Source organism: Dendrobates tinctorius, unplaced genomic scaffold (assembly GCF_039654945.1).
Source record: "Dendrobates tinctorius isolate UK_male_01 unplaced genomic scaffold, ASM3965494v1 ptg000161l, whole genome shotgun sequence".
Lineage (NCBI taxonomy): Eukaryota > Metazoa > Chordata > Amphibia > Anura > Dendrobatidae > Dendrobates > Dendrobates tinctorius.
In genome coordinates, this window is record NW_027361828.1 from 4614239 (window position 1) to 4758417 (window position 144179).

A 144179-nucleotide genomic window follows, 5' to 3' on the forward strand; every position below is an offset into this window, starting at 1 on the left:
CAAAGGTGGGTGGCCCGGATGGCTAAATTCAACTATAAGATCATCTATAAAAGAGGGGCTGAAAATGTACACGCTGACGCCCTTTCCAGGATCCGACATACAACTCCAGGGAAAAGTCGAGATGACAAACTGGCAGTGGAAGAGATACCATTCGCCCTCACCGCCTCCGTACTCATGGCTGCCACCCAGAAAGTACCCTAAGGAAACCTTAGAGGCATGTTGGAGCAATCCCGTGATAAATTGATCCAACAGCAGCAAGTAGATGAAGAAATTGGACTCCTCTGGCAATGGGTAGCTGCTGGCAAACTGCCCACTGACTCCCAAAGACAAACTTTGACTCAGGACATGTTGCTGATGTTACGACAATGGGAGAGGCTGGTAATCAGAAAGGGACTATTGTATCGTAAAATGACATCACGGACAACATCTCTGACGATTTGGCAGGTAGTTGCGCCCGGAGCCCAACTCAGCGAACTGGCAAAAAAAGCCCACGAAGAAGGGGCTCATTTCGGAGCTCAAAAGACCTTGCAATGGTTACAGCAGACAATTTACCATCCACGCTTGCATGCTGTTGTGGATGAAACTTTCCGGGCCTGCCACTGCAAATTAGCCAAACTGCCCGCCCAGCGAGCCCCAGTACAAACAATAGTGACCTCGTCGCCCCTCGAGCTTCTGATGGTGGATTACCTGACCATTGTTTCCGCATTCCATGGGTATGAACACTGCCTTGTCATGGTAGACCATTTCACCAAGTTTGCTGTGGTCACGCCCACTTGGTACCAAACCACGGAGTCGGCCACCTCCACAATTTGTAGAAACTTCATACAAGTGTACGGCTGTCCTCAACGTATACATTCCAACCAAGGAGCATGCCTTTTGGGAAAATTATGGAGGAACTACACCGTCTTTATGGTATTGACAAATCCCGGACCATGCCGTATCACCCGCAGGGGAACGGGGCCTGCAAACGATTTAATCGGACATTAATCCTAATGTTGCGTACTCTGGAGAGTGACAAGAAGGCCCGTTGGCCCGAATATGTCCCTGAACTAGTATGGGTTTATATCAACCGGGTGAACCGAGTTACCGGCTATACCCCCTACTCACTGCTATTTGGACGAGAATGCAAAGGGATCACGGAGGTAGAGTGGGACCCAGAGGAGCCCCAGCCCTGGACAGGGGTATCATCGTGGGACTCCAGCTGCAAACTCTCCATCGAATTGTTCATAGCAAACCCCAAGACTGAGAACACCCAGGAAGGAATCTACCTCCACCTCCCAACCTCCAAATCAGAGATCGAGTACTCGTATTAGACCAATGGCCCCAGAACAAATTAGAGCCACGCTGGGTAGAGAGTCCCTACCGAGTCCTACGCCGTGTAAACCCTGAAGGACCTGTATACGAAATACAACCCGAGAAAGACAGAACACTGCCCACTCGCATTGTGCACCGTAATATGTTACGTCCATGTATTTCCACTGACCCGGTACAACCTGAACCTACTCCTCAGGTATCTGAACCATTGCCAGTGGCTGGGACCCGGACGACGAAGAAGACTTCCCCACGATATCCATGGGCTCTACACTCAATGACAACTCAACTAATCCAACTAGCCTGCCCGAACCAGCTAGCCCACCAACGTCCACCACCCCAGAAGACTACACCCTAGTCGAACTTAGACGCTCCGAGCGGTGAACAGCTGGCAAACCCCCCAAACAATATGAACAGGACCAGTTCATATGGCAACAAAAACTGACATCTCCGCGCAGACTAACCCAAGTATACTAAGGCCCTTGCCCGAGGACTGGCGAGCATACAGGATGGGGGAGTGTAGGGGGGATGGCCCCATGCAGAGTGTCCAGGCCGGAACTGAGGGGACCGCCATTTAGGTTCCTAAGGGAACTGTACCTGGGGAATGGAGGGGAAAGGTGGACGGCTGAGAGTGACAGGACAACAAGGGGAGGGGCGAGTATAAAAGGGGCAGGGAGCGCATAAGAGAGGCAGTTAGCTGAATGGCAGACATGGAGCAAGAGACTGTGGGGGCGTGAGAGCCAGAGCGACATACAGTGACCAGACAGGAGGCCAGCAGCTGAGGGGAGACTTACAGCAGCCTTCGGGTAGGAGATGCCGAGCTTACCGACGAGACTGTAATTTCACTCCGATCCAGAGCCACTACCTGCCCACGGTTGTCCGTGGTCTTGCCACTGTGCTCCAGCCCGTTATGGCCTGTCCGCTGCCTCTCGCGGCCGCTGCCGCCCCACTCAAGCCCACGGTTGTGGCCTGCCCGCTGCCGCCCGCAGACGCCGCCGCTCCGCTTCAGCCCGCATCTGCGGCCTGTTCATCACTGCCCGCGGCTGCCATCACCCCGCTGCAGCCGGCAGTTGGGGCCTGCTTCTCGCTAACAGAGAGACTCTTTGTACAGCCTCAGGCCGTGCATGTGGCCGACTAACTGCCACTCCTGGTAACTGCGACACACCCCTGCTTGGGGACTGGAGTCTCCCTTAACTCGCTAACGAGCGGTACCCCGCTGCCTTCCCAGGGGGGTTACCTCATCAAAGGACTTACCCAGGGCCTGTTGTGTCCCTACCCCTCCTGGGCATTGGAGCGCCCGAAGACTATGCCAGATCCTCAGCAGCTGGGCCCAGCGGCTGCAACGCCAAAGCAGCTCCAACAGAGACACCGAGGGACGTCAGGGTGGATAAGTGACACTATAGGAAATAAGGACCCGTAGTCGGCCATATCATGGCCCTATAATAACCGGCCTTTGCCAGGTTAGTCGTGTTCGCTTTAAATAGTGTTTGGTTGTAGAGAGTACTGCGAGGACAATTGCTGTTATTTTGTTTTGGTTGCTTAGTATAGCCCTAGCGGCTGCAATTTATAAAAGTTACTTCCCAAAGTACAACCCAGTCTCGCGTCTTGTCACTGCATCCTGCATACCTGCTATAACCTACAAAGAGACCACAAATCCCACCTTGGCCTGCTCTGATGGAAAATGTGATGCCAGTAGCTCAAAATGAATAGAGCACTGGTTCACGAATCCCCAACAGACTTTGCTGTCAGCCAAAACTTATCGAGCAGGGGGAAGTGCGTGAGAGACGGACCAGGGGTGGCAGCGGAAACTGTAGACAGTTTCACTTACTGCATGAGCTGCTACCACAGTAACATCCACAGCTGCAGTCATGCGCTCTAAAGCAGACAACCTGCCCTCCAGCTGCTGAATGTAGCACTCCTCGTCCACCATTGCTAGCCAGACCCTGGTGCTAAGATACTGTTAGGGTTTGCAGATTGCACTAAATATAAATTTTGAGGAGGTGCGATCGCAACCCCTGGTCCACTGTGCGGTGATGGAGGAACAGCAGCTAATAAACAATGGCGCACCATAAACACACGGAGTTAAAGGTCACTCCATGTGTAAAGAGTGCAAATATACCTGCTTGGTTGATCCACAGACTGGTACAATAGCAGAGCACTCGAAGCTATACCCTGTTAGACTTCACAGGAGTATAGTAAGTAATGACGCTAGTTGGGGTCCCTATGGCTACCCCCAGGACAGTCTAGGCTGGTGGTTGAGCTTGCTCTGACACTCAGTTGTGCTAAATATCACATGCGATTTAGGATGCCTGGAGTCAGATCCTAAGTCAAGCAGAAGTTCACACCCTACACTGCCTGCCTAGACACACAATCACCATGCTAGAGGTGGCACTCGTGCACACAGAGTGGTAACATATTCACTGACTCACATAAAACATAGAGGATCTTAGCACTCCGATGTGCGCTCCAAGGACCCTTTTATATGCTCCCCTTAAGTCTAGTCCAGTTATTTAAACAAATAATTTAAAAAAATGGTGTGGGGTCCTGCCCATTTTTGACAACCAGCCTTGCTAAAGCAGACAGCTGAGGGTTGCAACTCCCAGCATTAAGTTTTGCATGGCTTGTTATCAAAAAAACAGGGGAACCAATGCCGTTTTTTTAAATTATTTATTTACAGTGCAGGAGCCGGCTGATGAATTTACCCATCAGCCGCTCCTGCTCTCACTGTTACTAGTGGCAGCAGGCGTCTGCTGATGGGAGCTGTAGTCCCATTTGCTGACACTAGTGACCAGAGGTAAACTTTATATCTCTGATCACAGCTGCGCACACATGCTGTCTTTTGACAGTGTGGGAACTGTAGCTCTCTTACCAACAGTGATGATTTAATCCTCAATTAGAAGCAGTGTTTGCAGCACTGTCATGCACATGACAGCGCAACAAACGCAAGGTGTTTGAGCAGTCAATCACAGTAATTCCACACCAAAGATCGTGCCGTCATTACTGTGATTGGCAAGCAAATAAAGCTCCAAACATACCAAGGCGAATACCAAATTACTCGCTGGGTAACGAATAGCTCAAATAGCATACTATTCGTGCGAGTAACCAATAGTGCCGAATGTATTTGCTCATCACTAGTAAGAGCATATATACGAGACAGTTTGCATTTCTCATTTTCTCATATGCATTTTCTTGTATTTCATATATTTTCATTGTAGAGAATAAAACAGACTAGATTGTGTTTTTACTCAATTTTATCTAATGTCAGGGCTGTATCAACTGACAAGTAACTTTGCAAGTTTATGACATTCTTTTGAAGCATTTTGCAATTGAGTAAAAATTTTATATTATCTTTTGAAACACTGGTACAGTTTTAGGATTTTTTTCCCAGGCACATTCTTATTATTCTTCAAACATCTCTCTCGCAATTACATTTTAATGCAAATTTATCTTTCTCATTTTTCAACAGTCAAACCCATATAACCTTTTCCCAAGCAAGAGTGAAATATAATATCCTTTACATCCTTTGTTATTTTAGATATTAAATAAAACTGGAATAAAATAGGATGAGAGTAGAAAAATTGAGAATATTTATTTTATTACTTAGCCATGTCTGCAATAAGGGTAATCTTTTATAGATAATAGAATTGCAGTGTGCTAAATCTAAAACTAATGAAATGCCACAATCCAAAAAACACAATCTGTTTTGCTCTTGCGTACAAAGTTCCAACATAGCATATTTACTACTCTTGTAATGTGATCCTAACACTAATAACATTTTATAGGATAACTGCCACTGGCAGGACATACATTTACTGTTAAATTATCCTTTCAATAGGGTCCCAAAAGTTTTAAAATAATTTTTGACACACTATAACCTATTTTTTTTGCTTGCATACATTACCGCATTCATAAGCATGCTTTAATTTATCTGCTTTAAAGAAGTTCCTTTTCCACTTAACCCCTTACCTACAATTGACGTAATATTCCGTCCATGTGACCCTGGACCTAATTACCATGGACGGAATATTACGTCATCGCGATCAGCGGCGCCCAAGTGGTGAGCGCCGCTGATCGCGGCCGAGTGTCAGCTAATTATCATAGCTGACACCCGGCACAATGTGTCAGGGGTGGTCACGAACCACCCCCGACACGTTAACCCCTTGCACACCGCGATCAAACACGATCGCGGTGTACCGGGGGTTAAAGGGAAGCATCGGCAGGGAGGGGGCTCCCTCCGTGCTTCCCTGAGCCCCCCATGGCAGCGCAATGTGCAGCGCTGCTGCGGGGGGCTCCTTTCCTGCAGGTCCCCAGATCCAATATGGCGATGGGGACCTCCGGGGGCCTGCAGGAAGCTGGCTTCCTCAGTGCCTGCAAAGCGCAGGCATGAGGAAGCCTGTGCAGTGCCTGTGACAGATGGCTGATCTGTCAGTGATCTGTGATGTGACAGATCAGCGATCTGTCACAGGACAGTTATGTCCCCACTGGGACATTGTAATAAAGTAAAAAAAAAATTAAAAAAAGTGTAAAAATAATTTTAAAAAAATTGCTTAATAAATTAAAAAAATATTTGGTATCGCCGCGTCCGTAACGACCCGCCCTATAAAACTGTCCCATTAGTTAACCCCTTTAGCGAACCCCTTAAAAAATAAAAATAAAAACGAAGCAAAAAATAATGATTTATTATCATACCGCCGAACAAAAAGTGCAATAACGCGCGATCAAAAAGATGCATATAAATATCCATGGTACCGCTGAAAACGTCATCTTGTCCTGCAAAAAACGAGCCACCATACAGCATCATCAGCAAAAAAATAAAAAAGTTATAGCTCGCAGCATAAAGTGATGCAAAAATAATTATTTTTTATATAAAATTGTTTTCATTGCATAAAAGCGCCAAAACCTAAAAAAAGACATAAATGAGGTATCGCTGTAACCGTACTGACCCGAAGAATAAAACCGCCTTATAAATTTTACCGCACCCAGAACGGCGTAAACGCACCACCCAAAAGAAATTCATGAAACGCTGGTTTTTGTAAATTCTGTGTCCCAAAAAACGAAATAAAAAGCGATCAAAAAATGTTACATGCCCGAACATGATACCAATAAAAGTGTCAACTCGTCCCGCAAAAAATAAGACCTCACATGACTCGGTGGGTCAAAATATGGAAAAATTATAGCTCTCAATATGTGGTGATGCAAAAACTACTTTTACAATAAAAAGCGTCTTTTAGCGTGCGACAGCTGCCAAATATAAAAACCTCCATAAATAGTAAATCAAACCCCCCGTTATCACCTCCATAGTTAGGGAAAAATAATAAAATAAAAAAAATGTATTTATTTCCATTTTCCCATTAGGGCTAGGGTTAGGGTTAGGGTTAGAATTGGGGGTTTCCACTATTTGCGCACATCAGGGGCTCTCCAAACGCAATATGGCGTCTGATCTCAATTCCAGCCATTTCTGCATTGAAAAAGTCAAATGGTGCTCCTTCCCTTCCAAGCTCTGCCATGTGCCCAAACAGTGTTTTACCCCCCTCATATGGGGTATCAGCCTACTCAGGACAATTTGCAAAACAACTTTTGGGGTCCTATTTCTCCTGTTGCCCTTAGGAAAATAAAAATTTTGGGGCAAAAATATCATTTTTGTGGAAAAAAAATAAATTTTTTATTTTCACGCCTGGGCGTTATAAACTTCTGTGAAGCACTTGGGGGTTAAAAGTTCTCACCACAAATCTAGATAAGTTCCTTGGGGAGTCTAGTTTCCAAAATGGTGTAAATTGTGGGGGGTTCCACTGTTTTGGTATATCAGGGGCTTGCCAAACGCGACATGGTGTCCGATCTCAATTCCAGCCAAAAAAGTCAAATGGAGCTGCTTGCCTTCCGAGCTCTGCCATGTGCCCAAAGAGTCATTTACACCCACATATGGGGTATCAGCATACTCAGGACAAATTGCAAAATAACTTTTAGGGTCCTGTTACCCTTGGGAAAATAAAAATTGGGGGTGAAAAGATCATTTTGTGGAAAAAATATGATTTTTTTAATTGTACCGCTGTACATTATAAACTTCTTTGAAGCCCTTGTGGGTTCAAAGTTCTCACCACATATCTAGATAAGTTCCTTAGGGGGTCTAGTTTCAAAAATGGGGTCACTTGTGGGGGGTTTCCACTGTTTAGGTACATCAGGGGCTCTCCAAACGCGACATGGCGTCCGATCAGAATTCCAGCCAATTTTGGATTGAAAAAGTCAAACGGCGCTCCTTCCCTTCTGAGCTCTGCCATGCGCCGAAACAGTGGTTCCCCCCACATATCAGGTATCAGCGTGCTCAGGACAAATTGAACAATAATTTTTGCAGTCCAATTTCTAATGTTACACTTGGTAAAATAAAAAAAATTGAACCTGAAGTAATTTTTTTTGTGAAAAAAAGTTAAATGTTAATTTTTTTTAAATATTCAAAAAATTCCTGTGACGCACCTGAAGGGTTAATAAACTCCTTGAATGTGGTTTTAAGCACCTTAAGGGGTGCAGTTTATAGAATGGTGTCACTTTTGGGTATTTTCTATCACATAGACCCCTCAAAGTGGCTTCAAATGTGATGTGGTCCGTAAAAATAAAATGGTGTCGCAAAAATGAGAGATCGCTGGTCAACTTTTAACCCTTATATCTTACTAACAAATAAAAATTTTGGTTCCAAAATTGTGCTGATGTAAAGTAAACATGTGGCAAATGTTACTTATTAACTTTTTTGTGTGCCATATCTCTGTGATTTAAAGGCATAAAAATTCAAAGTTGGAAAATTGCGTAATTTTCAAAATTTTCGCCAAATTTCTGTTTTTCTCACAAATAAACGCAAGTTATATGAATGAAATTTTACCACTAACATGAAGTACAATATGTCACGAGAAAACAATGTCAGAATCACCGGGATCCATGGAAGCGTTTCAGAGTTATTACCTCATAAAGGGACAGTGGTCAGAATTGTAAAAATTGGCCCGGGTGTTAACATGCAAACCACCCTTGGTAGTGAAGGGGTTAATCAATCACTAGCTATAGCATGCAATGTATATTAACAGAGTCAGTGGGCTAAGTGATTGGCTGCAGTGGTGATGTATACGGCAGTTGTGATGTCACTGATGCAGCAAAAACACAGAGACCAGGGGTTGTAGCAGGGAGCTGGACCACAGAAGAATTAGGACTTTTTCACAAGTATCAAATTGTTTGATAGTCTGTTTGGCAATTCATAAAAGTGCTTTCACAGACCGACTAGTCCCTGGATATTCAGGCTGAAAGTAGATGGTCCAGATGCAGAGTCAATATCAGGAAGTTCAGAACATGAGCAGAAATATCAAGTGAAAGGGTTGTCAAAATAGGGTCCAAAGTAAAATAAATGAGGAATAAACTAAGCAGGGAGGAGCATGAAGATGAGGTGAAATTAGGTCTAGCTTTGCTTGTAACTGGCAGCTTTGATAGATGAGTGGATCTATCCACAAAGGATTAAGTTTGAGTAGCATTTCCTGAAATTTACTGTTCCATGTGAATCCGCCAATCATGATTCATAGAAAAAAAATCAGTGAGAGGGTTAATGTTGGTTTGCGTGGCAGTGCTTGGCTTCCCCTATAATGGCCTTCAGCTGTGACAGCTAACAGATTATCATGCCATGTACATTGGTGGTTGGTACTCTACCTAGGTTATCAGAGATCAGTGGCTCCCTGTGGAACATATTGATGTCCATCTCCAGATTCCACTGAGTAAGAGGAATACATATATATATATATATATATATATATATACATATATATACATCCGATTGATTTTTCTCTCTTGGTAAACCCCCAAGCTCCATGTCTGAACTGTGCACAAAAATAGTTCCAGGATAACATCTTAAAACTGCTGCACTGATATCTAACAACTCCAAAAAAGGAAGTTTCTATTCTATGTATCTTCCCTCTTTTTCAATTGGTAAGCTGAGCCTTTGTTAGGGTATGTGCACACGTTGCATATTTGCTTGCAGAATTTTCTGCACAGAATGCAGAAAACAAAGGCTCAGCTCACCAATAGAAAAAGAGGGAAGATACATAGAAAAGTGCATATAATAGGAACATAAAACCAGGCTTACCATGACATGATCTTGGAATCAGGTTGCCAGCGTTGATGATGGTAGCCAACACATAAGATCTTTTAGCTCACAACTCTTCCAATGTAAAACATATTTTGAGGACCCTATCGTAACCTGAGTCAAAACATTTTTGTACGTCGTACTCATGACTGCCCCCAACCAGGACAGAAAGAGGATTGTTAACATTGGGGACTGGGGGGTTATATACTTTAAGTATGGATTTATGAAACACATTGGGAATTCGAATGGAAGTGGGAAGCTTTAAACTGAGGGCTACAGGTTTAATGACCTTTGTAATTTTGTATAAAACAATGAACTGGGGTCCTAGCTTGGTGCAAGGGACCTTGAACTTGATATTTGTAATGGTTAATCCCACTACGTCCCAAACAACAATGTTCAGCTCAACCATTCATCTTTTATTAGCAGAAGCTGACTGTCTACCATGTGCCATTTTTCAGATTTTCTTTCATCTCAAATCAGAAAAGCTTCAATTAGAGAAGAGCGGATCTGAAAAAATTTGAATTTGTTAAATTATGCAGGTATTTTTCTAAAACATTTGCATCAAAGTTATTGCCTTTGACCTAAATGACCCTCATTATGTCCCTTTCTGGACCCCAGAGCATAATAAATGTAAGATGTAAAAAAAAAAAAAAAACTTATAATCACCTCACCTCTCACCTGTCCAGCCCATATGCTGTCCGCTGTCCAGTCCCAGTGCTGCCCCTATTTATGCAATTTACCAGTCTATTCACTCTAAATTGGGACTTATTGCCATGACTAGGCCTCGGAGGTCACTGTGTGTCACACATCATGATGTCTGGGATATGAGAGGTGCAGAATCTCTGAGGCTTGGTCACAGCCAGAAGTCTCAAGCTTGAATGAACATGCTGGAGCTGCATAAACAGAAAGAAGTTGCCCTGAGAACTTGCTGACCAGCTGGGTCCTCATTTTTTCTACTGGTACATCTGCAATCTCGTCACAACTTCCAGCTGCAACCAGGCCTCAGAGGTCACTGCATGCCACATGTCTGTGATGTCACCATGTACAGCACACATTGAACTCTGGGGCCTGGTTGCGACCTGCAGTCCTGACCTAGAGTGAAAAAGCTGGAATATTTGGCTAGCAATAGGAAAAAAGAAAAGGCAGGTCTGAGGACCAAGTTTGAACAGTGAACATCAGTGGACCAGGACAGGTGAACCGTGAATATAAATTTTGTTATTTTTTCAACTATTTGCCAGTCATCAAGAGTTCAGCAAAATGGTGGACAGCCTGCCATCATTTTGTTAAATCTGCTTGAAATGAATTTACAAAAATCTGCTTTCTCAAAAATGCTAATTTTTTTCTGTGTTCTAATGGAATTCAGTCCAACTAAAATAAATTCACTAATTTCTAGCTTCCACTTGTCTACAGATGTACCAGCCTATGGAATATCCAATTAAGTTGATAAAAATATTCCAGAACGATAACCAAGATTACTAAAGAACTGAGAAATCTAAATGGACTCTTAATATTGCTTATTTATGACAAACTCAGCTAAAGGCCGATATTCCATCAAGTCAAACTGATGATCAGAGACACATCTCTAAATACATTTTTGGAGTGGCAGGTTGTCACGCTCTGTCAGACCATTGGTTTCTGAGTAATAAACAAATAAAAAGAATATTCAATATTTATTTTATTACAGAATATCCTCCAAAAGCTGGAAGCAAATTGAATGCCTTGTTCAAAAACAATGTATCCCGGAATCCCATGTAAACACACCGCACATTAAATGAACAAGTTACTTAAGGTTTGGGAGCTAGGCAATCTGGAAACAGGAGCAAAGTGACAATGTTTGCAAATTCTGTCCACAAACAACTTTCCCCTCCTCCCCACATACAACAGTCTTCCCTTATGGGGATGGCAGATCAGTGATGAGGTTCATAGAGAAATGGGTCTATGCACCTTTAAGAGTTCATTCCCATGATTCGGAAGTAGCAGATGTTTGCTGCATCCAAAGTGCTACCTTTTGTTGAGCACAGGTAAACCCGCATGTGTTCACTGAACCATGTGGATCTACCGCATTCAATAAATCCTAGTGATTACATTTCTGTTGCAGAGACAAGCATCTCCGGAAGAGAAATTGACATGCAGCATTCTCCACATGTCAGTGTCTTCTAGAAATCCCATGCACTATGCTGTCACAGCTGGCCGCTGTGGGTTTGACGCTGCATAAATATGCAGCGTCAAACCTGCACAATTCATGTTTGTGTGCACACCAAGTGGAGGAAGAGGAGGATCTGGCAGTATGGGTAGACGAAGCAAGGGAGAAGCAGTCCAACTCTGCTTTTGTTTTCTTTTTGTTTTTAAGTTTTTCATGTTTTTTTTTTTATGGATCTGACTTAACTCAGCCTAGAATTAACAAAACTAAAACTAGCAATCTAGAACATCGAGGTGTACATCCAATTGGAGGAAGAGGTGGACACAGTGGTGTTGGTGGAAAAGGCAAAGAAGGAGGTAGCCAACACAGTTCTTTGTTTTTTTTACTTGGGGAGTAGTTACTCAAATGAAACAAATGGGAAATAGAATTAATGACTGGCTGGGTGCCGCTGGTATAGTTGTCATCCAAAGGTGCGGACAAGTCCTGTATGATCCACACACAGCAACATTTATTGTGCCAGGCTGCCCAGAGGCAAAGACAAGCTGTCCTCTTTTCGAGGAATTTCATCTGACTTCTTTTTATCCCCCATCCTCGCTCAAGTGATGCAAATGGCAACAAAATGGCTGATGCTAATTATTTGCTACATTACTAGAAAATCTGAAAGCCACCCTGATCTGAAAGCCACCCTGCTGAATGCCACCCTGATCTGACTGACACCCTGCTGTGAGCATAATTGTTCCTCCTCTTCCTCAACATTCTCCCAAACTGTTCCCTGGCTGTATAGTTGGGTACCTGGCTGCTGATGGATCAGTAACCCACCCACTGAGCCTTGTGTGGAAGGCAAGCCTGATAAAGGTGTGAATGGGCCCTGCTACTCTTCCTTCTGTGCCACCACATCACCCATCATAGACCGAATTGCTTTTTCTAGCAGACATATATATGCGGTATAATAATGAGAATGTTGGATTGGGGTGCCAAGAGCTCACCAGTAACCACCTCCAGGGCCCCATTTTTCAGCTACATGCAAATGTAGCTGGGTAGATTATCAAATGAATAAGATGCTGCTTTTGTCTGTACATAATGATTCAAGCATACTGTGCCAAGTACTGCTCATATAAGAGGGTCTTGGCCTTCTCTTGTACAGAAACCCATCAATGGATTCTCCTGTTCGCCGGTGCGCCTGTTCAAGCCTGAGTAACACTGATGATGGCGTCATCAACACTGGCCATATTGGTGGAGTATTGGAAGCAGTGAATCACGGCACACACTTCACACATGTAGGCCCACTCATTGCTTGTGAAGTGGTGTTATTCTGCACAGAGACTCAGCCATGAAAACTGCAGCAAAAACTCCACTATTACCTGCTGCAGCTCACACAGTCTCTCAAGCATATGCAAGGTAAAGTTCCACCTTGTTTCTACATCACATATCAGCCTGTGAGCGGGAAGGTAGAAGTGACACTGTAGCTCAGACAGTCAAGAAGTAGCAGTGTGAGAACACGAAAAGCGAGCACACCCTGACATCACTTTCAGCAGCAGATCTGGCATGTGTGGATAATGTTTAAGGAAACTCCACACCATCAAATTTAGCACAAACGCAAGGCAATGCATGTACATCAAGTCAGCTATGCCTAGAACTGATATGATATTTCCCCCTTTATCACACCACTAGGCCAGGCTTGAGGTTCACTGGTACCAACCACTCATCTGTCTGATGTTTGATCCCAGTCTACAGCTTCTGCATGGTGTGAGATGAAAAACAGCCTGCTGTCATTTTCCCCTTGCTGTGCTGTAGATGATGGTTCAGGTCTTATTGGAACTTGAAGAGGAGGCATTGGAGAAAGTAGATTAGGAAGACGAGGTAACTTTCTGAGGAAGGGCCAGGTGGATGGGTCATGGAATCCCAGCCAGCAGAGTCATCAAAAAGCAGAAGAGACTGCTGTATGACTTGGAACTCAGACTGCTTGATTGAATTCTAAGGGAGTGAGGTGGAAACCAGATTCCACAGGTGCCAACGGTACACTTTCCACAGTGGGCCAGGTGAGAAATAACGCAAAGGAACTGGAACCACTCTCATACAAATAATCTAGCCTTTTCAACATCTTGTGACCTCACCATTTGTTCAGTGGTATTCAATCCTTTGGAAGGACGCATAACGTCTTGTTGCCTGCATGCACCAGAGGAAAGTGTTGTTTTAAGGCATGTAGCAGGCACAGAATGACCACATTCTCTCCCTGCAGCAGATACACCACCACCACCATCACTAGCTACACCATGCTGTCCTCATTTTTGGAAATGGTTTTTGTGCACATTACTGACAAAAAAGCATCTGATGCCAATTATTTATTTTCAGACTACTAGAAAGCACATAGCAGTCCAGAAAAAATATTTGTTTGACATACAAATGGCAACAAGATGGCTGATGCAAATTATTTATTTGCCACACTACTAGAAAATACACAGAGGACTAAAAAAATATTGTTTGGCCTACAAATGACAATGAGATGGCTGATGCCAGTTATTATTTTCCAGACTACAAGAGAGCACACAGCGGTTCAAAGAATTATTTAGTTTGGCCTACAAATGGAAATGAGATGGCTGATGCTCATTTGTCAGACTACTAGAAAAGACACACTAGTCAAGAAAAATTATTTATTTGGCCCATAAATGGCAATTAAATGACTGATGATAATTATTTATTTGCCACACTACTAGAAAACACACATTGGTCCAGAAAAAAATATTTGTTTGTACTAAAAATGACAACAAGATGGCTTATATTAATTATTAATTTGCAACGCTACTAGAAAACAAAGAGCAGTCCAGAAAAATTATTTGCTTGGCCTACAAATGTAAATGAGATTGCTGATGCCAATTATATATTTGCCACACTACTAAAAACACACACTAGTCATTTTTTTTATTTGCCTACAAATGTCACCGAGATTGCTTTAGCCAATTATTTATTTGCCAGACTACTAGAAAGGGCACAGAGGTTCAGAAAAATTATTTCTTTAGCTTACAAATGGCAAAAAGAAAGCTGATGCCAATTATTTTTTCTCAGACTACTAGAAAACAGACAGAGGTCCAAAATAAATTTCTTTGGCCTACACATGGCAACGAGATGTCTGATGTCAAATATTTATTGAGAAAAAAAGTTCCTGAAAAATGATTATTTGCTTGGACTACAAGTGGGAACGAGACAGTTGATGCCAATTATTTATGTCTCAGACTGATAGAAAACACAAAGCTGTCCTGAAAAATAATTTTTTTGCCTACACATGGCAGTGAGATGACTGATGCCAATTATTTATTTACAACACTACTAGAAAACAGACAGCGACCAGAAATATTGCTTATTTGGCATGCAAATGGTAATGAGAACGCTGGTGCCAATTATTTCTCACGCTAAACTAAAAAACACAGTGGTCCAGAAAAAAGTATTTCTTTTCCTACAAATGGCAACAAGATGGCTGATGCCAAGTATTTATTTGCAACACTAGTAAAAAAAAAAAAACGGACTTGAAAAATGATTATTATTTGTTTGGACGACAAATGGGAATGAGACAGCTGATGCCAATTATTTATTTCTCAGACTAAAACACATAGCTGTCCAGAAAAATTATTTATTTGGCCTACAAATGGCAATGTGATGTCTGATGCCAATTATTTATTCATAACACTAACAGAAAAATGTATTCCTGAGAAATTATTTCTTTGGACTGCAATTAGCAAAGAGACAGCTGTTGCCAATAATTTTTTTTACTTAGACTTCTAGAAAACAGACAAATATTTTTTGGACTACGAATGGCAATGAGATGGCTGATGCCAATTAAAAATTATTTTTTGGGACTACAAATGGAAGTAAGATATCTAATGCCAATTATTTATTTGTCACACTACTAATAAACACTCAGCAGTCCAAATACATTTTTAGTTTACCCTACAAATAACAACAAGATGGCTGATGCCAATTATTTACTTACAACACTACTAAAAAAACATACAGTTGTCCAAAAAGTGTTGTACTTTGGCCTACAAATGGCAATGAGATGGCTGATGCCAATTATGCATTTGCAACTCTAATGAAAAAGACACAGCGATCCTGAAAAATTATTACTATGACCTACAAATGGCCACGAGTTGGCTGATGATAATTATTTATTTCTCATACTACAATAAAACAGACAGCAGTCCAGAAAAATTTTTCTTTGGCCTACAAATGTGCAAAATGGCAAAGAAACAGCTGATGCCAATTGTTAATTTCTCAGACAAATAGAGAACACACAACAATGAAAAATTATTTGGACTACAAATGGCAACGAGACAGCTAATGCCAATTATTTTTCATACCACTATAAAGACGACAGTGGTACAGAAAAAACATTTATTTGGCCTACAAATGGCAACGAGATGGCTGATGCTTATTATTTATTTGCAACACTCCTAGAAAATGGACAGCAGTCCAGAAAAATTATTTCTTGGGCTTACAAGACAATGAGATGGCTGGTGCCAATTATTTAAATTATTTATTTCTCAGACTACTTGAAAATACACAGCTTTCAAGAAAAGAATATTTCTTTGAACTACAAATAGCAAAGAGGCAGCTGATGCCAATTATTCTTCAGACTACTGGAAAACAGACAGCAGCCCAGAAAAAATATTTCTTTGGCCTACAAATGGCAACAAAATGTATAATACCAATTATTTATTTTTCAGACTACTAAAAAACACCCAGCCGTGCAGAAAATTTTTTTTCTTTGGACTACAAATGACAATGAGCTAGGTGATGCCAATTTCTTATTTACAACACTACTAGAAGACACAGAGTGGCTTAAAGAAGCATGACTTTTACAGGCTGATGGGTGCAAAGTACACACAGCGGCTTAAAGGAAAAGTACTCCCACAGGCAAGGTTGCAGAGTGCACACAACGGGTTTTGCACAGTACTCCCACACATATACAGTAGTTAGCAGAGTACACACAGCAGCTTTTGACACAGTACTTCCACAAGCGGGGTTGCAGTGAAAATCCAACCACTTTTCTCTAGAATCATATTCCATCCCTCACACCAGCTGTGTCCTGTCCTTAAACTGATAAGAGCAGAATAGCAGCGGCATTCATGATCCGACCTTTACACGGGCCAGGTCCCGTGCTCCTCCAGCCAATCACAGCCATGCAAATATCTGGCATGTCTGTGATGGCTCCGGAAGTGTCCACAGTCTTAAAGCTTGTTGATTGGCTGTGATGCACTCTTTCAACAAGTTTTATTAGTCTGGAGAACCTGAACAGGAAAACTGACGTACATTAAAAAGTCTATGTTCCGGGTTCAGCACTCCCGAAATCTATCGTTCAGGTTCACCCTTCCCTAGTTTTAAGGATGTAAAAATAAAATGGACTCAAAATTTAGGGTGCCAATAAACACACAACTTTTTAGTTATTTACTTTTTAGCACTCTTCATTAGAGGTGTATTGTAAATAGCACTATCTTTCATGGGAAAACATAATTTTCGCAAAGTTAACACAAGATCCTTTGTTACTTTAGAATCAAAAAAATTTGCTGTGGTGCAATTCTGACTGCATTCTCATTAGCGTATACTAAGGTGGATTGTCAGAGACATAGATGAGTCTCTGGAGTCAGGATAAGGGAACTGTACAATCACATGCTTGATTTTGTCAAAAAGTCCAGTACATAACCAGTGGCAAAGGACTTGTAATTCCACTATGAGCCTATGGCCCAGCACCAAAATTCAGTGCAGTACTCCTCGGCATTACATAATTTTTTTAGGACTGTTAATTTACTTTCCTTGAATGCTACTTGATCAGGGTCATTATGCAAGATTCCAAAAGGACTCAATCACCAAGTCAGGCAAATTCAAACAGCAACAGAAGTAGAAACAGAGGGAGTAAAAATAGAAGTGAATGCCACATGGAATTTTCATAATGTTGGATGTGCCCTGCACGGTCATGAATCATCAGAGTCAGGCCTTGCATTTGATAGCTTGATTTTGATTGCTTAGTTTTTAGGTTAATTATACTGTCCTGGGGGCTCTGTGCATAATAGCCTGTCAGTTATTAATAGTGGACAGAGTAGTAGGCAGGAGAAAGATGGTTGGGAAGCCACATCAATACCAGGAGATACAACATAGAAGGAGAAATGTAAGAGTATTTAACCTTAGAACCTTAAAGTGAGATTTTCTGCTTGAGACCCCTCTCCATATTAGCTACTGCAAAAAAAAGCCTCCTTATCTGGAGGAGTCAGAATGACCATGTATTCATAATGAATATGTACTATGTAAAATCATATTTTTAACAGTGATAACAAACAATCTCCAGATAACTGACTGTATCATTAGGTAAGGATAGTGGTTACTTTGGATTTTTTCCTACTGAGTAATTTTATTTACTTATTAATACACAATTATAACTTTGTTAGGCTGTGTGCCCACGTTGCGTTTTTTAAGCGCTTCCGCCTCGTTTTTTACCGCTGCGGAAAAGCTTAAAATCGCTTAAAAAACACATTCCCATGCAATCCTATAGGATTCTGCAATTGCTGTGCCAATGTTGCGCATTTTTCCCCTGCGGAATCGCATAGTGGTAAAATCCGCAGCATGTCCATTAATTCTGCAGAATCGAGGTGATTCTGCTGCCATAGTTTTGCATTGAAATGCTCCCTTTATGCGTGTGGCTATGCCCACCATGCGTGAAGTGAGCGCTTCATATCCGGAGGGTACCCAGGGTCTGAAGGAGAGGAGACTCTCCTCCAGGCCCTGGGTACCATGTTCCTGTAAAAAATAGAATTAAAATAAAAAAATAGGGATTTACTTACCCTTTGTCGGCCCTCGGAGTCCTTCTGGTCCTCATTGGCGCTGGCGGCAACTGCTGATCCCAGGGATGCATTGCACGAATGATCTCTATGAAATATCGGTCTCGCGAGACCGCTACATCATCAGAGGTCATTCGCACACTGCATCCCTGAGAACGGAATTTGCCACCAGCGCCAATGAGGACGGGGAATACTCCAGGGGCCAACAGAGGGTAAATATATCCCTATTTTAATTTTTTTTATTATTTTGAACATTCTATATTTTACTATTGCTGCTAATAGTAAAAAGTTGGTCACACTTGTCAAGCACTATGTTTGACAAGTGTGACCAACCTGTCAATTACTTTTCCAAGCGATGCTTCAAATTGCTTGGAAAGCGCTGGCATTCTGCAAGCGAAAAACACTTGTGTTTTGTGGGAAAACGCATGCGAATTCCGCATGCGAATTCCGCATGCGTTTTACCCGCAGCTGAGAGTTGGGGAAATGCTGTGGACAATTCCGCAGCATTTCTGCAACATGGGCACAGAGCCTTACACTATGCTTGCCTATTTATTAGTTCATCTTCTGTAAAGCAAAGCAAGCCTCAGCACTACATCCCAACTGAGCTGTAAATTATAGCATATCTTACCCATCATGAATTGTATTAAGAAAAGCTTTACCATCTTTCTTTTACAATATGTCTTCTTTTTTATACAACATACAGAAAAATCTTTTGTGATATTGTAGAATGTACAGACAGTTGAATTTTGTCACTTTCTCTAAAACGTTTCCCATTTCTTGCTATCCTCAATCAACGCTTGATATCTCTTAAAGATTGTGCACAAAACAATGTTCTCACAGAGTGTTTATGTGCCTAAATGTTCAAACTGAGAAGCTTCCCACTAGATGACAAGGTTTGCATCTATTTTGATAAATGTCACCTGTCTTTTTAATGTACCAGTTAAATTACAGAAATATTTGGAACACTAAGTGATGTGATTGTAAAATGTGCTGCTACCCATGCTGAGATGATTATTACATTTTCAGAGATGATCATTTAACCAAACTGTACTTTTGTGTACATTCAAAATTAGTCATTGTTTCATGGCTTATTCTCATGTTATGTTGCAAAGTGACTACTATTTCTATTGTTTAAATTAAATTCAAACAATTATAGCTGCCATAGCTGCAAAGTAGTCATAAATGACAAAGAGGTATTAACTGAATATAATGCACAAAATATGTCAAGCAAATGTAGATTTAATTAAAACACTTGCAAAACAAAAGATTTAATTTCTATAAATTGCAACTGAATGATACAATTTATTTTAATAGTAGCTTGTTAAGAAACATAATCAAATGTTTCCAACTGTTTTGAATATGTAATTTTGCATATTTTCATTAGCTGAAAATCAGTGGTGAACATTAGTGCTGGGACTTGATACATTGTACTTTCGTCCCTTTCCGCCGATACCAGTTTTCCATCCAAGGCAAATTTTTCAAGTTTGATATGTCACTTTATGTGATCATTTCCTTGGAATGCTTCTCAGTGATACTGAGATTGTTTGTTTGTTTATTTGTCAAGCAAAGTATTTTCAAATTTAGGTCAATAAAATTAGCATTTATTTGTAAAAATATTGGACATTTAGCAAAAACTAAAACAAATTGCAATTTTCGATCTTTAAATGTTTATGGTCTTAAAACAGATAACCATACCACACAAAATAGTTAATAAGCTAAACTTACCATAAGTCTACTCTAAATCAGTATCATTTATTGAATTATTTCTTTGGTTGTAGGGTTAATAAAAGGTACAAACATTTAGCAATAATGTCTCTATTTTTTATTAAAAGTGGATAGGATCAAGTTCGACCACTGTTAGGTGCTCAGGGGTAAAACAGTAAGACAATACAAAAGATCTAACCCCGGTACACTCCAAATATATGAAGAGAGAACTTGTTGCTTTTAGAGTTTTTCTTTTTTAGTTTGTCTTGCGCAAAAAATAAAGGTTTCAAAACAACGTTTCTGCTCACAAAAGCCTTCGTCAGGAAGACAATCTGTTCATACATAATAACAAAAAAGAGCATATATTACAATCAAATTCTAAACAATAATAAACCAAAGCATAGGTACATTTTTAGTATATCACGTATTCTACATGTAATATTACTATATAACGCTATCTGGTGTACATGCTGTATCCGCTAGTGAAAGTGCAATGGTGTTATAGTGATTAGGTGGGGAAACAAGAGAATTAACAAGATGAAAAGAAAAAAGGTCACAAAATTGTAAGAAAAGGTGTTAAAAATGGAGCAGAAAGAAAACCACATGAATAGTGGTAAGGAAATACAGAGAATGATCCACCTTCTGGTACTTATATCATGTGTAGGTCCCAGGTTTTCAGATTGTCCTATGACCCTGATGAAGAAGGCAGCTTGGGCCTTTGAAACGCATTGGTTAGCTTTTTGATCCCTGTGCTGCCCTGTACGGGCTGTGACGTCACACGCTCAGGTACTTTTGGGCGGCTGTTTTTAAGCAGGTATCCAGGGACACTTTCGGCCGGAGTGTTCCCCTGCTTTTCCCTTGCACTCCCAATCTCCTTCCCTCCCCCCACTCTGTGTTAGCCAGCGTCCCTCTCTCTACAGTTTCTTCCTGTGTCGGGCTTCATTACAGCCCCACTGCATTGAAACTTATCTGGCTATAAACTATTTTTAGAAGCGCTCATTCCCTCCAGCTTTTACAAGCTGCCACTTGCCTTGTCAAGAAGCAAAGCTCATTTAACCCATTGGAGTAAGACACTTGCCATGTGTCTTCTCACCTCTCTTACAGAGCAGCAGTCACAACTAATCTGCATCATATCTATTGGTCTGCCTCTAATTGGTGAGTGTTATGTTACATTTACTGCATATGCCATAACTTTATACATGTACTTATTCTATTCATGTTTACTTTAGAGTGGGTTGTTTTTCTGTTTGATACTTATTATTGTTTATTTTCTCCAGTCCTATAGTGCAGATCAATCTGTACACTTCTGTTATCCTATTTAGTTTGGGCTGACACTGACCCTTACTTGACCTCAGCAGCTGAGGACGCAGTTTCCCCTGTTTTTACTGGTAAGCGCTTGTGTGATTTTTTGTTTTTTATTGAAGAGAGAACTTGTTGCTTTTAGAGTTTTATTAGTTTGTCTTGCGCAAAAAATAAAGGTTTCAAAACAACGTTTCGGCTCACAAAAGCCTTCGTCAGGATGCAATCTGTTTATACATAATAACAAAAAAAGAGCATATATTACAATCAAATTCTAAACAAATAGTAAACCAAAGCATAAGTACATTTTTAGTATATCACGTATTCTACATGTAATATTACTATATAACGCTATCTGGTGTACATGCTGTATCCGCTAGTGAAAGTGCAATGGTGTTATAGTGATTAGGTGGGGAAACAAGAGAATTAACAAGATGAAAAGAAAAAAGGTCACAAAATTGTAAGAAAAGGTGTTAAAAATGGAGCAGAAAGAAAACCACATGAATAGTGGTAAGGAAATACAGAGAATGATCCACCTTCTGGTACTTATATCATGTGTAGGTCCCAGGTTTTCAGATTGTCCTATGACCCTGATGAAGAAGGCAGCTTGGGCCTTTGAAACGCATTGGTTAGCTTTTTGATCCCTGTGCTGCCCTGTACGGGCTGTGACGTCACACGCTCAGGTACTTTTGGGCGGCTGTTTTTAAGCAGGTATCCAGGGACACTTTCGGCCGGAGTGTTCCCCTGCTTTTCCCTTGCACTCCCAATCTCCTTCCCTCCCCCCACTCTGTGTTAGCCAGCGTCCCTCTCTCTACAGTTTCTTCCTGTGTCGGGCTTCATTACAGCCCCACTGCATTGAAACTTATCTGGCTATAAACTATTTTTAGAAGCGCTCATTCCCTCCAGCTTTTACAAGCTGCCACTTGCCTTGTCAAGAAGCAAAGCTCATTTAACCCATTGGAGTAAGACACTTGCCATGTGTCTTCTCACCTCTCTTACAGAGCAGCAGTCACAACTAATCTGCATCATATCTATTGGTCTGCCTCTAATTGGTGAGTGTTATGTTACATTTACTGCATATGCCATAACTTTATACATGTACTTATTCTATTCATGTTTACTTTAGAGTGGGTTGTTTTTCTGTTTGATACTTATTATTGTTTATTTTCTCCAGTCCTATAGTGCAGATCAATCTGTACACTTCTGTTATCCTATTTAGTTTGGGCTGACACTGACCCTTACTTGACCTCAGCAGCTGAGGACGCAGTTTCCCCTGTTTTTACTGGTAAGCGCTTGTGTGATTTTTTGTTTTTTATTGAAGAGAGAACTTGTTGCTTTTAGAGTTTTATTAGTTTGTCTTGCGCAAAAAATAAAGGTTTCAAAACAACGTTTCGGCTCACAAAAGCCTTCGTCAGGATGCAATCTGTTTATACATAATAACAAAAAAAGAGCATATATTACAATCAAATTCTAAACAAATAGTAAACCAAAGCATAAGTACATTTTTAGTATATCACGTATTCTACATGTAATATTACTATATAACGCTATCTGGTGTACATGCTGTATCCGCTAGTGAAAGTGCAATGGTGTTATAGTGATTAGGTGGGGAAACAAGAGAATTAACAAGATGAAAAGAAAAAAAGTCACAAAATTGTAAGAAACGGTGCTAAAAATGGAGCAGAAAGAAAACCACATGAATAGAGGTAAGGGAATACAGAGAATGATCCACCTTCTGGTAGTTATATCATGTGTAGGTCCCAGGTTTTCAGATTGTCCTATGAAGTCTGTCAAAAAGTGGACTTTAAGAAAGAAATGAGGTAATCTATCCGTGTGTTTTTTTTCTTGCATTATTTCCATAGATATCTTAACTACATTTATAGGCCAGCAGGAAGAAGTAACAAGAAGTTGTTCATATCCATGGTATACTACTTTGTTAAGCAAGGGGTTAGTGAAGCATTAAGGTGATGATGTCTAGCTCATCTAGAGTGTCTACATGTGAGGAAATAGTAATTATCTCAATTATCAATTGCTAGGAACAAAGAAGTATTAAAGTAGGTTCAGCCTTTTTACAGTATATAGAGATTTTAGAGGATATCATGTCAGAATAGCAATCTATAAGTACTGTATAGGATATATGGTCAGTATTCTATGGCCTAACAAAACAAAACACTTTACCTTGCAAAGATGATGAAATGCCCATAAAGTGTTAAAAGAGACCACAATGAGCCTTAATCACTTTTCTTTGTAAAAGAAATAGAGAGGGAAAAAAAGGGGATAAAGAGATCTATGTATCTTGTGCATGTATATGGGGCACATACCATACAGAAGGTTGCAGCTGGCATGTGGCTCCCACCTAATGACAGTAGGAAGGCCAGAAAAGGCATTAGTTATTGCAAACGGATATTATAATAGTGCTGCAGATTCTTGAGTAGAGATAAACAGTACATGTGTCCTTGTTTGTGATAGCGTCAGTGTGGAGGCAGCTGTCTTAAATCCCAATCAGAAACCCTAGATCTCCAATCGTCTTCCTCATTATCAGGTGGCAAGCCTCTGTCAATCAGATCAGCTCCACTACCTCCAGTAACCACCAGAGGGAGGCCAGAAAGAGAACTCTCAATCTGACCAGCTCCACTATCTTCAGTAATCACCAGAGGGAAGCCAAAGAGAGAATTCACAACAGTACCCCCCCTTGAGGAGGGATCACCGAACCCTCATCCGCACCATCAGGGCGGTCAGGATGGGCCCGGTGAAAAGCATGAACCAATCTTTCGGCATGAATGTCAGAAGCAGAGACCCAATGTCATGCTCACGCCTTAGCTGAATGGTGCGAGTCGGGGGGTTGTGGCCCCACTGTGCCACAAACCAGACTACCCTGGAAGGGGCGTGACTACGACAGGTACCTTGGTCTTCGCTGGAGCCTCTGATGGTGAGGTCAGGCTTGTGCGGCAGGTAGCTGCCAGGTGCCTGTCCAGGGTGGTGTCTGGCTATGGCTGCTGATCCCACTCGGGGACAAGTCACTTGGACAGGTGTGACTGACAGGCAGGCTGAGACATGGGGCAAGCAGGTACGGCTGAGACACAGGGCAAACAGGCACGGCTGAGACACAGGGCAAACAGGCACGGCTTGAGACACTGGTAGGGAGACACGGCTTGGAGACACAGGGCAGGCTGGTATAGATGAGATACAGATCAGGCTGGCATGGCTTGGAGACACAGGGCAAGCAGGCACAGCTTGGAGACACAGGGCAAGCAGGCACGGCTTGGAGACACAGGGAAAGCAGGCATGTCTTGGAGGCACAGGGCAAGCAGGCACAGCTTGGAGACACAGGGCAAGCAGGCATGGCTTGGAGACACAGGGCAAGCAGGCACGGCTTAGGAGGGAACAGGTAGAGACCTGTTCATACAGCAGGTACCAGTACTGATATAGGCAGGAATTAGTGGAATATGAAGGTGTACACCCTCCTAGATCCCATTACTAGTAGTGGGAATGTGGACAGAGCAGGAGACATTGCTGGACACACATCAGGGGATCAACTGACGTGACTGAGCCCCAGTAACACAGGAACAAGTGTGGATTGTGCAGACACCACTTCTGAGCAGCAACTGGTGGGGTTGGAGGCCAGGGGAAATACTAGAGACAGTGGAGCCAGAGGCCTAAGTAGAGCACGGTTACAATCAGTAGAAGTCTACAACCTATATAAAACTTGCTGCAATTAGGCCCCAGCCTGCTGCAAAATTGATCATGGGCTTCAACACAGCCAGTTGTCGCTCAGAAGTGCCGTCCGCACAGAGAAAAACACATGCTCCAGTGTTAGTGAGGTTCAGTAATGCCTGCTGCTCCCCTGCTGTGTGGACTGCAAAGTCTCCTGCTGCCTCCACATTCAAACTACATCACATATACAACTTGCTGCAATTAGGCCTCAGCCTGCTCCATGATTGATCCTCGGCTTCAACACAGCCAGTTGTTGCTCGGAAGTACCGTCTGCACAGAGAAAAACACATGCTCCAGTGTTAGTGGGGTTCAGTAATGCCTGCTGCTCCCCTGCTGTGTGGACGGCAAAGTCTCCTGCTGCCTCCACATTGACACTACATCCGATTTTCTACTTGCTCCAAGTAGGCCTCAGCCTGCCGCATGATTGATCCTGGGGTTCAACACAGCCAGTTGTCGCTCGGAAGTGCCATCCACACAGAGAAAATCACATGCTCCAGTGTTAGTGGGGTTCAGTAATGCCTGTTGCTCCCCTGCTGTGTGGACTGCAAAGTCTCCTGCTGTCTCCACATTCAAACTACATCACATATACAACTTGCTGCAATTAGGTCTCAGCCTGTTCCATGATTGATCCTGGGCTTCAACACAGCCAGTTGTTGCTCGGAAGTGCCGTCTGCACAGAGAAAAACACATGCTCCAGTGTTAGTGGGGTTCAGTAATGCCTCCTGCTCCCCTGCTGTGTGGACGGCACCTCCCTCCCCTAGCATTCCTCTAACGTCCTGCATGTCCACACATTTGATGGAATTCATGTGAAATAAAGACGCACATTTTTTCAGCCATATCGGTGAGTGCTGCATATTTCTTCTTTTTTCGCTTCACATTGAAATATTCATGTTTTTTCATGCAAGCACCTCCATTTTTTGACTGAATTATATGCCGCAATACTTCAGATAAATAGCTCCGTCTGGTAATGTGGTGATTGGTGTGCCCTAGTATGCTGTTCATCTGTTTGCTCTTTGCTGGGATCACTTAACATTCTTAGTGCCCGGAAGAAAAGAGACCACAAAATTAAAACACGTGAAAAACAAGGCCCATCTAGCCTGTCTAGGATTCAAGCATTTGGCCGACTCCAGATAAATCAAATTCTTGTGATCGGTGAGGACCACAACTTGATGTCTAGCTCCCTCCAACCAATGTCTTCACTCCTCAAATGCCCACAATTCCCGATTCCCCACGTCATAGTTGCGTTCAGATGGGGAGAACTTTCGAGAAAAGAAGGCACAGGGATTCATCTTTGAAGTTACAGGGTCTTTTTGGGGCAAAACAGCTCCTGCACCAATCTCAGAAGCATCTACCTCCACCTGAAATGTAAGTGAGACATCAGGTTGCCGTAAAACTGGAGCTGAAGTAAATCTCTGCTTAAGCTACTGAAATGCTGAGATAGCCTCAGGAGACCAATTGAGCACATCAGCGCCCTTCTTGGTCAGATCAGTCAGTGGTTTGACAATACAAGAAAAATTACCTATAAATTTACGATAGAAATTAGCAAAACCCAAAAACTTCTGGAGGGCCTTCAAAGAAGTAGGCTGAACCCAATCATAAATGGCCTGTACCTTGGCAGGGTCCATTTCAATAGTTGATGGAGATAAGATAAATCCCAAAAATGAAATCCTCTGTACACCAAAGCGGCATTTTGATCCCTTAACAAACAGGGAATTCTCCCTCAAAATCCGGAACACAGTCCGGACGTGTTCCACATGAGAATCCCAATCACTAGAAAAGATCAAAATATCATCTAGATAGATGATCAAAAACTTATCCACAAAGTCACGGAAAATATCATTCATAAAGGACTGGAAGACAGAAGGGGCATTAGTGAGCCCAAAAGCCATCACCAGGTACTCAAAATGTCCCTCCGGAGTATTAAACACCATCTTCCATTCATCCCCATGCTTGATGCGAATGCGATTATATGTCCCCCTGAGGTCAAGCTTAGTAAACCAGCAGGCACTCTTAACTCTGGAGAATTAATCAGACATCAGAGGTAACGGGTACTGATATTTAACCGTCATCTTGTTAAGGGAACGATAATCAATACACGGTCTTAATGAACCATCTTTCTTGGCCACAAAAAAAAACCCAGCACCTAAAGATGACGAGGATGGTCTATTATGACCCTTCTCCAATGACTCCTTAATATAGGATCGCATAGCATCATGTTCGGGTACTGATAAGTTGAAAAGCCGACCCTTGGGAAATTTACACCCAGGCATCAACTCAATTGCACCGTCATAACTCCTATGAGGAGACAAAGATGCAGACTTGCTCTCACTAAATACATCAGAAAAATCAGCTAGATAATCAGGAATATCATGAAACTGAGGAGAGGTGGAGAAAACAGGAGCATCCCTAAGAACACACTGACAACCCCAACTCACCACAGACCCAGATTTCCAATCCAAAACTGGATTATGAGTTTGTAACCAAGGATAACCCAGAACAGTAGTATTATGCAAATAATGAAGCACCAAAAATTTACAATTTTCTTGGTGGTCTGGGGCAACTCGCATTGTCACCTGGGTCCAAAACTGAGGTTTATTCTCCACCAAAGGAGTAGCATCAATACCCCTCAAAGGAATAGGCATCCGCAGAGGCGTCATGGAAAAACCACAACGCTTAGCAAAGTCCAAATCGATCAGATTCAGAATCAACAAAAGCCTTCATGGAAAACGTGGATAAGGAGCAGATTAGAGTAAATGCCAAAAGAAACTTGGGTTGTATACTGCCCACAGCAAATGTGTGTGCAAAACGTTTCTCTCGCTTTGGGCAGACAGAAATAGTATGAGAGACGTCTCCACAGAAAAAACACAGCTTATTACGCCTTCTAAACTCCTGACGTTGCACCCTAGACAAAACCCCATCACATTTCATAGGTTCAGACGTTTGTTCAAAAGGTGGCAGCGCCTCCCGTGTAGTTTTACGTTCACGTAAACGCCGATCAACTTGAATGGCTAATGACATAGAATCATCCAGACCAAAGGGAACAGGAAATCCCACCATAACATCTTTTACGGTCTCTGATAAACCCTTCCGAAAGAGAGCTGCCAATGCACTATCATTCCATGTAGTAAGGACCGCCCACTTTCAGAATTTTTGACAGTATAAGGCTAGTTTCACACTTGCGTTTTTTTGCGCTGGATTTTAGCGCTAAAAAACGCATGCGTTTTTTTCCTATATTTTGCATGGGATGCGCTTATGTGCGCATACACATGCGTTTGTATGCGTTTTTCCGCGCATGCGTTTTTTTGTGGTGTGCGCTCGGGCGCACAAAATGCATCCTGTTGCATTTTTTGGGCGTCCGACTTGCCTCAAAAAAACGCATGCACGCGCAAGGCGTTTTTTTACAGCAAGACACCCATTATAAGTCTATGGGTTCGCATATGTGCGCATTGCCATGCTCATGTATGCGTTTTTTTGCGCATGCGTTTTTTGTTGACCATTAGTTAAACAATGGAATTTAGGGGTTTGGGTTATAGTTAGGGTTAGCTAAGGGGGTTTAGGGTTAGGGTTAGTGGTTAGGGTTAGTATGGTTTGGTTAAGGGTTAGGGTTTAGGGTTAGTTAGGGTTTAGGGTTATTAGGGTTTGGGTAGGGTTTGGTTAAGGGTTAGGGTTAGTATGGTTTGGTTAAGGGTTAGGGTTAGGGTTAGGGTATGGTTAGGGTTAGGGTCAGGGTTAGGGTGAGGGTTAGTAAAGTCATGGTTTGGGTTAGTGTGAGGGGCCAACTAATGTTGGAAAAAACGCAAATGCGGTAAAAACGCACTAAAAACGCATACAAACGCATAAAAACGCTGCTTTTTTTCATGCATGCTCATAAAAATGCTTGAAATTGAGATTCTGATTTGGCTTGTATCCTAAGTCATATTACAAGACTCGTTAAAGGGTTGATTGTGACTTGTAGGATCGCTACTACCAATAGGTGGCGCTGTAGAGTAAAAGTCCTCTTTCTTTCTGAAGAGGCAATTTGCATATGAAAAAAGCACAGCATTTGTATGCGTTTGTATGCGTTTTTTCCATGCTTTTTTTGCGGGAAAAACGCGCTGCAAAAAAAGCAAGTGTGAAAGTAGCCTAACTCTGCAGAATCCTGACCCTGACTACTACTGATTTTAAACGTGCTCCAATTAGGCCTCTGGCTCCCCTCTGTCTCTAGTATTTCCCTTGGCCTCCAACCCCACGAGTTGCTGCTCAGAAGTGGCGTCTGCATAATCAACACTTGTTCCTGTGTTACTGGGGTTCATCAATAGCATCAATACCCCTCAAAGGGATAGGAGTCCGCAGGAGTATCATGGGAAAACCACAACGTTTAGCAAATTCCAAATCCATCAGATTCAAAGCTGCTCCTGAATCAACAAAAGCCTTAGTGGAAAATGTAGACAAGGAGCATATCAGGGTAATCGCCAAAAGGAACTTGGGCTGTACACTGCCCACCACAAATGTGTTAGCAAAATACTTTTCTCATTTAAAGCAGACAGCAATAGTATGAGAGGAGTCCCCACAGAAAAAACACAACTTATTACGCCTTCTAATCTCCTGACATTGCGCCCTAGACAAAACTCTATCACATTGCATGTGTTCAGACGTTCATTCGAAAGGCGGCAACGCCTCTCATGTAGTTTTACGTTCACGTAATCACCGATCAATTTGAATGGCCAATGACATAGAATTGTCAAGAACAGAGGGAACAGGAAATCACACCATAACATAGAATCATAGAATCATAGAATCGTAGAGTTGGAAGGGGCCTCCTGGGCCATCTGGTGCAACCCCCTGCTCAAAGCAGGATTTGCTAAATCATCCCAGTCAGATGTCTGTCCAGCCTCTGTTTGAAGACTTCCATTGAAGGAGAACTCACCACTTCTCGTGGCAGCCTGCTCCACTCATTGATCACTCTGTCAAAAAATTTTTCTAATATCTAATCTGTGTCTCCTCCCATTCAGTTTCATCCCATTGCTTCTAGTCTTTCCTTGTGCAAATGAGAATAAAGTTGATCCTTCTACAATGTGACAGCCCTTTAGATATTTGTAGACAGCTATTAAGTCTCCTCTCAGTCTTCTCTTTTGCAAACTAAACATTCCCAAATCCTGCAACCTTTCCTCATAAGACAGGGTTTGCAGACCGGTCACCATTCAGGTCGCTCTTTTCTGAACTTGCTCCAGTTTGCTGATGTCTTTTTTAAAATGTGGTGCCCAAAACTGGACACAATATTCCAGATGAGGTCTGACCAAAGAGGAGTAGAGGGAAATAATGACTTCACGTGATCTAGACTGTATGCTTCTGTTAATACATCCTAGAATTGCATTTGCCTTTTTTGCTGCTGCATCACACTGACTCATATTCAGTCTGTGATCTATTAGTACACCCAAGTCTTTTTCACATGTGCTGTCACTTAGCCCTATTCCTCCCATTCTGTATATGCTTTTTTCATTTTTATTGCCCAGATGTAGTACTTTGCATTTCTCCCTGTTAAAAACCATTCTGTTAGTTGCTGCCCACTTCTCCAGTTTATTTATATCTTTTTGAATCCTCTCTCTCTCTTCTCTAGTATTAGCTATCCCTCCTAGCTTTGTGTCATCAGCAAATTTAATCAGTTTACCCTCAATTCCTTCATCTAAATCGTTGATAAAAAAAATCTTTTATGGTTTCTGCCAAACCCTTCTGAAAGAGAGCTGCTAGGGCATCGTCATTCCATTTAGTAAAGACCGCCCACTTTTGGAATTTTTGACAATATAACTCAGTATAATGCAGAATCCTGACCCTGGTTTAATGCCAATAAAGTTTTCTCAGCCTGATCAATAGCATTAGGTTCATCATACAACAACCCCAAGGCTTGAAAAAAAGCATCCACATTAGCCAGAATAGGATCTCCGGGTAGCAGGGAAATGATAATTTTAACCTGCTGCACAGAGCTCCCCAATGAGTTAGGTTTCAAAGCAAAAAGTAATTTACAATTATTCTTAAAATTCAAAAATATAGACCAATCCCCAGAAAACACATCAGGAGTAGGGATTTTTGGTTCAACAGCAGATGATTGAGCGAGATAGGCAGAAATTCCCGCAATTCAGCAGCGAGCTGCTCAACATGATCAGACAATTGCTTAGTCTCCATTTAGACAAAAAATATATCCTCCTACAGCCCCAGAAAAAAGGAGGAAAAAATATATGAAAAAAAATTCTGACACTTTTTTTTTAAAATTCTTTCCTGCTTTAGAGTACCCTAGAGTCTACAGTTAGGCTGGTGATTCTGTTATGAAAACCAGAGAGGTTGGTAACTAAGCAGATGCAGACCCCTGATCCTGTCCACACAACTAGCAGTAGCCGTGGAGTGTACCTACGATGATCCTAGATGCCTCGGCACAGCCGGAGAGCTAACTAAGTCTAAAGCAAGAAAGGGGAGATCTCAACTGCCCCGGAGCAGACCCCAAAGGAATAGATAGCCCCCAAACATATATTGTCGGTGAGACAAGATGAAAACAGAAACACAGGCAGAAAAATAGACTGAGCAAACAATGGGGCCCACACTGACAAGACAGGGCAGGAAAGGAAAGACACTGTCTGCAATCACACAAAAAACCCTGCAAAAGTCCAACACATCTGATGCAAAAAAACACTGAAGTCAGACGACTTCGCCCCCACTATATCAGCACTCTGGTATATTCTGAAAGCAAAGCAAAAAGAGACCAATATAAAAGGGGACAAAACAAACTGGCACATGCAGTAACATATGGGCGGTGATTCAGCACAGCCCCAGCCAAAGGTAGCTGACCTGCACAAAGCAGAGATAAACAAAATCAGATCAAATGCAAACAGAATAGCAAATGAACCACTTAGCTGAACATTCAGGGAAAGAGCAGGAGACATCAGACCTCAGGTGGCACAGGAAAAAAATCACCAGCAGGGATAGAGGGAGTCAGCTGTCCCAATCAGAAACCCTAGATCTCCAATTGTCTTCTTCATTATCATGTGGCAAGCCTCTGTCATTCAGATCAGCTCCACTACCTCCAGTAACCAGCAGAGGGAGCCCAGAAAGAGAACTCTCAATCTGACCAGCTCCATTATCTTCAGTAATCACCAGAGGGAAGCCAGAAAGAGAATTCATAACAGAACTCTCCCTGGTGACGAGTTAAGGCATAAGCCTTTTTTGAACGTTAGCCTGTGAGGCAAGACTGTGAGGCAACACTATGATGCAACACTGTGAGGCAACACTCAGACAACAGTGTGAGGCAACATTGCAAAGATGGATCAAATTGATCACGCTGCTGCATGTAGAGAAGCGAATCGCATACAGATGCGTAACCTGCGTGGGCATAACCATGGATACTGTACTGTAAGGCCCTGTATAGGAGTTAAGTGACATATCTAATAAGAAGAGGAGCTCTCCCTAGTGAGGAGTTAAGGCATAAGCCTTTTTTGAATGTTAGCCTGTGAGGCAACACTGTGAGGCAACATTGGGAGGCAACACTCAGGCAACAGTGTGAGGCAACATTGCAAAGATGGATCAAATTGATCACGCTGCTGCACATAGAGAAGCGAATTGCATACGGATGCGTAACCTGCGTCTTAATGAAACAGAAGACGAACGAAATTGTCAAAGAACTGCTGACGCAGCCCGACAGAGGGCGGCCAGAGCAAGAGAAACGAATGAAGTAACTGAATCACGTAGAACATCTAATGCTACACGACAACAAGCAACACGCAATGAGCGCGTATCCAATTACATCCCATTTGTATGGATGATCAATTTGTCAAGTTGGTGAAAGGAGAGCATCAGCACTCCAATAACTTTATGGCTAATATAAGGCAATAGCGCTATCGAATAATACTACCCGAACAGTATTATGCAGCATGATGCTGCATTCAATATATTGACCTCACATGATGCTGCATACAGTAGAATGGCCCCACATGATGATGCATACAGTATAATGGCCCCATATACTGCTCCATACTGCATAATGTCCTTGCATTAAAAAAAAAAAAAAAAAGCTACTCACCTCTGCCCTTTCCAACGCTGATCTGGTCTCTTCATCTATCAATCCTACCTGTGGTCACACGCGCCATCTCGGCAATAGCCTAAATGTACTGTATATGATATGAAGTGTCTGTGTGGTGCTCTCTCTATCCTTATAGTGGATGGTCACTTTGCTCCCTCCCTTACAGGGCTACTTACAGTGCTCCCTGGCATTTCTTAAGGCTGTTTGGAGTGAGTGTCTGTGTATCATTGTCTTTCTGGGTATGCCCAGATTTGCGGTTGGTGGGTCATGCCTTATGTAATATCATATACATTTAGGCTAGCATGTTGCATATTTAACCATGTGGTTTCTATCCATTAGCATCTATTGTTAGATCCAGTTGGGACAATTGGAGGTGTGTTTTGCCTTTTAAATGTTTTTGTTCTGTGCATTTTTTCAATAAAATTTATATATGTTTACTTACATATCTTTATTGTCCTGGGTGTGCGCCTCATATGCTGGGTTCTCTTTTCTCCTTTTTTGATCATTGTCCTTACCTGTGCATTGTGCAGCACCCAATATATATTTTTATAAATTGATTGCTTTTTTGCCCTTTAGTGGTGCTCTCTACCCCCCATTTTTCACATTTAACGTAGTTGCTGGATATTTTCGTTTTGTGCTGTTTGCACTTCACTGTAAACTCAGGATAATCTCTTTTAGTTTATGTTGTACACCTTGCTTGTTAATACAGATTTTTTTGTCACAACTTGGGTCTCAGATTCATTCTTCTTGTGCTATGCAATTAGAATCCATAGTATCTTCATAACTGTTACAGTTGTGCAACAAAATATTAAGTTAAGGGTATGCACATGTAATCTAAGTACATGTATCAAAGTACTTCTGGCAGTTATAACATGGATGAATGTGACACGCATCTCTATTCTCTTCATACAGGTAACCAGCTTTTCCAATCTCTGCTCTGAATCCACTCCTGTGTCTCCATTCAATGTCAGCAAGCAGTTAATCCTGAATGCTATCTATGTGTTTTCAACTCTGCAAGCTTATATCTGGTATATAGTTTTTTCAACTTACTCTGCTTGTCCCCTTATGTTGTGAGGTCAAGAAACTTTTCAAAGTGCTTTATGATCCATGTAGTGCTGGACATGTGTTTATTTGACCACAACATTTTATTGGGTCCTGGTGTCTCAATTTAGTGTGATTGATTAACGAGCAGAGAGAGCCACAAAAAAAAAAAAAAAAAAAACTTAGCCTTAACCTCCTATATATTCAGACCTAGCTAGGGGGAGCATTTATGCACATGTAATCTAAGTACATGTATCAAAGTACTTCTGGCAGTTATAACATGGCAGTTAGACAGGGCAGGAGACAGGTAAGACATTTATATACATCTACTCTCTGTACATTTGGAGTACAACAAATATATACCATATGCATTTGTGTAATTTTTATCCTGGCCGCTGCATTCACACACATCCACCGCCCTGGCATTAACTCTCCACACTCCATCCATATTGGCCCCTCGCTTCTTTCCTCTCCTATGTATAGCACTCATGCTCTTTTCACATTGTTAAATTGCACAGATCCAGCCAGTCCCACCATTCAACACCAGAGACGCTCTCACAAATCACTTAACCATCTGCTCACTCTTTCTATCCTCCTTCTCTTAGTTGCAGGAGACATTGCTCCCAACCCTGGTCCCCCATGTTATAGAAAGTCAAACCCCCCCACTGCTACACTCAGAAACCCCTCTAATCTTATTAATATTCCCTGCATGCCATCTGTCTCTCTTAATTTTGCACTTTGGAATTCTCGCTCAGTGTGTAACAAACTCTCCTTCATTCATGAATCCTTCCTTTCTAATTCTCTTAACCTTCTGGCTCTTACTGAAACCTGGATCCAGCAGTCAGATACTACCGCTGCTGCTGCTCTTTCATACGGGGGGCTACACTTCTCTCATACCCCAAGATCAGACAATAGAGCTGGTGGAGGCGTTGGTCTGCTCCTATCACCAAAATGTACCTTTCAGGTTATCCCTCAAGTACCCTCACTTGTCTTCTCTTCTTTTGAGGTCCATGCCGTCAGACTCTACACCCCCTTCTCCATGCGAGTGGCGGTGGTGTATCGTCCTCCCGGCCCCTCCCATCAGTTCCTGGATCATTTTGCCACTTGGCTTCCACATTTTCTCTCCTGTGACATCCCTACCCTCATCATGGGAGATTTCAACATCCCCATTGCTCTTCCCCTCTCCCCATCTGCTACTCACCTTTTATCTCTAACCTCCTCATTTGGCCTTTCGCAGCTTACTAATTCTCCAACGCATGAAGGCGGAAACTCCCTCGACTTGGTCTTCTCTCGGCTTTGTGCAGTGGATGATTTTGCAAACTCCCCTCTCCCGCTCTCTGACCACAATCTTCTTTCATTCTCTATAAAGAACTGCCAGGCTGCTCAGGTCACCCCCACTGTCCAGACTTATAGAAACATACAGGCCATTAACACCCAGAAACTTCTGAAGAACTTGCAGTCTTCATTGGCCCCTATCTCCTCCCTCTCATGTCCTGATTCTGCATTGAAGCATTACAATGAAACACTTCAAACTGCCCTGGATGAATTTGCACCCCCTATAAATAGAACACCACAACGCAGACGGCGACAACCCTGGCACACGGTGCAAACACGTTTCCTGCAGCGGTGCTCCAGGTGCGCCGAACGTCTGTGGAGAAAATCCAATCTACACGAAGATTTCATCCATTTTATGTTTATGCTTACAACATACAACACTGCCCTTCACCTCTCCAAACAAACCTATTTCAACACCCTCATCATCTCACTGTCCAATAACCCGAAACGTCTCTTTGACACTTTTCATTCTCTACTCAATCCAAGAGTACAGGCCCCAACCATGGAGCTCCGAGCTGACGATCTGGCCAATTACTTCAAAGAAAAAATTGACCAGATCCGACAGGAAATTATCTCCAAATCTCCTCATACCATGCACTGTCCTCCCTCCCCCACTGCATCTAACTCACTCTCTGATTTTGAACCAGTCACAGAAGAAGAAGTAAGCAGGCTGCTTGCATCTTCTCGCCCAACTACTTGCACCAGTGACCCATTTCCGTCACATCTCCTCCAGTCCCTTTCCCCTGCTGTCACCCCTCACCTAACTAAAATATTTAACCTCTCTCTCTCTTCTGGTATTTTTCCCTCCTCATTTAAGCATGCCATCATACATCCACTACTTAAAAAACCATCCCTCGACCAAAACTGTGCCGCTAACTATAGACCTGTCTCTAATCTTCCCTTCATCTCTAAACTCCTGGAACGCCTGGTCCACTCCCGTCTTATCCGCTATCTCTCAGAAAACTCTGTTCTCGACCCTCTCCAATCCGGTTTCCGCTCTTTACACTCCACTGAAACTGCTCTCACTAAAGTCTCTAATGATCTGCTAACAGCTAAATCAAATGGTCATTACTCCATGCTAATTCTCCTGGATCTCTCTGCAGCATTCGACACTGTGGATCATCAGCTCCTCCTCACTATGCTCCATTCCATTGGCCTCAAGGACACCGTTCTCTCCTGGTTCTCCTCCTATCTCTCCGACCGCTCCTTTACTGTTTCTTTTGCCGGTTCCTCCTCCTCTCACCTTCCCCTTACTGTTGGGGTTCCTCAAGGATCGGTTCTAGGCCCCCTCCTCTTCTCCTTGTACACTGCCCCTATTGGTCAAACAATCCGTAGATTTGGTTTCCATTACCATCTCTATGCTGATGACACCCAATTATACGCTTCTTCTCCTGACATCACGCCAGCCTTTCTAGAAAACACTGGCGATTGTCTAAACGCTGTGTCTAATATCATGTCCTCACTATATCTGAAACTGAACCTGTCAAAGACTGAACTCCTTGTGTTTCCTCCCGCTACTAATGTACCTACACCCGACATTGCCATTTCCGTCTGTGGTTCCACTATTACTCCCCAGCAACATGCCCGCTGTCTTGGGGTCATACTTGATTCCGAGCTTTCCTTTGCCCCCACATTCGATCACTGGCTCGCTCTTGTCATCTGCACCTCAAAAACATTTCTAGAATTCGACCTTTTCTTACTTTTGACTCTGCAAAAACTCTTACTGTTTCTCTTATTCATTCTCGTCTCGACTATTGTAACTCTCTTCTAATCGGTCTCCCTTTTACAAAACTCTCCCCTCTCCAATCTGTCTTGAATGCTGCAGCCAGGATCATATTCCTCACCAATCGTTACACCGATGCCTCTACCTTGTGCCAGTCATTACACTGGCTACCCATCCACTCCAGAATTCAGTATAAACTTATTACCCTCACCCACAAAGCCCTCCATGGCTCAGCACCACCCTACATCTCCTCCCTTGTTTCAGTATACCACCCTACCCGCGCCCTCCGTTCTGCTGATGACCTGAGGTTAGTATCCTCAATAGTCAGAACCTCCCACTCCCGTCTCCAAGACTTTACACGTGCCGCGCCAATTCTTTGGAATGCACTTCCCAGGTCAATACGATTAGTCCCCAATCCCCACAATTTTAAGCGTGTCCTGAAAACGCATTTATTCAGAATGGCCTATCGCCTCAACACATTAACCTAACCTATCCCTGTGTGGCAGAGCCAAAAGTTTTACCATAACCAGGTTCCCAGCATCATGTTCCCACATGCTTTATGCATCCATTAGCCCTCTGTGTCTGTACTGTTACACACTTAACATTATGGCTGGTCCATACAATCAGGGCAACTGTTACCACCCACCTTTCGTGTCTACCTCTTTCCTCATAGACTGTAAGCTTGCGAGCAGGGCCCTCACTCCTCTTGGTATTTGTTATAATCTACTGTATGTGATTATTGTTATGCTGTAATGTCTATTGTCTGTACAAATCCCCTCTGAAATGTAAAGTGCTGCGGAATATGTCGGCGCTATAAAAATAAAATTTATTATTATTATTATTATTATTACCATCATTTCTGTTCAGGCCTATTTCATGAGTTTTACTTTTTTTAATTTCTATGGAAGCATGGTTGAATAGCAATGTCTGACATTCATTTGTTCATTTTCCTAGATTTTTAATTTATTATTACTTTTGTCAGATTCAAGCTATTTATGTGACTATTGTGGGTTTTCTGTCATTAAACGAGGGGTACTAACAATTTTGACCACCTGTGTAGCCGCAGATTCCACACAGTGCTATTTTAACCATGGAAACAACAGGTACCACAGCAGAACTCAACAGACCTTATTATAAGTCAAATGGGAAACATGACCATGGTTCTTACTCAGCATCATGGTTTCCGTTACAACATACAGTTATGGCCAAAAGTGTTGGCACGGGTTACTTTGTTCTAGAAAATTAAGTATTTCTCCCAGAAAATTATTGCAATTACACTTGCTTTGTTATACATGGTTTTTTTTTCTTTATGTGTATTGGAACAACACAAAAAACACAGAGAAAAAAAAGGTAAAATAATCATCATTGTACAAAACCCCCAAAATGGGCAGCACAAAATTGTTGGCACCTTTCCAAAAATGTGGGAAAAAACTTTGTTTCAAGCATGTGATGCTAGTTCAAACCTGTGGCAGATAATTTTTTGCTCTCAAGTCCTCAGCAACAGTCACAGATAAATTTACCAAAAACCTTCTCCAATAATAACTACCAACAGCCTTCAGCCATGCATCAAAAGCTTTCTCTGACAATGAGTACTAGCCAGTAGAGTTGAGCGAAACGGGTCGAAAAAATTCAAAAGTCGCCGACTTTTGGCAAAGTCGGGTTTCATGAAACGAAACCCGACCCTAGGATGAGGTCGGCCAAGAGGTCGGCGACTTACGCGCCAAAGTCGCGTTTCAAAAGTTTGTTTTGCGCTCTTTTTCAGCCAATCAGGATCCACGGACACTGTGGGCAACGTGATGACATAGGCACGGGTCACCACCATCTTTCAGAAGGGCATGCAAGTGATTGGCTTGCTTTGGTGGGCGTCACAGGGGGTTTAAAAGGGCGTGCACGCCGACCGCCATCTTACTTCTGCCGATCTTAGTATAGGGAGAGGTTGCTGCTGATTCTGTAGGGAGAGCGTTAGGCAGGGAAGAAGACAAAAAAACTGCTTCTGCTGCTAACGATTTGGCCTGCACAACACACAAGTCACTGTGTGTGCAGTGCAAGGGGAGGCTATATTGTGGTGTATCAGTGGTGTTGGTTGTTGGGCTGCCTTTTAAGGCTTCCTGACACGCTGGCATTGCTGTTTACCCACTGCTCCGCAAACTGCTTTTTTAAAAGCAATCCAATCTCCCTTATCCTCTCGTCACTTTGGTCACAGGCAGCTGTGCCATCGAGCGTGTCACATAGCGCTCAGATATCAGTGGGCCGCACACAATCCACAAGTGTCCACTGTCCACAAGTGTACGCAGAGATTCAAAATCTCCATTATCCTCTCGTCACTTTGGTCACAGGCAGCTGTGCCATCGAGCGTGTCACATAGCGCTCAGATATCAGTGGGCCGCACACAATCCACAAGTGTCCAGTGTCCAAAAGTGTACGCAGAGATTCAAAATCTCCATTATCCTCTCGTCACTTTGGTCACAGGCAGCTGTGCCATCGAGCGTGTCACATAGCGCTCAGATATCAGTGGGCCGCACACAATCCACAAGTGTCCACTGTCCAAAAGTGTACGCAGAGATTCAAAATCTCCATTATCCTCTCGTCACTTTGGTCACAGGCAGCTGTGCCATCGAGCGTGTCACATAGCGCTCAGATATCAGTGGGCCGCACACAATCCACAAGTGTCCAGTGTCCAAAAGTGTACGCAGAGATTCAAAATCTCCATTATCCTCTCGTCACTTTGGTCACAGGCAGCTGTGCCATCGAGCGTGTCACATAGCGCTCAGATATCAGTGGGCCGCACACAATCCACAAGTGTCCAGTGTCAAAAAGTGTACGCAGAGATTCAAAATCTCCATTATCCTCTCGTCACTTTGGTCACAGGCAGCTGTGCCATCGAGCGTGTCACATAGCGCTCAGATAGCAGTGGGCCGCACACAATCCACAAGTGTCCAGTGTCCAAAAGTGTACGCAGAGATTCAAAATCTCCATTATCCTCTCGTCACTTTGGTCACAGGCAGCTGTGCCATCGAGCGTGTCACATAGCGCTCAGATATCAGTGGGCCGCACACAATCCACAAGTGTCCACTGTCCAAAAGTGTACGCAGAGATTCAAAATCTCCATTATCCTCTCGTCACTTTGGTCACAGGCAGCTGTGCCATCGAGCGTGTCACATAGCGCTCAGATATCAGTGGGCCGCACACAATCCACAAGTGTCCAGTGTCCAAAAGTGTACGCAGAGATTCAAAATCTCCATTATCCTCTCGTCACTTTGGTCACAGGCAGCTGTGCCATAGAGCGTGTCACATAGCGCTCAGATATCAGTGGGCCGCACACAATCCACAAGTGTCCAGTGTCCAAAAGTGTACGCAGAGATTCAAAATCTCCATTATCCTCTCGTCACTTTGGTCACAGGCAGCTGTGCCATCGAGCGTGTCACATAGCGCTCAGATAGCAGTGGGCCGCACACAATCCACAAGTGTCCAGTGTCCAAAAGTGTACGCAGAGATTCAAAATCTCCATTATCCTCTCGTCACTTTGGTCACAGGCAGCTGTGCCATCGAGCGTGTCACATAGCGCTCAGATATCAGTGGGCCGCACACAATCCACAAGTGTCCACTGTCCACAAGTGTACGCAGAGATTCAAAATCTCCATTATCCTCTCGTCACTTTGGTCACAGGCAGCTGTGCCATCGAGCGTGTCACATAGCGCTCAGATATCAGTGGGCCGCACACAATCCACAAGTGTCCACTGTCCACAAGTGTGTGCAGAAATTCTAAAACTCCCCTGTCCTATAGACACCTTGTACCTTGTTTTACATTACTATATAGTTTGTTGGATTTTGTCTACATTTCTACCAAAAATGAGGAAGGCTGGTGGAAGAGGCCGTGGAATTGGGCGGGGGTTGGCAGCTGGTAATGATGGTGTTGGTGGTGGATCTGATGGTAGTGGCATGAGCAAAATAGGACCGAATGCAGGAGGTGCTGACCCTGCGTCATCGTCTGGCTACATAAGGCCTCGAACGCTTAGTTTTCTAGGAGTTGGCAAACCGCTTTTAAAGGCAGAGCATCAGGAAAAAGTTTTGTCTTACATTGCTGACTCAGCCTCCAGCTCTATCGCCTCCTCTTCTTCAGTTGTAAAAAGTAAAAGCACTGAGTCGTCATTGGAGGCTCATGTTCATGAACCACACCTTTCCTTGTGTCCTTCACCCCAACCAAGATTGAAGGATGACGCAGGCCATACTACTGATTACTCCATGGAGCTGTTTTCACATACCATGCCTGGATTATCAAGTCAAATGGTGAATTACCCAGGCCAAGATGAATCTGACATGGAGTGCACTGATGCACAGCCGCTGATGGATGATTCTGCTGGTACATTCACTCAGAGCACTACATTGTCCTCGCAGTGTACAGAGCCAGATTTTGACCCTGATGAGACTCAGGTGCCCCTTCCCGCACACTATACCACCATACACGGTGACACAGAGAAAGGTGCACATGACATAGAAGAGGAGGTGATGGATGACCCAGTTGTTGACCCAGATTGGCATCCATTGGGGGAAGAGGGTGCTGCTTCCAATAGCTCAGATGAGGAGCATCCACAGCAGACATCGACATCGCAACAGCTGTTATCTGGCAGGCCCGGAGCACTCCAAAGACAGGTTCCAAATATCAAAAGAGTTGCTGGACAGCTTGTCCAGAGGGTCAAAAGATCACAGCGTGCTAGGCCGCAAAATGTCTGCCAAAGTAGGAAGAGTGCAGTGTGGCACTTTTTTGAACAAAATCCTCATGATCAGGCCAAGGTTATCTGTAAGAAGTGCGCAAAGACCTTTAGCCGAGGGAAAAATCTGAAAAATTTGAATACCAGTTGCATGCTTAGACATTTAACCAGCATGCACTTGCAAGCGTGGACACAACACCAAACCTCAAGTGCCACATGTGCAACTGATCACAACGAAGGTAGTCAGCAACGCTACATTGTTTCCCCCACTGTAAGCCCACCGGTTAGCACAGCAGCAAATGTTGAGGTGTCGTTGCAAGGCCACAGCAGTCAGGGAATCCCACTGTTATATCAACGAAAGACTGATTCTAGGCCATCAGAAAGAACACCAACTCCATCACCATCATCAACCCTCTCTCAGTCCGCCCTGTCCACCGCTACTTCCACCATATGCAGCTCTCAAGTCCAGCTCACCCTCCCAGACACTATGAGTAGGTCAAGAAAGTACTCAGTCTCTCATCCGCGTACACTGGGTTTGAACGCCCACATTGCCTGTGACATCGGCGGTCGTGCCCGCCGATGCCCCTTTAGCGGCGGTGCCCGCCGCAGCTTCCTCTCACCTGCGCCCCCCGGTTCGCGCGTTCCTCCGCGCTGCTTGCCGCTCTGCTGCGGGTAACCGCGACGGCCTTAGGCCGCGCACGCGCGTTCCCCCGGCCTCTTCCGTTGGCAGGGGGCGTCGCTAGGGGTGGGTCTGTAGGGCGCACTTCCGGTCTCCGCATATATCAGGCGTCCGCTCTATTCTGAGGGCGCCTGATGATTGTTTGTGACTTGCAGCACCCATCGGCCCTACCTTCTTCTGTGTACCCTGCCTATCCTTGCTGTTCCTTTGTCTGCCCTGTTCCTGGTCCGTGTCTGTCTGCCTGTCTCCTTCCTGTGGTCCTCGCTGTACCTTTCCTGTAGGCTTCCAGCCATTTCCTACTGCCCTCCACCTCGCTACTCCTGCTCTGTCTGCCAGTCCTCCGAGTCGTCCCTGCTGGCTCCGGCCGTCGCGGTTCCGCCCCCTGCGGTCCTGCCCCTAACGATCCCTGTACAGGGGTCGGTCTTCACCAGGTGTGCTCAGCCCAGGGGCTCCGGATCCGCGATCCAGAGGGTCCACTCTTGGACGTATTAGCCAGAGGCGTCACAGTATCATCAGGCCATGGATCCCGCCGGTGCCGCAGCCGCCACACAAAAGGAATTGCTTTTCCTTCGTGAAAATCAGAACCGGATAATGTCCTTTATGAAGTCTATGGACACCCGGTTGTCCGCCCTGCAGACCTCTGACCCCGGACACGCTCCTCTCTTAGTCAGCCTTCAACAGGAGCTCGCGCAGCAGCGCGACGCCCAATCCCACATCTTGGGTTACATGGCATCCGTGGATGACCGATTGCTGGCCCTGCAATCCTCTGCTGCCGCTGCAACTTCCTCCCCGGATGTAGCCTCTACTCCGGCTCCCCGTCTGGGTAAACCCCCCAGGTACAGCGGAGATCCCAAGTTATGCCGGGGTTTTTTAAATCAATGCAGGCTACATTTTGAGCTTGCCCCCCTTCAGTACCCTACTGACCGCGCCAAGGTGGCGTTCGTTGTGTCCCATCTTGAGGGTGAGGCCCTGTCCTGGGTGAACCCCTTGTGGGAAAGAGATGACCCCGTAGTGCTAAATTTACAGACCTTCTTAGAAACCTTTTGCAAGGTATTCGATGAACCGGGTCGCTTAGCATCCTCCACTGAGGCCCTTTTTAACCTCCGCCAGGGTTCCCTCACAGTGGGGCAATACGCCATCCGCTTCCGGACCCTCTCTTCTGAGTTAGGGTGGAACAATGAGGCTCTTGTGGGAGCCTTTTGGAGAGGCCTCTCCAGTAAGATCAAGGATGAGCTTGCCGGGCGAGACACCCCCACCACTCTGGAGGACCTTATTTCGCTGGCCACTCGCATAGACCTACGCTTTCAGGAGCGCGCTCGAGAGGCAGTCGGAGAGAGAAGGTCCTTTAGGCTGTATCAGGCTCCTGTCCCCCGTTTCCCTGTATCTCCTGTTAGCGCCGCTCCTGAGCCTATGCAGGTTGATCGTGTCAGACTGTCCGAGCAACGCCGCAGGGAGAGGATGACCAAGGGCCTCTGCCTGTACTGTGGAGGGGCCAACCATTTTGTGCGTTCCTGTCCAGAGAAGCCAGAGAGGTCGGGAAATGCCTCCACCTAGGTCAGGTAAGAGAGGACCCCCTAGGTGATCAAAATTCCTCTCTTCCCCTTACTCTTTCAGCTTTGCTAATTACAGGTCGGGGGCGTGGGTCTGTGGAGGCGTATGTGGACTCGGGTGCTGCCGGTAATTTCATCCGCCAGGAGGAGGTTGACAAACTCCAGATTCCGGTGTTGGTATTGAAGAACCCTCGCGCTATTTCCTCCGTTGATGGTAAACCTTTACCCGGACTCATCACCATGATTACCGTCGAAGTAGATCTTCAAATCGGAGCTCTCCACCTCGAAAAGATAGCCTTTTATGTCCTGCCACAACTAGCCCATGCTGTTCTCCTAGGACTGCCCTGGCTCAGACGGCACGAGCCTGTGATTGACTGGCGCTCTGGGGAAGTTCTCCGTTGGGGGCACTCCTGCCAGGAGCACTGCCTACGGGCTCTCACGCGTCCTCGTCCATGCTTGAAGCCTGCCGACCTCCCGGGCTTACCCGCACCCTATCACACGTTTGCCGACGTGTTCAGCAAGAAGGAGGCGGATTCCTTACCCCCTCATCGCTCCTATGACTGCCCTATCGACCTAGTTCCTGGTGCCACTCCTCCCAGAGGGAGAACTTATCCTTTGTCCCCAGCAGAGACCTCGGCTATGTCGGAATATATACAGGAAAATCTGGCCAAGGGGTTCATCCGGAAGTCCTCGTCCCCTGCGGGCGCAGGTTTCTTCTTCGTCCGGAAGAAAGATATGTCCCTGCGACCCTGTATTGACTACCGGGGTCTGAACAACATCACGGTTAAAAACCGGTACCCGCTCCCGCTGATTCCTGAACTCTTCGACCGGCTGAGGGGGGCCAGAATCTTCACGAAGTTGGATCTGCGGGGAGCTTACAACTTAATCCGAATCCGAGCGGGGGACGAGTGGAAGACGGCCTTCAATACCCGGGACGGCCATTATGAATACTTGGTCATGCCGTTCGGTCTCTGCAATGCTCCAGCGGTGTTTCAGGAATTCGTAAATGAGGTGTTCCGAGACCTACTCTATTCCTGCGTGGTGGTGTATTTGGACGATATCCTCGTTTTCTCGACCGACCTCTCCTCCCATCGGAGAAGTGTACGCATGGTCCTGCAGCGCCTTCGAGAAAATCGTCTTTACGCCAAGATCGAGAAGTGCCTCTTCGAGCAAACAGCGTTACCCTTCTTGGGGTATATCATCACGGATTCCGGTCTTAAGATGGATCCGGACAAGCTGTCCGCGGTACTCCAGTGGCCTCGTCCGGTTGGCATAAAGGCCATCCAGCGTTTCCTCGGCTTCGCTAATTATTACCGGCAGTTTATACCCCATTTCTCTACAGTCACCAAGCCCATTACGGTCCTGACCCGTAAGGGGACGAAGCCTAACGTCTGGCCCTCTGAAGCCGAGGACGCCTTTCTTGCCCTGAAACGCTCGTTTGCTTCTGCTCCGATTTTACACCGTCCAGTGGCCAGTAGGCCCTTCATTCTGGAGGTTGATGCCTCCTCCACTGGAGCTGGGGCAGTTCTCTCCCAACAGGCTCCATCTGGACGTCTTGTCCCCTGCGGGTTCTTCTCCAAATCCTTTTCTCCGGCGGAGTGCAACTACTCCATTGGGGACCGGGAATTATTGGCCATTAAAATGGCGCTGGAGGAATGGCGATATCTGCTCGAGGGGGCAGTGCACCCCTTTACTATCTTCACGGACCACAAGAACCTGGCCTACCTGCAATCTGCCCAGAGACTCAACTCCAGACAAGCCAGGTGGGCTCTGTATTTTTCCCGTTTTGAGTTTAAGCTCCACTTCCGGCCCGGCAGTAAGAACATCAAAGCCGATGCGCTTTCCAGGTCTTTGCAGCCTCCGGAGAGGGAGGAGGATCCATCATATATCATCGAGCCGGCTAAGGTTATCTCCGTGGCCCCCGTGAGTTTCTCTAACCCTCCGCCTGGCAAGACCTTCGTCCCTCCAAACAAACGCCTGGAAGTACTGCGCTGGGGACATTCTTCCAAGGTTGCTGGGCACGTTGGGATTAAGAAGACTCTTTTGCTTCTTTCCCGGTATTACTGGTGGTCCTCTCTCCACCAGGATGCAAAGGACTTTGTAGCCTCCTGCAGGTCTTGTGCTCAGAACAAGGTTCCAAGGACTCTCCCCTCCGGCCTCCTTCATCCGTTGCCTGTCCCAGAGGCTCCTTGGCAGCAAATCGCCATGGATTTCGTGACTGATCTGCCTCGCTCGGCTGGGTGTACTACCATCTTAGTCGTCGCTGACCGCTTTTCCAAGATGGCCCACTTTATTCCCTTGGTCGGACTGCCATCTGCCCCAAAGTTGGCCGAAATCTTTATCCACCACGTGTTCAGGCTACATGGTCTCCCTCTGCGAATCGTGACCGATCGAGGGGTCCAGTTTACTTCCCGATTCTGGAGGGCCCTCTGTCGGCTCCTGGGCACGTCTCTCGACTTCTCTTCAGCGTATCATCCTCAAACCAACGGCCAAGTGGAACGGATTAACCAAATTCTGACCACCTACCTACGCCACTTTTCTAACGCCCATCAGGATAATTGGGTCTCTCTTCTACCTTGGGCGGAATTCGCTCATAATAATCATTCCAGCGAATCAACGTCCAAGACACCGTTCTTTGTGGTAACGGGGCTAAATCCTGGGGTTCCATTGCCCTTTTCCGCATCGTCTGGAGTTCCTGCAGCAGACACTCTCGCCAAGGAGTTTTCGCAAATTTGGAAGGAGACCAGAGAGGCGCTCGAGCTAGCCAACGTCCGAATTAAGAAACACGCGGACAAAAGACGAAGGGATCTACCCCCGTACCAGCCCGGGGACAAAGTCTGGCTTTCTACCAAACATATCCGCCTGAAAGTCCCTGCTTACAAATTAAGTCCTCGGTACATCGGGCCTTTTGAAGTACTTGGGCGCATTAACAAGGTAGCCTACAAATTGAGGTTGCCGGCGTCACTCCGGGTCCCTAACGCCTTCCATATCTCGCTCCTTAAACCTGTGGTCTTGAATCGGTTCCAACCAACCTCCATGTCCCCTCCCTCGCCAATTTGTTCTGACAATGTCTTTGAAGTAAAGGACATCCTGGCTATGAAAAGGGTCAAAGGTAAGACTCTTTTTCTTATCGACTGGAAGGGTTTTGGCCCAGAGGAGAGGTCCTGGGAGCCCCGAGAGAATGTCGATGCCCCCCTTATCATGAAAAGATTTCTAACCAACCTCAGAAGGAGAGGGCATATGGGAGGGGGTACTGTGACATCGGCGGTCGTGCCCGCCGATGCCCCTTTAGCGGCGGTGCCCGCCGCAGCTTCCTCTCACCTGCGCCCCCCGGTTCGCGCGTTCCTCCGCGCTGCTTGCCGCTCTGCTGCGGGTAACCGCGACGGCCTTAGGCCGCGCACGCGCGTTCCCCCGGCCTCTTCCGTTGGCAGGGGGCGTCGCTAGGGGTGGGTCTGTAGGGCGCACTTCCGGTCTCCGCATATATCAGGCGTCCGCTCTATTCTGAGGGCGCCTGATGATTGTTTGTGACTTGCAGCACCCATCGGCCCTACCTTCTTCTGTGTACCCTGCCTATCCTTGCTGTTCCTTTGTCTGCCCTGTTCCTGGTCCGTGTCTGTCTGCCTGTCTCCTTCCTGTGGTCCTCGCTGTACCTTTCCTGTAGGCTTCCAGCCATTTCCTACTGCCCTCCACCTCGCTACTCCTGCTCTGTCTGCCAGTCCTCCGAGTCGTCCCTGCTGGCTCCGGCCGTCGCGGTTCCGCCCCCTGCGGTCCTGCCCCTAACGATCCCTGTACAGGGGTCGGTCTTCACCAGGTGTGCTCGGCCCAGGGGCTCCGGATCCGCGATCCAGAGGGTCCACTCTTGGACGTATTAGCCAGAGGCGTCACAGTGCCAAACTAATCTCTTTTGAGATGATGCCCTTTTGGTTGGTGGAAAGCACAGCTTTCCGCGAACTCATGGCCTATGCAGTACCACGCTATGACCTACCCAGTCGCCACTTCTTCTCTCGCAAAGCCATCCCAGCCCTCCACCATCATGTGAAAGACCGCATTGTCCATGCACTCAAGCAGTCAGTGAGCGGAAAGGTGCACCTCACAACTGATGCATGGTCCAGTCGGCATGGCCAGGGCCGTTACGTGTCCATCACTGCGCACTGGGTTAATGTGGTGGATGCAGGGTCCACAGGGGACAGCGGTGGTGGGACAGTGCTGCCTAGCCCACGGTATAGGAAACAGTTGGCTGTAGGCGTTCGACCCTCCTCCTCCTCCTCCTCCTCCAGAAGCGACAGCTCGTCCACAGAGCACAGTCGTACGAGCACTCCATCTGCAGCTGCCACTGTTGCACACGATGTGTCCCCCTATCGAGCAGCTAGTGGAAAGCGTCAGCAGGCTGTGTTGCAGATGATGTGTTTGGGCGACAGACACACCGCCGAGTTGCTGGCCGAGTACTTGAAGCGACAAACTGAGTCATGGCTGGGCAGTGTACATCTTGAGGCAGGCAAGGTAGTTAGTGATAACGGCCGTAATTTTGTGGCAGCCATAGCCCTTTCAAAACTCAGCCACATACCTTGCTTGGCTCACACCTTGAACCTGGTGGTGCAGTGCTTCCTCAAAAATTATCCGGAGTTAACAGCCCTGCTCCAGAAGGTGCGAAGACTGTGCGCGCACATCCGCCGGTCGCCTGTACACTCCGTTCGTATGCAGAAGCTGCAGCGATTGCTCCACCTTCCCAACCACCGCCTCATTATCGACATTGCAACAAGGTGGAACTCCACCCTGCACATGGTGGAGCGGCTGTGCGAGCAGAGGCAGGCCATAATGCATTTGTGGGAGGATACACGGCCAGGCACTTTGAGAGCAGACATGGAGTTGACAGGCGTGCAGTGGTCGAAGCTGAAAGACCTTTGTAAAGTCCTTCAGTGTTTTGAGGAATGCACACGGCTGGTAAGCGCAGACGACGCCATCCTAAGCCATGAGCATCCCACTTATGCGTCTGCTCATGCAAACTTTGACGCACCTTAAGGAGCAGGCGTCTGCAACCAATGATGAGGAGGAAGAGGAGGAGGGAATCCTTGATGACATTCAGCCATTGTCTGCTCAGGGACCTCTCCTGGACGAGGTGGAGGAAGAAGAGGAGGAGGAGGAGGAGGATGATGGGGATGATTACTTAGGGGAGGAGGATGCATCTCGTGGGGCAAGTGAAAATGTTGGCGTGGCAAGGTCTGGTACAGGGTTTGTGCGTGACTGGAGGGATGTGGATTTGCCAGAAAGTGCTCCTCCACCCAGCACTCGCAGTGTATCATTGACACCGGGAACATTGGCCCACATGTCAGATTATGCCTTGCGGATCCTAAAAAGGGACCCCCGCATTGCCAAAATGATGAACGATGACGACTACTGGTTGGCCAGCATCCTGGATCCACGCTATAAAGGCAAATTACAAAACATCATGCCACAGGAGAACCTTGACCTAATATTGGCTAATAAACAAGCAACTCTGGTAAATCGGTTGCTTGAGGCATTCCCAGCACACAGCAGCGGTGATGGTTCTCACACGAGCCGTACGGGCCGGGGGCAGCTTGGCAGAGGTGTTTGTGGTGCACACAGCAGAAGTGGCGTTGGAGACAGGGGTTTCATGACAATGTTGTGGACTGATTTTTCAAATACCGCTCACACAACTGGTAATACTGCATCGATGGAAAGTGACAGGAGACAGCAGTTGTCAACTATGGTTACAAACTACTTTTCCTCCCATATCGATGTTCTCCCACACAGGTCATTCCCCTTTGACTATTGGGCCGCTAAACTGGACACCTGGCCTGAATTGGCCCAATATGCCTTACAGGAGCTCGCTTGCCCAGCTGCAAGTGTGCTATCGGAAAGAGTCTTCAGTGCAGCTGGATCAATCCTGACAGAAAAAAGGACCCGTCTGTCAACCCAAAATGTGGATGATCTAACCTTCATTAAAATGAACCACGCATGGGTTTCCAAGGATTTTGTCCCACCTTCCCCTGATGACACATAGGGTGACAGAAAAATGGCTTGCTTTGGTCCACCTCTTCCTGGTACTTCACCTATTTCGCCTTTTGCATCAGTTGAATGTCCAACATCAACATATGCCACTTTCTAAAACTCCCTAACTGTGCTGCCTACCCCCCCATGGCCGGGGTCACCACCTAGCGCACGACACCGTGCGAGTGCCGTTGCCCTGGACAGGTGGGTAGGCCGACTCTTGGGCGCGGGCACTGGCACAGGGTCCTTCATAGTGCAATCAAGTGTCTCTGACGGCGGTGGTGCACACCCGCCGTCAGACACACCGCTGTACTATGAGGGGCCCAGTGCCAGTACCGACGCTCACGAGTGGGCCCCCCTTGCTTGGCCAGGGCCCCAGCATTTGCAATCTTTACCTCTCCCTGCTCCTCCGCTGTGTAATCTGGGCCGTCAAATCCATACTGTGCCTGACACCATCTGAGCCTGCCTCCTGAGACATATATTTTGAATGTGTACGCTATCCATACGTGTTATCCGGGGATACGGTACCCCTTCTAACCTTTGTGCAATGACGTGCAATCCATACTGGGCCTAACACCGTCTGAGCCTGCCTCATGCTGTATAGACATATATTTTGAATGTGTACGCTATCCATACATGTTATCCAGGGATACGGTACCCTTTCTAACCTTTGTGCAATGATGTGCAATCCATACTGGGCCTAACACCGTCTGAGCCTGCCTCCTGCTGTATAGACATATATTTTGAATGTGTACGCTATCCATACATGTTATCCAGGGATACGGTACCCTTTCTAACCTTTGTGCAATGACGTGCAATCCATACTGGGCCTAACACCATCTGAGCCTGCCTCATGCTGTATAGACATATATTTTGAATGTGTACGCTATCCATACATGTTATCCGGGGATACGGTACCCCTTCTAACCTTTGTGCAATGACGTGCAATCCATACTGGGCCTAACACCGTCTGAGCCTGCCTCATGCTGTATAGACATATATTTTGAATGTGTACGCTATCCATACATGTTATCCGGGGATACGGTACCCCTTCTAACCTTTGTGCAATGACGTGCAATCCATACTGGGCCTAACACCATCTGAGCCTGCCTCATGCTGTATAGACATATATTTTGAATGTGTACGCTATCCATACATGTTATCCAGGGATACAGTACCCTTTCTAACCTTTGTGCAATCACGTGCAATCCATACTGGGCGTGAGAACGGCTGGCGAGCTGTTAAGCAAGCTACAGCACCTGTCCAGACAAGTACAGGGATTCCCTAGCGAGGAGACTTATTTGATTGTTTTCTATGTTGGGACAGCAATTTTTGGGGAGCATTATACTCTGGAGAATGATAGATGGGGCCCAGCATACACTGGAACATTCCAAAGGTGGACATCAGACACTGGAGCAGCATTTACAGGGCCCATTATACACTAGAGCAGTAGAAATGGGGCCCATTATGTTTGGAGCATTATTTGGGCCCATAAGACAGTGGAGCTTCATCCATGGGGACCAACATATACTGTAGCATTATGTGGAGCTCATCATATACTGTTTCAAACATTATATGGGACCAATGATTTTGTATGGAGAAATAGATGGGCCTCGTCATGAGATGTAAAAAGTGAGGTATTTTTCATTGTACTATACCGCTATTTCTCTGCCGTATCGGAGCATGATGAGTTGTGGTGGCAGGAATGTCACGTCTGTGACTATCACAACTGTGAAAGGTGATCATAAAGCACCACTGCATCCGCTTGTAAGTTGACGTCCATTGCAAATGCTAGCCATTGATCATCTGAAGGTAGAGGCCAGCAGGACAGGCCATAGCTACATCGTAACCATCATTGATCAATACACCAAATTTCTAGTGGCCGTCCCTGTGAAGGATTCAGCTGCCCAGGCTACACAGCGGTGGAGCAGGGAGAGGTAAGTATTGCAACTTGCAAAGTGCTGTGGCCATGACCAAGCAGAGGGGACACACTCGTGGGCGACAGTTCTGGCACAGGGCCCCTCATAGTACGCTGGTATGTCTGACGACGAGTGGGCCCCCCACCGTCAGAGACACTGTATTGTACTATGAGGGACCCTGTGCCACTGCTGTCGGCCATCAGTGGGCCCATCCACCTGTTCAGAGCAAAGGCACTTGCCCGGGCATGCCAGGTGTTGACCCCAGCCCTTGGGGGGGGTGGGCGGCCCAGTTAGGGAGGTTTAAAAAAATGGCATATGTTGATGTGTAGGCTGGACATTCAGCTGTTGCAAATGGAGAAATTGGGCAAGTCGAAGGAAGAGGAGGACAATAGCGGGGCAGTTTTCTGGCAACCTATGTGTCAGCAGGGGAAGGTGGGACAAAATCCTTTGAAACCCATGTATGGTTCATTTTAATGAAGGTTAGATCATCAACATTTTGGGTTGACAGACGGGTGCTTTTCTCTGTCAGGATTGATCCAGCAGCACTGAAGACTCTTTCAGATAACACACTAGCAGCAGGGCAAGCGAGCTCCTGTAAGGCATAGTGTGCTAATTCAGGCCTGGTGTCCAGTTTAGAGGCCCAATAGTCAAAGGGGAATGACCTGTGAGGGAAAACCTCAATATGGGAGAAGAAGTAGTTTGTAACCATAGTTGACAACTGCTGTCTCCTGTCACTTTTAATAGATGCAGTATTAGCAGTCGTGTGAGCGGTACTTGAGAAATCATTCCACAACATGGTCATTAAACCCCTTTCTCCAACGCCACTAAAGCTGTGTGCACCACGAACACCTCTTCCATTGTGCCCACTACGGCTCGTGGGAGAACCAGCACCACTGCTGTGTGCTGGGAAAGCCTCAAACAACCTGTTTACCAGAGTTGCTTGTTTGTTAGCCAATATTATCTCTAGGTTCTCCTGTGGCATGATGTTGTGTAATTTGCCTTTATAGCATGGATCGAGGATGCTGGCCAGCCAGTAGTTATCATCCTTCATCATTTTGTCAATGCGGGGGTCCCTTTTTAGGATCCGCAAGGCATAATCGCACATGGGGCCAATGTTCCAGGTGTCAATAATACACTGCCACTGCTGGGTGGAGGAGCACTTTCTGGCAAAACCACATCCCTACAGTCGCGCACAAACCCTGTACCTGACCTTGAAACGCCAACATTTTCTCTTGCCCCCTGAGAAGCATCCTCCTGCCCAAAATAATCATCCCCCATCCTCCTTCTCCTCCTCTTCCTCTTCTTCCTCCAACTCGTCCAGGACAGTTCCCTGACCAGACAAGGGCTGACTGGCAGCAAGACTTCCCTCCTCCTCCTGTTCTTCCTCCTCTGCTACAGATGCCAGATCCTTAATGTGCATCAAACTTTGCATGAGCAGACGCATAAGTGGGATGCTCATGCTTATGATGGACGTGTGCATTCCTCAAAACATTGAAGGACTTCACAGAGGTCTTTCAGCTTTGACCACTGCACACCCGACAATTCCATGTCTTCCCTCAAACTGCCAGTCCGTGTATCCTTCCACAAATGCATTGCAGCCTGCCTCTGTTCGCACAGCCTCTCAACCTTGTGCAGGGTGGAGTTCCACCTTGTTGCAACGTCTATGATCAGGCGGTGCTTGTGGAGGTGGAGCAATCGCTGCAGCTTCTGCATACGACTGGAGTGTACGGCCGAGTGACGGATGTGCGAGCACAGTCTTCGCACCTTATGGAGCAGTGATGTTAACTCCGGATAATTATTAAGGATGCACTGCACCACCAGGTTCAAATTGTGAGTCAGGCAAGGTATGTGTGTGAGTTTTTCACGGGCTATGGCTGCCACAAAATTACAGCCGTTATCACTGACTACCTTGCCTGCCTCAAGATGTAGACTGCCCAGCCATGACTCAGTTTGTCGCTGCAAGTAGTCGGCCAGTACCTCTGCAGTGTGTCTGTTGTCGCCCAAAGACATCATCTTTAACACAGCCTGCTGACGCTTACCAATAGCAGTTCGATAGTGGGACACCTCATGTGCAACACTGCCAGCTGCAGATGGAGTGCTTGTGCGACTGCACTCTGTGGATGAGCTTTCGCTTATGTAGGAGGAGGAGGATCGAAAGCCTACAGCCAACTGTTTCCTATACCGTGGGCTAGGCTGCACTCTTCCACCGCCGCTGTCCCCTGTGGAGCCTGCATCCACCACATTAACCCAGTGTGCAGTGATGGACACGTAATGGCCCTGGCCATGCCTACTGGTCCATGCATCTGTTGTGAAGTGCACCTTTCCACTCACTGACTGTTTGAGTGCATGGACAATGCGGTATTTCACGTGCCGGTGGAGGGCAGGGAAGGATTTTCGAGAAAAGAAGTGACGACTGGGTAGGTCATAGCGTGGGACAGCGTAGGCCATGAGCTCGCGGAAAGCTTCGCTTTCAACCAAATGGTAGGGTATCATCTCTAATGAGATTAGTTTGGCAATGTAGGCGTTCAAACTCAGTGTACGCGGATGAGAGGATGAGTACTTTCTTGTCCTACTCAGAGTGTCTGGTAGGGTGAGCTGGACTGGAGAGCTGCATATGGGGGAAGTAGCGGTGGACCGGACGGAGTGAGAGGGGGTTGATGATGGTATTGGTGGTGATGGCCTAGATTCAGTGTTGTGTTGCAAAACCATTGTGATTCCCTGAGTGCTTTGGCCTTGCGACGACACCTCCACATTTAGTGCTGGTGGTGTGCTTATCGGTGGTGGTGGTCTTACAGTGGAGGAAGCGATGGAGCATTGATGGCTACCTTAAGTCGCAGCAGGAGCACATGTGGTACCTGAGGTTTTGTAGTCCGTCCACGCTTGCAAATGCATGTTGATTAAATGTCTCTAAGCATGCAACTGCTATTCAAATTTCTGAGTTGTTTACCTCGGTTAAAGGTCCTTCCACACTTCTTACAGGTAACCTTTGCCTCATCAGTAGGATTTTGGACAAAGAAGTGCCACACTGCTCTCTTCCTTCTATGGTATACATTTTCTGGCCTTGCACGCTGTGCTAAGTTGACCGTCTGGCCAAGCTGTCCTGCAACTCTTCTAGTTTTTGGTCCACGTTTTTGGACAGCTACGGGCCTGCCAGATAGCCACTGCTATGATGTCAATGCCTGCTGTGGATCCTTCTCCTTATCTGAACTATTTCCAGTGCCACTCTCCTCCCCCAATGGATGCCAATCCAGGTCAAGAACTGGGTCATCCATCACCTCCTCTTCAAAGTCATCTGCACCTTCCTCTTTACCTTCCTCTGTGTCACCGTGTAAAGTGGTAAAGTATGCAGGAAGGGGCAGATTCTGGCTCAGTAGACTGCGAGGGCAATGTAGTGCTCTGGGTCAATGTACCAGCAGAATCATCTAGCAGTGGCTGTGCATCAGTGCACTCCATGTCAGATTCATTTTGGACTGGGGAATTCAGGATTTGACTGGATAACCCCGGCATGGTATGTGAAAAGAGCTCCATAGAGTAATCTGAAGTCTGGGCTGCCGCATCCTTCACTTTTGGTGGGGGTGAGGGACACAAGGAAAGGTGTTTTTCCTGACCAGAACCCTGCACTGACGACTCCGTGCTTGCAGGTTTCGAACGTTCAGAAAAGGAGGCAATAGAGCTGGTGGCTGTTTCGGCAATGTACGCCAAAACCTGTACCTGATGCTCCCGCTTTAAAAGTGGATTTCCTACTCCAAGAAAAGGGAACCTTACAGGCCTTCTTGGGCCAGAAGATGACGCAGGCTCAACAACTCCTGCCTTAGCTGCTATTGTGCTTTTGCCAGAACCAGCCGATGCACCACCACCATCAGTACCAGCTGCGCCCCCCTGCCCCGTCCGTGGCCTCTTCCACCATACTTCCTCATGTTTGGGAAAATGTACCAAAAATACCAGCAGAGAGATGGTACTGTATGAGAAGCGTCCAGCTGTGTAAGGTGTAGTAAAAAAATTAAATCTACTTATATATTTTGTTAGTCACAGACGCTCTCCCAGTATGTATTTGACCGTAATCCAACAAGCAGATATACAGAACTGTATCAGAAGTGTACAACTGTATGCATTTTTTGAGTAACTAACATTCTTCGTATATGTATTTACGGAGTGTCACACACACACGCTGACTCTGTATAGATGTGACTGTAATGCGAACGGCAGATATACAATACTGCTTGAGAATTGGACAGCTCTATACGGTGTCTGTATGAAAATTTGCAAATCTCCGTCTATTTGTATACAGAGTGACACACGCTGTCTCTGTCTAGCTTTGACCATTATCAAACAGCAGATATACGAAACTGAAAAGTGGACAGCTCTCTAAGGTGTAGGTCTGGAAAAATGGAAAATCTCCTCGGCTTGTTTTTCCAGAGTCACACACAGATAGCTTGTATTTGTCCGTGATACCAGCTGGTACACGGTAGTGTGTGAGGAGTGTACACCGCTATATGGTGTGTGAAATAAAGAATGCTCAGTAACTCACCAGAACAAAATAATAAAAGTTGGAGTGCTTTGAAAAAAGCAGCTTGAACAGCAGTGTGCACACAGCAATGCAGCTATCAGGTAACCTTAAAAGGCAGCCTAATCACCACCAGCGCTGCTGCACACAACAAAAATCCTCCCCTTTCACGGCACACTAACTGTACAGTGAAAAGCGTTATAAGCAGAAGCAATTTTCTTTTCTTCTTCCCTGCCTAACACTTTCCTATTCAGAATCAGCAGCAGCACCTCTCTCTATTCTAAGATCGGCAGAAGTAAGATGGCGGTCGGCGGTCACGGCCTTTTATACCCACTGTGATGCCACACAAAGCCAGCCAATCACTTCAATGTCCTTCTCTATGATGGTGGTGGCCGCTGCCCATGTCATCGTGTTGCCCACAGTGTGCGTCCACCTTCATTGGCTGAGAAAAGGAGCTGGAAGCATTATTTGAAACGCGACTTTGGCGCTCAGCTCGGCGACCTCATGGCCGACCTCACGCTATGGTCGGGTTTCGATTGGCGAAACCCGACTTTAGCTCAAGTCGGCGTTTTTTGAATTTGACCTACCCATTTCGCTCAACTCTAAGATTAACCCCTGCACCCCTAAAGGAAACTTACAACGTTTAATTCTGTTTTGGCTTTTATCCTAAGTCATGTAACTAATGCTCGTTAAAGAGTCGACATTACTTTTAGGATTGCTTCTTCCAATAGGTGGCACTAGAGTTCTAGTCCTCTTCCTCTCTGAAGAGACAATTTGCATATTTCCCAGAGGAGCATTGCGGCTTTAAGTCTCCTCATCTTGACATGCTTAGCATGTCATTCTCCGCAAGGAGAAAATATACTTCTTGGATAACGGTCAGATGCCTCTCACACAGCCAAACCAGATCTCACGCTTTGCACTGAACAGGGGCAGTACCTCGAAACACAGTGTCTGCAAATTGAGATTCTGTTTTGGCTTTTATCCTAAGTCATATAACTTAGGCTTGTTAGAGGGTCGACAATGACTTTTAGGATTGCTACTTCCAATAGGTGGCACTAGAGTTCTAGTCCTCTTCCTCTCTGAAGAGACAATTTGCAAGATATCAGGATCAAATAGGAGCTGTGCAGTGATGATAAAGCATGCTCGCTAATGCTCAATACTCAATTGAGCAGTGGGGTGCACAGGTTTGCTCATTACTAGAGTTGAGCAAAACGGGTCGGCCAAATTCAGAATCCGCCTATCGAAACCTGACCATAGCGTGAGGTCGGCCATGAGGTCGCCAACTTGAGCGCCGAGGTCGCCAACTTGAGCGCCAAAGTCGCGTTTCCCACAATCCTTCCAGCACCTATTTTCACCAAATCATGAAGGACACACACTGTGGACAACGCGATTACGTCAGCAGAGGCCCCCACCATGTTAGAGAAGGGCATGCAAGTGATTGGCTGGCTTTGTGTGGCGTCACAGTGCTTATAAAAAGCAGTGACCGCCGACCACCATCTTACTTCTGCCGATCTTAGCATAGGGAGAGGTTGCTGCTGATCGTTCTCAATAGGGAGAGTGTTTAGGCAGGGAAAAAGTCAAAAAAATTGCTTGTGCTGATAGCAAATGTCACTGTAAAACACAACTGTATAGTGTGCAGTGACAGGGGAGGATATATTTGTGTGCAGCAGCTCTGCTGGTTATTAAGCTGCCTTATAAGGCTCCCTGATAGCTGCATTGCTGTTTGCACACTGCTGTGCAGAGTGCTTTTTTAAAAGCAAAAATATTTTTATTCCTTTTCTCTGCACAGTTACCAATCCTTCATTTTGTCACACTTTTTTGTGCAGCAGCTCTGTTGGTGATTAAGCTGCCTTATAGGCTCCCTGATAGCTGCATTGCTGTTTGCACACTGCTGTGCAGACTGCTTTTTTAAAAGCAAAAATCCTTTTGTTCCTTTTTTTCTGCACAGTAGATACTGAGCGTACATTTTTTCACACACCGTATAGAGGTGTACGTTCCTCACACACTACCGTGTACCGGCTGGTATCACGGACAAATACATGCTATATGTGTATGACTCCATAAAAAAATACACGGAGATTAACATTTTTCCATACATACACCGTATAGAGGTGTCCAATTATCAAACAGTATTGGATATCTGGTGTTCTTATTACTGTCACATCTACATAGAGTCAGCGTGTGTGTGACACTCCATAAATACATTACATATACTGACATTTCCATTTCTTTATACACCGGACTGAGCAGTCCGATTGTCAAACAGTATCGGATATCTGGTGTTCTTATTACTGTCACATCTACACAGAGTCAGCGTGTGTGTGTGTGTGACACTCCATAAATACATATACTGACATTTCCATTTCTTTATACACCGTATTGAGCAGTCCGCTTGTCAAACAGTATCGGATATCTGGTGTTCTTATTACTGTCACATCTACACAGAGTCAGCGTATGTGTGTGACACACCATAAATACATATACAGACATTTCCATTTCTCTATACACCGTATTGAACAGTCCAATTGTCAAACAGTATCGGATATCTGGTGTTCTTATTACTGTCACATCTACACAGAGTCAGCGTGTGTGTGTGACATTCCGTAAATACATATACGGAGATTGACAGTTTCACCAACAACGTATACAGCTGTACACCTCTGATACAGTACCATATATCTGCTTGTTTGATTACAATGAAATACATACTGGGTAAGCGTCTGTGACTCACAAAATATATACGGAGATTTCACTTCTTACATACACCTTACACAGCTGTAGGCTACTCATACAGTACCATTTCTCTGCTGGTATTTTTGGTACATTTTCTCAAACATGAGGAAGTTTGGTGGAAGAGGCCGCGCACGTGGGTGGGGGGGTGCAACTGGTACTGATGGTGGTGGTGGTGGTGCATCGACTGGTTCTGGCAAAAGCACAATAGCAGCTAAGGCAGGAGGTGTTGAGCTTGCGTCATCATCTGGCACAAGAAGACCTTTAAGGTTCCCTTTTCTGGGAGTAGGTAAACTGCTTTTAAAGCCGGAGCATCAAGAACAGGTTTTGGCTAACATTGCCGAAACAGCCTCCAGCTCTATTGCCTCCTCTTCTGAAGTTACAAAAACTGCAAGCACAGAGTCGTCAGTGCAGGCCTCTGGTCAGGAACAACACCTTTCCTTGTGTCCTTCACCCACACCAAAACTGAAGGATGCTGCAGCACACACTTCAGATTACTCCAGATTACTTAGCTCTTTTCACATACCATTCCTAGGTTATCAATTCAAATCCTGAATTCCCTAGTTCAAGATGAATCTGACATGGAGTGCACTGATGCACAGCCACTGCTAGACGAATCTGCTGGTACATTCACCCACTGCACTACATTGCCCTCGCAGTCTGCTGAGCCCGAATCAGACCCTGATGAAACTCAGGTGCCCCTTCCCGCATACTATACCACCTTACATGGTGACACAGAGGAAGGTACCGAGGAAGATGCAAATGACATTGAAGATGAGGTCATGGATGACCCAGTTGTTGACCCGGAATGGCATCCATTGGGGGAAGAGGGTGCTGGTGACAATAGGTCAGAACAGAAGAAGGATCCGCAGCAGGCATCATCATCGCAGCAGCGGTTATCCGGCAGGCCCGTAGCTGTCAAAAAACTTAGCAAGAAAACTAAAAGAGTTGCAGGACAGCTTGGCCAGACGGTAAAATTAGCACAGCGTGCAAGCCCTGAAAATTTGTACCATAATAGGAAGAGTGCAGTGTGGCACTTTTTTGAACAAAATCCTACTGATGATGCAAAGGTTATCTGTAAGAAATGCTGAAGGACCTTTAGCAGAGGGAAAAATCTAAGAAATTTGAATACCAGTTGCATGCTTAGACATTTAACCAACATACACTTGCAAGCGTGGACGGACTACAAAAGCTCAGGTAGCACATGTGCACCTGCTCCGACTGAAGTTAGCTGGCAATGCTCCATCGCTTCCCCCACTGTAAGGCCACCGCTAAGCACACCACCATCAAGAAATGTTGAGGTGTCATCGCTAGGCCAAACCAGTAATGCAAACAAAATATTTTCACAAAGAAACACTGAATCTAGGCCATCAACACCCTCACCATCACCAACCCCTTCTCAGTCCATCATGTCCAATGCTAGTTCCCCCATATGCAGCTCTCAAGTCCAGCTCACCCTACCAGACACTCTGAGTAGGACAAGAAAGTACTCATCCTCTCATCCATGTACACTGGCTTTGAACGCCTACATTGCCAAACTGACTTCATTAGAGATGATGCCCTTTCGTTTGGTAGAAAGCGAAGCTTTCCGAGAGCTCATGGCCTACGCAGTCCCACGCTATGACCTACCCACTCGGCACTTCTTTTCTCAAAAAGCCATCCCTGCCCTACACTGGCATGTGAAAGACCGCATTGTCCATGCACTAAAACAATCAGTGAGTGGAACGGTGCACCTTTACAACAGATGCATGGACCAGTAGACATGGCCAGGGTCGTTACATGTCCATCACTGCGCACTGGGTTAATGTGGTGGATTTAGGCTCCAAAGGGGACAGCGGAGGTGGAACTGTGCTGCCTAGCCCACGGTATGGGAAACAGTTGGGATGTGGATTTGACAGAAACTGCTCCTCCACCCACCACTGGCAGTGCAGCATTGACACCTGGAACATTGGCCCACATGTGTGACTATGCCTTGTGGATCCTAAAAAGGGACCCCCACATTGTCAAAATGATGAGGAATGACACCTACTGGTTGGCCAGCATCCTCGATCCACACTATAAGGGCAAATTACACAACATCATGCCACAGGAGTACCTAGAGCTAATATTGGCTAACAAACAAGCAACTCTGGTAAACAGGTTGTTTGAGGCATTCCCAGCACACAGCAGCAGTGCAGGTTCTCCCACGAGCCGTAGAGGGCACAATGGAAGAGGTGTTCGTGGTGCACAGAGCCGAACTGGCGTTGGAGACAGGGGTCTCCTGACCATGTTGTGGTCTGATTTCTCAAGTCCCGTGCACACGACAGCTAATACATAATCGATTGCAAGTGACAGGAGATAGCAGTTGTCAACTATGGTTACAAACTACTTCTACTCTCATATCGAGGTTCTCCCTCACAGGTCATTCCCCTTTGATTATTGGGCTTCAAAACTGGATACATGGCCTGAATTGGCACAATATGCCTTACAGGAGCTCGCTTGCCCGGCTGGTAGTGTGCTATCTGAAAGAGTCTTCAGTGCTGCTGGATCAATCCTGACAGAAAAAAGGACCCGTCTGTCGAACCAAAATATTGATGATCTAACCTTCACTAAAATGAACCATGCATGGGTTTCAAAAGATTTTGTCCCACCTTCCCCTGATTACACATAGGTTGCCAGAAAAAAGGCTCGCTTTTGTCCTCCTCTTCCTCTGACTTCTCCAATTCCTCCACTTGCAGCAGCTGAAAGTCCAGCCTACACATCAACATATGCCATTTTTTAAACCACCCGAAATGGGCTCCCCCCCATCCCAGGCCCGGGGTCAACACCTGCCGCACCCGGGCAAGTGCTGATGCTCTGAATAGGTGTTTGGCCCAACCCTTGGGCGACGGCACTGGCACATGCCTCTCATAGTACAATAAAGTGTCTCTGATGGTGTGGGGGCCCACTCGCTGTCAGACACACTGGCGTACTATGAGGGGCCCTGTGCCAGTACCTGTGCCCACAAGTGGGTCCCCCCTGCTTGCTCAGGGACACAGCACTTGCAATACTTACCTCTCCCTGCTCCACCGCTGTGTAGTAACAGAGACGGCCACTACAAATTTGGAGTACTGATCGATGATGGTTATGATGTAGCTATGTCCTGTCCTTCTGGCCTCTACCTTCAGATTACCAATGGCTACCATTTGCAATGGACATCAACTCTCAATCGGATGCAATGGTGCTTTATGAACACCTTTCACATTTTTCATAGTCACAGACGTGTGTCATTCCTGCCACCATTTTTCAATGTGTCCTGTTATGGCAATTTAACAGAATCCCCTACGGCCTGTGGCTTGTGTGCTTTGCACTCCAAAATGACAAGACAAATCATGATAGGCAGTGAGGACCATGTCTACAGCTCTCCCTGTGATCACAATTTGATGGAGACGAGTTATGGTGATGGGATCGACGTAACTGCGATGCAGCAACCCTTTCTTCACTAATTTGCGTTTTAACTGTATCCACAGTTAAAGTTATTGAGGGTCAGCATCTCCTCTGCGAATTCTCCAGGGAGGTTTTCCCGTGATTACAAATTCAAAAACATCTAAAATCACTCGACTTTACATCTGTACTTTTATCCATCTACCTTCCTCTAGCGGAGAGTCTGGACTGGCAGACTGACACTGAAATATAAACGAAGCTTTCAAAGTACTCCAACACTGTACACTGGTGTACGTTTCAAATACATTTCCCTTTTTCTCATTTTTATATTCGGGTGTAATCCATACTGAGCCTGTGAGAGTTTGTGTCTTATGCTAAGTGTACACGTACCGGAACTCTCGCGGAAATTACCGCAAGAATTCCGGAATTCCATTCCGCGGGAAAATCGTATTTTAAATTCCCGCGATTTTCCCACGGAAAAACTAGCATTTTGCAAGCGTATTTAGCTTGCAAAATGCTAGCGTTTTCCAAGCGATCTGTAGCATCGCTTGGAGAACTGATTGACAGGTTTGTCACACTCGTCAAACATAGTGTTTGACGAGTGTGACCAACTTTTTACTACTGAGGCCGCCTATGCAGCATCAGTAGTAAAAGATAGAATGCAAAAAAAAAATAAAAAATAGTGTTATTCTCACCTTCCGGCGTCCCACGCATCCGTTCCCAGTAATCCTTTGCGAAAATGCCCGCGATGACGTCCGTTCTCGCGGGATCGCGATGTCTCGCGGTAATTCGCGATGACCACGAGACTTCATGATCCCGCGAGACTGGACGTCATCGCGGGCATTTTCACAAAGGATTACTGGGACCGGGAGCATGGAGAGAGGCGGGAATGCTGCGCGGGACGCCGGAAGGTAAGAATAACAATATTTTTTATTTTAAATTCTATTTTTTACAGGGATATGGTACCCAAAGCCCGGAGGACAGTCTCCTCTCCTCCGGACCGTGGGTACCATCCGCAATTGTTCTGCTTACTTTCCGCATGGTGTACACAGCCACATGCGGGAAGTAAGCGGAACAATGCATTCCTATGGGTGCGGGATCGCCGCGATTCCGCAAATTAATGAGCATGCTGCGTTTTTTACCGCGAAGCGATTCCGCCGCGGTAAAAACCGCAGCATTAGCACAGCATTGCGGAATCCCATAGGAATGCATGGGATGCTTATTTTTCGCGTTTTCGTGGCAAAATCGCACGGTTAAAACCATCGCGGAAACGCGAAAAAAACGCCAAGTGTGAACTCAGCCTTACTCTGGTAAAATATAAGGAGATTTAAAATGACACCAACACTGTATGCAGCTAACCGATTGTAAAACATTACCCTTTTTCAAGTTTTTATATTCTTGTGTAATCCATACTAAGCCTGTTAACGTCTGTCTGTAACTCCAGAAATATATTTATAGATTTAAGATTAACCCAACACTATATACAGCTGTACGCTTGTGATATCTTACCCATTTACTGCTTTTTATATAGTTGTCTAATCCATACTGGGCCAGTGAGAGTCTGTTTCTGACTCTGGAAATATCTACTGAGATTTACAATTACCCCAACACTGTATGCAGCTGTACGCTTCAGATCCATTACCCTTTTACTGCTTTTTATATTGTGTAATCCATACTGACCCTGAGAGCGTCTGTGTCTGCCTCCTGAAAAAAAAAAGGAGATTTATAATGTATAAACAATACTATATGTAACCTTTTTATACTTTTTATATTCTTGGCTAATGCATACTGGGACTTAGAGCATCTGTGTCTGCCTCATAAAATGTCTATGGAGATTTAGAATGTTTAAACCATACTATATATACCTTGTATCTGGTCATACTGTACCCTTTTTCAACTTGTTACATTATTGTCAAATCCAAACTGAGCATGTGAGCATATGTGTCTGCCTCCTGAAATACATATGGAAATTTTTTTGTATTTTAAGTAGACTATATATACCTTCTATCTGTTGATCCAGTACCCTTTGTGCCCGAAATTCATCCTCCACCCACCACTCAAAGTGCATCATTGACACCTGGAACATTGGCACACAATGCGGATCTTCTTTTTATATTATGGTGTGATCCATACTGAGCCTGTGAGAGGCTGTGTGTTACTCTTGAAATATATATGTACATCTCCAAATGACCTCAAGACTGTATACAGCAGTACACTTGGGATCAATTCCACTTTTACTGCTTTTTATATTGTTGTGTAATCCATACTGGGCCTCAGAGCGTCTGTGTCTGCCTCCAGAAATAAATATGGAGATTTGAATGTTGAAACTATACTATATATACCTTTGATCTGGTGATACTGTACCCTTTTTTTACTTTTTAGTTTGTTATAGAATCCATACTGGCCATAACAGCCTCTGTGTCTGCCTCCTCAAATATATACTGTACGTAGATTTATAATGTTGAAACTATACAATATATCCCTGTTATCTGGTGTTAAAATGAAATGCCACGCAGGGCCGGGGGTTACTCAGTACCGGGCCTTTCAGGCTCTTTTAAGGGGGAAGTATGTCACGGTGGTGATTGGGACCCGGTCCATGGCCCTGGGTGTCCAATAAAGAAGATGACAGTTCAGATGAGGGTGAAGATGGTATGATAATTAATTTGGAAAAGGGGGATCGTGACGCCACCCATGGTACTCGGCAAGGGTAGCCGACGTTGAAATGCAGATCCTCAGTGCTGGTGTTAAAGCAGACAAGATGATGAAGCTCTCCATGGGCAGAGCTGTATCCCAGGGCAGTTGAGATGGTGTTTGTGAGCCATTGACGGTGATGGTGAGTGTAGCAGGCGAGTTGTAAAAGCCACCAACGACGCAGTTGGGTGCAGTTTCTGAGTTTTTCCTCAAAAGTTTTGTGCACAAGATGACCCGGGGTCCGGCAAACTCAAAGGTAGATCAATAATACCTGTTCAAGACTCCTCCTTGTGTATCCTTTCTAGGCCATGTCTCTGCGCTGATCTCTCCCTTCCTTCCTGCTGTGCGCCTTCGCAAACAGTGTCCCAAGTTGGCAGCCACGGAGGACACCGGGTGACGTGGGTCATGCTCCGGGGTCCTTTATTCCAACTGCTGCCTTTTTGAGTATTGAATGCGGCTGCGACTGAAGCACTTAAAGGTACCTCAGCCTCTGTCTTTCTAGCTGAGCCCTGTATTTCTCCACTACCTTCATGAGCCACCTTCCCCAACGAGGCCTGGTCCTTCCTTCTCCAGAAACGGGCTTCAAAGGTGGCTTATTGCACTTCCCGTGCCCCAAGGACCCCTTCCATCCAGTCTAGGAGCTTGGACAAGATTTTTCTCTCTTCTCTGACCCTCAGCCCCCTCACAGCAATCCTGCTCTTACTCTGTCCTGTCACTGACTTTTTCCTGTTGTAGTTTGTTATATCTGGCCAGATAAATTTAACTGGCTTTTTGACTGGGTAGATCAGTTTCATCTATTTTCTAGTAATGCTGGAAGCCCAGTTAGCCCATGGAACAGGGGATATTTGTATCTAAAATCAAGATTAAGGTTTTTTAAAGGTGCTTAATAAAAGTTACATTTTAATAGGGTTTATTACCGGGTTAGTAGTGTCACTTTTCCATTACTAACTCTAGAGCTTGATGGTAGATGTAATAATAATATAATAATAATAATCTTTATTTATATAGCTCCAACATATTCCACAGCACTTTACAGTTTAACAGTTTCATAAGTAACAATGTTAACAATACAATAATTAAAGCAAAATAAGACGACCCTGCTCGTGAGAGCTTACAATCTACAATGAGGTGGGGGAGATACAAAGTACAGGTGTGTATTTACAATGGTGTATTTGCAATGATGGTCCAGCCATCTTGAGGGAGTGAGGGATGGATGGAGATAGTGAATGGGCTACACATGCACACTTACACATAGAATGACTGTAATTAGTGAACGTGATAGGCCGCTCTGAACAAATGTGTTTTGACGGAGCCTGAAACTAGGACTATCCACAATTTGCATAATTTCTTTGGGTAAAGCCTTCCAGAGGATTGGCGCAGCACGGGAGAAGTCTTGGAGTCGGGAGTGGGAGGTACAGATTAGTGCAGAGGTTAGTCGATAATGAATGGGCAGCCAATGTAAGGACTGGCGAAGAGCGGACGTGCCCGAGTACCGATTAGCCAGGTAATGCAGCAGCCAGGGACATCTAAGTATGGACTGGAGAGGGGTTAGTCGAGTAACGGCGAGGCCAATTAATAGAGCGTTGCAGTAGTCTAGGCAGGAGTGGATCAATGCTACAGTGAGGGGTTTTCTTGTTTCCATGGTGAGAAAAGGGCGGATTTTAGAGATGTTCTTTAGGTGTAGGTGGCAAGAGCGGGCAAGAGATTGTATATGGGATGTGAAGGAGAGATTGGTGTCAAACATAACACCCAGAAAGCGCGCCTGCTTCCGGGGTGTTATTGTGGTGCCACCCACGGAGAGGGAAATGTCAGATTTAGGGAGGTTAGTAGACGGCGGGAGCAGAAGAAGTTCAGTTTTGGAGAGGTTGAGTTTCAGATAGAGAGCGGACATGATGTTGGAGACTGCAGACAGACAGTCACTGGCGTTCTGTATTACAGCGGGGGTAAGGGCGGGGAATGACATATATAGTTGCTTGTCATCAGCATAAAGATGATACTGAAAGCCAAATCTGCTGATGGTCTGTCCAATTGGGGCTGTGTAGAGAGAGAAGAGAAGGGGGGCCAAGGACTGAGCCCTGAGGTATCCCGACAGCGAGAGGAAGAGGAGATGACATGGAGCCAGAGAACAAAACACTGAAGGAGCAGTCAGAAATATAGGAAGAGAACCAGGAGAGAGCAGTGTCCTTAATGCCTAGTGACTGGAGTCTAGAGAGTAGGAGATGGTGGTCAACAGTGTCGAAAGCTGCAGATAGGTCAAGAAGAATGAGCAGAGAGTGGTCACTGCTACGTGAGAGAGAGTGGAAGCGGTGAGTTATTTAGGTGGGAGATTGAACTTAGCCGGACAAAGACCAGATCAAGGGTGTTACTGTCCTTGTGTGCCTCAGAGGTTGAAAGCTGTGAGAGGTCTAGAGAGGTGGTTAGTAGAGTTGAGCGAAACGGGTCGGACAAATTCATAAGTCGCCGTCTTTCGCAAAGGTCGGGTTTCATGAAATGAAACCCGACCATAGCGTGAGGTCGGCGACCAGAGCGCCAAAGTCGCGTTTCAAATGATGCTTCCAGCACCCTTTAAAGCCAATGATGGAGGACGCACACTGTGGGCAACACGCTGACATGGGCAGCGGTCACCACCATCTTTGAGAAGGGCATGCAAGTGATTGGCTTGCTTTGTGTGGTGTCACAGGGGCTATAAAAGGGCATGCACGCTGACCGCCATCTTACTTCTGCCGATCTTAGCATAGGGAGAGGCTGCTGCTGATTTTGAATAAGGGAGAGCGCTAGGCAGGGAAGAAGAACAAAAAAACTGCTTCTGCTGGTAGCGATTTTCACTGTACAACACAAGAGTTTGTGTGCAGTGACAGGGGAGGCTATATTTTCGTGCATCAGTTCTGTTGGTTATTAGGCTGCTTTATAAGGCTCCCTGATAGCTGCATTGCTGTTTGCACACTGCTGTGCAAACTGCTTTTTTAAAAGCAAAAATAATTTTCTTCCTCTTTTCTGCACAGTTACCAAGCGTTCATTTTTCCACACTTTTGTGTGCAGCAGCCCTGCTTATTAGGCTGCCTGCTGCCATACTTGGACTGAGAGCATCATTGTGAGCCTCCTAAAATCTCTAGGGAGATTCAAATTCTCCACAATACTATATACACCTTGTACTTTGTCATACACCAGCCAATTTCAGCCAGTTAAATTGAGGTGTAATCTATAGTGGGCCTGAGATAATAGTTCAGCCTCCTAAAATCTCTAGGCAGATTCAAATTCTCCCCAATACTATATTCACCTTGTACCTTGTTTTACATTACCATATATCTGGTGGTAATTTGGGTACATTTTCCCAAAAATTAGGAAGTTTGGTGGAAGAGGCAGTGAACTTGGGCGGGAATTGCCAGCTGGTACTGATGGTGGTGGTGGTGGTGCATCTGCTGGATGTGGCAAAAGCACAATAGCACCTAAGGCAGGAGGTGTTGAGCCTGCGTCATCATCTGGCTCCACAATGCCTCGAAGGCTCGCTTTTCTGGAAGTAGATAAACCGCTTTTAAAGCCAGAGCTTCAGGAGCAAGTTTTGGCTTACATTGCTGACACAGCCTTCAGCTCTATCGCCTCCTCTTCTGAAGTTTCAAAAAATAAAAGCACTGAGTCGTCAGAGGAGGCTTCTGGTCAGGAATAACACCTTTCCTTGTGTCCTTTACCCCTAACATAAGTGAAGGATGAGGCAGGCCACAGTACAGATTACTCCATGGAGCTCTTTTCACATATCATGCCTGGGTTATCAAGTCAAATCGTGAATTCCCCAGTCCAAGATGAATCTGACATCGAGTGCACTGATATACAGCCACTGCTAGATTTTTCTGCTGGTACATTCACTCAGAGCAGTACATTGTCCTCGCAGTGAACTGAGCCAGAATCTTACCCTGACGAAACTCAGGTGCACCTTCTCGCATACTATACCACCTTACACGGTGACACAGAGGAAGGTCCACATGAAATTGAAAAGGAGGTGATGGATGACCCAGTTGTTGACCCAGATTATCATCCATTGGGGGAAGAGGGTGCAGCTTCCAGTAGCTCAGAAGAGGAGGAGGAGGATCTGCAGCAGGCATCGACATTGCAATAGCTGTTATCTGGTAGGCCCGTAGCAGTCCAAAAACAGGTTCCAAACATCAAAAGAGTTGCTGGACAGCTTGTCCAGAGGGTCAAAAGATCACAGCGTGCTAGGCCGCAAAATGTCTGCCAAAGTAGGAAGAGTGCAGTGTGGCACTTTTTTCAACAAAATCCTAATGATCAGGCAAAGGTTATCTGTAAGAAGTGCGCAAAGACCTTTAGCCGAGGAAAAATCTGAGAAATTTGAATACCAGTTGCATGCTTAAACATTTAACAACCATGCACTCGCAAGCGTGGACGGACTACCAAACCTCACGTACCACATGTGCACCTGCTCCGAATGAAGGTAGTTAGCAATGCTACATCGCCTCCCCCACTGTAAGCCCACCGGTTAGCACACCACCAGCAGCAAATGTTGAGATGTCGTCGCAAGGCCAAAGCAGTCAGGGAATAACAATGTTATTGCTACGAAATACTGAATCTAGGCCATCAGCAAGACCACCAACACCACCACCATCATTACCATCACCATCCCTCTCTCAGTCCGCCATGTCCACCGCTAGTTCCACCATATGCAGCTCTCAAGTCCAGTTCACCCGACCAGAGACTCTGAGGACAAGAAAGTACTCATCCTCTCATCCGCGTACACTGTTTGAAAGCCCACATTGCCAAACTAATCTCGTTAGAGATGATGCCCTACCGATTGGTTGAAAGCAAAGCTTTCTGCAATCTCATGGCCTACGCGGTACCACGCTATGACTTATCCAGTCGGCACTTCTTTTCTCGAAAAGCCATCCCAGCCCTCCACCTGCATGTGAAAGACCGGTTTGTCCATGCACTTAAGCAATCAGTGAGTGGAAAGGTGCACCTCTCAACAGATGCATGGTCCAGTAGGCATGGCCAGGGCAGTTATGTGTCCATCACTGCGCATTGGGTTAATGTGGTGGATGCAGGGTCCACAGGGGACTGCGGCGGTGGGACAGTGCTGCCTAGCCCATGGTATAGGAAACAGTTGGCTGTAGGCATTCGACCCTCATCCTCCTCCTCCTTCTCCAGAAGCAAAAGCTCGTCCACAGAGCGCAGTCGCACGAGCACTCCATCCACAGCTGCCAGTGTTGCACATGAGGTGTCCCCCTATCGAACAGCTAGTGGTAAGCGTCAGCAGGCTGTGTTGAAGATGATGTGTTTGGGCGACAACAGACACACCGCGGAGGTACTTGCCGACTACTTGCAGCGACAAACTGAGTCATGACTGGGCAGTCTACATCTTGAGGCAGGCAAGGTAGTTTGTGATAACGGCCGGAATTTTGTGGCATGCATAGCCCTTTCCAAACTCAGACATGTACCTTGCCTGGCTCACACCTTGAACCTGGTGGTGCAGGTCTTCCTCAATTATTATCCGGAGTTAACATCCCTAAGTTGCGAAGACTGTGCTCGCACATCCGCCGGTCGCCTGTACACTCCAGTCCTCTGTAAAGTCCTTCAGTGTTTTGAGGAATGCACATGGCTGGTAAGCGCAGATGACGCCATCATAAGCATGAGCATCCCACTTATGCGTCTGCTCATGCAAACTTTGACGCACATTAAGGAGCAGGCATCTGCAGCCAAGGAGGAAGAGGAGGAGGGAAGCCTTGATGACAGTCAGCCATTGTCTGCTCAGGGAACTCTCCTGGACGAGGTGGAGGAAGAAGAGGAAGAGGAGGAGGAGGAGGATGATGGGGATGATTATTTAGGGGAGGAGGATGCTTCTCAGGGGGCAAGAGAAAATGTTGGCCTGGCAAGGTCAGGTACAGGGTTTGTGCGTGACAGGAGGGATGTGGATTTGCCAGAAAGTGCTCCTCCACCCAGCACTCGCAGTGCATCATTGACACCTGGAACATTGGCCCACATGTGTGATTATGCCTTGCAGATCCTAAAAAGGGACCCCCGCATTGCCAAAATGATGAACGATGACGACTACTGGTTGGCCAGCATCCTCGATCCACGCTATAAAGGCAAATTCCAAAACATCATGCCACAGGAGAACCTAGAGCTAATATTGGCTAACAAACAAGCAACACTGGTAAACCGTTTGTTTGAGGCATTGCCAGCACACAGCAGCGGTGGTAGTTTTCACATGAGCCGGAGGGGGCAACATGGAAGAGGTGTTTGTGGTGCACACAGCCGAAGTGGCTTTGGAGACAGGGGCTTCATGACCACATTGTGGACTGATTTTTCAAGTACCACTCACACGACTGGTAATACTGCATCGATTAAAAGTGACAGGAGATAGCAGTTGTCAACTATGGTTACAAACTACTTCTCCTCCCATATCGATGTCCTCCCTCACAGGTCATTCCCCTTTGACTATTGGGTCTGTAAACTGGACACCTGGCCTGAATTGGTACATTAGGCCTTACAGGCGCTCGCTAGCCCTGCTGCTAGTGTGCTATCCGAAAGAGTCTTCAGTGCTGCTGGATCAATCCTGACAGAAAAAAGGACCCATCTGTCGACCCAAAATGTTGATGATCTAACCTTCATTAAAACCATGCATGGGTTTCAAAGGATTTTGTCCCACCTTCCCCTGCTGACACATAGGTTGCCAGAAAAATGGCTCGCTTTTGTCCTCCTCTTCCTCGGACTTCTCCAATTCCTCCATTTGCAGCTGCTGAATGTCCAACATCAACATATGCCATTTTTTCAACCTCCCTAACTGGGCTGTCTCCCCCCCAGGGCCGGGGTCACCACCTGGCGCACTCACCCGTGCGAGAGCTGTTGCCCTGGAGAGGTGGGTGGTCCCACTCTTTGGCGACGGCACTGGCACAGGGCCCCTCATTGTACAATCAAGTGTCTCTGACAGTGGGGGTGCACACCCGCCGTCAGACACATTGGCATACTATGAGGGGCCCTGTGCCAGTACCGCCACCCATGAGTGGGCCCCCCTGCTTGCTCAGGGCCCCAGCACTTGCAATACTTACCTCCCCCTGCTCCACCGCTGTGTAGTCTGGGCTGTTAAATCCTTCACTGGGACTGCCACTACAAATTTGGTGAACTGATAGATGATGGTTAAGACGTAGCTATGCCCTGTCCTGCTGGGCTCTATCTTCAGATGATCAATGGCTTCCAGTTGTTATGGACGTCTACTCACAATGAGATGCAGTGGTGGTTTATCATCAGCTTTCACAGTTTTCCTACTCAGAGACGTGTGACATTCCTGCCCACATTTTTAAATGTGTCCTCTCATGCCAATCCAATAGAATCACCTATGGCCTGTGGCTTCTGTCTTTTGCACTCCAAAGTTACCTGACAGATCAGTGAGGACCATGTCTACATCTCTCCCTGTGATCACAATTTGATGGAGATGAGTTACGGTGATGGGATCCATGGTACTGCGATAGCGATACAGCAACCCTTTCTTCACAAAGAACTATATTCGCTGTCTCCACAGACAAAGTAATTGAGGGTCAGCATCGCTTCAGAGAATTCTCCTGGGAGTTTTTCCCATGATTAGTAATTCCAAAATCTCTGCAATCACTCGACTTTCCGTCTGTACTTGTATCCATCTCGTTTCCTCTTGCGGAGAGTCTGGACTGTCTTACTGAGACTGAAATATTTATGAAAATTTAAAAATACCCCAACAGTGTATGCTTTGAATACATTACCCTTTTTCTACTCTTTAGATTCTTGTCTAATCCATACTGAGGCTGTGAGTGTCTTTGTCAGACTCCGGAAATATACACAGAGATTTTTAATGTTTAAACTATGCTATATATACCTGTTATCCAGTGATACTGTACCGTTTCTCAACTTTCTACAATCTTGTCGAATCCATACTGGGCCTGAGACCATCTGAGTCTGCCTCCTGATTAGAGATGAGCGGTGTTCGAGTCGAACTGTTCGTCAAGTTCAAATTCGAGCTGTATTGGGCGGTGTTCGAGCCGTTCATCAACTTGAACACTTTGGTTAAAATTCGGCTGTTCGAGGTTCCGTTCGAGAACGGTTCATTCACCAAAAGCATAACTTTATTTTCTCATTAATAATGGTTTTCAAAGTTAATAGACAGTTTCATGGCATAGTAGCGGTGTCTGGTAGCCAGCGGTGTAGTACACCTGTCAAGGAGCTACACCGTGTGTGTTTCTAATAATTTTTTACCGCATCTTGCCCAGAAAATCCTTTTGGGCCTTTGTAGCACTGTCTGCTACTCAGCAGAGGAGCCCACCCGTGAACCTAGCTATGCCGCCTGTTTATGAAAGAACCAGTTTTTGACTGCATTTAGCCCAGTTAATACTTTGGGCCTAGTAAGTGTGTCTGCTACTCAGCAGAGGAGCCCACCCGTGAACCAAGCTGTGTCACCTGTTTATGTAAGAACCATTTTTTAACTCCATGTAGCCCAGTCAACACTTTGGGCCTAGTACCTGTGTCTACTGCTCAGCAGAGGAGCCCTCCCGTGAACCTAGCTATGCCGCTTGTTTATGTAAGCACTGTCTGCTACTCAGCAGAGTTGCCCACCCATGAACCAAGCTAAGCCGCCTGTTTATGTAAGAACTGTGTGCTACTCAGCAGAGGAGCCCAGCTGTTAAGCAAACTACAGCACCTGTGGTTTGGACACTTAATTTTTGCATATTCTTTCTGGAATGCTGGTTAGGCCTAATTCCGGAATTCCAGTTGACCTGCACTTACTGGGAAATCCTTGTTCGCGGGGAAGAATTGGAATCCCAGATCCCCATCACTAACGGGGTTCAGTGGGTCATCCGCACCTGTAAGCGACACACGCTGGTCCTATCAGTGTAGCGTGCGTGCAGCCCCGGACATGTAAGGGCATGACAGACCTGTTATTGCTCAATCTTGCATGCCAGAGCCTCGCGTGTCCCTCTAGTAAGCTGGACGCGGACCACAGGTGCATGCCAGAGTCTCGTTCGTTAACAGAATTAAGCTGACAAATCGCTAGCACAACTAAAAACGGCCATGCACCACCACCCACAGAATCGAGAAAGCTTGCAATCTGTCCATCCTTTCCGTGGCTGGCATGGTTGAGGTTGCCCGTGTTGAGTCCAATAAAGCCGCATGATCCACTCCTTGTGTTGGTGCCCTTCTGGACATTCCTTTAAGGTTCAGCTTTGCAACTATACTGCCCCCGTAAACCAAACACTTTGCCTTCATGGACGCTGTTCAGAGGGTCGTGGGAATAACATCGCCCGATCGGCAGTTGGCATAATTTATGGTGGGAAGTCCGACGGTATATGATCGTCTTCGATTTTAGAATTTTAGAATTTTTTTGGTATTTTAGATTTTTATTCCAGCCATTCTTGACTTTATAAGGGCATGACATGCCTATATCTGTGTCTCCTCCTCCTTCTCGTTTTACTCCTCCACCTCTTTTCTATATGTAGTTGCCCTTTTCCATGTAATATTTGTGTCTTCTGAGCATTTTGTCTTGTAAGGTATTTTGTATGTGTGTTTGTATGTGTTTTTGTTTGCCTGTCATTGTTTTCAATTCGGTTCGACGGTGTTCATCGAACGTTCGACGAACATTTGACGAACTTGCCTCCTGTTCGACGAATGAACCGAACTCGAACACTAGCGGGGTGGCTCAACACTACTCCTGATATATAGACGTACATTTTTAATGTTTAAACTATGCTTAATATACCTAGTATCTGGTGATACTGTACCCTTTCTGCCAGAAAGTCCTTCTCCACCCACCACTCTAAGTGTATCATTGACACCTGGAACATTGTCCCACATGTATGATTATTTCTTGTGGATCTTCTTTTTATATTGTAGTGTGATGCATCCTGAGTGTGTGAGAGTCTGTGGGTTACTCCTGCAATTTATATGTAGATTTAAAAATTACCCCAACACTGTATACAGCTCTACGCTTGTGATACATTACCCATTTACTGGTTTTTATATTCTGGTCTAATCCAAACTGACCAAGTGAGAGTCTGTTTCTGACTCTGGAAATAAATACTGAGATTGACAATGACCCCTACACTGTATACAGCTGTACTCTTCAGATCCATTACTGTTTTACGGCTTTTCATATTGTGTTGTAATCCGTACTGAGCCTGAGAGCGTCTGTGTCTGCCTCCTGAAATATATACGGAGATTTAGAATGTTTAAACTATACTATATATACCTGCTATCTGATGATACTGTACCCTTTTTCTACTATTTATATTCTTGTCTAATCCATACTGAGCCTGTGAGCGTCTCTGTGTGACTCATGAAATATATACAGAGATTTACAATTATCCTTTGACTGTATACAGCTGTACGCTTCTGATACAGTACCATATATCTGATGTTATTTTGGGCACACTTTCTCCAAAATCTGGAAGTATGGTGGAAGAGGCCGCGGACATGGGCGTGGGGGGGCCAGCTGCTACTGATGGTGATGGTGCATCTGCTGGTAGTGGCAAAAGCACAACAGCAGCTAAGGCAGGAGGTGTTGAGCCTACAACATGGTCTGGCTCCGGAAGGCCTGGAAGGCTACCTTTTCTGGGAGTAGGTTAACCGCTTTTAAAGCCGGAGCATCAGGAACTGGTTTTGGCTTAAATTGCCGAAACAGACTCCAGCTAAAATGCCCTCCTCTTCTGAAGTTTCAAAAAATGCAAGCACTGAGTCGTCAAGTGCTGGCTCCTGGTCAGGAAGAACCCCTTTCTTTGTGTCCTTCACCCCCACCAAAAGTGAATGATGCAGCAGGCCACACTTCACATTAGTCCATGTAGCTCTTTCTCACATACCATGCCTGGGTTATCAAGTCAAATCGTGAATTCCCCAGTCCAAGATGAATCTGACATGGAGTGTGGGTCGCAAGCCAGGGCAGTGGGGTTAATCGGTTCCGTGTCAGTTTCTCAGAGGGATGTGTCACGGTGGTGGTGACCCGGTCCGTGGCCCTGGGCGTCCATGCAAAGAGGTGAATAACCTTTATAGGTGAATGATACGTGACACCACCTGTGGTTTCTGATCAGATTGACCAGCGCTGCAGTGTCGCTTCTCTGGGACAGATGTTGTGGTGCAGCTAAGATGTAGAAGTCCTGCACAGGTAGGGCCGTAGTCGCAGGGCAGATGAAAGAGTTGGTAGATGGTGTGCAGTGCAGGATGTAGCAGAGCCGTGCGCCAGTCGCAGGAGAAAGATGATAGACACAGTCATGCAGTTCCTTTACCTGTACTTGGTAAGTGCCGTCCAGGACCCAGAGTACAGATGGAGAAGGAGTTGGTCAGCCTGGAAGCAAATTTGGAATTCTCTCTCTGCAGATTGGTAGTGTGGCCTCCGTTCTAGCGCTTATCTGAGGTACTCGCAGTACTGAGTCCACTGAAGTTCCCCCTGTTGACTCTCTTTTGGAACTTTCTCATATGGCAGGCAGCCATAGCCTTTTCCTTCAGGCTCACACACGTCGCTGCTGGGGCCTCCGAGCCTTAGTTGGGAAGAGAGCATTTACAGCTGCTACTTCCTCCGGTTTCTGCTGCAGGACTGTCAGTGTCCCTACAAACTCGGAGACCGGAATCCGGACCATGCGCTCCAGCTAGGAGTGAGCCTTAACTCTGCTCATCCTCCAACTCCCCTTCTCATGTCCACTCACTTCCCCTTCCCTTCACAGACTGCCCTAACTTTCCTCCTCCCAACCACAGAGAGCAGCTCCTCAGCAGTCAGGTTCAGAGCTCTCCCTGCTGGCCTGGAGTGTGTTGTGTTGGTTTAACTGCTAGAGAGATCCATCGTTGCTCCCAAGCATGACATCACACTCCCTAGGAGGAAGGTAATGCCACTGTGGCGACCGTACTCCTGGGGACGCCACAAGTGCATTCATGCCCAGCCATTGCTAGATGATTCTGCTGGTACATTGACCTCTACATTCCCCTCGCACTCTACACAGCAAGAATCTGACCCTGATGGAACTCAGGTTCCCCTTCCCGCATACTATACCACCTTACACGGTGACAAAGAGGAAGGTGCAGATGAAAGTGCAGGTTCCTTGAGCAAGTGGGGGGGGCATACTCATGGGCGATGGCACTGGCACAGGGCCCCTCATAGTACGCAAAAGTATCTCTGCCGGTGGGAGGGTGAGGGCCCACCCGTCGTCAGGCACACCGCCGTACTATGAGGGGCCCTGTGCCAGTGCCGTCGCCAACAAGTGGGCCCCCCCTGCTTGCTCAGGATCACAGCACTTGCAAAGTTGAAATTCTTACCTCTCCCTGCTCCACTGCCATGATGTCTTCCGCGTTTCCTGACAGTGACATTCTGGTCAGAGAGCGCGATGACATCACGTCTGTACGCCATCTGCCTAAACAGTCCAAGTGCAGAGAGATGGAAGATGGGGACGACGAGGAGTCCAGAGTACAGGGATTCCCTAGTGAGGAGACTTATTTAATTGTTTTAAAGGTTGGGAGCAACTTTTGGGGAGCACTATACTCTGGAGAATGATATATTGGGCCCACCATACACTGGAGCATTCCAAAGGTGGACATCAGATACTGGAGCAGCATTTACAGGGCCCATTATACACTAAAGCATTAGAAATGGGGCCCATTATATATGGAGCATTATTTGGGCCAATAAGACAGTGGAGCTTCATCCATGGGGACCAACATATACTGTAACATTATGTGAAGCTCATCATATACTGTATCGAACATTATATGGGACCAATGATTCTGTATGGAGAAATATATGGGCCTCCTTACTCTGTATGGCGCACTATGCGGTGGTCATAATACTGTATGGAGTAATATACTGTCCGTTTTTGGAGCTATTGGAGAATTTAAAATGGATATCAGTCATGTGATGAAAAAAGTGAAGTATTTTTCATTGTACTATACCGCTATTTCTCTGCCGTATCAGAGGATCTTGAATTGTGGCATGTGTCAAAGGAGCCCAGTGACACTCTTTGGCCCTGGGCCCACAAAAATCTGGAGCCAGCCCTAGCCCCGCACAACTTTAGCCAAATAACCCCAAGTTTTCAATGCCTAACTATTATTATAAAGTAAATTAAGGTTGACAAGCTTAAGTAGTAAGAATTGATGTTTTTGGCATTAAAATGGGCACTGTAGGTGTGTTTCCTGTCCTCCATTCACTGCCAACTTCTCTTCCCCATTGACTTGCATTGGGCTTCGCGTTTCAGTTGGCCTTCGAGTTTTCACGATAATTGGCCAATTGCGTTCGACCCGACTTTTGCAAAAATCGGGTTTCATGAAACCCCACTCGACCCAAAAAAAGGCAAAGTCGCTCAACTCCAGTGGATAGTGATAGAAGCTGGGATGCAGATGTGGAAGTAGGGCTGTTAATGGGGATGATGAAGTCTCCCAGGATAAGAGTTGGTAGTTCTGAGGATATGAAGTGCTGCAGGCAAGCTGAAAAGTGGTCAAGGAAGTGGGTGGGTGAGCATGTAATGTCAGACAAATCGCAGCTCTCATAAACCACAACTACAATTACCCTGATTGTCACTGCTCCAGGGCAATTGGGAAGAGCCAGGAAAAGTGCCAGAATTGGCGCATCCCATCTGATGTACCAATTCTGGGCTGGCAGCAGGCATGTATTTTTCGGCTGGGAAGGGCCCAAAAATAATGGATCTTTCAAAGCCTATAATATAAGCCACAACCATCTGCTTTACCTTGTCTGGTTATCAAAAATAGGGGCAAGTCATGTCATTTTTTAAAATTATATATTTATTTATTAAAACTAGGATAAAAACACCTTGATCTTTATTACAGCTGTGCTGAAGGACTTGCCATGGCTACTAAGCAGTTTCTCAAATTGTGCTTTTTTTGCTCCATACAGAGAATACAGTTGATAGATAAGTGTGCAAGATGTACAAAGGACAGGTCATCAATATTAAACTAGTGGACAATCCATTTAATATAACTAGTCAAGGAGGGGTTGTGAATTTAGTAATGAACTATCAATACCCAAGGAAAAATGAATATCATGTATATACAGGTGCATCTCAAAAAAATAGAATATCACCAAAAAGTTAATGTATTTAAGTTCTTCCATACAAAAAGATAAACTCATACTGTATATCACATAGAGACAATGCAAAGAGTGATCTATTTTAAGTGTTTGTTTCAGTTAATGTTGATAATCGTGGCTTACAGCCAACGAAAACCCAAAAGTCATTATCTGGGTCTGGCGTCTCTCATCTTCCTCTTGACAATACCCCAAAGATTCTCTATGGGGTTAAGGTCAGGTGAGTTTGTTGGCCAATCAAGCACAGACATATTGTTGCTTTTAAACCATGTATTGGTACTTCTGGCAGTGTGGACAGGTGCCAAATCCTAAAATTTCCTGGTAGACACCTGCACTGACTTTGGTCTGATAAAACACAGTGGACCTACACCAGCAGATGACATGGCTCCTCAAACCATCACTGATTGTGGAAACTACACACTAGACCTCATGCAACTTAGATTGCATGCCTCTCCACTCTTACTCCAGACTCTCTGACCTTGATGTCCAAAGGAAATGCAAAATTTGCTTTCATTTGAGAACAACACCTTGGACCACTGAGCAACAGTCCAGTACTTTTTCTCCTTGGCCCACGTAAGACGCTTGTCTATTGGTCATGAGTGGCTTGACACAAGGAATGCGATACTTGTAGCCCATGTCCTGGATACATCTATGTGTGGTGGCTCTTAAAGCTATGACTCCAGCAGCAACCCACTCCTTGTGAATCTCCTCAACATTTTTGAATGGCCTTTTATTAACAATCCTTTCAAGGCTGCGGTTATCTCGGTTGCTTGTGCATCTTTTTCTACCACACTTTTTCCTTCCACTCAACTTTGCATTAATATACTTGGATACAGCACTCTTTGAACAGCCAGCTTCTTTAGCAATGACCTTTTGTGGTTACCCTCCTTGTGGAATGTGTCAATGACTGCCTTCTGGACATCGGTCAAGTCAGCAGTCTTCCCCATGATTATGGAGCTTACTGAAACAGACTAAGGGACCTTTTTAACTCCACATATTTAAATCTGACCAATGTCATTTTATGTGGTAATAACTCTGGAATGCTTCAACAAATCCCATTGATTTTGAGAGTGTTTTTTCGTGGCACATTATAATTTATGATAATGATAAATTTAGTTTGATATTTTTTATAAATATACACAAAACATATCAAAAATTTGCCACAAAAGTAAAAAAGTGCAATTTTCTAACTTTGAATGATTATCCATTTAATCCAGATAGTCATAGCAAAACATTAATAAACATTTTCCTCATGTCTGCTTTAAATCGGCACCATTTGTAAAATGTTATTTTATTTTGTTAGCATTTAAGGAGGTTTAAAAATGTACCAGCAATTTTTCATTTTTTCAAGGAAATTTACAAAATTTATGTTTTTTAGGAACATATCCAGGTTTGAAGTCATTTTGGGAGTCCTATCAACTGGAAAACCCCCAAAAGTGATACCATTTTAAAAACAGCACCGCTCGACATATTGAAAACTGCTGTCAGGCAGTTTATTAACCCTTCAGATGATTTTCAGGAATTAAGGAATTAATGCAAAGAGGCATGACAGGAATGAAAAAGTGTATTTTTACCACCTAAATGTCGCTAAATTCTGAATAGGTCACTATAACCGGGAGACTCTAAGGCCGCTAATTGACTATGAATTTCCATTGCAAACATCAGGACCACACAATAATGACCTCAGGGTGCTAATGGGGTTTAAGAGGGAGCCACCACACTTTGTTAACCATTTATATGATGTACTCACTTTGACAGCAGCATCTAAATGATTAAACAGATATGGATGGTGCCAACACTGATCGTGGCTGATGCAGCAAGTTGTCGGCTACAGTGGGCAGCCGACAGCTGCTGGATTGTCACCTGTATGGGGATGCTATTCTGTTATGTCTCCGGTAAGTGGAAAGATGTATTGGTGGTCATTAAGGGGTTATTTGTAGGTGTTTTTCTTTAATTATTCTAATTTACTGAGATAATGACTTCTGGGTTTTCATTGGCTGTAAGCCATAATCATCAACATTAACAGAAATAAACACTTGAAATAGATCACTCTGTTTGTAAGGACTATTTATAATATATGAGTTTCACTTTTTGTATTGAAGAACTGAAATAAAATAACTTTTTGATGATATTATAATTTTGTGAGAAGCACCTTTAATTATGAATAATATTCAATTCAAACTTTGCAAATGCTATTATTGGTGTCTGTGATACCTCAAATACCATAAATTGTCCATAAATATTTCATATGCCCATAAATGGTGGGCTGCACTTCATAGACATCTATGCAAAAACAGGTTTTGCTCCTAATGTTGTGATCTGGAGCAAAAAATATAAGTGATCAAAAACGATATTTTTAAAACTATAAATATCGTTTTTGGTCACATCTAATTTTTACTCCTGATCACGACAAAAGAAGCAAAATCTGTTTTTTCATAGATGTCTTTGATACCTGTAGTTTTGGCATTCCAATCTCTACTACTCTAAATGCTGTCCCAAGTTTGCCAAAATATTACTGATATACATTGCCTGGTAACAGAAGAATCAAGACTATTGTATCATTGTCACAATGGAACTTTATTAGAGAGCAGGCAAATGAAATTCACCTCAAAATCCAGATTTGCCAGAGCCCGATTTTTTTTTCCAATTCAGTTCACCTAAATCAAGTAAAATTGTGACTGGTTCTCCAAGTCCTATGTTTGTTCACATCTTTCCTTCGATACTGGGTGTTCAAGCACTTCACTATAAAATCAGCCATGCCTTTCAGTTTCAATAAATCTGTAAACAAGCTGGGTACATTAAGGCTGAGTTCACACGTTGCATTTTTTTCGCGTTTCCGTGGCGGTTTTAACCACGCGATTTTGCCGTGAAAACGTGAAAAATAAGCATCCCATGCATTCCTATGGGATTCCGCAATGCTGTGCTAATGCTGCGGTTTTTACCGCGGCGGAATCGCTTCACGGTAAAAACCGCAGCATGCTCATTAATTTGCGGAATCGCGGCGATCCCGCAACCATAGTATTGTTGATGCACAGTGACACCATCTGCAGCAAGATGATGCTGCAGGTCTTTGGAGGTGGTCTGTGGATTGTCCTTGACTGTTCTCACCATTCTTCTTCTCTGCCTTTCTGATATTTTTCTTGGCCTGCCACTTCTGGGCTTAACAAGAACTGTACCTGTGTTCTTCCATTTCCTTACTATGTTCCTCACAGTGGAAACTGACAGGTTAAATCTCTGAGACAACTTTTTGTATCCTTCCCCTGAAAAGCTATGTTGAATAATCTTTGTTTTCAGATCATTTGAGAGTTGTTTTGAGGAGCCCATGATGCCACTCTTCATAGGAGAATCAAATAGGAGAACTACTTGCAAGTGGCCACTTTAAATACCTTTTCTCATGATTTGATACACCTGGCTATGAAGTTCAAAGCTCAATGAGGTTACAAAACCAATTTAGTGCTTCAGGAAGTCAGTAAAAAGTAGTTAGGAGTGTTCAAATCAAGAAAATGATAAGGGTGCCCATACTTTTGCACCGGTCAAATTTTGTTTAAATGCAGATTGCACATTTTCTGTTAGTACAATAAACCTCATTTGAATCCAGAAATATAACTGAGTCCATCAGTTATTAGATATATGAAACTGAAATACCTGTTGCAAAAACCAAAATTGTTATAAAGAAAAAAGGTTAACATTAATAGGGGTGCCCAAACTTTTACATATGACTGTATTTTACTACTGATGCTGCATAGGCGGCCTCAGTAGTAAAAAGTTGGTCACACTCGTCAAACACTATGTTTGACGAGTGTGACCAACCTGTCAATCAGTTCTCCAAGCGATGCTACAGATCGCTTGGAAAACGCTAGCATTTTGCAAGCTAATTACGCTTGCAAAATGCTAGTTTTTCCGCTGGAAAATCGCGGGAATTTAAAATGCGATTTTCCCGCGGACTGGAATTCTCGCGGTAATTTCCGCGAGAGTTCCGGTACGTGTGCACTTAGCCTTAATCATTTACATATTTATTGGGAACCTTGACTCTGAGTTTGGTTATAAATTACTTATTTGAACATGTAGTTAAATTGTTTGCTGCATATTTAGTTAGGGCATATGGACTGACATTTGTATTGTGAGTGTTACGGTTTTATCAAGCCCCTGGCCAAATACACCTGAGATGTGTCTCCAGCTGTTCCCTACATGCTGATGCTAAGTATCACTTGGCAAGAAATGTTAAAAAATTAAACTTCTTTAACAGAAAGGGATCAGATGTCAGGCCAAATTTCTGACATTACTGACTATCAGCTCGTAATACAAGTTAAGTAAGTGGAAAAAAAGAAGAGAAAATAATAGAATTAATACACCGTCAACTGCTTTAAGATTTTGTTCAACTCTGTGTTGGCAACTTTTTTGTGTAATTTGTCATAATTAAAGGAAAAAAAAAACAGCACAGTGTCCAGACACCCTTAAGGACTGTGTGGTTATCCACATTTCTCAAAAATGTATACTTTTATGTGTAAAAGTGACGCTGAAGGTGGGGACACCTGAACATCATAAAATGTATCCTCCACAGTCCCAATAAATATATAATATATAATGTATGAGCCATATACTAGCATAAAGCTGGATGATAGAATTAGTAGTAATATTAACAGAATTAATGCCACAGTGGGAACAATGGTATAACCATATCCTAAACCAAACAGTAAGGAAAAAATATGCATACAAGGTAAAAAATAGTAGTTTAAGGACAAGGATATATACCTGTGGGGGGAGAGCGCAAGTAGCCCTCAACTCCCAATGCGTGTTTCGCAAGGAATGCTTTATCCAGTGGTTATTAAATAAGTAATAAAATTATGTAAGGTACATGCATTGAAAGTACATATATGCAAATATATTAAAAAAAATTTTTTACAAAGGTCATTGACCTGCTTTTCAGCATAAATTTTCTAATTTTTTTTCTCATAGTCAAAGGAGTAAAATAATAAATAAAACTGCCTGAAAACAAGACTAGGGAATGCTTGCTACAATTAATGTTTGAATTGATATACAAATGAGGCTCTAGATCTGAAGGCTCTGTCACTCCGTCTCTATTCTCTGCCCAGTATGACATCCAGCAAAGCAGTCATGAGTCAAGCAATACGAGGCAGGGAACAGAGCTGGAGTGACAGTGAAATCAGATTTATAACCATATTTGCATATCAATTTAAAATGCTTATTTTTTACTTGTGAAGGAAGGGACTTTTTAAGTGAAGGTATTATTTGACTTGGTTGTGTGATGGCTGCAGACAAAACTGCATGTTAGAAAAATATGATGGGGAAGGCAGGGGGATGTCTGGTAGTGCAGGTCCAACAATGGCAGCCCGATCAGAAGCAGTATTACAACATAGATGACTTCTTGTTTAACAAAATGTTGCATATTGTGCCCAAACCTTGGTGCAATAAATAAATAGTGCCTAGATATGTTCCATTTTGCCTGAGAGCACACAATATATTTGGCAAAAGGCAATAAAATCCAGGTGGTCTGGTATCTATTCAGGTGAAATTGGACATATGGGAATAAAATTTCCATATAACTGGATGACTGATGGCATGTTTCTTGGACACTCAAAAGGAGAACCTGATGATGTGTGACACCCCAGAGTCCGGTTGTCACAGTGACATTACCTCCCTCTAATGGGTAAAGTCATGCTTGGAGACATAAAGGGACCCCATGCCAGGCAGCATAGATTTAATCACAATTTCCTGCTGCAGGTCAGAAAAGGGAGATGCCTTATAAATTCTGGCCAGCAGAGGGGGTTGGTGAGTCAGCTAGAAATCAGCTGAGGGGGTTGTCATGGAAACAAAACAGCTGTGAGCTGTGAGGAAAAATGACAGTTTAAACGTGAGGAGGTGAGGTAAAGAGATCTTTCTGGAAGATCCTGTCAGATGAAAACAGGGAGCTGATCTGTGAAGAGGGAAAGGACAAGAGCAGAGAATAAGAGACTCTAGGGAAGCTAAAATACTGCATATAGCAGACCCCTGAGTGAAGCGCTAATAAAGAGAAAAGGGACATCAGAGTCCTAGGCTGACAGGAACTGTACTCCCTGATAGCCAAATCTGAAAGTACAGGGGATTGTAAATTCCTGTGCACATTAATCACCTGAGGGCACGGCAGCGGATAAGGAGCCCGGGGCCGACGGTGAAGAGAACGGTACCCGTGGAATAGGCTCACGCTGACAGCCGTACAGGTTAGTGAAATCATCACGAATAGAGGGTCACAGCATAGTTATATACAGCGAAGACCCACACACAAAGCACAGAAAGGAAGGTCCTAAATCCCCACCTGGCAAGGTGGATCCCCTGAATGCCTCCAGGCGAGCTGGACTCATTCCATCACCTGTATGTGGTACTCCGGACTGCAACCTATTACCAGTAAAAGGTAAAGAAACTGCACCTCTCTGTGTCTTTCTCTCATTTCTCTGCACCCCAATGTTTACAGCCATTTTTACTATTTATTTAACATCTTTGCCCTGGGACTACAGCCCTATCTGTGGAGGGCTACAACATCATAGCTGCACCCAACATCCATCCCAGAGAAGCAACACCACAGCGCTGGTCACCTCTGACTAGAATACCACAGGTGGCATCACGTATTTCACCATCTATAAACATTATCTTTATTTTTACCACAAAAATACCACACAACTTTCCCCTATTTTATTACTGGACGCCTCTGGGCCACAGACCGGGTCACCGCCGCCGTGACACCGTCCCCCATGGAAGTCGACGGTCCCGGTACCGAGTACCCCCAGGCCCCGCGGGGCGCTCCAGATGTAAAGAAAGGTAGAGTAGGAAGTATATAGAAAGCCGTAGATGAGGATGATAATGGGGCTGATGACAACAACAAAGCACTAATTGCGGGTGCAGACTTGGTTACTAAAAACACATTCATGAGGAAAGATAGGAGGACAGCTTGAGCCTTACTCATCTTGTTGGTTAGTTTGCTTCCTCTATATGACCAGATGATGCCATTTCATGTGCTGACAAAGTGATGTCATTCCTATTCAATGGATGTGCCTCGCCTATTTTCAAAAAGCACATCCTGCACAATCCAACAAAACTGGTCATCTGAGAATGTGTAAAAGAATGACTACACACAAAAATCCCACGAGTACAACTCACTGCCATTATGAACAGACTTTTCAGTCACTTTAGAGCCTCTTCCATCAACAGCTTATGCAGCATCAACTGCTCCACAGCTGATTGCAGAAAAGCTGATTTTGCCTTATTACAGTATCTTTTTATGTATGTTGTCTGCACAGGGTATCACTGATGCCAGCATACTCCTATATAGACGTCACTTTCTTGTTACCTCTGTCTGTTTCCCAGGTTTAGTCCCTCTTAAAAACATTGGCATCTTTATCATCATCCCTGATTCAGCTTGTCAATGACTCTCAAGAAGGCCAAATGTGACTGACATTTGGTACTAGTACTACCAGTACAATTTCTACCAGTAGTGCTGGTGGTGATGCTGCCAATGGATGACACATTTTTGTCCATAATAATTTTTTCTATCGACTCAACACATCCTTTGTGAATCATTACATGTTTCTGTTTAGCATACATTTTGGCATTTTGGACCTAAACTTAATATTGAATTATATCTAAAATGTGTTAACAAATTTAGACAAACCTGGAAAACTATGACATCAGCAAGCAATGCTTGGCACTGGCAGAGTGAGTTCACATGGCTGTAATATCATTGTAGCATGTATGTGACTCTAATTTGACAATTTAAATAAGGGTACAAAAACAGGCCTGCACTGATAGATGTCTCGAATTACTGTGATAAAGGGCCCTGTAAAACCTAATGCCAGGAGGTAGGAACACTGCCTAAAAATGCTGCAACAGCCCACAATTTAGTTATGTGGTGTACCATTGCCAAAATTGAATATAGGTAGGCAAAAAGTAAAATGTGTGTAACTGTATTCATATTTTTACACTTTTTTTTTAACTTTTTTTGGGAGTAAATAGTTTTGGCTTAAAATTATACCATCCTTAACAAAAAATGATTATTACCATTAAATGAAAGGTTCGCTACCGTCAGTACACGCAAGGAGAGTAATTTGCGGCAACAGCCAGCAGTATTGTTGTGGTGCCTATCATTGTTAAATGCAACATTTTTTGTGTGCTTTATTTTTTAGAATGTTAATGTTTACATTTAAGATTTCATTAAATGTTGAAAATCACCCCCACTTAAACCAAACTGATATTTAATTTAAATTAAACCAAAAATGCTAGGTTGTGAAGTTGCAACATATAGGTTCAGTATGGTCATGGAAAGTGTATTTTATGTGAAGTAGCAAATTTAAAAAAAAATCACTTCAAACAGCATCAATTTGCATAAAAAATTACTGTATGCAATTTCTTTTAGTGCATTTTCAACAACAATTTCATATTTTGTATATGTCCATATACTGATGAAATGTCCTTAATTCTTGTTAAGCAATTGTAAACATTTTCTTTTGGCACAAATGCCTCCAGTATGATATTCAGAATCCAAGACACGTAGCAGACACAGAGTCTGGAGTCTTAGGGCTCATACTCATTTGAGAGAAAAACGGACGAGTGAAATCCGATAAAATCAGTTACATTTCATCTGTGATTTTTTTTTTCTCAGCTGAAATCAGACTAAGAAAAAAATTCCTAGCATTCTGCTATTGTCCTCGTATCTTGGATGAGACTTGCCAAAGCAAATCAATAGGTGCGAGAAAAAAAATTGCACGGTATACGGACCATGCCGTCCTTTTTTTATGGATTGTAGTTAGAGAATTTTAGCAAAATACACAAATTTTCCCATGACAGGAAGTGACATACAGGGAGTGGTGGCAGGCTCCCATAAACCACCTGTGAATAATCATTGAATGTGACACACCTCCATGGGGTGTATTCTTTTTTAAGTTTCCCATGCCTCGTACAATTAATGTAGAGATGCTCTTGGTTTTAGTCCTGGAGCGGCCCAAATGCTGGAAAACTTGTGACTTAAATTATCAAAATTGCCTAGTAAAGGACGCCTCTTGGAACTTTATTTGTCAGCAATTATTTCAAAATTATGCTGACTGCACCCCAGATGTCAAAATGGGGATGAGTAAGTAAATTTTGCTCAAATATGAATTTTACTATGTGTTTGGGTTTTTTTGGCTAATCTTTTATTTTTTTGGCGGTTTATGTTTAGCTTTGATAGTTCTTGTTTTATATTGTGGTCTTCACAATACTATATTAACATGTTTAAATGGAAATGTTCCTTATGGCAGTGAATAATGTAACCTGGAGATGGTGGAGCTGCCGGGATCAATACAGGAGGGAGCGCCAGCATCGCCAGCAAAAAAAGGCCTTACCTGTATATAAGTCGCTTAAGCTTTTTAGCACCCATCATGGACCTAAGACCATAAGTATTGTTTTTTCGTCCACATTGTTAATGTTTAAAACCACATTTGTAGTTACCAAACTGAAACAAAAAAAAGTTTTAATTTATATATCGAACAGAATCCAACATACAGGAAATAGACACAGCCTCAGCGGCAGAGGCAGGGCCAACCCAACCTGTGGTTCAATGCCCATCTGAGGAAGATGTCCCTGGACCATCAGAGAATGAAGGTCATGGGCAAACAAACCATCACTAGGATGCAGCACAGCAGGAAGAGCAGGCCAGGAGCAGCAGTCCTACATTGCCCCAATATACCTCATTCCATGCATCAATACCACGGCGAATGCGCAGAAGGAGGGATGCACAAAACAGTGTCAAGGAGGCAAATTGAAAGCCGTGTAATGGATTATATTGGGCAAACACTTTTGGATGATGGAGAGGAAGCATTTTGTTGCAGCTTGGCCCAGCATATTCTCCAAATTCCAACAGAATTAAAGCTGGGCACCAAAGCCTCAATACTTCATCTCATACAGTACATGTTGCCATCCCCCCAAATAATCCCAGGCATCTTTTTGGTTACATAGAGAGACACCACTAAGAGCTGTCTCAGTGTCACCATGCATCCACCTCAGGAGCTCATGGGCCTGCAACTAGTGAGTCACACTAACCACCTTCAACTCTGCCACCTACTGACTCTGGTCATCCATCTTCAACTCTACCTCCTATTCAATCATGGCAATGTCATACCAGTGTGAAAGGCCCATATGTATGGCAGCATGCTACCATAGGCCAACCACCTTCCACAGTACCTCCTTTAGTAGGGACTTGCAAATCCACATCCATCAATAATCCCCTCACACTTACTCAGCCAGCATGTACCCCATCCCAAACACATTATGGGCAACAAGCACAATATGGGGCACAGTACAGCCAAGCTCATTTAGTTTGCCAGGGTGAAGCCTGGCATCACAGCCATCCACAGCAATCTTCTAACGCTGGCCAACACAGCCAAAAATCTTACTGCTAACATGTTGCTTCTTCCTGATCATCAACATTTTGCAACACTGCTTTCTCTGCCATATTTGGTCTTTCCTTCCCCTTATATTATAAATAGGCTGCATTCTTATAGTACTTAGGCACTCCTTTCAGTAGATTTAGCAACTATTGCAATTGTATGAATGCTGGCCATATTGAAGGGTCTCTAGGTATTCTGGACCTTAATAATTGATTCATCTTTTTGGCTATTCACGCATTGTGCACCCTGTTTACACATACAGATGTATTCATTTATTTGCTGCTGGTTATCTCTTCCCCCTTCATTTGGATGCCATTCTGCCCTGTCTTTTTATTGTTGTTAATCATTGTTTTGGTAATTAATAAAAATATTCTTTTAATTCACTCACGCTTTCACCTCACTTCTTATCCTTCATGGCACCTACCATGATAGATTATGCTTAAAAAATGTTTGTTGAAGTGACCATAGCCTTCTGTAATTAGGATTATGGGTATAATAACATGCACAGGAACCTGGCTGGTATTATCAAGGTCCAGTAGACTATGTGCCCTGTCACCAATGACCAATACCATCATAGCACAATCCGCCAGCAGCCATAAATCCATACCAAACAACACATCAGCAAAGCACCCTTCCTGAAAACTCATCCATACCCCCTTTACCATTCACATTGCACCATTCTTTTTTGGATTTTTAATGTTTTTATTGTTTTAATACCACAATCATTGCCAACTTTGGCTATTTCTTAGTTATGCCAAAATGAAGGCTACCTTTTCTTTATATTTGGCTCAAAATAAAAGGAAGTCTTGTTTTCTCTGCAAATTATGTGTTATTTTGTCAAATTATTCCTCTATGCATTGTGCCAAGCAAAAATATTTAACACATAGTATGATTATTCAAATCATCATAATCAATACCAATATTTGAACAAAACATCATGGGAAAACATTTTCTTGCCAGGGTATGGATCCCTCAGGCGTCAGAAGATAATTTGCAAAAAGTTCACGAACTCTGAGACCTGAAAGCTCCCTGCCTCTGGAAAAAGTCTCTGCAATCTGACCAGGATTATTAGCAAATCCTCCCTCGGTATCCTCAGACACAGGAAAATAGTGGATATGGGTAAAATTGTGTAGTATTATATAGGCTTTAATGATACCATTCACATTTTGCTCATTTAACGGAAGGGTACTAAGCAATACCCTCCATTTTGTGATCAAAATGCCAAAGGCGCATTACACCAAATGCTCAAGTTAGACTGTAATTATCCTACAACATCTGTAGTATTGGGACCCTGAGTTTGGTGACTTCTTGACGCGGATGTGCTTCCCATCTAAAGCATCCACACAATTTGGAAACTGACAACACTGGTATATCCAATTTGAGATGTGTTCCCAGTGGTCAGGGGTTGGCTCTGGCATAACTCTCTCCTTAAGATTTGTGCACAGAAGTGCTTCACAATATTGGAGATGGTTGTTCGTCAAAGGAGAACATAACCCCCATCTGTGGATGCCAGGCACTCAGACCATCCTCATGGAGTCGGTTTCTAACCATTTGTGCAGACACATGCACATTTGTGGCCTGCTGGTGGTGGTCATTTTGCAGGGCTCTGGCAGTGCTCCTCCTGTTCCTCCTTACACAAAGGCTGAGGTAGCGGTCCTGCTGCTGGGTTGTTGCCCTCCTACGGCCCCCTCCACATCTCCTGGTGTACTGGCATGTCTCCTGGTAGTGCCTCCAGCCTCTGGAGACTACGCTGACAGACACAGCAAACCTTCTTGCCATAGCTCACATTGATGAGCCATCCTGGATGAGCTGCACTTCCTGAGCTACTTGTGTGGGTTGTAGAGTCCATCTTATGCTACCACAAGTGTGAAAGGACTACTGAGATGTGGTCTGTGGTCCCCACCGGCAGAACCACACCTTTATTGAGGGTGTCTTGATAATTGCCAATAATTTCCATCTGTTGTCTATTTCATTTGCACAACAGCATGTGAAACTGATTGTCAAGCAGTGTTACTTCCTAAGTGGACAGTTTGATTTCACAGAAGTTTGATTTACTTGGAGTTATATTATGTTGTTTAACCCCTTCACCCCCAAGGGTGGTTTGCACGTTCATGACCGGGCCAATTTTTACAATTCTGACCACTGTATCTTTATGAGGTCATAACTCTGGAACGCTTCCATGGATCCCGGTGATTCTGACATTGTTTTCTCGTGACATATTGTACTTCATGTTAGTGGTAAAATTTCATTCAAATAACTTGCGTTTATTTGTGAGAAAAATGGAAATTTGGCGAAAATTTTGAAAATTTCGCAATTTTCGAACTTTGAATTTTTATGCCCTTAAATCACAGAGATACGGCACACAAAAAACTTGATAACTAACATTTCCCACATGTTTATTTTACATCAGAACCAAAAAAATTTTGGAACCAAAATTTTTTTTTGTTAGGAAGTTATAAGGGTTAAAAGTTGACCAGCGATTTCTCATTTTTACAACACCATTTTATTTTTAGGACCACATCACATTTGAAGCCACTTTGAGGGGTCTATATGATAGAAAATACCCAAAAGTGACACCATTCTAAAAACTGAACCCCTTAAGGTGCTCAAAACCACATTCAAGAAGTTTATTAACCCTTTAGGTGCGTCACAGGAATTTTTTTGAATATTTAAAAAAAAATGAACATCTAACTTTTTTCATAAAAAAAATACTTCAGGTTCAATTTTTTTTATTTTACCAAGGGTAACAGGAGAAATTGGACTGCAAAAGTTATTGTGCAATTTGTCCTGAGTACGCTGATACCTGATATGTGGGGGGGAACGACTGTTTCAGCGCATGTCAGAGCTCAGAAGGGAAGGAGCGCCGTTTGACTTTTTCAATGCAAAATTGGCTGGAATTCAGATTGGACGCCATGTCACGTTTGGAGAGTCCCTGATGTACCTAATCAGTGGAAACCCCCTACAAGTGACCCCATTTTGGAAACTAGACCCCCCAAGGAACTTATCTAGATATGTGGTGAGAACTTTGAACCCACAAGGGCTTTACAGAAGTTTATAATGTACAGCGGTACAATTAAAAAATCATATTTTTTCCACAAAAATGATCTTTTCACCCCAATTTTTATTTTCACAAGGGTAACAGGACCCTAAAAGTTATTGTGCAATTTGTCCTGAGTACGCTGATACCCCACATGTGGGGGTAAACCACTATTTGGGCGCATGGCAGAGCTCGGAAGGGAGGCAGCGCCATTTGACGTTTTTGGCTGGAATTGAGATCGGACATCATGTCGCGATTGGAAAACCCCTGATGTACCAAAACAGTGGAAACCCCCCACAAATGACACCATTTTGGAAACTAGACCCCCTAAGGAACTTATCTAGATGTGTGGTGAGAACTTTAAACCCCCATGGGCTTCACAGAAGTTTATAACATAAAGCCGTACAATTAAAAAATCATATTTTTTCCACAAAAATGATCTTTTCACCCTCAATTCTTACTTTTCCAAGGGTAACAGGACCCTAAAAGTTATTGTGCAATTTGTCCTGAGTACGCTGATACCCCACATGTGGGGGTAAACCACTATTTGGGCGCATGGCAGAGCTCGGAAGGGAGGCAGCGCCATTTGACGTTTTTGGCTGGAATTGAGATTGTACACCATGTCGCGATTGGAAAACCCCTGATGTACCTAAACAGTGGAACCCCCCACAAATGACACCATTTTGTAAACTAGACCCCCCAAGGAGCTTATCTAGATGTGTGGTGAGCACTTTGAACCCCCCAGTGCATCACAGAAGTTTATAACGCCCGGGCGTGAAAATAAAAAATTCGTATTTTTTCCACAAACATGATCTTTTAGTCACCATTTTTTTATTTTCCCAAGGGTACCAGGAGAAATTGGACCCCAAAAGTTGTTGTCCAATTTGTCCTGAGTATGCTGATACCGCATATGTGGGAGAAAACTACTGTATGGGCACACGTCGGGGCTCGGAAGGGAAGTAGTGACGTTTTGGAATGCAGACTTTGATGGAATGGTCTGCGGGTGTCATGTTGCCTTTGGAGAGCCCCTAATGTACCTAAACAGTGGAACCCCCCCACAAATGACACCATTTTGTAAACTAGACCCCCCAAGGAACTTATCTAGATGTGTGGTGAGCACTTTGATCCCCCTAGTGCTTCACAGAAGTTTATAACGCCTGGGTGTGAAAATAAAAAATTCGTATTTTTTCCACAAACATGATCTTTTAGTCACCATTTTTTTTATTTTCCCAAGGGTACCAGGAGAAATTGGACCCCAAAAGTTGTTGTCCAATTTGTCCTGAGTATGTTGATACCTCATATGTGGGAGAAAACTACTGTATGGGCACACGTCGGGGCTCGGAAGGGAAGTAGTGACGTTTTGGAATGCAGACTTTGATGGAATGGTCTGCGGGTGTCATGTTGCCTTTGGAGAGCCCCTAATGTATCTAAACAGTGGAAGCCCCCACAAATGACCCCATTTTGTAAACGAGACCCCCTAAGGAACTTATCTAGATGTGTGGTGAGCACTTTGAACCCCCAAGGGCTTCACAGAAGTTTATAATGCCCGGGCATGAAAATAAAAAAATCGTATTTTTTCCACAAGCATGATCAATTCGCCCCCAATTTTTTCATTTTCCCAAGGGTAACAGGAGAAATTGGACCCCAAAAGTTGTTGTCCAATTTGTCCTGAGTACGCTGACACCCCATATGTGGGAGAAAACTACTGTATGGACACACGTCGGGGCACGGAAGGGAAGCAGTGACGTTTTGAAATGTAGACTTTGATGGAATGGTCTGCGGGTGTCATGTGCGTTTGGAGAGCCCCTGATGTTCCTAAACTATTGAAACTCCCCACAAGTGACCCCATTTTGGACACTAGACCCCCCACGGAACTTATCTATATGTGTGGTGAGCACTTTGAACCCCCAAGTGCTTCACAGAAGTTTATAACACTCGGACGTGAAAATAAAAAAATCATTTTTTTCCACAAAAATGATATTTTTGCCCCCAATTTTTTATTTTCCTAAGGGTAACAGGAGAAATTGGACCCCAAAAATTGTTTTGCAATTTGTCCTGAGTAGGCTGATACCCTACATGGGGGGTAAAACACTGTTTGAGCACATGGCAGAGCTTGAAGGGAAGGAGCACCATGTGACTTTTTCAACTCAGAATTGGCTGGAATTGAGATCAGACGCCATGTTGCATTTGGAGAGCCCCTGATGTGCCCAAACAGTGGAAATCCCCAATTCTAACTCCAACCCGAACCCCAACACACCCCTAACCCTAATCTCAGCCCTAACCCTAACCCTAGCCCTAACGCTAGCCCTAACCCTAGCCCTAGCCCTAACCCTAACCCTAACCCTACCCTAACCCTAGCCCTAACCCTAATGGAAAAATAGAAATAAATACATTTTTTTTTATTTTATTATTTTTCCCTAACTAAGAGGGTGATAACGGGGGTTTGATTTACTATTTATGGCGGTTTTTATATTTGGCAGCTGTCGCACGCTAAAAGACGCTTTTTATTGTAAAAATAGTTTTTACATCACCACATATTGAGAGCTATAATTTTTCCGTATTTTGACCCACCGAGTCATGTGAGGTCTTATTTTTTGCGGGATGAGTTGACGTTTTTATTGGTACCATTTTCGGGCACGTGACTTTTTTTATCGCTTTTTATTCCGATTTTTGGGACGCAGAATGAACAAAAACCAGCGTTTCATGAATTTCTTTTGGGGGGGTGCGTTTACACCGTTCTGTGTGCGGTAAAATTGATAAAGCAGTTTTATTCTACGGGTCAGTACGGTTACAGCGATACCTCATTTAGGTCGTTTTTTTATGTTTTGTCGGTTTTATGCAATGAAAACTATTTTATATAAAAAATAATTATTTTTGCATCGCTTTATTCTGCGAGCTATAACTTTTTTATTTTTTCGCTGATGATGCTGTATGGCAGCTCGTTTTTTGCGCGACAAGATGACATTTTCAGCGGTACCATGGATATTTATATGCGTCTTTTTGATCGCGCGTTATTACACTTTTTGTTTGGCGTGATGATAATAAATCATTATTTTTTGTTTCATTTTTTATTTTTATTTTTTAAGGGGTTCGCTAAAGGGGTTAACTAATGGGACAGTTTTATAGGGCGTGTCGTTATGGACGTGGCGATACCTAATATGTGTACTTTTATTGTTTTTTTTTTTTTTATTTCCAAAAAATGAATTTATTGGGGGAATATTTTTTTTTTTTTCTAATTTATTTGGCGATTTTTTTAAAATTATTTTAACACTTTTTTTATTTTTTTTTTACTGTATTAAATAGTCCCAGGTGGGACATCACTGTCCTGTGACAGATCGCTGATCTGTCACATCACAGATCACTGTGACAGATCAGCGATCTGTCACAGGCAGTGCAGAAGGCTTCCTCATGCCTGCGCTTTGCAGGCACTGAGGAAGCCAGCTTCCTGCAGGCCCCCGAAGGCCCCCGTAGCCATCATGGATTCGGGGGCCTGCAGGAAAGGAGCCCCCTGCAGCAGCGCTGCACATTGCGCTGCCGTGGGGGGCTCAGGGAAGCACGGAGGGAGCCCCCTCCCTGCCGATGCTTCCCTTTAACCCCCGGTACACCACGATCATGTTTGATCATGGTGTGCAAGGGGTTAACGTGTCGGGGGCAGTCCGTGACCGCCCCTGACACATTGTGCCAGGTGTCAGCTGTGATAATCAGCTGACACCCGGCCGCGATCAGCGGCGCTCACCACGTGGGCGCCGCTGATCGCAGTAGACGTACTATCCCGTCCATGGGCATAGGGGCCCAGGTCCCATGGACGAGATAGTACGTCGGATGTCAGGAAGGGGTTAAGTGTTCCCTTTATATTTTTGAGCAGTGTATGTTTCACATATGTCAAATTAAAAATGTAAATTACCTCAAGGTAATCAGAAGCCGTTCTTCCATTGAAATGCATGGGCGAAAAAGGGACGTTTGAAATGTGAGGGTTGGACAAAGCTCAGCCAGTAGAATGTCAAATGTCTCGAGTGACATCCTTGTGTAGGCAAAAAATTTGTCACGATGCATGATGAGCTGTCCATACAGCCATGCAAAATGCTCTCTTACAGGATGCTGGGTGAGGAGTGAAAACACCCAAAATCTACACCACCTCCTCAGAGCAACAGCAGGGGAATATCCAACCCCATGCTCCCGGGATAGCACCCAGCTGAAGAGGAGCTCCTTGCTAGGATTCAAACTCAGATTCCTAACAGCCATACTTTCTTGGTGTTAATGCCAATAGCAAAACCAAACAAATCTGACAATTTAATCCTAATGAATATATGGATGTGCTCAGCATCACACATGTTGTTAAATGGCTTTATATTGGGCTAGCACATTGGAATTATCAACAAATGAAGTTTGATTGTGCCTTTCTATCTCCAGGGAAAAAAGCATTTCTTACGGATTGCATACACATGACATACAGATGTCCGTATTAAAAATCGCATGACAGTCGCAAGACACTGTTAGGATTGGCGAATTGCACTAAATCCATCATGTCCATCGGGTCCATCATGCAGAGATATTTAATTGCTGCTAGTAAACAATGATGGAAACTAATCAGCGAGTGATTGCTTGAACATACTGTGTTAACGCCACACATTGTGAATGGAACACTGAGTACTAAAGTTGAGCAAAATGGGTCGGTCAGATTCAAAAGTCGCCGACTTTCGCCAAAGTCGGGTTTCGCCGAGCGAAACCCGACCATAGCGTGAGGTCGGCCATGTGGTCGCCGACCTGAGCTCCAAAGTCGCGTTTCTCATAATGCTTTCAGGCGCCTTTTCTCTGCCAATGAGCAAGGATGCACACTGTGGGCAACGCAATGACATGGACAGTGGCCACCACCATCTTAGAGAAGGGCATTGCAGTGATTAGCTAGCTTTGTGTGGCATCACAGTGGCTATAAAAGCGCTGACTGCCAACCGCCATTCTACTTCTGCCGATGTTAGCATAGAGAGAGGTTGCTGCCGCTGTTTCTCAATAGGGAGAGTGTTAGGCAGGAAAGAAAACAGATAGGCAGGAAAGAAAAAACATTCTGTGCTTCTGCTGATAGCAATTGTGCTGCACAGTTAGTGTGCAGTGGACAGGGGAGGATTTTTTTGTGTGCAGCAGCGCTGGTTATTTAGGCTGCCTGATAGCTGCATTGCTGTGTGCACACTGCTGTGCAGACTGCTTTTTACACAGCACTCATACTTTTATTCTTTTTTTTCTGCACAGTTACCGAGTGTTCATTTTTTCCCACACCGTCTAGAGCTATACGCTTCTCACACACTGCCGTGTACCAGCTGGTGTCACGGACAAATAAATATACGGAGTTTTACATTTCCCTTACATCGTATTCAGCTTTCCACTTCTGATACAGTACAGTATATCTGATGTTTGGATTACGGTTTATCCATACTGAGACAGCATGTGTGTGTGACTCTGGAAATAAACATACGGAGATTTACATTTCCCCCTACACCGTATTCAGCTGGCTGCTTCTCATATAGTACCGTATATCTGCTGTTTAGATTACGGTCAAATCCATACTGAGACAGCGTGTGTGTGTGACTCCGAAAATAAATATACGGAGATTTACATTTTTCCTTACACCGTATACAGCTGTACGTTTCGGATACAGTACCGTATATCTGCTGGTTGGATTGCGGTCAAATACATACTGAGAGAGCGTCTGTGACTAAGGAAATATATACAGAGATTTAAATTTTTCCTTACACCGTATACGGCTGTATGTTTCTGATACAGTACCGTATATCTGCTGGTTGGATTATGGTCAAATACATACTGGGAGGACGTCTGTGACTAAGGAAAAATATGCGGAGATTTAAATTTTTCTTTACACCGTATACAGCTGTATGTTTCTGATACAGTACCGTATATCTGCTGGTTGGATTACGGTCAAATACATACTGGGAGGACGTCTGTGACTAAGGAAATATATACGGAGATTTAAATTTTTCACTACACCTTATAGAGCTGTACGCTCCTCATATAGTACCATATATCTGCTGGTATTTTTGGTACATTTTCCCAAACATGAGGAAGTATGGTGGAAGAGGCCGTGAACGTGGGTGGGGGGGGAGCTGGTACTGATGGTGGTGGTGGTGCATCTGCTGGTTATGACAAAAGCACAATAGCAGCTAAGGCAGGAGATGTTGAGCCTGCGTCATCGTCTGGCTCAAGAAGGCCTGTAAGGTTCCCTTTTCTGGGAGTAGGTAAGCCGCTTTTAAAACCAGAGCATCAGGAACAGGTTTTGACTTACATTGTCGAAACAGCCTCCAGCTCTATCGCCTCCTATTCTGAAGTTTCAAAAACTGCAAACACTGAGTCGTCAGTGCAGGCTACTGGTCAGGAACAACACCATTCCTTGTGTCCTTCACCCCCACCAAAAGTGAAGGATGCGGCAGGCCACACTTCAGATTACTCCATGGAGCTCTTTTCACATACCATGTCTAGGTTATAAAGTCAAATCCTGAATTCCCCAGTCCAAGATGAATCTGACATGGAGTGCACTGATGCACAGCCACTGCTAGATGATTCTGCTGGTGCATTGACCCAGAGCACTACATTGCCCTCGCAGTCTACTGAGCCAGAATCTTACCCTGATGAAACTCAGGTGCCCCTTCCCGCACACTATACCACCTTACACGGTGACACAGATGAAGGTGCAGATGAAATTGAAGAGGAGGTGATGGATGACCCAGTTGTTGACCCAGACTGGCATCCATGAGGGGAAGAGGGTGCCGTTAGCAATAGCTCAGAAGAGGAGAAGGATCCACAGCAGGCATTGTCATTGCAGCAGCAGTTATCTGGCAGGCCCGTAGCTGTCCAAAAACGTGGTAAAAAAACAAAAAGAGTTGCAGGACAGCTTTGCCAAATGGTCAAATTAGCACAGCGTGCAAGACCTGAAAATTTATACCATAGTACGAAAAGTGAAGTGTTATAAAGGCTAAGGAAAAAAGAAGGCGCAATAGGGTCTTATCCGGGTGGTGAATCAAATGAATATAAGAAATCCACTCACCTGATCCAGGAGAAATAAAGGCATAAGAACCAAATGTCAGTCTGCTGCACGCCCGAAGGTCCACTCAGTGACCGCCAATATAAATCCTTATGGATGAAATAACTTTCTCAGACTTAGGATGACATCCCCTGAGGAAGAAGTATTATACACTTCGTAACGTGTTGGGAATTAAACAGTTAAACTTCTCATGTCGTGTTAAATTGAACTTTGTCTAGTAGCGCACAGTAAGTCCGAGAAAGTTATTTCATCCATAAGGAAAAGTGCAGTGTGGCACTTTTTTGACCAAAATCCTATTGATGAGGCAAAGGTTATCTGTAAGAAGTGCGGAAGGACCTTTAGCCGAGGGAAAAATCTCCGAAATGTGAACACCAGTTGCATGCTTAGACATTTAACCAGCATGCACTTGCAAGCGTGGAAGGACTACAAAACCTCAGGTAGCACATGTGCACCTGCTCCAACTGAAGGTAGCCAGCAATGCTCCATCGCTTCCCCCACTGTAAGCCCACCGGTAAGCATACCACCAGCAAGAAATGTTGAGGTGTTGTCACAAGGCCAAAGCAGTCAGGCAATCACAATGTTTTTGCAATGAAAGACTGAATGTAGGCCATCACCACCAACCCACTGTCGGTCCATCAGGTCCACCGCTAGTTCCCCCATATGTAGCTCTCAAGTCCAGCCCACCCTACCAGACACTCTGAGTAGGACAAGAAAGTACTCATCCTCTCATCCGTGTACACTGGCTTTGAACGCCCCCATTGCCAAACTGATCTCATTAGAGATGATGCACTTCCATTTGGTTGAAAGCGAAGTGTTACGAGTGCTCATGGCCTACGCTATGACCTAGCCAGTTGGCACTTCTTTTCTAGAAAAGCCATCCCTGCCCTCCACCTGCATGTGAACGACTGTATTGTCCATGCACTCAAGCAATCAGTGAGTGGAAAGGAGCACCTCACAACAGATGCATGGGCCAGTAGGCATGGCCAGGGCCGTTACTTGTCCATCACTGTGCACTGGGTTAATGTGCATGATTATAAAGGGATTGTCCATTTGTTCATAGTAAAACTTATATCCTTCTTTCTCTGGGATCCCACATGGCAAATGGCGTCTGTCTCTGTTCGGCTTCTCACGTAGCCATCAACTTACATACCAGCTGTCCGTAATGTCATGGCCCAGCACAGATGACTCCTCGAATGTGTTTCATGGTGATAGGGAAGGAGAGAGCGAGCCCTAGAGTAAGCCCCCACCTTAAATATACATCTTTCAAAGCACGTGGTCTCTACATATGGAGTTGTCCTTTTACCATGAGTTAAACTTAAATATGTAGTGGAGTTGACATTTAACATGAGCTAAACATGCTAAAATAACACATGCAGTGTCAGCGGAAGGCATTGTTCAGTACAGAACTGAGTGTAATAAGAATACAACTCCATAACTAATAAAAATCCATAACTAATAATATTTAACAATTCCCCTTTTGAGGGAGACAGACATTAATTGGAACCCTCAAAATATAATAAGATCTTCTTTCTTCTTTTCTTCTTTTTTGACAAAATAATTTAATATCAATAATAATATCAGATTATTGTTATACGTACTCAATGACATAATTGATGTGAATTCATGTTATGGTAAGCCGTGAACAATATTCATATAAAATATGTATAATTATACTTCCCTAAATCTAAATTGAAGCATCTCAGGCCCAGTCATCATCTGATGTCATCTGGTCTTCATTTTGATGTATTCTGTCTTCTTCTTGGTTCTTTTAAAAACACAGTTTCTCTATAGCATATAGATGTTGTAGGAATCGTGTTGTGTGTCAAATAAAAGTCCATAAATTCAAATGTTGATAAGAAAACAAAGTCTATAGATGAAATGTAGCTTTAATATCTGTGCAGTGTCACCTTTAAAAACCTGGACTTACATTGGCTCGCCTTGGATATTCTGGAATCCTCCATTGGTACTGGTCTTTGAACATGTGTGACGTCTTTGGTCAGCAAAGCAAGGGTTAAAATGACTCTTCCTTGCTAAACATAGCACCATAACCAGTCCTTAGTCCTAATGCACAGGACACATGTCAGGGTTGTAGCTTCCTGACAATTACCTTATCATTCCCCAGCTTTTCAAGGAAGCTTTACAGGTGATTGAAACCACTGGAACTTGATAAGAACATGATAACACAGTTCATCTCAGCATCGTAGGATCATCGTCCTCTAGTTGTCAGGTTAGATACTTTAATTGTGATTGTCAGTGGTGGATACTGCACTTGTAATTGACTCAGTCTATTACTCAGTAATCATAGCTTTGTTACCTTCTGGGACTTCTGGATAGTGGCATTCTTCTTCTTGCAACTGATAAGAATCAATAAAGTTTAGAAATATAAAAAGTCTTTATTAACGAAATTTCAGTATCTTGCTTGAAGTCTTCATTCCCTATTCTATACTAAATCTGGTAATTTTCCTAACCTATAATATCACAGCGTACCATAGCAATCAGTAATATCCATATAATTATTATCAGAATTTGTACCATATATGGATTTCAATGTTTGAAATAATAAAACTATAATAAGTGATAATACATTATTATCCATATTCTTCATGTGATAGAAGATTTTTTTATGTCTTAGGTGTAATTACCTTTTTCAACCCATAGGTGTCAATGTGTTTTATGTAACCAGTGTTTTCATCTTTATTAATAAGGAATATATTTATTATACTAATAATATGTAGGAATGTATAGCCATAAACCAAAATAAGAATATATGAGTGAGCGAAAGAATGAATGAATAAAAGAATTGTTCCATAGAACTCAGAATTGAAACATTTTCCTTTGTAATGGAACCATATCATTGCTATATTTAATGAAGCAATATTCTCATAATAGATATTACTTTATTTAACATTGATGGTTTTTTTTTCCTTGATTGACAGAAAAAATAAAAATTTAAGAATTAGAAATAAAAAATAGAATAAAAATTGAAAATGAAAAATAAAATAAGAATAAAAAATAAGAATAAAAAATAAGGACTTTATGTTGATACCAAATGCAGAGTAGTTATGTCCTCAGTAACATATACCTTTAATATTTCCATGATCAGGATTATTTCATAATTGTCATAAACTTGTGTTACCAAAATATTCAAATTATGCAACTTTGCATATAATACTCTTCTCAGTGTAAAGAAATGACTCTTTATAATACTCAATGTTATTATACCCAATACTTATACCATTGTACCTTATTAATATTTGTTTTTTATTAAAATGTGTGAAGAAGAGGTATTAATCAAATGTGATGATGTTGTCATGCTCAAAAACATATTTCCCCCTTAATACCGAAAAATATTGTTTCATTAAATAATTCATTTATCAAAACCAAAATTATACCATAATTTGTCTGAAGATGTGTAACCATTAAAATTAATTTGAATATCATAAAATTATCCTTTGGAAAAATTAATTTAAATGTAGATTTTCTTCATAAACCATTTTGATGTGCGATTGCACTTATCCACAATTAACTAAATCAAGAAATAATTACTAAAGAAATATAGAAATATATGTTGTGCAGCATTAAATATCTTAATATTCCAATAATTTGACTGACCTGCATATTTCTCCTAAAAATAAAGGTTTGTTTTTTTTTCTTGCATTCAGAATCCTGAGGCCTCACATACATCAAACGTATCACATTACTCCTAAGCAGCTGCTCATACACGCATCTATCTGTCACTCAGACTGTGTCACATATAAGTTCACACCACAGATTATCTCACATACAGAGGTATGAATTCATATATATATATACATATATATATATATATATATATATATTAACCCAAATTATTATAATAATTATCAATGCGCATTGTAAACTATTAGATTTAGTATCTTAATATCTCTTTAAATATTCCCCAAATACACATAACATAAATATATATATTATAATAGCTATACTTAAAACTTTAGGGCTGAAAAAAATTCATTTGAATTGCAAAAGCTGAGACCCCTTGAAAATTATTTTCCTAAAGAACAGGGACATAGTATACTGGTATACTTATTATTAGAACAAAGTTCAAATTTCACATGCTGTGGTTGTCATTCATGCCATGCAATAAAGGGATACCGTACACACAGAACACATTTAAAATGCAGTTAGTTATTTTCTTTTAAGTGTTAAATATATGAAATCATGCAATTATTGCAACTTCCTGTGTAAATAAAGGCATAAATTCTTGTAAGAGAATTTTTCCCGATTAAGCCCTGCTTTGAAATGAAAATTCTAAGGAAAAATAAAAGAGAAGGTTAATATCATATTCATAATTCTAAATATTATTACTGAAGTAGAGTTTAATTTTCACTAAAAAATACAGTTCTACAATCTCTACTTCTACAAACACTCTATATACACTCACTGGCCACTTTATTAGGTACACCTGTCCAACTGTGTGTTAAGACTTAATTTCTAATCAGCCAATCACATGGCGGCAACTCAGTGCATTTAGGCATGTAGACATGGTCAAGACAATCTCCTGCAGTTCAAACCGAGCATCAGTATGGGGAAGAAAGGTGATTTGAGTGCCTTTGAACGTGGCATGATTGTTGGTGCCAGAAGGGCTGGTCTGAGAATTTCAGAAACTGCTGATCTACTGGGATTTTCACGCACAACCATCTCTAGGGTTTACAGAGAATGGTCCGAAAAAGGAAAAAAATCCAGTGAGCGGCAGTTCTGTGGCCGGAAATGCCATGTTGATGCCAGAGGTCAGAGGAGAATGGGCAGACTGGTTCGAGCTGATAGAAAGGCAACAGTGACTCAAATTGCCACCCGTTACAACCAAGGTAGGCAGAAGAGCATCTCTGAACGCACAGTGCGTCGAACTTTGAGGCAGATGGGCTACAGCAGCAGAAGACCACACTGGGTACCACTCCTCTCAGCTAAGAACAGGAAACTGAGGCTACAATTTGCACAAGCTCATCGAAATTGGACAGTAGAAGATTGGAAAAACGTTGCCTGGTCTGATGAGTCTCGATTTCTGCTGCGACATTCGGATGGTAGGGTCAGAATTTGGCGTAAACAACATGAAAGCATGGATCCATCCTGCCTTGTATCAACGGTTCAGGCTGGTGGTGGTGGTGTCATGGTGTGGGGAATTTTTTCTGGGCACTCTTTGGGCCCCTTGGTACCAATTGAGCATCGTTGCAACGCCACAGCCTACCTGAGTATTGTTGCTGACCATGTCCATCCCTTTATGACCACAATGTACCCAACATCTGATGGCTACTTTCAGCAGGATAATGCGCCATGTCATAAAGCTCGAATCATCTCAGATTGGTTTCTTGAACATGACAATGAGTTTACTGTACTCAAATGGCCTCCTCAGTCACCAGATCTCAATCCAATAGAGCATCTTTGGGATGTGGTGGAACGGGAGATTCGCATCAGGGATGTGCAGCCGACAAATCTGCGCCAACTGTGTGATGCCATCATGTCAATATGGTCCAAAATCTCTGAGGAATGCTTCCAGCACCTTGTTGAATCTCTGCCACGAAGAATTGAGGCAGTTCTGAAGGCAAAAGGGGGTCCAACCCCTTACTAGCATGGTGTACCTAATAAAGTGGCCAGTGAGTGTATACAGTATGAATACGTATATCTACAAAACTATAGAACTGCAGAATTATACTCTATAAAATAATTACATATAACTGACTAATACATTGTATAACACTTTTACACAACATTTAATTACATTTTTAGCCAATTCCTAAACCCACTCTTTCCCTGTAAAAAATGACTTGAAATATTCTTGCTATTTTGAAATTACTGGATCCTTTGAGCGAAGTGTTCAGCTTACAGGCCTTGATGTCACTCACCACCTGCTTCTGTCCGTCAGATTCCGATGGACTCTTCAGCTCAAAGCCAATGATGTCACTCACCACCTGCCTCTGTCTGTCAAATTTGGCCATCTTTTTTACAGAAAGAAGATCAGAACTTTGAATTTCATAGGGCTTAAAGCAAACATGTGATTTTCTTCGTTCTTCATAGATATGATTTCGGGGATACTTTGATACAGGCTTCTGATCAGATTTTATTCTGCCTGTCTTTAGAAAATTAGCAAATAAAGAATCTTTTTGTGATGCAATAACATGAGATGCAGAATTTAAAAACCAAAATTTGCTTACAAAAGTCTTTATGAAGGACTGTGTTTTGACATTCTCACTCAGCATTCTGTACAGGCGTTCAAATATGGACATAAATGTAAAAGTACATTCCTTCTGACCAATACTTAATTTTTGAAGAATATCAATATCTGGATAATTTTCATTTGATGCACAAAAAAATCAGAATTTTTAATCTGTCTTTATCATTTAAATTCACATGTTTTTCACCAGATATCTTTAAAGATAATCTCCAGGCAAAGTTTACAGGGATCCACATTTTAAATAACTGATTCCTTTCCTCGTTACTCAAATCAAATTTGTCAACACAGCTTTCAAAAACCTCAGAGTTTCTACAAACATGGATTTTGTTATCATATGCAGGAATGATTTTGCATATTTTTAACAAATTTTTCCTTACTTTACTTCGGAGTTGGGCCTCTGAGTGATCTATTCTTAGTGGTACGTCTTTCCCTTGTATGGCATCTATGTCAGTTCTGAATTCTCCTCCTACTTCTCCATCTTGTTCCACATCTGCAAAGTCACCTTGAATGGCTGCTACAGACATTGATTACAGTCTTGTTCAATCTCCCTAACTTTACAGCCAATCTCGGGAACATCACTATTTTCCTTCACACAATCATTTTTGGATTTCTCTGACACCGACTTATGAAATATATCTACCATTTGTAGAATATTTTTTAATTTCTCTCTTTTTCTATTGAAAAGCTTAGAATCTAACTTCAGATTTTCCACTTCACATTCTGCATATAAGCTGAGCCATAAAATGTCTAAATTAGACTCTTCTGCAGACTTAAATTTCAGTTTACTCTGCGTAGAAAAAGAAGTAATGACATACATTTTTCTTACCTTGAAATATCTCAGCTTGTAGTTCCTTTGATGGCAAACGCTGGGCTCTTGTCTTCAGCACGTCTGGCACTTGTAGTACTTCTCAATCCATCTGGCAATTCTTAGTCCTCGCTTCTAGGTTCTGTCTGATTCTTGTGAGTAGTGAAGTTCCTGATAACTTGCACATATGACAGATAAAAATGTAGTGGTTTATTTGGATTCTTCCATCAAAGAAAAGATTATTACAGAAAAACATAAAAATAGGTGCATGATCCCACATGGCAAATGGTGTCTGTCTCTGTTCGGCTTCTCACGTAGCCATCAAGTTACATACCAGCTGTCCGTAATGTCATGGCCCAGCACAGATGACTCCTCGAATGTGTTTCATGGTGATAGGGAAGGAGAGAGCAAGCCATAGAGTAAGCCCCCACCTTAAATATACATCTTTCAAAGCACGTGGTCTCTACATATGGAGTTGTCCTTTTACCATGAGCTAAACTTAAATATGTAGTGGAGTTGACATTTAACATGAGCTAAACATGCTAAAATAACACATGCAGTGTCAGCGGAAGGCACTGTTCAGCACAGAACTGAGTGTAATAAGAATACAACTCCATAACTAATATAAATCCATAACTAAAAATATTTAACAATGCCCCCTTGTTCTTGTCACAGTCCTTGGTACAAACAGTTCATTGGAGAGGTCTCTGTATTGCCCTCTGATATACTTGTACATATATATTAAGTCTCCCCTAAGTCTTCTCTTTTCTAGAGTAAATAGACCTAATTTTGATAACCTTCCTGGGTATTGTAGTGAACCAACTCCATTTATCATTTTAGTAGCACGCCTTTGAACCCTTTCAAGTTCAGTAATGTCTTTCTTGAGCACCGGCGTCCAAAAATGCACACAATACTCCAAGTGTGGTCTGACGAGTGATTTGTACAGAGGGAGAATTATGTTTTCATCTCGTGTCCCCAGACCTCTTCTAATGCATCCCATGACCCTATTTGCTTTGGTGGCAGCTGCCTGACACTGGGCACTCCAATTTAGCTTCTTATTGACTAAGATGTCTAAGTCTTTTTCCATGTCTGATTTCCCCAGCAGTTTCCCATTTAGTAAGTAATTATAGCATGTTTCTCCTTCCCATGTGCATAACCTTACACTTATCTGTGTTAAACCCCATTTGCCATTTTTCAGCCCAATTCTCCAATTTACTCAAATCTGTCTGTAGTTGCAATCTGTCCTCCTTTGTGTTAACTACCTTACATAGTTTTGTATCATCTGCAAATACTGATATTTTACTGTGTAAGCCATCCACTAGATCATCAATAAATATATTAAATAGTAGGGGGCCCAATACAGAACCCTGTGCTACCCCACTAGTAACCCTGGCCCAATCTGAGTATGCACCATTTATAACCACTGTTTGTTTTCTATCACTAAGCCAGCTACCTACCCATCTACACACATTTTCCCCTAGCCCAAGCTTTCTCATTTTACTTACCAATCTTTTATGTGGGACAGTGTCAAATGCTTTATAGAAGTCGAGATAAATGACATCCAATGATTCTCCTTGGTCCATTTGAGAGCTTACATCCTCATAGAAGCTGATCAGGTTAGTTTGACAGGAGCGATCCTTCATAAATCCATGTTGATATGGACTTAAACATTTATTACCATTGAGATATTCCATAATGGTATCCCTTAGAAACCCTTCAAAAATTTTACTCACAACAGATGTTAAGCTTACCGGCCTATCGTTTCCAGGTTCCCTTTTACACCCCTTTTTGAATATTGGTACCACATTTGCTTGCCGCCAATCAAAAGGAACAGACCCTGTTTCTATAGAGTCTTTAAATATAAGGAATAGAGGCCTGTCTATCACGTTACTTAACTCCCTTAATACCCGAGGGTGAATGCCATCAGGGCCTGGTGATTTGTCAATTTTAATCTTACTAAGGCGGTTCTGCACTTCTTCCTGGGTTAGGCAGGTAATACTTAATGGGGAGTTTACATTATCATTCTGCATTTCCCCTGGCAAATCCTTTTCTGTGTGAACACTGTTGAGAAAAAAGTATTTAAAACATTTGCTTTTCCCACATCGCTCTCTATGATTTCACCCTCATTGTTCTTTAAAGGGCCGACACCATCAATTTTAATCTTTTTACTGTTTATATAATTAAAGAATAGTTTGGGGTTTGTTTTACTTTCCTTAGCAATGAGTCCCTCAGTTTCCGCTTTTGCTAAATGTATTTGTTTTTTACACATTTTATTTTTTTCTCTATAACTTTTTAATGCTTCTTCATTGCCTTCTTGTATTAGCTTCCGAAATGCCTTGTTCTTGTTATTTATTGCTCTTTTTACATCCTTATTTAGCCACATTGGTGTTCTCCTGTTCCTATCCCTTTTATTTCTGTACGGTAATAAAAGGTGTTTTATGTTTGTTGTTCAAAGGTGGTCATTTTCCAGCCTTCCTTACCTTGGTCATGTCCCTGAGTATGGCACACCTTGTGCTTTTTGATACTCCAGTAACGTTGCAGCTCTGAAATATGGCAAAAATGGTGGCAAATGGCATCTTGGCAGCTTCACGCTTGAGTTTCCTCAATTCATGGACAGTTATTTTGAGCCTTTTTTTATCAGCACGCTTCTTGAAACCCTGTTGGCTATTTGCCATGAAACACTTGATTGTTCAGTGATCACGCTTCAAAAGTTTGGCAATTTCAAGACTGCTGCATCTCTCTGCAAGACATCTGACAATTTTTGACTTTTCATAGTCCGTCAAATCTCTCTTCTGACCCATTTTGCCAAAGGAAAGAAAGTTATCTAATACTTAAGCACACCTTATAGAGGGTGTTGATGTCATTAGACCACACCCCTCCTCATTACAGAGATGCAAATCACCTGATTTGCATAATTGGCAGTTGGCTTTCAAGCCTATACAGCTAGGAGTAGGACAACATATATGAAAAGGATGATGTGATCAAAATACTCATTTGCCTTATAATTCTGCACACAATGTATAAGCCCATCATACACTGGAGCATCATCCATGAGGCCCATCATATACTGCAGCATCATATGGGGCCCATTACATATGGAGCATTATATAGGCCCATCATACATTTGGAGCATCATCCATGCGGTCCATCATATACTAGAGCATCATATGAGGCCCATTATATATGGAGCATTATATAGACCCATCATACAATGGAGCATCATCCATGGGGCCCATCATATACTGGATCATCATTTGGGGTTCATTATTTACGGGGCATCATATAGGGTATGGAGCATTATATGGAGCACATATGGGGCCTTTTCTGTATGGAGCATTATATGGAGCCCATTCTGTATGGAGCAATATATGGGGCCCATCATATACTGTATGGAGCTTTATATGTGACTCATTACACTGTATGGAGCAATATGTGAGGCTCATTCTACTCTACGGGGACCATCATATACTGTATGGCACATTATATGGGGACCATCATATACTGTAGCATTATGTGGAGCTCATCATATACTGTATGGAACATTATATGGGACCAATTATTCTGTATGGAGCAATATATGGGGCTCATTATTCTGTATGGTGCACTATGTGGTGGCCATAATACTGTATGGAGGAATATACTGTCCGGTTTTTGAGCTATTGTAGAATTTAAAATAGATCTCAGTCATGTAATGTAAGAAGTGAAGTATTTGTCATTGCACTATACCAATATTTCTCTGCCATATCGTAGCATCGTGAATTGTGGTATGTGTTAAAGGGGCCCACTGACACTCTTTCGCACAGGGCACATGAAAACCTGCAGCCAGCCCTACCCCCCCACAACTTTAGCCAAATAACCCCCAGTTTTCAATGCGTAACTATTATTATAAAGTAAATTAAGGTTGACAAGCTTAAGTAATTAGAATTGATGTCGTTAGCATTGAAATGGGCACTGTAGGTGTGTTTACTGTCCTCCACTCCCTGACGACTTTGCTTACCCATTGACTTGCATTGGGTTTTGACTTTTCCCAATTTCGTTCGACTCGACTTTTGAGAAAGTCGGGTTTCATGAAACCTGACTCGACTCTAAAAAAGGCAAAGTCACTCATCTCTACTGAGTACCACGCTCCATTACTTCACAGAGCAGTACTGAACAAAAGAATACTAAGTGCAATACCCTGTTAAATGTCACAGGGATAAAGCACGAGAAACTTATAGGACGCTAAACATAATACCCTCTAGGCTAAGGGTTGGACTTGCGCAGTAACTCAACTGTGCTAACCGCACACATGAAGGAGACTGGTGCTAAGCCAAGAGACTAATTGCAACTACTGATGCTACTTGCTTGCCTAGGAGCACAGTTCCAGAGCTTAGACAGACTCACACAACCTGCAGACAGAATGGTAGAGCATCCACACTCACACACCATAACATACGTGATACTAGTGCACCAGCGTGCGCCTCTTGGAGCCTTTTCTACACTATGCTCCACCCCAAACACTCACGCCCAGCCGGCTGTCACATAGCCCGCAGGCCAATCCGGAGTTGCCACATCACCTGAGCAGGTGACGTCCGACCAGCAATGAAAAGACGCCACACCACAGACATGCTCAGTAAAGTGTTCTCTGGACTTAGGCTCCAGAGTGCAGGACGGCACCTGCTTATCACTGACTCCCATCAACTTAGCTGAAGAGCCAGCAGCAACCAAGCATGTAGCATGAGTCTGAGCAAGGTGCTATGACTGACGTCTGTGCTGAGCAGCAATCTGAGCGGCTGGACCCAAATGGGGGACTGCAGAGGCAGATAAGGCTTGGGATTTATCCCAAGCCTGGTAGGATCCTGACACCTAACAGACAGTCATCCATTTTTTCGGTCGTGATATCAGAGTGTTTTCTTCACACATGTGGGTATGAGCCCTTAATCTCATATTGGAGGCCAAAAGAAAATGTTTTCCAGTGCCTACAAGGATTAAGGACATCTGTATATGGTAATACATACGAAATATGAAATTGTTATTGAAATTATACTAAACAAATCTGCATACAGTAAAAAGTTTTTTTGTAGCATATTAATGCTGTTTGGAGTGCATTTTTTAACATTTGTTACGTTCTATGTATATGAAGAGTCCATGGGTGCACTCATATCCTTGACTTCAAAATATTACCTTTCAAAAAATTTGGTTTTGAGCATTATCTGAAGTAGACATTTAAAATAGGTATTTAATAAATAAAAAAGATGTTTTATTTTAAAGGTAAAAAAAAATGACCACATTCCTTTACAGAATAGGATGGTACCAGAAAATCTAGGTAGAATCATTACCCAATACCAAGAACCTTCAACTGTCCACTGTATTCAGGATGTGTGTATATTAAAACAAAGAACCTTAAACTGTCCACTGTATTCAGGAGGTGTGTATATTAGCTTGCTAAGCATGCTAAAAAATTATTTTAATCAACTTGCACACTTTGGTAGGTAGAAAGTTGTGTTTAAGTTTCAGGATTATGGCTATTTCTCTTAAAAAATAAAAAAAAATGGTTTGCATGTCACACAATGATGGAACCATATTTTCAGTGATACACAAACCTTGAATTTAGAATTTTGGTTTTGGTTGCACAATTAGCAATGAGGAGTTTAATTCTGACCCTCTTTGCTTGTACTGGGCGGAAGAAAGAATGAAGCTATTTAGGTGCTGTTACTGCTGTATATCAATCTATTCATTCACAGTCACTCATTGAGTGGTGTACAAAAGGGTTGAATCCTAGCTCTCCAGGCTCTCATTATTTGCACGTGGTTGACTATGTATATAACCAGACTTGGTGTCACCTTAGTCAGTCAGCTGAGGAAGCTGGCAAGAGTAGATTTGTATTGGTGCTAAAGAGAGACAAGCCAGAATCTCTCTCTGAGAAGAGACTGCACAAGTTGTGTGCATCAAACTGCAAGTGTAATTGGTTGCTATGAATCATAGCTATTTTGTTTGACTGGATTGGGACTAGTTCACCCGTGTATGAATAGTCAAGGTCTGTGTTGTTTAATTGGCATCTGGACAAGGCTAGTGATTGTGTTTACGTTTTTTGCTTGGTGCTGTGTATCCAATGAAAAATAAATGTTACATTTTTTTAAAACAAGAACTCACAGAACTGAGACTAGCACTGCCATTTTTGGTTTCGTACATCAGCACTGAAGCAGTACACGCCAATCACATTGGACCTTTTTCTATTCCTCTGTTTAGAGCATTTTGCACCTAGTCTTAAAATTTGGTTCCTTGACCGACCTTATCTTTATAATAACAGTAATAGCTTCCCTTATTGACTGACCTAGACTATATGATCTGATTGATGTGCATAACTCCATTAGCATGCTCACTCTGTAATCATCAGTGTGTAAAATGTTACTGGGCATTTTTATTATTTTTGACAATCCTTGCAAATCAGATTTTAAGGTGTTTGATGTCACATGGAACTGAAAATTTTCAAAAATTCGACTCAAACTCCATCCTCCACAAATTGATTTGCTCATCTCTTGTTAAAATAATATCATTCCTCAGTAATATTATTACCATGTTTATAAATGTATTTCTTTAAAACAGGAATATTTTCCATTTCTTCCATTTCAATAACCTCTTGGTTTTTGGCTGTGTTATGTTTGAAAAATAACCAATAGAAGTAATATGAAAATAATTTCAAACTATTAAACCACTAACATGCTACAAAAATACCAGTAGCTGCAGGCAAGCCCTCTGGACATGATTGACAGTACCTTCACTGCTCGGGTCTTCACAGTTTGCAATCCTCAAGCCATCACTGTTTCCCTGCTCTCCTATTAGCCTAATGCAGACCTGTGACAGTAAAAAAGACATGTGGGGAGAAGCGCAAAATGTATGGCTATGAAAAGCAATCTGTTCTCAGTGAAGAAACGACTCACTGGAACAGTCTTGCTTCTTTAGCATACAGCAATACACAGTAAAGAAAATTCAATAAACAGATTACATAAGTAGATGAATCAGAATCTAAAATGTCATGGGTCAATATAAAAGTTTCATGGTTACCTTTAAAATGATATAAAACAAAAGTTGCAAACACTTATATGACCTTTTACACTTTGAAGTATTAAACAAATTGTTCACTTTTCATAATATTTTATAACCAATATTCACACATAAATGTTCATGGAGGGATGTACCAAGTGCCAAGGTACTGGTTTGTGATATTGTAGCGTGTTTTAACCCCTTTACTCCCAAGGGTGGTTTGCATGTTCATGACCGGGCCAATTTTTACAATTCTGACCACTGTCGCTTTATGAGGTAATAACTCTGAAACGCTTCCATGGATCCCGGTGATTCTGACATTGTTTTCTCGTGACATATTGTATTTCATGTTAGTGGTAAAATTTCATTCATACAACTTGCATTTATTTGTGAAAAAAGCAGAAATTTGGCAAAAATGTTGAAAATTTTGTAATTTTCCAACTTTGAATTTTTATGCCCTTAAATCACAGAGATATGGCACACAAAATACTTAATAAGTAACATTTCCCACATTTTTACTTTATATCAGCACAATTTTGGAACCAAATTTTTTTTGTTAGGAAGTTATAAGGTTTAAAAGTTGACCAGCGATTTCTCATTTTTGCAACAGCATTTTATTTTTACGGACCACATCACATTTGAAGTAACTTTGAGAGGTCTATATGATAGAAAATACCCAAAAGTGACACCATTCTAAAAACTGCACCCCTCAAGGTGCTCAAAACCACATTCAAGAAGTTTATTAACCCTTCAGGTGCTTAACAGGAATTTTTTGAATGTTTAAAAAAATGAACATTTAACTTTTTTCACAAAAAAATTACTTCAGGTCCAATTTTTTTTATTTTACCAAGGGTAACAGGAGAAATTGGACTGGAAAAGTTATTGTGCAATTTGTCCTGAGTACGATGATACCTGAAATGTGGGGGGGAACCACTGTTTCGGCGCATGGCAGAGCTCAGAAGGGAAGGAGCGCCATTTGACTTTTTCAATGCAAAATTGGCTGGAATTCAGATCAGATGCCATGTCATGTTTGGAGAGCCCCTGATGTGCCTAAACAGTGGAAACCCCCCACATGTGACCTTATTTTGGAAACTAGACCCCCCAAGGAACTTATCTAGATATGTGGTGAGAACTTTGAACCCACAAGGGCTTCACAGAAGTTTATAACGTACAGCCGTACAATTAAAAAATCATATTTTTTCCACAAAAATGATCTTTTCACCCTCAATCTTTATTTTTCCAAGGGTAACATGACCCAAAAGTTATTGTGCAATTAGTCCTGAGTACGCTGATACCCAATATGTGGTGGTAAACCACTATTTGGGCGCATGGCAGAGCTCAGAAGGGAAGCAGCGCCATTTGACTTTTATGGCTGGAATTGAGATCGGATGCCATGTCGCGTTTGGAAAGCCCCTGATTTGCCAAAACAGTGGAAAACCCCCACAAATGACAACAATTTGGAAACTAGACCCCCCAAGGAACTTATCTAGATGTGTGGTGAGAACTTTGAACCCACAAGGGCTTCACAGAAGTTTATAACGTACAGCCGTAAAATTAAAAAATCACATTTTTTCCACAAAAATGATCTTTTCACCCCCAATTTTTATTTTCTCAAGGGTAACAGGACCCCAACAGTTATTGTGCAATTTGTCCTGAGTACGCTGATACCACACATGTTGGGATAAACCACTATTTGGGTGCATGGCAGAGATCAGAAGGGAAGCAGCGCCATTTGACTTTTTTGGCTGGAATTGGGATCGGAAGCCATGCCGCATTTGGAAAGCCCCTGATGTGCCTAAACAGTGGAAACCCCATACAAATGACACCATTTTGGAAACTAGACCCTACAATGAACTTATCTAGATGTGTGGTGAGCACTTTGAACCCCCAAGTGCTTCACAGAAGTTTACAACGCCCGAGTGTGAAAATAAAAAAAATCATATTTTTTCCACAAACATGATCATTTAGTCCCCAATTTTTTTATTTTCCCAATGGTAACAGGAGAAATTCGACCCCAAATGTTGTTGTCCAATTTGTCTTGAGTACGCTGATACCCCATATGTGCGAGAAAACTACTGTATGGGCACACGTCGGGGCTCGGAAGGGAAGTAGTGACGTTTTGGAATGCAGACTTTGATGAAATGGTCTGCGGGTGTCATGTTGCATTTGGAAAGCCCTTGATGTGCCTAAACTATGGAAACCCCCACAAGTGACCCCATTTTAGAAACTAGACCCCATAAGGAACTTATCTAGATGTGTGGTGACTGTGAGCACTTTGAACCCCCCAGTGCTTCACAGAAGTTTGTAATGCCCGGGCGTGAAAATAAAAAAATCATATTTTTTCCACAAACATGAGGGTAGCAGGATAAATAGGAACCCAAAAGTTGTTGTCCAATTTGTCCTGAGTATGCTGATACCCATATGTGGGAGAAAACTACTGTATAGGCACACGTCAGGGCTCGGAAGAGAAGTTGTGACATTTTGGAATGCAAACTTTGATGGAATGGTATGCGGGTGTCATGTTGCCTTTGGAGATCTCCTGATGTACCTAAACAGTGAAAACCCCCCCACAAGTGACCCCATTTTGGAAACTAGACCCCCTAAGGAACTTATCTAGATAAGTGGTGAGCACTTTGAACCGCCCAGTGCTTCACAGAATTTTATAACGCCCGGGCATGAAAAATAAAAAAATCATATCTTTTTTCCACAAAAATGATATTTTTGCCCCCAATTTTTTATTTTCCTAAGGGTAGCTGGAGAAATTGAACCCCTAAAGTTGTTTTTCAATTTGTCCTGAGTAGGCTGATACTCCATATGTGGGGGTAAAACACTGTTTGGGCGCATAGCAGAGATTGGAAGGGAATGAGCACCATTTGACTTTTTCAACGCAGAATTGGCTGGAATTGAGATCAGACGCCATGTTGCATTTGGAGAGCACCTGATGTGCCCAAACAGTGGAAACCCCCCAATTCTAACTCCAACCCTAACCCCAACACACCCCTAACCCTAATCTCAGCCCTAACCCTAACCCTAGCCCTAACCCTAGCCCTAACCCTAGCCCTAACCCTAATGGGAAAATGGAAATAAATACTTTTTTTAATTTTATTATTTTTCCCTAACTAAGGGGGTGATAAAGGGGGGGTTGATTTACTATTTATGGCTGGTTTCTATGTTTGGCAGCTGTCACACGCTAAAAGACGTTTAGTGTAAAAATAGTTTTTGCATCACCACATTTTGAGAGCTATAATTTTTCCAGATTTTGACCCACCGAGTCATGTGGGGTCTTATTTTTTGTGGGACGAGTTGATGTTTTTATTGGTACCATTTTCGGGCACGTGACATTTTTTGATCGCTTTTTATTCCGATTTTTGGGACGCAGAATGAACAAAAACCAGCATTTCAAGAATTTCTTTTGGGGGATGCATTTACACCGCTCTGCGTGTGGTAAAATTGATAAGGCGGTTTTATTCTTTGGGCCAGCGCAATTACAGCGATACCTCATTTATGTATTTTTTTATGTTTTGGCGCTTTTATGCAACGAAAACAATTTTATATAAAAAATAATTATTTTTGCATCGCTTTATTCTGCGAGCTATAACTTTTTTATTTTTTCACTGATGATGCTATGTGGCAGCACATTTTTTGCGGGACAAGATGATGTTTTCAGCGGTACCATGTTTATTTATATCCGTCTTTTTGGTCGCGCGTTATTGCACTTTTTGTTCGGCGGTATGATAAAAAAGCATTATTTTTTGCTTTGTTTTTTATTTTTATTTTTTAAGGGGCTCCCTAAAGGGGTTAACTAATGGGACAGTTTTATTGGGCGGGTTGTTACGGATGTGGCGATACTAAATATGTGTACTTTTATTGTTTGTTATTTTTTATTTCCAAAAAATGAATTTATTAGGGAATATTTTTTTTTTATTTAATTAGCGATTTTTTATAAATTATTTTTACACTTTTTTTAACTTTATTACACCATATTGGATTCAAGGACCTGCAGGGAAGAAGACCCCAGCTGCAGCGCTGCACATCGCGCTGTTGCGGGGGTCTCAGGGAAGCAGGGAGGGAGCCCCCTCCCTGCCGATGCTTCCCTAAACCCCCGGTACACTACGATCGTGTTTGATCGCAGTGTGCCAGGGGTTAACATGTCGGAGGCGGTCCGTGACCGCCCCTGACACATAGTGCCGGGTGTCAGCTGTGATAATCAGCTGACACCCGCCGCGATCAGCGGCGGTCACCTGTGAGAGCCGCTGATCACGCTTGATGTACTATCCCATCCATGGGCATACGGGTCCAGGTCCCATGAATGGGATAGTACGTAAGATGGAAGAAAGGGGTTAACGAGATCCCCTAGCTTGTCTATCACTTACTGGCTTAAGCTACAGTAGGGGGAAAGTATATATAGTCAAACCCAAAAGGTGATAAGGCAGACAAATGAGTAAACTAAAACACCTGTTCCCCTTTAATTTGGCTGCCAGAGATGCCAATCACGAAGCACAGGCTCAACCCAGACAGTTGCTATGTTGACATGAGGCAGCCAATTCAATGGAAGGAGCAGTCTGTGAGCTGGTATTGGGTAGAGCAGATAGGTAGTTAGCAACCACCTACCTGTTAGTTCTTGGACCCAGAGAAAAAAACCATTGTCCTTTTAAATACTTCGCACACCCTGATGTAACAGTGCATCATGATCACGGTATATTTCTATGGAGCAAGTTCAAGAACTTAGACTGCCTATACCCAGAGGATGCCAGCTGTGATACATAGCCAGCATCTGCCTGTAATAGAAGTTATCAGACTTAGCCTCAATAGCTGCTGTTTAATTACTTATATACCACTGTCAATTACTTACAGAATCAATTAAATAGTATTATGGCTAATGTATTCGTTCAAAGGCTCCCATGTGCCCCCTGTGTTGAGGGTTGCTGTTGGGTTTTAATTGGCAGGCAGGGGCCTGGTGAAGTTTGCTGCCATATTAGTCCTCCTATGAAGTCCTGAGGCTGGGCTCCTAGGAAGATGTCAATTTCACTACATAGAGCAATACTGTGACATTGCTGCAAAAACTATAGTACAATCGGTCATATAATTCCCTAAGGCAGGTGTGAAGTAGCCTGAAAGTACAATTACGCTGCCTAATTTTCCTAGGTAGGTACTTTTCTCTATAATCTGCTTGTGCAAAAAGACTGCCAATCACCCAACAAAAGAGCAAAATGCTCATTCATTGCATTAAAAGATTTTTAAAGGTGTTATCAACCCATTTTCAATCCCTTTCTGTCAACTGAGTATAATAACACTTCTGCTCACATCCGGTGTCGGCACTGTTCCAGCAGAGTTGGAACTGGCTCACCCAACACATTGTTCCTGTTTTAGACAAACCAGACATCTGAAGGCAGTGGGAGAGTAGATGCAGCTCTCATTTCCTCCTGATGTCAATTACGTCCTAAGAAGCGGACAATGATGCCAACGCTGATGCTATATCATGCAATACCTGCAACCAATGTCACGTGAGCCATGGGAGAGCCAGTGTTGACACCCCTGGAACAATGCCAAGTGTTAGTTTCTTATTTTACTGAGGGAGAAATATAGGGATTGAGAAGGGGTTGTCAGAGTATTGGATAACCACTTCAAGATTGCGTAAAATTTTTCATTCTTGATACCATATAGTCTTTTGTAAACAGTGATACCGAAATCAATGGCAAACTGTGTGCATAGAATGACTTTTTTACTGATCTATTAGAGATCATTCTGTGCTCTCTAAACAAACTATTAAATTACCATTGACTTACTTAAATGTAGTCGATAAGCAGTTTAACCCTACAAGTCATACAGTGTAAGCACACCCTGCTGCTCATATTCTAAACCTACATTGGCAAAATGTGTATGTTTAAAACCAACAAATAAGCTGAACCTTAGGCTGTAGTTGTCAAACATATTACACATATGCTTGTGCTTTACTTTCTTTATGCTAGTTACACATTTATTTTTAATAGTATTGTAAAGTGCAACACACGGTATATTACATTTCTAAAAAACACACATGTATGGAACGTAAGAATATCTGTACTACATGAGATTATTGCAATCTATAGCTTTGCAAAGTGCTAAATTTGAATACAAATTTTCAGTGTTTTTTTCACATGTATTTTATGCTAAAATTTGAATGAAGAGAGGGTTTGTTCTAGAGGTACCACATTTTATACTGTATATATCAGGCTTCCTACAAACAAGACCATGTTCTGTACTGGAAATAATGTACTGTTTATATGTAATTGTGTTTTGTTTTACAATTATGGTGGGTATATATTGTTTTTAGACTGCACAATGTTACCTCTTAAAGTGATTGTTGTGGTCATTTATAGGATTTCCTACTGACACTATCATGGAATTATAACTTTGTGTAATATATTGTTTTCACACTCTCTGCGCTCGTCACAAGATTCTATTTGCAATTTGCATACAGAAGATCAGGTGTCATCTGCTTTCACATCTGCTTCTCTTAGTCGTTTCAATTGAAGGAACCAGAAGAGAAAGAGGTTGGCATTTAAGTTTTCAAATTACAAATAAACCGGTCATGTGTCAAACATGTAGAGTTTAAAAACCGCCAAATCCTAACAGTATTCTAAGGCTGAATCCACTTGGTGTCTATAAAATTGCTGGTGCAGCGGCATCAAGCCTTCTCAGGCAAAACCGCTTCTGAAAACACCATGGGTCCTTTTTCTGAAGTGACTTTGCCATCAGTTTTCCCATCTAGAGGTCTAGAGAGTTGACAGCTTTCCAACCTGAAGCATGTTAGTACTTTTAATCACTTCAAGGTATTTAAACTCTGATGCAGTTAAAAGATAAGAAACATGCAAAGCATTACCAGAACCATTATCAATACATGACTGTATCATCAGAACCACAAATATTGCAAAAATACAGCATCAGTACAGGAATACTTCACCAAAGCCACCTTCAATACCTCATCAGTTATCCATGTCTGATTGTTTGTCAAGTTGTGAGTTGAGTATAAATTCAACACCCACCTGGCTGGGTTGTTGCTGGTGCAGTCGCTGCAGTACCACTCAGAAGAGTCTAATGCCTTTCAAGAAATGATTGCTAGAGCTTAGCCTCATTGGTAAATACCTAGCAACCATAATACTAATTATATTTTCACATATCAAAGACTAGCAATTGTAATCATCAACATGTGGAGCAGCAATTATGATCATCAACAATACATTAATGTGTGATCATAGCAGGTACGCGGGATGCAGTGACGAGACGTGAGACGGATTGAACTTTAGGTAGAAACTTTTATGGATTGATGCCAGTAGGGCTATCCTAAGCAACCAAACAAAATAAAATAAATTGTCCTCGCAGGGACCCAGTGCAAGCAAACACAGATTATGAGAACACGGCTATTCCGGCAAAGGCCGGTCACTATAGGGCCGCGGTATGGCCGACTACGGGTCCTTAGTTATATTGTGTCACTTATCCATCTGGACATCCCTCAGCATCCTGGACGAAGGTGATTCAGCGTCACAGCCACTGGACCCAGCTGCTGAGGATCTGGCGCAGTCTTCGGGCATTCCGACGCTCAGGCGAAGCAGGGGCACAACAGGCCCTAGAAGAGTTCTTTGGCGGAGTGTCCCCCAACAGGGGCAGCGGAATACCACCCGGGAGTGGGAGAGTCGAGGCCGCAGCCCCCGTACAGGGGCGGGCAGCAGCGGTTCTGAGTGGTGGTTGGTAGGCCAACGGCGTAGCCACCGGCTGCACTAGGGAATCCACGGCGGGCGACTGCCCGGCCCTTGCCATGGATGGGAGCAGGGAGGTGGCGGCTGCGGGCGGCAATGGACAAGCCGCAGCCACGGTTTGGAGTGGAGCGGTAGCGGCTGCGGGCAGCAGTGGGCAGGCCGCAGCCACGAGCTGGAGTGAGGCGGCAATGGCCGCGGGTGGCAGCGGGCAGGCCACAGTCACGGGCTGGAGTGAGGCAGCAATGGCTGCTGGTGGCTGCGGGCAGGCCACAGCCACGAGCTGGAGCGAGGCGGCAATGGCCTCAGGCTGGAGTGAAGCGGTGGTCTTCTGTCGGTCGGCTCAGCGCCATCTCCCCACAGTCCACTGTGAGTCTCCCTCCTGTCACTGTCCTCCTCTCTGGTTACTGCTCGGGGTTCTGGCTCCCTGGCACTTCCACGGTCTCCTGCTCCTTCTCTCCAGTTCTGCTGACTCACTCTGACTGGCATTCTCTCCCCTTTTATATAGGCTCCTCCCCAACCGTCCTGTCAGTCTCCTAACTCGGCTCCCCGGAAACAGACCCCCTAAGAACCTAGATGATGGTCCCCTTGGTTCCGGCCCCGACAATCGGCGGGGGCCTTTCCTCCTACACTCCCCCATCCTGTATGCTCGACAGTCCTCGGGCGAGGGCCTTAGTAGGCTCGGGTTGGCCTTTGGAGATGAAAGTTCTCGTTGCCATATGAACTGGTCCTGTTCGTAACGTTGGGGGGTTTGCCAGCTGTTGACCGCTCGGAGCGTCTTAGTTTGACTGTGGTGGAGCTTTCTGGGGTGGTGGAAGGTGGTGGGCTGGTCGATTCTGGTGGGCTGACTGCGCCTACTGGGATGTCATTTCTTGGAGGGCCCGCGGGTAATGCTGGGAAGTCTTCTTTGTCATGCAGGTCCCAGACCTTTGGCAGTGGTTTGGGGACCTGAGGAGTAGGCTCAGGTCGCATGGGGTCGGTAGATGTACAGGGCCGCAACATATTACGGTGCACAGTGCGAGTGGGAAGTGCCCTGTCTTTTTCAGGTTGTACATTATCTCATACACAGGCCCATCGGAGCTTATTCGGCGCAATACTCGTTAAGGACAATCTTCCCACCGAGGTTCTAACTTGTTCTGGGGGCGCTGGTATAGTATGAGTGCTCGTTCCCTAGTCAGGAGGTCGGTGGACGGAGGCAGAGTTCCTCCTGGGTGTTCTAGGTCCTGGAGCTTTGTATGGATGATTCGGTGGAGGGTTTGTAGCCGGTGTCGGTGGTTTCGAACGCACGATGACACCCCGGTCCAGGGTTGGGGTTCCTCCGGGTTCAACTCTACCTCTGTGATCCCTTTGCCTTCTCGCCCAAATAGCAGTGAGTAGGGGGTATAGCCGGTAACCTGATGCACCCAGCTGTTATAGACCCACACTAGTTCAGGGACATACTCAGACCAGCGAGCCTTCCGATCACTCTCCAGGGTATGCAACATTTGAATTAGTGTCCGAATAAATCATTTGCAGGCCCCGTTTCCCTGCGGGTGGTATGGCGTGGTCCAGAATTTATTGATACCATAGAGACGATGTAACTAGAGTTGAGCAAAACGGGTCGGTCAAATTATTAAGTCGCCGACATTCACTAAAGTCGGGTTTCGCCGATCAAACCCGACCATAGCGTGAGGTCGGCCATGAGGTCGCCGACCCACGCGTCAAAGTCGAGTTTCCCATAATGCTTCCAGCGCCTTTTCTCAGCCTATCATCAAGGACGCACACTGTTGGCAACACGATGACATAGGCAGCGGCCACCACCATCATAGAGAAGGGGATTCGTGTGATTGGCTTGCTTTGTGTGGCATCACAGTGGCTATAAAAGCCCTGATCGCAAACCGCCATTTTACTTCTGCCGATCTTAGCATAGGGAGAGGTTGCTGCCGCTGATTCTCAATAGGGAGAGCGTTAGGCAACAAAGAAGAAAAAAATCTGTGCTTCTTCTGATAGCGATTTCAACTGTACAGTTAGTGTGCAGTGACAGGGGGGGATTTTTGTGTGTGCAGCAGCACTGGTGGTTATTAGGCTGTCTTTTAAGGCTACCTGATAGCTGCATTGCTGTGTGCACACTGCTGTGCAGACTACTTTTTTCAAAGCAAAAAAACTTTTATTCTGATTTTCTGCACAGTTACAGAGCATTAATTTTTTCACACACCGTATAGAGGTGTACGCTCCTCAAACACTACCGTGTACCGGCTGATATCACAGACATATACATGCTGTGTGTGACTCCGTAAAAAAATAGACGGAGATTTAAAATTTTCCATACATACACCGTATAGAGCTGTAAACAGTATCGCATATCTGCTGTTTGGATTTCGGTCAAATCTATATCGAGACAGCGTGTGTGTGACTCCGGAAAAAATTAGACGGAGATTTAAAATTTTCCATACATACACTGTATAGAGCTATCCGCTTGTCAAGTAGCATCGTATATCTGCTGTTTGGATTACGGTCAAATCTATACAGAGACAGCGTGTGTGTGTGACTCCGGAAAAAATTAGACAGAGATTTAAAAATTTCCATACATACACCGTATAGAGCTGTACACTCCTCTCACACTACCGTGTACTGGCTGGTTTCACGGACAAATACATGCTATCTGGGTGTGACTCCGTAAAAAAATAGACGAAGATTTTCATTTTTCCATACATACACCATTTACAGCTGTCCGCTTCTCAAACAGTATTGTCTATCTGCTGTTTGAATTACGGTCCAATCTATACAGAGACAGCGCGTGTGTGAGTCCGTAAATACATAGACGGACATTTCCATTTTTGCATACACCGTATAGAGCTGCCCGCTTCTCTAACAGTATAGTATATATGCTGTTGACTCCGTCAAAAAATAGACTGATATTTAAAATTTTCCATACATACATCGTATAGAGCTGTCTGCTTCTCAAACAGTATCGTATATCTACCATTTGTCTTACGGTCAAATCTATATAGAGACAGCGTGTGTGTGTGACTCCGTAAAAAAATAGACAGAGATTTAAAATTTTCCATAAATGCATCGTATAGAGCTGTCTGCTTCTCAAACAGTATCGTATATCTGCCATTTGTCTTACGGTCAAATCTATATAGAGAAAGCGTGTGTGTGTGACTCCGTAAAAAAATAGATGGAGATTTAAATGTTTCCATACATACACCGTATACAGTAGAGCTGTACACTCCTCACCCACTACCGTACACCGGCTGGTATCAAGGACAAATACATGCTATCTGGGTGTGACTCGATAAAAAATAGATGGAGATTTTCATTTTTCCATACATACAGTATACTGTATAGAGCTGTCCGCTTCTGATACAGTACCGTATATCTGCTGGTTGGATTACGGTCAAATACATACTGGGGAAGCGTCTGTGACTAAGGAAATATATAAGGAGAATTACATTTTTACCTACACCTTATACAGCTGTGCGCTCCTCATACAGTTGTGGCCAAAAGTATTGACACCCCTGCAATTTTGTCAGATAATATTCAGTTTCTTCCTGAAAATTATTGCAAACACAAATTCTTTGGTATTATTATATTCATTTAATTTGTCTTAAAAGAAAAAACACAAAAAGAATTGTCCTAAAGCCAAATTGGATATAATTCATTCCACACCAAACATAAAATAGAGGGTGGACAAAAGTACTGGCACTGTTCGAAAAATCATGTGATGCTTCTCTAATTTGTGTAATTAACAGCACCTGCAACTTACCTGTGGCACCTAACAGGTGTTGGCAATAACTAAATCACACTTGCAGCCAGTTGACATGGATTAAAGTTGACTCAACCTCTGTCCTGTGTCCTTGTGTGTACCACATTTAGCATGGAGAAAAGAAAGAAGACCAAAGAACTGTCTGAGGACTTGAGAAACCAAATTGTGAGGAAGCATGAGCAATCTCAAGGCTACAAGTCCATCTCAAAAGACCTGAATGTTCCTGTGTCTACCGTGCGCAGTGTCATCAAGAAGTTTAAAGCCCATGGCACTGTGGCTAACCTCCCTAGATGTGGACGGAAAAGAAAAAATGACAAGAGATTTCAATGCAAGATTGTGCGGATGTTGGATAAAGAACCTCCACTAACATCCAAACAAGTTCAAGCTGCCCTGCAGTCTGAGGGTACAACAGTGTCAACCCGTACTATCCGTCGGCGTCTGAATGAAAAGGGACTGTATGGTAGGAGACCCTGGAAGACCCCACTTCTTACCCCGAGACATAAAAAAGCCAGGCTGGAGTTTGACAAAACTTACCTGAAAAAGCCTAAAACGTTTTGGAAGAATGTTCTCTGGTCAGATGAGACAAAAGTAGAGCTTTTTGGGCAAAGGCATCAACATAGAGTTTACAGGAGAAAAAAAGAGGCATTCAAAGAAAAAAACACGGTTCCTACAGTCAAACATGGCGGAGGTTCCCTGATGTTTTTGGGGTTGCTTTGCTACCTCTGGCACTGGACTGCTTGACCATGTGCATGGCGTTATGAAGTCTGAAGACTACCAACAAATTTTGCAGCATAATGTAGGGCCCAGTGTGAGAAAGCTGGGTCTCCCTCAGAGGTCATGGGTATTCCAGCAGGACAATGACCCAAAACACACTTCAAAAAGCACTAGAAAATGGTTTGAGAGAAAGCACTGGAGACTTCTATCGTGGCCAGCAATGAGTCCAGACCTGAATCCCATAGAACACCTGTGGAGAGATCTAAAAATGGCAGTTTGGAGAAGGCACCCTTCTAATATCAGGGACATGGAGCAGTTTACCAAAGAAGAATGGTCTAAAATTTCAGCAGAGCATTGTAAGAAACTTATTGATGGTTACCGGAAGTGGTTGGTCGCAGTTATTTTGGCTAAAGGTTGTGCAACCAAGTATTAGGCTGAGGGTGCCAATACTTTTGTCTAGCCCATTTTTGGAGTTTTGTGTGAAATGATCAATGTTTTGCTTTTTGCTTCATTCTCTTTTGTGTTTTTTCTTTTAAGACAAATTAAATGAAGATAATAATACCAAAGAATTTGTGTTTGCAATCATTTTCAGGAAGAAGAGTATTATCTGACCAAATTGCAGGGGTGTCAATAATTTTGGCCACAACTGTAAGTACCATACATCTGCTGGTATTTTTGTTACATTTTCACAAACATGAGGAAGTATGGTGGAAGAGGCCACGAACATGCGTGGGGTGTTAGGCACCAGATTCCTGCAGCTGCACCGCGGGAATCCAGAGCCTTGCATCCAGCGGTCTCCCATTCTCCACCGACCGCGCAGAAGTCTGCACAGCAATCTCGGTGTCCTAGACGCTCTGCTCAGACCAGCTCTGTTGGACTGGTTGTTGCTGCCACCTCTGGGTCAGCAATAGCAACGCAGGCTGTCCTGCAGCAAGCCACTCCAGAGGCTAAGTCCTCTCATCACGCTACTGGGCATGCTCACTAGACGATCTCTCATTGGAGATCGGGAGTCACGTACTCAGATCCTTCTCTGGATCTGATTGGTTCATCTCAGAGATCTGGAAGGTCCCGGAATCGCACGGCTATAAGAGGCCCGCATGGCGGCTTGGCCATGCACTAATATAGACTCTAATTGCTATCTGTATGAATGATGATGAATGCATGTGCCTGCGAATGTCTCATTAAGATCTCCTCCCTCTGATATTACGTGTGTGGATAGGGACTTAGTCATAGAGTCTGTGCCAGTCAGTGGCGTGCTACAAGCTACATTTCACATCTTACAGCACTAGCGTCTGACAGTGCACCCCCTCTTGGGCACTGTCGTGTGGTGGCTGGGTCGGTCGACACGCTGCAGTCAGCAGCACGTCTTGGCGTCCGTGGTAGCAACGCCACACGCATGGTGGGTCTAGACGGACATTGACCCTGAGTCTTGGGCCTAGTCCTGTGACTGTATACCGTGTGTGCACACCGCTGAGACCTGTGAGGTCAACAGGCTTGGCATTTATGTTTATACCTTAGGCGTCTCTGTGAGATTAACAGAGCTCGCAAGTGCACATCGGATGACGTATAAGCCGCGTGGGCTATACTGCCATATAGCACGTCTGCCATTATATAGCAGCAGTTTAACACCTCTGCACGGTGGACCCCGGGGGGCGAACGCACTTTCTGTTATTTAATATTTAGTGAGTTCCGCCGTCCCTAACACGGGGGGGCAGCTGGTACTGATGGTGGTGGTGGTGCATCTGCTAGTTATGCCAAAAGCACAATAGCAGCTAAGGCAGCAGGTGTTGAGCCTATGCCATTGTCTGGCACAAGAAGGCCTGTAAAGTTCCCTTTTCTGGGAGTAGTAAAACCGCTTTTAAAGCCGGAGCATCAGGAACAGGTTTTGGCTTACATTGCCAAAATAGCCACCAGCTCTATTGACTCCTCTTCTGAACTTTCAAAACCTGCAAGCACGGAGTCGTCAGTGAAGGGTTCTGGTCAGGAGAAACACCTTTCCTTGTGTCCTTCACCCCCACCAATAGTGAAGGATGTGGCAGCCCACACTTCAGATTACTCCATGGAGCTCTTTTCACATACCATGCCTGGGTTATCCAGTCAAATCCAGAATTCCCCAGTCCAAGTTGAGTCTGACATGGAGTGCACTGATGCACAGCCACTGCTAGATGATTCTGCTGGTACATTGACCCACAGCACTACATTGCCCTCGCAGTCTACTGAGCCAGAATCTGACCCTGATGAAACTCAGGTGCCCCTTCCCGGATACTATACCACCTTACATGGTGACACAGAGGAAGGTGCAGATGAAATTGAAGAGGAGGTGATGTATACCCAAGTTGTTGACCCGGATTGGCATCCATTGGGGGAAGAGGGTGCTGCTGACAATAGCTCATATAAGGAGAAGGATCCGCAGCAGGAATCGACATCGGTTATCTGGCAGGCCCGTAGCTGTCCAAAAATGTGGACCAAAAGCTAAAAGAGTTGAAGGACAGCTTGGCCAGACGGTCAAATTAGCACAGCATGCAAGACCTGAAAATTTAGACCATAGTAGGAAGAGTGCAGTGTGGCACTTCTTTGTCCAAAATCCTACTGATGAGTCAAAGGTTATCTGTAAGAAGTGCGGAAGGACCTTTAGCCGAGGGAAAAATCTCAGAAATTTGAATACCAGTTGCATGCTTAGACATTTAACCACCATGCACTTGCAAGCGTGGACGGACTACAAAACCTCAGGTACCCCGACTGAAGGTAGCCAGCAACGCTCCATTGCTTCCCCAACTGTAAGACCACTGCCACCGGTAAGCACACCACCAGCAATAAATGTTGAGGTCTCGTCGCAAGGCCAAAGCAGTCAGGGAATCACAATGGTTTTGCAAAGAAACACTGAATCTATGCCAACACCATCACCATCACCTACCCCCTCTCAGTCCATCCGGTCCACAGCTAGTTCCCCCCTATGCAGCTTTCAAGTCCAGCTCACCCTAGCAGACACTCTGAGTAAGACAAGAAAGTACTCATCCTCTCATCCGCATACACTGGCTTTGAACGCCTACATTGCCAAACTGATCTCATTAGAGATGATGACCTTCTGTTTGGTTGAAAGCGAAGCTTTCCGAGAGCTCATGGCCTACACTGTCCCACGCTATAACCTACCCAGTCAGCACATCTTTTCTCGAAAAGCCATCCCTGCCCTCCACCTGCATGTGAAAGACTGTATTGTCCATGCACTCAAACAATCAGTGAGAGGAAAGGTGCACCTCACAACAGATGCATGGTCCAGTAGGCATAGCCAGGGCCGTTACATGTCCATCACTGCGCACTGGGTTAATGTGGTGGATGCAGGCTCCACAGGGGACAGCGGCGGTGGAACAGTGCTGCCTATGCCCACGGTATAGAAAACAGTTGGCTGTAGGCGTTCGACCCTCCTCCGCCTCCTCCAGAAGCGAAAGCTCATCGACAGAGCGCAGTCGCACGAGCACTCCATCTGCAGCTGCCAGTGTTGCACACGAGGTGTCCCACTATTGAACAGCTAGTGGTAAGCGGCAGCAGGCTGTTTTAAAGATGATGTCTTTGGGCGACCACAGATACACCGCGGAGGTACTGGCCGACTACTTGCAGCGACAAGCTGAGTCATGGCTGGGCACTCTACATCTTGAGCCAGGCAAGGTAGTCAGTGATAACGGCCAGAATTTTGTGGCAGCCAAAGCCCTTGCAAAACTCACACACAAACCTTGCCTGGCTCACACTTTGAACCTAGTGGTGCAGTGCTTCTTAAACAATTATCCGGAGTTAACAGCCCTGCTCCAAAAGGTGCGAAGACTGTGCTCGCACATCCGTCGCTCACCCGTACAATCCAGTCGTATGTAGAAGCTGCAGCGATTGCTCCACCTCCCCAAGCACCGCCTAGACATAGATGTTGCAACAAGGTAGAAGTCCATCTTGCGCATGGTTGAGAGGCTGTGCGAACAGAGGCAGGCTGTAATGCATTTGTGGGAAGATACACGGGCAGGCAGTTTGAGCAAAGACATGGAATTGTCGGATGTGCAGTGGTCAAAGCTGAAAGACCTTTGTAAAGTCCTTCAGTGTTTTGAGGAATGCACACAGCTGGTAAGCACAGACAATGCCAACATAAGCATGAGCATCCCACTTATGTGTCTGCTCATGCAAAGTTTGACGCACATTAAGGATCAGGCCTCTGCAGCGGAGGAGGAACAGGAGGAGGAGGATGAGAGAAGCCTTGATGACAGTCAGCCATTGTCTGGTCAGGGAACTGTCCTGGACTAGGTGGAGGAAGAAGAGGAGGAGGATGAGGGGGATGATTATTTTGGAGAGGAGGATGCTTCTCTGGGGGAAAGAGAAAATGTTGGCGTGGCAAGGTCAGGTACAGGGTTTGTGCGTGACAGGAGGGATGTGGATTTGCCAGAAAGTGCTCCTCCACCCACCACTGCCAGTGCATCATTGACACCTGGAACATTGGCCCACATGTGTGATTATGCCTTGCGAATCCTAAAAAGGGACCCCCGCATTGCCAAAATGATGAAGGATGACGACTAGAGTTGAGCGATACCGTCCGATACTTCAAAGTATCGGATCGGAATGGATCGGCCGATCTTTAAAAAAAGTATCGGTATCGCCGATTCCGATACCGGAAGTCCCATTCAAGTCTATGGGACTTCCGGTATCGGAATAAGAAAAACCCTGTTTTTGCCTTGTACAGCCTCTCTGGGGTCTGTACGGGCCTTTCGGGGGGCTGTGCCGGCCTGCCAGGGGGTCTGTGCAGGCTCCGGTGGTCTGTGCCGGCCTGCCGGTGGTCTGTGCAGGCTCCGGTGGGCTGTGCCGGCCTGCCGGGGGGCTGTGCCGGCCTGCCGGTGGTCTGTGCAGGCTCCGGGGGGCTGTGCCGGCCTGCCGGGGGGCTGTGCCGGCCTGCCGGTGGTCTGTGCAGGCTCCGGGGGGCTGTGCCGGCCTGCCGGGGGGCTGTGCCGGCCTGCCGGTGGTCTGTGCAGGCTTCGGGGGTCTGTGCAGGCATCGTCCGATGGGACTACAAGTCCCATCGGGCGATGCCTGCTACCATGACAGTGACTGACACATTAGCCAATGATGGGACAGTAGTAGTCCCATCATCCGGCTAATGTGTTGAATGTAAAAAAAAAAAAAAAAAAATTACATGCTACATACATGCTACATACATACAACATGCATACTACATACATGCTACATTCATACTACATACTACATACATGCTACATTCATACTACATAAATACTACATACATACTACATATATACTACATGCATGCTACATACATACAACATGCATACTACATACATGCTACATTCATACTACATAAATACTACATGCAACATACATACTACATATATACTACATACATACTACATATATACTACATGCATGCTACATACATACTGCATGCTACATACATACTACATGCTACATACATACCACATATACTACATACATACTACATGCATGCTACATACATACCACATACATACTACATACATACTACATACATACTACATGCATGCTACATACATACTACATACATACTACATGCTACATACATACTACATATATACTACATGCATGCTACATACATACTGCATGCTACATGCATGCTACATACATACTACATACATACTACATGCTACATACATACCACATATATACTACATACATACTACATACAATACATTCATACAATACATACATAGACATACAGTACATGTAACATAGAGTAACATACTTACCAATACTTGTCACATTGTTCCCCGAAGCCATTGTCTTTTCCGGAATAAATATTAACATAACAAACCACAAAAATACTCACCCACGATCCGAAGCAGTCCACGAGTGTGTCCCACGACGATCTTGGGTAGAGAACTGCAGCATCAGCTGATGCTGCCGTTCTCTACGGGCTGCAGGAATCCAATGACGGAAGGTAGGTATCCTTCCGCACTGTATTCCTCCGCCACTTAAAAAAAAAAAAAGTCCCTAGTCTCACTTTATGCCATTGCTGCGTGGGAAATTCCCACACAGCAATGGCATAAAGTGAGACTAGGGACTTTTTTTTTTTTTAAGTGGCGGAGGAATACAGTGCGGAAGGATACCTACCTTCCGTCATTGGATTCCTGCAGCCCGTAGAGAACGGCAGCATCATCTGATGCTGCAGTTCTCTACCCAAGATCGTCGTGGGACACACTCGTGGACTGCTTCGGATCGTGGGTGAGTATTTTTGTGGTTTGTTATGTTAATATTTATTCCGGAAAAGACAATGGCTTCGGGGAACAATTTGACAAGTATTGGTAAGTATGTTACTCTATGTTATATGTACTGTATGTCTATGTATGTATTGTATGAATGTATTGTATGTAGTATGTATGTAGTATATGTGTGGTATGTATGTAGCATGTAGTATGTATGTAGTATGTATGTAGCATGCATGTAGCATGCAGTATGTATGTAGCATGCATGTAGTATATATGTAGTATGTATGTAGCATGCATGTAGTATATATGTAGTATGTATGTAGCATGTAGCATGTATGTAGTATGTATGTGGTATGTATGTAGCATGTAGTATGTATGTAGCATGCATGTAGTATATATGTAGTATGTATGTAGCATGTAGTATGTATGTAGTATGTATGTGGTATGTATGTAGCATGCAGTATGTATGTAGCATGTATGTAGTATATATGTAGTATGTATGTAGTATATATGTAGTATGTATGTAGCATGTAGTATGCATGTAGCATGCATGTAGCATGCATGTAGTATGTATGTAGCATGTATGTAGTATGTATGTAGTATGTATGTAGCATGCAGTATGTATGTAGCATGTATGTAGTATATATGTAGTATGTATGTAGTATATATGTAATATGTATGTAGCATGTAGTATGTATGTAGCATGTAGTATGTATGTAGCATGCATGTAGTATGTATGTAGTATTTTTTTTTTTTTTTTAACATTTAACACATTAGCCGGATGATGGGACTACTACTGTCCCATCATTGGCTAATGTGTCAATCACTGTCATGGTAGCAGGCATCGCCAGATGGGACTTGTAGTCCCATCGGACGATGCTTGCACAGACCCCCGGACATCAGCACAGCCCCCCGGCAGGCCGGCACAGCCCCCCGGCAGGCCGGTACAGACCCCCACAGGGTGCACAGCCCCCCGGCAGGCCGGCACAGCCCCCCGGCAGGCCGGTACAGACCCCCACAGGGTGCACAGACCACCGGCAGGCCGGCACAGCCCCCCGGCAGGCCGGTACAGACCCCGGGCAGTCCACACAGCCCCCCGGCAGGCCGGCAGAGACCCCCGGAAGGCCCGAAATGACGGCGCATCATGATGCGCACACACCGCGCATCATGATGACGTCAGGCTGTCAATCAACTTTGAACTTCCGATTCCGATGCCGAATTCCGATATTGAAAAAATATCGGAAGTCGGTATCGGAATTCCGATACAGCAAGTATCGGCCGATACCCGATACTTGCGGTATCGGAATGCTCAACACTAATGACGACTACTGGTTGGCCAGCATCCTCGATCCATGCTATAAAGGCAAATTACACAACATCATGCCACAGGAGAACCTAGAGATAATATTGGAAAACAAACAAGCAACTCTGGTAAACCGTTTGTTTGAGGCATTCCCAGCACACAGCAGCGGTGATGGTTCTCCCACAAGCTGTAGTGGGCAAAATGGAAGAGGTGTTCGTGGTGCACACAGCCGAAGTGGCGTTAGAGACAGGGGTCTCATGACCATGTTGTGGACTGATTACTCAAGTACCGCTCACACGACTGGTAATACTGCATCGATTGAAAGTGACAGGAGACAGCAGTTGTCAACTATGGTTACAAACTACTTCTCCCATATCGATGTTTTCCGTCACAGGTCATTCCCCTTTGACTATTGGGCCTGTAAACTGGACACCTGGCCTGAATTGGCACAATATGCCTTACAGGAGCTCGCTTGCCCTGCTGTTAGTGTGCCATCTGAGAGAGTCTTCAGTTCTGCTGGATCAATCCTGACAGAAAAAAGGACCCATCTGTCCACCCAAAATGTTGATGATCTAACCTTCATTAAAATGAACCATGCATCGGTTTCAAAGGATTTTGTCCCACCTTCCCCTGATGACACATAGGTTGCCAGAAATTTGGCTCGCTTTTGTCCTCCTCTTCCTCAGGCTTGCCAAATTCCTCCATTTGCAGCTGCTGAATGTACAGCCTACACATCAACATATGACATTTTTTAAACATCCCTAACTGGGCTGCCCCCCCCAAGGGCTGGGGTCACCACCTGGCACACCCAGGCATGTGCCGTTGCTCTGAAAAAGTGCGTGGGCCCACTATTGGCTGATGGCTCTGGCACAGGGCCCCTCATAGTACAATACAGTGTCTCTGACGGTGGGGGGCCCACTCGCCGTCAGACACACCGGTGCACTATGAGGGGCCCTGTGCCAGTACTGTCACCCACGAGTGGGCCCCCCTTGCTTGCTCATGGCCACAGCACTTGCAAGTTGCAATGCTTACGTCTCCCTGCCTCACTGCTGTGTAGTCTGGGCAGTTAAATCCTTCAGAGGGATGGCCACTACAAATTTGGTGAACTGATCGATTTTGGTTAAGATGTAGCTATGGCCTGTCCTGCTGGCCTCTACCTTCAGATGATCAATGGCTACCATTTGTAATGGACGTCAACTCACAATCGGATGCAGTGGTGCTTTATGATCAGCTTTCACAGTTTTCCCAGTCACAGACGTGTGACAATCCTGCCACCATTTTTCAATGTCTCCTCTCATGCCAATCCAATAGAATCGCCTACGGCCTGTGGCTTCTGTCTTTTGCACTCCAAAGTGACCAGACACATCATGATAGGCAGTGAGGGCCATGTCTACATCTCTCCCCGTGATCACAATTTGATGGAGATGAGTAACGGTGATGGGATCCACGCTACTGCGATACAGCAACCCTTTCTTCACAAAGAACCATTTTTGCTGTCTCCACAGACAATGTATTTGAATACTTATATGGGTAATTGGGACATGGCCACTTCAGATATGCATACCGGGATAATTTTCCATCTTGGTGGGAGGAGTTGGTGATATTTTGGGCAATACCATCTGCATTGTTACTATTGACACTTTGCTACCATTAAGATTTTTTACCTGTTATTTAATAATAAAATTTGACATTTTTACATGCAATGTATCGCATGCTCGTGTTTGTTCTCCTGCTCTTCTCAGTTTAATTTTGAGCTTGTGCGTTTGGTGTTGGAGTGGGTTGCTCTCCCCATCTCCATTTCACCATATCATATTTATGGGGCTCTTGTTGCCAAAGTAATTGAGGGTCAGCATTGCCTCTGCAAAATCTACCGGGAGGTTTTCCCATGATTAGTAATACCCAAGTTTCTGCAAACACTCGACTTTCCGTCTGTACTTGTATCCATCTAGTTTCCAGTAGCGGAGAGTCTGTACTGGCTTACTGAGACTGAAATATATATGAAGATTTAAAAGTACCCCAACAATGTATACTGGTGTATGCTTCGAATACATTTCACTTTTTCCACTTTTTATATTCTGGTGTAATCCATACTGAGCCTGTGAGTGTCTGTGTCTGACTCCAAAAATATAGATGGAAATTTACAATTACCCCTAGACTGGATACACCTGGTATCTGCTGATACAGTACCTTTGTTCTAAATTTTTTACTACAGTATAATCCATACTGAGTGAGCGTGTGTGGTTTCCTCCTTCTATATATACGGAGATAAAAATTTTACCCTATACTATATACAGCTTCTATCTTGTTATACAGTACCTTTGTTCGACATTTAGTATTACGGTCAAATCCATACTGAGTGAGCGTCTGAGGGTGACTACGAGAATATCTATACGGAGATTTAAATTGTACCTTATAGTATATATACTTGCGATCTTGTTATCCAGTACCTTTTTTTCAACATTTTGTATTATGTTCAAATCCGGACTGAGTGAGCATCTGAGAGTGACTCCGGAAATATATACCGAGATTTCAAATTTGCCCAACACTGTATACAGCTCTACGCTTCTGATACAGTACCCTTTTTTGCTATTTTGATTCGGGTGTAATCCATAATGAGCCTGTGAACGTCTGTCTGTTACTCCGGAAATATATTTGGAGATTTAAGATTACACCAACACTGTATACAGCTGTACGCTTGTGATACATTACCCATTTACTGCTTTTATTTTCTTGTTTAATCCATACTGAGCATGAGAGCGTCTGTGTCTGCCTCCTGAAATATATACGGATATTCAGAATATTTAACTATACTATATATACCTTGCATCTGGTGATACTGTACCCTTTTTCAACTTTTTATATTATTGTGTAATCCATACTGAGCCTGTGAGCGTCTGTGTATGACTCATGAAATATATACGGAGATTTACAATTATCCCTAGAGTGTATAGAGCCATACGTTTCTGATACAGTACCATATATCTGCTGGTATTTTGGGTACATTTTCACAAAAATTAGTAAGTATGGTGGAAGAGGCCACGGATGTGGGCGTGGGGGGCCAGCTGGTACTGATGGTGGTGGTGGTGCATCTGCTGGTAGTGCCAAAAGCACAATAGCAGCTAAGGCAGGAGGTGTTGAGCCTGCATCATGGTCTGGCTCAGGAAGGCCTGTAAGGCTCCCTTTTCTGTGAGTAGGTAAACTGCTTTTAAAGCCAGAGCATCAGTAAAGGTTGACTCACCAAAACCCTGACTAATGCACTAGCAGGATGCCGCTGACCTCCATTTAAAAAGGCTGGGGCAGCACAGGTGCAAACCACTGTTGAGAACAGCCAGTAACCCAAAAGGATCTGGCTGCCTAGTGGAAGAAATGCACACAAGTAGGGCTTGCATAGGACATCAGTCACACAGAAAAGTGTGGTGCAAAGTGTCTGACAAGCCTATTAATGACGTCCATAGTATTAGCAGGCAGCCTGCTCAGCACTATCTATATGCATCACACAGAAAAAAACAAGCCAACATGAAGAGGTCTAGAGGTTTTGGTGAGTCAACCTTTCAAAAGTGTTTTTTTTTTAATTTCTGGGAATTTTTTCCTTATGTGCGCTGATCAGATTTAGTGTTAGGGACTCACAAAATTTGAGGACCCTTGACGTTGGGTTGTGAGCTAATCTGCTTTGGCCAAAATAGTAACTAATACCTCATATCTTTTCATCTTTTTGCACTTTTTATCATTTTTGCAGGATGCAGCTAGACCTCATGTTGGCTTGGTTTTTTCGGTGTGATGCATATATATATTGCTGAGCAGCCCGCCTGCTAATACTATGGGCGTCATTAATAGGCTGTTCAGACACTTTGCACCACACTTATATGTGTGACTGATGTCCTATGCAAGCCCTACTTGTGTTTCCACTAGGCAGCCAGACCCTCTTCGGTTACTGGCTGTTCTCATCAGTGATTTGCACCTGTGCTTCCCCAGCCTTTATCAATGGAGGTCTGCTGCATCCTGCTAGTGCATTAGTCAGGGTTTTGGTAAGTCAACCTTTCAAATGTGTGTTTTTTTAGGTTGGTTGAAGCCTTTTATTGTCAAACTACTGTGTTTTCTCTTGTTAAATCATAATGACAACCCAAAACATCCAAATGACTCTGATCAAAAGTTTATAAACCCTAATTCTTAATACTATGTATTGCTCCCTCTAATAGCAATGACAGCTTGAAGATTTTTGTGGTAGTTGTGGATGAGGTTCTTTATTTTCTCAGATGTGAATCTATCCACTCTTCTTGGCAAAAAGTATCCAGTTCCTGTTAATTCCTGGACTGTCTAGCATGAACTGCGCACTTGAGATCTCTCCAGAGTGGCTCAAAGATATTGAGGTTTGTTCTGCTGTAGACAATGACAGGTTGACTTGGCCTTGTGTTTTGGATCTTTGTCATGTTGGAATGTCCAAGTACATCCCATGCACATGTGCCCAAAGCATCAGTGATCCACCTCCATACTTTATAGTAGGAATGGGGTTCCTTTCATCATAGACCTTACTGACTTCTGTCCAAATGTAACGTTTATGGTTGTGGCCAAAAAGTTCAATTTTGGTCTCATCACTCCAAATTACCTTGTTCCAGAAGTTTTGAGGCTTTACTCTATGCTGTTTTGCGTATTGTAGGCTAGATACTTTGTGGCATTTGCGCAGTAATGGCTTTCTTCTGGCAACTCGACCATGCAGCTTATTTTTCTTCAAGTGCCTCCATATTGTGAAATAACCATACAGCTAGTTTTCAGAGAGTCCAGTATTTCAGCTGATGTTATTTGTGGGTTTTTCTTTGCATCCCAAACAATTTTCCTGGCAGTTTTTGTTGGTCTACCTGACCATATATTTGTTTTTATAGAGCCCCTGATTTTCCATTTGTTAATCACAGTTTGAACGCTGCTGACTGCCATTATCAATTCCTTGGTTATCTTTTTGTATCCCTTTCCTGTGTTATACAGTTCAACTACCTTTTCCCATAGATCCATTGACAATTCTTTTGCTTTCCCCATGACTCCTAATCCAAAAACGGCAGTAGCTTGATGAATGACACAAGAGTCTGTCTGAATCCCTGAAACGCGTTCAGCTTTTATGCACACACACAGATTACAAGCAAGCAGGTCACAGGTGAGGATGTTACCATTAGTAGCCATTCAAACCCATTTGTGGCAACTTCTGTGCATGTTGTCAGGTCAAAATCACCAGGGTATGTAAACTTTGGATGTTTTGGGTTGTCATTATGATTTAAAAAGAGAAAACACAGGAGTTTGACAATAAATGGCTTCACCCAACCACTAACCATGAGTGGAGAAAAAGTTTTGGTGCTATCATTCATATTCTCTGAAAAAAGGCAAAGAAAGCAAAAATTCTGCCGGGTATGTAAACTTTTGAGCACAACTGTATTTCATGTGTTTTGTTCTCTCCTGTTTTTAACAAGTAATTTTAATTAATAAGTACACCAGTTTCCACTGGAACACAGCATAAAAGGACTTACTAACCAAATGTCTTTCATCATAATTAAGGGTGCCAGGCCACCTGAAACACGTAGATGTTGCATACCATGTGAGATGTACTACTGATCATCTGTTTTATTCTCTAACAAGCACTGTTTGTGAATAAAGTACATTCACAGTTCGCCAAGCTGGACTACTCCTTCTTCATTTATTGCCATATGCCCTTACACAGTGTTGTCCAAGCTCCGAACACTACCTAGAAGTCAATAATGGTGAGCTGGATCTAATCTTTTGACAGAAAGACAGAGCAGTATGTATAGGGTGCCTAGCTTGGATTAGTGAGTAGGCAACCATGCTAGTTGTGATAATGGTTGACGGTGTTGAATGGTTTCAACTAGGCACCAATTGGTGTCAAGCAACAAAATCTTAGGGTATATGCACACAACTTATTTTTCACATGGATTCCGCTGCTGTAAAAGTATCGCAAAAACATCTCATACAATTAACACAGTGCACGGCAATGTCAAAACAACATTGCTGTGCACATGTTATGTTTGATCCTTTAACCATTACAGAGTTCGGGAAACCCTAAAGCAGTCAAAAAAGAGACATGCTCATTACATAACAGTTTAGAGCGAAAGCTGCAAGAATAATAGCAAAGCCGATTCCGGAGAGGTGTAGCCAGCATTTTACTTAAGCAGCTCCATCTGGGGAAACTCATAAATGACGCTGGGCACATAGCCTTAAAGGTTTTGTCCTGATTCGATTATTCAGAGCACGATAGCTCTGAAGGAGAACAGGTCTGGTGATATCTAAAGTATAGATATATACTAAATTACATGCATTTTACAGAAAAAAACTATTTCTTGTAGACTGGTATAGTGATCCACATTGACAACTCTTACAATCTGATGTGTTCATTTCAGCTAATAGTCCATGCTTTACATAAGGTATTGGTTCAATGCTTATCCTATTTACTTTTGTTTCACATCAAAATGTGCCAGTAACGTGTCCACTTGAATATTACACCCCGCATGATAGACTTATCCACGGGAAGCTAACTTGCAGCAAATTAGATTGCAAATCACTTTTGGTACCCAGCATCCACGTTTAATGCATTTTATTATAAGGCAAGATGATGAAAGCTATTTAGATACCAGATTTAGTCATTCAGACGAGCTCATAAACAGCTTCATTCATCACCGATTTGACAAAACAAATAATGATCAATTTGATTTGCTGGCGCTAATATGAAAAGCTGTTCAGAAAAAAAAAGCAACCAAAAAACAAATGTGATATGTCTGCTATATCTAATCATAAAAATGCAGCTATGAAACCATATACCACAGTGTCCTAATAATCGGTTTTAATTCAGTATTGTTTTATTTTTCTAATAACTTTATCTTTTAGATGCTGTGATATTTTGTACTTATTTTTTTACTTCCTGAACGTAGACATGCTAAAGTAAGACATTTTCTTACTCTATTTCTAATAGTGCAGAGTTTTTGCTTTCTGGCGCCATTATTAATGTCAGTCAATAAATAAAGCAATGTTCAAAATACTGTAGTCTCTAAAAAAATGAAGGAGTACAGTGCCGTCCCTATGGTTTTCATGATGTTTTCCCTCTACCGCCATACTGCGCACATCTATGCTTTTAGAATGTATACATTTTTAGGATTTGCTCTTAAAATAGTTTTTTAGCATTAACCCCTTCATGACATGAGGTATTTTTGTTTTGCGTTTTCGTTTTTTGCTCCCCTTTTTCCCAGAGCCATAACTTTTTTATTTTTCTGTAAATATGGCCATGTGAGGGGATGTTTTTTTGCAGGATGAGTTGTACCTTTTGAACGACACCAATAGTTTTAACATATCATGTACTGGAAAACAGAAAAAAAATGCCAAATGCGGTGAAATGTCAAAAAAGTGCAATTCCACATTGGTTTTTTGTTTTGCTATGTTAACCAAGTGCTGAAAGTGACCTGCCTTTATTTTTCTCCAGGTCATTATGAGTTCATAGACACCAAACATGTATGGGTTCTTTATTATCTAAATGGTTAAAAAAAAAAAAAACTTGTGCTATTTTCCGATACCCATAGCATCTTCATTTTTCATGATCTCGGGATGGGTGAGGGCTTATTTTTTGTGTGCCGAACTGATGATTTTAATGATGCCATTTTGGTGCAGAAGTGAACTTTTAATTGCCCATTATTGCATTTTAATGTAATGTTGCAGCTGCCCAAAAAAAACATAATTCTGGCATTTTGACTTTTTTTTCTTGTTATGCCATTTAGCAATCGATTTTCAGCACGTATTTTGCAGCTGTGCTGCTATCATAAAGGCTGTGTGCACATGTAAGCGGGTTTTTTTGTGTTTTGTAGGCGCTTTTACCGGCAAAAATGCTTAAACGCTTACAGGAAGCATCCAATTCATTTTAATGAATTCTGCACTTTTTGTGCATATTGATGCATTTTTTTCCGCAAAAAAAGCATCGTGGTAAAAAACACAGCATGCTCATTAATTTTGCGGAAAAATCCACTTTTCTAGCTATTTTCTATGAAACTGGGGATGCGCGAAAAAAATGCACGGAAAACGCGCAATAAACACGCGGAAAGAAAAGTGTGTTTCCTGGGAGAAAGTCCGATTTTCATGCAGAAATTTTCTGCATACGTCTGCACATAGCCGAAGGTCTGCTGCATCCTGGTAATGCATTGGTAATCTGAGCTGGTGTTTGGGAAGGCTGCATCTTTGTTCCATGTTAGGCCGCTTTCACACTTCAGGCTTTCGGTATCCGGCATGGTGCGGCGAAAAACCGGACTACCGGATCCGGCCGCAAACGCAGATACCGGATTCTTCTTTCTGCCGGATATATACCTGGTAGAGAAGGTTTCCGGGCATGCGCAGTGCAAAAAAACGGTCCGACGTTGGGAAAAAACGTTGCATGCAATGTTTTTTCCCGACGCCGGACCGGCTATTTTCTCCGGATCCGGAAAAAAACGGACGCGCCGCATTGTCATCCGGCGCAATGCGGCAGCAATGATACAGCATGGGGAAAAAAACGGATCTGGTCGCAACAGGCGCCGGATCCGGCAGTCCGGTTTTTCGCTGCACCATGCCAGATACCGAAAGCCTGAAGTATGAAAGTGGCCTTAGCCACTATGTCACTTATTTTAATCAACTCCTATGCTTTTTTGGGTTGCTCACTAAATATACAAATATGTATTTTGATGCTATTAAAATTAGCAAGGTAGTTATCTTTTGCATTGTTGATATGATATCCATGATGAAATCAGTCAGAAACCAAATTTTTTTTTAGTGTTTGAAATGTCTGTTGTTTTCCAGCCCAACCTACTCATTAATGTGCACTTGTTATGACTTTTGCCAAAATAATTTTTAACAACACTGTGGGTATAATTTGCACATTTTTATTTAGTTGCTCCACAAATATGACAAATAGTATACTGGAAATCATTTGTGCTGATGCTTCAAAAAAGAATGATGTTTGTGCCAGGAATACACCTTCAATATTTACTGAAGTAATGCAGTTAAACATTCAGTAATATAATACTGTATAGATATATTATTTCTAATAAATCAGGGGCATTAGCTTTTTTTTCTTCTATTAAGTAATGCGCTTTGCTGACACTATTGTTTTTTCCTAGGCATCTTGTGAAAATAATGAGAAAGCTTTTTTTCAGTAACAGAGTATTCACATTATATTTGCCAAATTTCTCCATATTATAAACTTATCCAAATGGCCCCATTGACTATCTGTATATCAAAAGATTGTGTTTTTAGCAGTTGTAAGAATGTGGCAACAATTTTTTATTTTTCTATATGGAATTACATAGTGCAATGTATATGCAGGGGCTTTCAGTGATACCATGTATTCCATGTGGTATAAGTTTATTTATTTTCGATGTATTATTTTGAGTTATATATAGAAGGCTGGAAAGTTATTATGTCATTTCATCTGTAATCAAAATGCATTTGATATATTAAAACTTTGTAGAGTTAAGAAATGACTTACCGTACTTGATAAATAACAATTGTACTCCCGAAGATGAAATGCGTGCAGTTTGCTTTTTTAACATCACTTTCTTAAGAATCAATTGTTTGAGATATTCAAATAAAAATTATGACGAATCGCTAGTAACAAAGCTATCACCTAATTAATAAGCACCTTTCAATAGCATTTGACATAGCATAGCAAGAGTGTTTGTCAGTGTAATTGTAGCTCTACAATCTCTTGCAGGATTATGAAAGAAATCTGTCTCCATTAAAGAATTCAACAACCTAGATGATTTTACTCTTATTAGGCAATGGCTTGAGCAAGTGAAAATAAACAAAATTATAGACTGGCTGACTTTTATCACCAAACCCTCTCAACCTATCAGTTCTCAGCCTTTTGGATAGAATTAGTGCAGTATTGTGTCTCATCAGTGGTGAGGATAATGAGGCATAAGTAATTGACTGCAAAAAATACACTTGGAGAAAAAGATTATGGGTGTATGTAAAACAACTCTTCACAAGGCCATCTGTCTTGATCCATGCTGGGTCATGACAGATAAAAGCACTAGTAACCTTTTTTTTTCCTAAGCTGTGTGAGTAAAGTTAGATTTTGCCCCCGGTGGCCATTAGGATCATTGCACTGTGTGGTTTTAGTTTTGCCCCCGGTGGCCGTTAGGGTCATTGCACTCTGGTTACTTTAGTTTTGTGCACGTGATTATGAAGCAGGTGTGATTGCTGGCTCTTACCTATAAAAGAGTGTCAGGTGGTTGCAATCACTGTTGGTGATATTGCTCATTTCCAACCAAGACTGGTGAAGGAAGGAACTACAGAGAGCAGCTGAGGGGAGCTCTGGTGTAAAGTCTGGTGAAGGAAGGAATCACAGAGGGGTGTTCCTTGCAGCTCTGACAAAGCTTGGAGAAGTAGCAGCTATTCTGGAGGAAAGCTGCATTCTGGTGGTGGACTCTGTT